The sequence below is a fragment of the Pelodiscus sinensis genome, chromosome 5, assembly GCF_052426305.1.
Source record: "Pelodiscus sinensis isolate ZL-2025 chromosome 5, ASM5242630v1, whole genome shotgun sequence".
Classification (NCBI taxonomy): Eukaryota; Metazoa; Chordata; order Testudines; family Trionychidae; genus Pelodiscus; species Pelodiscus sinensis.
The window spans coordinates 61,957,428-62,101,606 of record NC_143056.1 but is presented as its reverse complement, the minus strand read 5'-3'; the positions used below and the strand labels follow the sequence as shown (position 1 = coordinate 62,101,606).

The 144,179-nt window shown below is 45.6% G+C and overlaps 3 protein-coding genes across 3 annotated transcripts; all 3 read right to left on the bottom strand.

Annotated features, from left to right (window-relative positions):
* Positions 1-54,504: 54,504 nt before the first annotated feature.
* On the bottom strand, positions 54,505-89,426 carry IVD (isovaleryl-CoA dehydrogenase). Its single transcript, XM_075927094.2, has 12 exons — positions 89,248-89,426; positions 85,264-85,353; positions 81,681-81,732; positions 74,650-74,819; positions 71,856-71,949; positions 70,362-70,498; positions 68,760-68,856; positions 64,582-64,675; positions 60,417-60,498; positions 59,442-59,546; positions 58,449-58,521; positions 54,505-58,204 (listed from the first exon to the last, which is right to left on the bottom strand). The coding sequence occupies exons 1-12, from the start codon at positions 89,389-89,391 to the stop codon at positions 58,071-58,073; spliced, it is 1,272 nt and encodes a 423-aa protein (XP_075783209.1). The 5' UTR covers positions 89,392-89,426; the 3' UTR covers positions 54,505-58,070.
* Positions 89,427-90,714: 1,288 nt separating this feature from the next.
* Positions 90,715-97,427, bottom strand: KNSTRN (kinetochore localized astrin (SPAG5) binding protein). The gene is made up of 8 exons (XM_075927095.2): positions 97,139-97,427; positions 95,704-95,836; positions 95,466-95,528; positions 95,019-95,118; positions 92,985-93,099; positions 92,610-92,668; positions 92,409-92,483; positions 90,715-91,112 (listed from the first exon to the last, which is right to left on the bottom strand). Exons 1-8 carry the CDS (start codon positions 97,419-97,421, stop codon positions 90,981-90,983), a joined length of 960 nt encoding a protein of 319 aa, XP_075783210.2. The 5' UTR covers positions 97,422-97,427; the 3' UTR covers positions 90,715-90,980.
* An 11,134-nt stretch (positions 97,428-108,561) lies between these two features.
* DISP2 (dispatched RND transporter family member 2) lies at positions 108,562-134,661 on the bottom strand. The gene is made up of 7 exons (XM_075927092.2): positions 134,055-134,661; positions 130,752-130,781; positions 123,520-123,643; positions 118,994-119,109; positions 118,066-118,184; positions 116,289-116,386; positions 108,562-114,549 (listed from the first exon to the last, which is right to left on the bottom strand). Exons 1-7 carry the CDS (start codon positions 134,519-134,521, stop codon positions 111,136-111,138), a joined length of 4,368 nt encoding a protein of 1,455 aa, XP_075783207.2. The 5' UTR covers positions 134,522-134,661; the 3' UTR covers positions 108,562-111,135.
* Between the last annotated feature and the right edge of the window lie 9,518 nt (positions 134,662-144,179).

Sequence of the window (144,179 nt, the reverse complement as noted above, 5' to 3'; positions counted from 1 at the left end):
TGTTTTTCATGAACGCCTTTTCTGCACTCTCCTATCATTTGTCTCATTTTAACACCTTCCTTGTCTCCAGTTTATTTCAGTTCCATCAGCAAGCGGGAGAGTCTGCAATGCAAATGTAGATCAAAGGGGAGGCATATTTGCAAAACAAAAGGGAGTTGGGGCCATGGAGTGTGTATGTGTGTGTGTGTGGGGGGGGGGTCTTACAGTAAACCTAATGTAAAGCTCCAAAGTCCAGATGCAGGTTTTTCTACTGCATCCCTTTCTCTCGCACACACCTGACATATAAAAACGGTATAAGAGAGGAAGCCACATACGTACTCGGGGGAAAAAAAAGATGCGCTATGCTTTGAGGAGAAGCACAGCCCATCTATGGGTACAGATCTTGCTAGCGATTTTCACAGAACCTATGCTGAAGCTGGGAGAGTTTCCATTGCGGGAAAGGTCGCTCTGCCTACAAACTCTAACCCGAGGCCATACAGTAGCGAGGTGGGGGGGGGGGGGGGAGTTGTTTTCTCTTTGTTTGCCTGTGAGCGATCTCTGATCCCGCGCCTCCTCCAGGAGCATGTCTCTGACTGCACCTCAGCTCAGCACTCTCCTGAGGGGCTCGGGGAGGCGAGCCGGAGCTGCCAGTTCACTAACAAGCCGGAAATTGAGCACGGGAAGCAGCAGGAGGCTCATTAGCCAAAGTGCTCTGCTCCGCCAGTGCATTAGCCACCCAGCGAGAGGGCTGCTGCTCTGGTAGCACCGGTGCCCGGCTCGCACATCTGCTACTGGCTGCGGCGCGGGAGGGCAGCGCTCTGCGCAACTGCCTTCCAGCCCGTCCCGCCACCCCCGGGGCCCGCGCGGCTCCTTCCAGCGGCTCCCCTGAGCCAGACCCCACGGCCCGCTCTGGGCCGGAGCGCCCCCTGTGCGCAGCAACAGCCCCGTGTCCCCGCCGGCTGCTTCGGGCACGTGGCCCGCAGAGGCAGGAGGAGGAGTCCCGGGCCGGCGCTGCGCGCGGCTCAGATCCCTACGCCCCGGGGAGGGGCTCGGGCCGACTGGCTGCGCCGCGCCAGAGCGGGGGAGGGGCGGCGCACAAAGGGGGGCAGGGGGATGGGTGGTGGCGAGCGCGCGGGGTGTAATGTCAGGCCCAGGGAGCCCGCGCAGGCTGGAGGCGCGCAGGGAAGTTTGGGGTTGCATGAGGTGGGAGGGAGTCAGGTTTTAACCCAGCCCGGCCGCGTGGCTGCCTTCTCGGCGAGCGCTGCCCTCCCTTGTTATTGCAGTGACCCAGGTCCTAGGCCCTGGGAACAAATGTGTCATTCCGGAGATTTCGTGGGGGAAGCAAATTCCAGTTCCTGCCCATTCCCCCTAGCACCAGCCCCGGGTCCAGCCCCGCTCCCCCGCCGGGGCATCTCCTCTCTTACCCAGACAGCGGGTGTATGAGCCGGTGCTGCCGGGAGTCAAGATCTTAGCTCGTGCCCTGTGCGCTAGGAACAGCCGGCCGGAGTGCTGGGTGGCAATGCTCCAGCAGCTGCCACACGGCTGTAGTACAGGAGCACTGCTTAAAAGGGGTCTGTCCCTACCGTCCCCTCGCTCAGCAGCCTATGCAGCTTGGAGCAAGTGCAAAAAGCCTTGGGGGGAGGGGGGCATTCACACACCCTCCCAATCCACTTAATTGGCACAACTGTCGGAAGAGGGATAGAGGTAGGGAAACAGTGTGAGACTGGCACTCGGGGCCACCCATATGCAATCAGATTTTTGATGAATAGGGGCATTTGAAAGCAAAGGGTTTCCCCTTTGAGCCTGGCACTCTTCAGCTTAGGACCCAAGAGAGTGCACAATGGTCATGGAAAGAAAATGGAAATAGTTCCTTACTATTGAAGAGCTGATATAGCTGAACATCTTCCTCACCTATTAGTTCCTGCAGGGTGTCCAGTTGTCCAAGAAGAATTTTTTGGTTTTATACACTGAGGTTCTGCTGCAATGGTTTAACATGAAATTCCTGATCAGACCTTGTAATTCCCATTATGTTCTGTGTAGGATCTTCTACTGCCCTCATCTCAGTAGTATCCGAGCACCTTGCCATCAGCCATCTCTCAGACTAACATCTTTCACATGTGGTTTGTTCTGTCTCGTTCTTTTTGCAGGGGGATGAATTGTGCGTAGGGTTTTATTTTTAAGTGTATGTGCTGCTCTGTGTTTGTTAGAGAAGGCAAAGCAATGTGCAGCAGAAAGTGGTGAGGTCTGTGATGATCCTTACTTCCTGTAAGCATCTCTTCCCCAGTCTCAGACTAGCACCTCAGAAAGCTTTGTTACCAATGAAAGTCCCACTGAGCCTGAGAAGCAGGGTTGTTGACCGTGGTTTTTTAATATGTCGGCCCATTAAATACCTTAAGGATTGAGAGCTTGAACTTTACTTGACTTTCTATGGGAAGCCAGTGTAGAGAATGGAGAACAGATTTATTGTGCTCATTGTAGCAGGTATGACTAAGGAGATGCACTACAGCATTTTGTATTAGTTGGAGTTTCCTGAGTACTGAAGAAGTCTATTACATGGCTGTAGTCCAGCTGAGCAGTGATGGAGATGAAGATGTGATTGACTGAGGCCAGGTCATCCTCCACCTTAATGGGGTTGGAGCCTCCTAGCCAAACAGCAATGGGGAAAGTGTGGATACTCACATTAAAAAAAAATACAGTATCAGTGTGCAATCCAGGAGCAATCCTAAACTACAGATGGAATTGACCACTTATAGGATGTACCTTCAACCAATGGAGACTGCACTGTGACTGCAAATTCCTCAAAGCACTTGTCTCTGCTACCAGTATCACCTCAGTTTTGCTTGAGTAGAGCTTCAGACAGTAATTTTTCATCCATGAATTTGTCGTCCAAGCATCTTGGTGGTAATGGTATGGTGGAAACTGGTGAAAGATAAGGTAGAGCTTTCTGTCATCTGCATGTTGCTGCCACATATTCTGAGAGAGAATTGATCTTTGTGAGACTCCACAACTGAGTAGTGGAGGTGCAGTTTCCCATCATTAGATGTGTCCTACCAGGAAGGGCTTGAAACATTTCAGTTCAGTCCCCTTTAAGTCTGTCACCTGTTTCAGGCAGGACATCTGTATCTCATTGTTAACAGCGTCAAATGTTGTAGAGTGGTCAAGGGAAGATGAGACTGGAAGTCTGTCCATCATCCATTGACAGCAGGTTATCTATTTGACTCATGGCCAACATTTTCAAATTTGGGCACCTAGGTCCATATTTAGGCATTTAAATAGAATTGACTTGGTTTTCAGAGATCTAGAGCACTAGTAGCTCCTTTTAACATTTGGAACCTGAGTTTGAAATGCTGACACAGTTTTTACACGTTTACAGATTGGACCTTTAATTGGAATGTGCTCCTGGTTGAAACTGTGTGGCAGTGAAGACTTATAGTGCTTTTTAATTTTTAAAGAACAAAAGGTTAAAAATCTGCCTGCTTTTAGATTATACAGCTTTAAAGAATTAAAATGTAGTGGGTTTGGAACATGTTTGTGTGTATCTGGAAACTGGCAAGGCTTTTAAAACGAACTTTTCCATTATGCTGTTGAGCCTTGTTTGTTTGTTTTTCAAAAGTAACAAGCAAAGTCATTAGTGCTTTAATTGTCCTTGCCCAGTAACTTACAACATTGTAATGTGCTTACGTATAATATCACTATTCTAATGACTTGTAAGGAACAGTCCTACGGTGTTCCTCAGAAAAAGTCTGTACAATGGGATTAAAGTGTCTAGTGCCCTTTTCACTCCATCAGATCAAAATTCACATTTATATATTCATAAATTGCTTAAATTCATGTTTGCCTTTCAGACATCTAAGCACCAGAGGAAACTGCTGTCCCCTGGACAAATAAAAGTTTTATCAATTGTTTTACTGTGCCATTACTTTCCAGTTCCATTAGACTACATGTTTGGAGAAAGACATTTTGCAACAGACATTTTGTAAGCAGATATCAGGAAAATGTCTTTCACATGCCTCTGCCTGTTTTTCACAATTCTGATGTGAAGCAGCTTCTGGATCACTACAGAACTATGACAATACACCTGAAATGTCCTATAGTTAATTCCCACACTGCTTTCCTAGTGCAGCTCCATTAAAATCTATGGCTTTTACAGCTATTCCAAGCCAGGTCCTCTCACACCAAAGAACTTTTGTGATATCAAGTTATGCCAGACTGGGTGATAGGTTTTGTGATTTAGAAAGATGTCCACTGGAACCTAGTCTGAAACCATCAAACTCATTTCACTTGTGTTCTAAAGTAAATTTGAATGTAGGTCTCCAAATCCAAAAGGCTACATTATGTAATTATTACAGTCTTTAATCATTGTATTTTTCTTTCCTTATTTACTAACATGAAATACAGACTCATGCACAGAGCCCTGCAAATCTGTAGCTATCTGTTTTATATCCACAGCTCATTTTTGCAGATATGAATGAGGATGCAGATACAAATTTTGTAACTAGAACCCTGCACATTTTTGTTTATCCTCTTGTGGATGTCAAGGCGAATATTCCATGGCTCATTTTTGTGGACACAGATGCAGATGTGGATACAAATTTTGTACCCGTGCAGGGCTCTACTGATGCAGACATATTGTGTATTATGGATAAGAACGTAAGAACAGCCAAACTGGTCAGACTAAAAGTTCATCTAGCCTAGTAGTTTGTCTTCTAACAGTGGCCAATGCCTGGTGCCCCAGAGAGAATGTACAGAACAGGTGATCATCAAGTGATCCATCGCCTGTCACCCATTCCCAGCTTCTGACAAACAGGCCAGGGACACTCTTCCTGCCCATCCTAGCTAATATCCATTGAAGACCTATCCTCCATGAATTTATCTAGTTCTATTTTTTTTAACCCTGTTACAGTCCTGGCCTTCATAACATCCTCTGGCAAGGAGTTCCACAGATTGACTGTGTGTTGTATGAAGAAATACTTCCTTTTTGTTTGTTTTAAACTTGCTACTTGTTAATTTCATTTGGTGACCGCTAGTTCTTGTATTATCAGAACAAATACATACTTGTTCCTTGTTTACTTTTCCCACACCAGTCATGATTTTATAGACCTCTATCATATCCCTCCTTAGTCATCTCTTTTACAAGCGGAAAAGCCCCAGTCTTATTTTCTGAACTTTTTCCAATGCTAAGATAGTGTTTTTGTTTTTTGAGATGAGGTGACCATATTTGCACATAATATTCAAGATGTGGACATGTTTATGTAGCAATAATGAGATATTCTCTGTCTTATTCTCTATCCCTTTTAAATTATTCCTAATATTCTGTTTGCTTTTTTGACTGTTGCTGCACATTGAGTGGATGTTTTCAGAAAACTATCCACAATGATTCCAAGATCTCTTCTTGAGTAGTAACAGCTACTAATTTATTCCTCATAATTTTATACTTATGGTTGTGATTATGTTTTCCAATATAATTTACTTCACATTTATCAACATTAAAATTCATGTTGCCCAGTCATCTAATTTTGTGAAATCCTTTTGAAACTCTTCACAGTCTGCTTTGGACTTAGCTGTCTTGAGCAGTTTGGTATCATCTGCAAATTTTGCCACCTCACTGTTTACCGCTTTCTCCAGATCATTTATGAATTTGTTCAATGGGATTGGTCCCAGTATGGAACCCTGGGGAACACCCTAGTTACTTCTCTTCATTCTGAAAACTGACCATTTATTCCTACCCCATTTCCCATCTTTTAACCAGTTATCAATCCATGAGAAGAACAGCTTACTTTGCTAAAAAGCCTTTCATGAGGGGCCTTTTCAAAGGCTTCCTGGAAATCTAAGTACAATGTATCCACTGGATCCCTGTTGTCCACATGCATGGTGACTCCCTGACATAATTCTAGTAGATTGGTGAGGCATGATTTTCATTTATAGAAACCATGTTGACTTTTCCCCCAACTAAGTATGTTTATCTGTGTGTCTGACAATTCTATTTTTTAGTATAGTTTCAAGTTCACCAAGTATGAAAGTCAGTCTTACCAGCCTGCAATTGCCAGAATGATGGACAAAAAGTGATGTGAGTTTTGAGTCAGGAGGTCTCAGACTGCTCAGAAGTACAGTGCTAAGAGGCTGAAGAAGATCATATACACAAAAATACAATATACATAATATTACCTATTTAACATCACAAAGGGTGCTGATTACAGACCACATATGAGTATTAGTATGAAGCACATTAAAGAACTGAAGTTTGTATGACTTATGTGTAGAGGATATGAACAATTGGGTTGTGTGTATGCATCTTTGATGGCTATATGCTGAATACCTGTAGGTCAGCAGAATTAAGATAACAATAGGGCAATAAGCTTTGCTTTACTGTGATGTTTGTGAAAATCCTGTTAGCTGCAGAGCTGATGTTAATGCTAAATCCTTGCATTTTGTACAGAAAATGAACCTTTAAGTATCTGACTTAACCCAGCAAATGCCAGGATTGAAACTCCTGTATACCCTGTATACAAGGTCGTGCCTGGGTACTGTGGCTCCACTGCTTGGAGACTCCAGCAGTAGGGCTCCATTAGGCAAGTTGGCACCACACAATGCCAATTGAATTAGCAGGTGCCTCACACCTGAAGGAAGGCAGTGCAAATAGCCAGGGCAACTGGCATGCCCGCAGCGCAAACCAGTGGGTGTCCTAATGGGGAAGGTTGAGGCCTGTCAACATTGACACTGACATGTGTCGTATAATCAGCAACTTATGATGAGAAGCAACTGTTAGGAGGCTGAAAGAGAAAGACAAGGTAAAAAAGGCACGGAAGGGAAAAGAAGAGGCAGCCAAAGAGAGGGAAAGGGAACAGAACATGGGGAAGAAAAGCTGAAAAGAAAGGAAGAGGTAGGAGAGTGAAGGGGACAGAACAGAGGGAAAAGGAATAGAGAGAGAAGGATTCAGAAAAGAAGGGGGAAAATGGGTCAGAACGGGGGAATGTGGTGACAACGAAGAAAGGAAAATGTCATCAGAAAGCCCATAATATTTTGTATATGACAACTATAAACATTCCAGCTGCGTCTAGACTGGCATGATTTTGCGCAAAAGCACTTGCTTTTGCGCAAAAACTTGCCGCCTGTCTACACTGGCCGTGAATATTTGCGCAAGAACACTGACTTTGCAATGTACAAAATCAGTGGTTCTTACGCAAATACTTTGACACTCCAACTCAGGGATAAGCCCTCTTGCGTAAGTATTCTTGTGCAAGAGGCCAGTGTAGACAGCAACGTTAATTTATTCTGCAATAAAGCCTGATGGCTAAAATGGCCATCGGAGCTTTCTTGCGCAAGAGAGTGTCTACACTGGCACGGATGCTTTTGCGCAAAAGCAAATCTTTTGCGCAAAGGCACATGCCAGTCTAGACATTCTCTTGTGCAAATACTTTTAACGGAAAAACTTTTCCGTTAAAAGTATTTGCGCAAAATCATGCCAGTCTAGACGCAGCCTCCATGTTAGACTCTCATGACTTAAAAGACTCATCCTCAATGACCAGAGTTGAATAAGGGGAGTGATAATGGGCTAGATTTCAGTCTTACATCTCCATTTCATTTGATTTTCCCAGTTTAAATAAGACAGTATAGGCTTCAGTATGTGTGCATGAATAATCTGCCTCTGTATTCCACCAGGAATTCAGCTTTCAGTAGGAAAACTTGCCCTTTAGATACCGATGGGAACTTTTTTTCTTTCTACATTACACTTTTGTTAAAACAAAAACCCACAATTTCCTTCAAAGATTGTTTGAAATTTATGTCAGCATCAATATCATTTTTGATCAGTCAACACCCTTGGGAAAAGAAAAAAAAACATTTAATCTTTTCTCTTTTGACACTAATGAAGGTATGTCGACAAGCAGAGCAAATCATTTTGCTTCTGTGAAGTTAGCTCAGTCATTAGATATGGGGGCCTGCCTAGTGCACAAACCTTTGCTTTATGTCATTCCTCAGCTCTCTCTGCTCTCTTCAGATGCCTGGACAGTACCTTGGCAGCCCTGTAAATTATGCCAACAGCTGAATGAACAGCTTCCTGACTTCATTATGATAAAGTTTAACTCTTCAGTTCCGTTTTTCTTTTGTGAATTTGCACTCTGTGTAGTACTTCACACAAAAAATCACTAGGTAACTTGGTAAACAGCCGATGTTGGGAATCAGATTGTTTACTACGCCCTTCTTTTCATCAAAAATGTAAAATCAGAAGTAACCGCAGGTACCATTCAGCTCCTGATTTAAAACCACCTGAGGAACTGTAACAGTAACTGTCATAAGAGGTTCATGAAATCCTATGCTGGGACAGACATGTAAAAAATTTCGAGGAAGATAATGGATTTGTGTCTGCTTCTTTAAATTCTTGGGAAAGTGCAGTGGTTCTCAGGCTGTGATCTGTGGACCACTGGTGGGTCTGCAGGGAGCACCATAGTCACATAGGGTGTGTCTAGACTACAGGGTTTTGGCAACAAAAGTGGACTTTTGTCGACAAAACTATACCTGTATCTACACTACTGCCGAGTTCTGTCGACATAATGTCGACAGAACTCAGCAGTTTTGTTGATGGCGGTAAACCTCATTCTACGAGGAATAACGCCTTTTGTCGACAGAGTTCTGTCAACAGAAGGCGTTATTGCATCTACACTGTCCTTTGCGTCTACACTCTCATGTCGACAAAGGGGCTTGCTTTGTCTACAGAACTGGCTGTAGTCTAGACGCTCTTTATCAACAGAAGCTTTGTCGACAGTATCTGTCGACAAAGCCTCTGTAGACAAAAGCCTGTAGTCTAGACATACCCATAGTGCTAGCTAGTCTCCTTATTTTATTATGATAAATTGGGTTAAAAATGCATTACATTTTCCCAGTAAGCAATCTTGAGAAATACAAGATGGGAGAGGTACTATCTATTATTGAACCAATTTCTATTAGGCTACGTCTACACTGGCATGATTTTGTGCAAATACTCTTTAGCACAAGAGTTTTTGCATTAGAGTGTTTGCGCAAGAGAGTGTCTATATTGGTTTGGGACTCATTGTAAGAATGATGTGCTTTTGCACAAAAGAGCGTCTACATTGGCGGGATGCTTTTGCGCAAAAGCAGAAGCCCGGAACCATTTTGAAGAGGGCAAAAGGGCACCAGCCCTTTCTGGGGGAGGGGGCTGGAGCTCCTTTGAGACACGTGCTTAAAGGGATCTCCCCGGACAGCTGTTTCTCTCCTGCTGCGAGCTTTAGGACCTCTTGCAGGGACTGACAGCCGTAGCAGTTCTATTTGTGGTTGCCCTCTGCCTTATTGGACACCACTGCCTTTTGCCTTTAGTGCCTTTGGCTGATTTTTTTATTTCAGCTCGTTTGTTGTGCCATGGAACCAGGAATGGCTTTGTGCCTGCTCTGGCCCCTTCTGGCCATTTTGGGGTGGCTGCAGCTGCTGCTCCAGGCTGCTTCACTCCTCCTCTAGGACCTCACGGCGCAGGTCGCTCTGGACTCCCTCACCAGGGAGGTCATGGCGTCCCTGTGCCATCCCCACCCCACCATGGAGAGGTCCTTGTGGAGACTGGACACCAGTACCGACTGGTGGGACCGACTAGTCCTGGGGCAATGGGATGACCAGCAATGGCTCTGGAACTTTTGCATGTGAAAGCAGACGTTCCTGGAGCTGTGTGCCTGGCTTGCCCCTGCGCTCCAGAGAAGCACCATCCGGCTGCGGGCACCCATCCCAGTGGACAAGAGGGTCGCCATCACACTCTGGAAGCTGGCCACCCTGGACAGCTACCGATCGGTGGCAAACCAGTTCAGGGTGCACAGATCGACCGTCGGTGCCGTCGTCATGCAGGTAAGTCCCAGGGGGATTGGGGTGGGGAAAGGGTGCTGCACTCTATGCCCAGGGGCAGGCAAGACTTCAGGCTGGGTCGCCCAGGGGTTTGGGCTGTCCATCCCTTGCACAGGCCTGCTGGTGGGGGGGCGAGGGGGCCCTGGTGCACGTGTGTGAGAGGACAGAGGGTATCACAGGGGGGATATCACGGGGGGGACCCCCCCAAGGGAGCACGGCCCTGCCTTATGTGATGTGTTCCCCAATGTTTCTCTGCACCCTTCTGCAGGTTGTCTGTGCCATCAATGACTTCCTGCTCCAGAGAGTCATCCGCCTGCGCGATGTGGAGGCTACGGTGGCCAGCTTTGCTGCCCTGGGGTTCCCCAACTGCGGGGGAGCCCTGGATGCAACCCACATCCCCGTCTGTGACCCAGAGCATCGAGCAGCCCATTTCATAAACAGAAAGGGGTACTTCTCCATTGTACTCCAGGCCTTCGTGGACCACCGTGACCGCTTCCTGGACAGTTATGCGGGCTGGTCTGGCAGGGCACATGACGCCCACATTCTACAAAACTCTGGCCTGTTTGACAGGCTGGAGGTGAGCACTTTCTTCCCCCAGTGGGAATTTACTGTCGGGGATGTACCAATGCCCACGTGTGTTGTGGGGGACGTGGCCTATCCCCTGCTGCCCTGGCTAATGTGGCCCTACCCGGAGCAGATGGACCACAACCGGGCACGGTTCAACAACCACCTCAACCGGGCCTGCAACCAAGTCGAGTGCGCCTTCAGGCAGATGAAAAAGCCCAGTTCCGCTGTATGCTCACCCGTCTGGAGATGGGTGAGCGGAATGTCTCCGAGGTAGTGGCCGTGTGCTGTGTGCTCCACAACCTCGTGGAGCGGAAGGGGGAGGCCTTCCTCCCAGCATGGATGGCAGGCGAGGGCTCCGCACAGCTGCCATCCGCCAGGCGCACCACGATGGGGTGCGCATCCGGGAGGCCCTGACGGAGATGTTCTCCCAGGCCCCATAGTAGAGTCGCCTCTGTCTCCCTTGACATCTCCCTCCCATTCCCAACCCTTCCCTCCTCCCCTCCCCCTACCTCCCAATAAACAACCAACACAGTTTTTTTTGGAATACAACGTTTCAAACTTTATTATATTTATAATGGATGGGGGGGATGTAGGGTGGGAGGGGGGAGGAAGCTCTCAACTGGGAGGGGGAGCTACTGCTGGAAGGGGTGGTTGGGGGGGGGGTGCTGCTGCTGCTGCCACAGGGCTGGAGGGTCCCCCGCTCCTGCTTGGCCCCGCTGCAGGGAACAGAGAAAAGGATGGGTCAGTCAGGTAGCCCAGCCACCATCCCCACACCCCATGTCCTCTGCCCCTGAGGCCAGGTGACACCACGATACTGTGGCTTGGGCCCAATCTCCTCCCCCCCCCAACGTGTTGTATGTTTGCATACAGCACTGCCCCCTGAGAAGGGTGATCTTCCATGTATTGTAACCACTGGTCTGTGTCCTGGCCCCTTGGGGAGTGGGAGGGCGCGGGTGTTGTGTTAACCTGTGGAACTCCCTGCCGGGGGAGGCTGTGAGGCTTTGGGCTAATCAATGGTGTTTGACAAGGAGCAAGATGAATCCCCACACAGTGCCTGTGAGCACATAAGGCAGATGTGGTCTGGGCTCTCAGATCCCTATCTCATGGCTGTTTCCTGGACGGAACCAGGGGTGACGGGAGTGTACCATCCTTGGAGCGAAACTCAGGTGGCTCTAGGGCTTCCCCCCTCCCCCTCCCGCTAGCCCTCACATTCGGTAGCCCAGAGTTGTGTGTGGCTGCAGAGGGGACTTTCCTCGGGGAGCCAGCCAAGGCACCGGGAGCAGACGAGGGACTCAGTGGGGGCCACACTCACAGGGCTGTGATGCTGCGGTTTTCCCAGCAGCAGCTGGCCGTGCCTCACAGTGAGGCATGGAACAGTGTGCCATTCTGTGTGCCGTACCCTTGCGGAGCTGTGGGCTGTGGCCTGAGCCCCTGGGGTCCTGGCTGGTTCCAGCCGGCATCCACCCTTCCGCCCTGGTCCGGACGTGAGTGAGCAGCACGGTCCCAGGCGTGCCCTGGAGCTGCCTGCCGCGGCCACGTGCCACTTGGTCACCAGGATGCACGTGGCTGCACATGCTGAATACTGCTAATGCTACACAGCATGCAGCTCATGCTGCCTATGTGACGCTCCCTCCGCCTCCTGGCTCCCCCACCGCCCTTGTGAGTGCAAAGTGCAACACTCACCACTGGATCCTTCCCCGGCCTTCGAGGATGCACGGGAGATGTCGGGGCTGCTGGAGACGACCTCGAGCTGCAGGGTCACGCTGCTGCCCTGGTCCTCCTCCTCATCTGACCCACTGGCTGGCTCGTCTTCCTCCCCAGCCTCGCTGGGCCTGGTAATGGAGGGACGCCTGCTCGTGTCCATGGGTACAGACGGTCCATGTGGTGCTGCCTGGCCCAGGATGCAGTGGAGCTGCTGGTAGTGGGGGCAGCTGTCGGCTCCTGCCCCCTGGCCCTCACTGACCCAGACATAGGCCAGGCGCAGCTCTTTTACCTTAGCCCGGACCTGCTCGAGGGTCCGGGCAGTATGTCCCTGGTGTGAGCGCGCCTGGGCCATGCGGCGGAAGATATCCGCGTTGCGGCGATGGGTGCCCTGGGTGTCATGCAGGGCCTCCTCTTCCACCCACAGGTCCAGGAGGGCCTCAAGATCCCCTGGGGACCAGGACGGGGCTCTCCGCTTCCTGCCCCTTGGGGCCTCCTGTGCTGGGGGTGCAGGTGGCTGTTCCCCCCCGGAGCGGCCGTCCTGGTGGTCTGGTGGCTGTTGGGGAAGGCAGCAGAGCTGCATGGCAGAGCTCTGGGCAGAGGCGGCAGAAGGGCTTCTGCCTCATGGCCTCTGCAGGCTGCGTCTGCCTTTAAGGGGGCTCGGGTTACCAGGAAGTCCGGGAGCTGCCTGCAGATACGGAGTGTTCAAGCGGCCACTAGGGCTTTTTTCCATTTAGACTGCTTTTGTACAAAATGTCTTGGTTGCCTGTCTACACTGGCCTCTTGTGCAAGAACACTTGTGCAAGAGGGCTTATTCCTGAGCGGGAGTGTCATAGTTCTTGCGCAAGAAGCACTGATTTCTTACATTAGAATGACAGTGTTCTTGTGCAAGAACTCGCAGCCAATATAGACAGGCAGCAAGTTTTTGCTTTGCACAAAATCTTGCCAATGTAGACACAGCCTTAGTGAGAGAGACATGTCATTGTAGAGGTATTGGTATAGGACTATCAATGGAAGAGACCAGGGCAATAACACCTACAAGGACAGGTGATCCAAGAGACATCCCTCTGTTGACTTGTGATTTATACTCTAAAACAGTTTGAGAACTTCTGCTACAGCAAAGCTGTTTCAGGCAAAGGAAGAGCCATAATCCTTCCCAATTAGTATTATTAACATCAGTCTTACAGCATCCATAATGTCTTGACAAACCCATTTCAGGATTCTGAGCCACACTGTTGGAGGACAGGAGTTTGAATGGGGATGCTGCAGAAGATGTATGTCTGGACTCTGGAGTATGATACTTATACCATCCTTTGTGAGAAGTGTCTCCACCAAAAGAGAAATTTCACATGTGGCACAACATGCTGATTTCATCTCAGATATTCCAGAGGACAGGAATCACCTTTCTGACCAATGAACCTGTAGTCTTTAGCTCAATTCATCAGGGGTCTCCCATGCCAATAGCAAAACCTTTTAGAAGGAGAAGGAACAATAAAAGTTGTTCTAAAAGACTGGAAGAGAAGGTGAAACTAAAGGCCCAGCAACCCCTGACTTCAGCAACCCCACCTCCAGCTTCTCCTACTGATGTAGCTACTACCAGTCATGGAGGTAGATTTATTATGTTTGTAGCGCCCCCTCTCCACCTGGTTACCTTCTTTTAAAGCCAATCTCCTTTCAGGTTCGGATGGATAGGTCTGGGTTCTTCTGGATCCCGCCACCCACTCAATTTTATTCTTTCTGATTGATGTACTTGGTGGTGCCTCCACCCCCCTCACTCCTTCCTAGCAGGGTCACCAGGGCAGCTTGGGAGGAAAATTCTAGCCCAGGATAATCCCCACGTATTTGCCAGATAGTTGGAGACTCCCAGAAAATAACACAAACACAATACACTATAACAAACACAATTATATTAAACAGGAGACAATTATAACAGAACAGGGTAAAACACTATTTTTAGGGTCACCGGTGCCCAGCAACTGTGAGGTTAGTGTCCCGTTGGTACGCGTACTTTGTTGGGGCCCTTGATGACTGTTGACCACACAATCCTTCTCTGCAGTGGTTTAGCAGTGGAGCTGACTAGGTCCAGTACAGCCCAAAGGACTCACAAATGGGAGAAGGCAGTAAATCCCTCTACAGTTTAATATGCTGCAGGTAATAAAATCCCCAAACAAATTCCCTGACTTACTAACTAAAAATTGGTGCACTCACACACTCCATGAATGAGCCTCAGGTTGAGAGATGACTCAGTCACTGCAGAGGGGCTGCTCTCTTCTCACAGGGGTCCTCTCCAAGCAGGAACCAGGCTGCTTCGGTCCCAGAATTTCCCCTCACCGCGAAGGGTGCAGGGCTCAAGATGCAGACCATACAACTGCACCAAAATTCAAAACTATAGCCTCCCAGCCCAGCATTCAGACCCACACAGCAGGCAGCAGCCCTGAACTTGCTGCTAGAGCCCAGCTGACCATCCGGGGACTCCTCTTACCCAGGGAGCTGGAGAGCCAACTCAGCCTGGCTGGGGAAGCCTCCCAGCAAACTCCACAACTGGGAATCAACAGTGGAGACATAAACCCAGCTGAGGGATCCTGCCTTCAGGTCCCTAGAGGCTAGTTCTCAGGGGGAACCCTGCATGCAGGCCTGGGGCTTACTAGCTCCCACTCAGCCAGACCTCCCCTTGCCCTGGCTGGCTCCAGACTCCCCTCAACAATGGTCTCTCCTTCCCCCTGGGAGGGGCATCTCACTCCCCCTGGGTTGCCGGGCAAACTCTGGCCCTGGTAGGGAGGGGGAGCCAAGGCAAACTCAGAGTGCCCCTCCCTGAGCTGCCAGCAGACAAGGCCCTGGGAATCCAAGCAATCTCCTTGGGGGCTACATGTTGACAAGGGAACTCTCTCTGGTTGGCATAGGGAGTCTTCATCTAATGTGCTGCAACAGTTCTAGTGTACACAAGCCCCATGAAACCCAGGATGCAGCAGGAAGTAGTGATGCACTTCCTTTTGAACGTATGCAGAACCAGGGCTCCAGGGAAGGGTTAAAGGTTACTGTATTCAGAGAGGGATTGTGTCTTAAAATGAGTGTTTTGGCTCTGGTTCTTTTGCAAAAATAGAGGTGTTAATTGTGTCCTAGATAAATATATTCAGCTAGCCTAAAATACTTCTGCAATTTCAGCTGGATAGTGTTCCTCTTGTCCCACATATGAGCAGAAATTTGTTTAATCTTATCATACAAAGGCAAATTGAGAGCCAATGGCTGGAAGGTGAAGCTAGATAAATGTAGGGTAGAGAAAAGGTACATATTTTCAAGAGTTAGGGCAGGGATAGGCAACTACCAGCCCATGGGCCAGATCTGGTTCTCCAGGGTTAGCCCCTAGTGGGCCAGCACTGCATATTTACCTGCGCCTCTGCAGCTGCAGGTGATTGCAGTTCCTGTTGACCACGGATCACTATTCCTGGCCAATGGGAGCTGTGGTTTCCTTTTATTGGGAATGGCTGACTCTCTGTAGCCAACGGGAGCTGCAATTGCCTGTACCTGCAGGGGCACAGGTAAATATAGCGGCGCTGGCCTGCCAAGGGCTAACCCTTGTAAAACACTGCCATTTTATTGCCCATTCCTAAGTTAGGGTAATTAAGTATTGGAACAATTTACCAAATTATGTGGTGGATTTTTCATTACTTGAAGTTTTTATATCAAGATTGGATGTCTTTCTAAAATATATGCTGTAGTTCAGTGTTTCTCAACCAGTGGTACGAGTACCCTTAGGGGTACTCGAGAGAAGTCTGGGGAGGTACATCAACACAACTGAAATTTGGAGAAAACTGAATTTTTGTTTTAAGTTTTACAGCGCTTTATTATTATTGTACTTTTTACACTCAAAAATTTCATCGCTCGCCTGGCTACAATTAAGTTGTTTAAACAAATGTGTTGCAATGATAGAAAAAATTTGTGTGTGTTTGAAAACTGTAGGTACTGAGGGTACTTATAATTTTTTTAAATAGGGGGTACTTTATATAAAAAAGGTTGAGAAACACTGCTCTTAGATATGCCCAGCTGAAGGGATCTTGAGACAGTGCTCTAGTTCTGTCACAAGTTATGGGCTTGATGCAGGAGTTACATGGTCTGTGTGATACAGGAAGTCAGAGTAAATCATATTGGTCTTTTGGGGCCTTAAAAATCTGTAAATGTATTAATCTTTTGTAAATTTCCATTTGATGTACTAGGTGCTGTAGACCACCTCTGTTCCTCTGAATAGGTGGTTGCATTCTATTGAGGAGTGAAGGGATTGTAGTATGGATATTTTAAAAACAGAAAACTGCATGTAACAAGTCAAGTAAAGGTTGCTGAGTGACAATAATGTACATACCTATTACATCATTGGCAAAACTCAAAAGTCAAGAAATAGTTGAGGAGATTGTAGTGCCCACATAACAAATTATTCTTTTAGAGTATAAAGTAATGCATATTTCATCACAACACAACCACCATTAAGTATTCCTATGGAATCAGAGTTATTTCAAAACTGAATGAGCACAATGGAATTATGGCCTTAAACTCTATGAATTAGTCCTTGCTGTAGGAACTCAGACAGCGTGTGCAGTTATAGCCAGGCTTACAGTGCAGTTACAGAAAAACAAAAGGAAGTTTTTCTTCACTCAGTGTACAGTCAACCTGTAGAACTCCTTGCCAAAGGGTGTGATGAAGACTAGCTTTAACAGGGTTCCAAAAAGAGCTAAATAGATTCATGGAGGTTAGGTCCATCGATGACTATTAGCCAGGATGGGTAGGAATGATGACCCTAGCCTTTGTTTGTCTGGAAATGGATGACAGGAGAGGGATCACGTGATGATTATCTGTTGTGTTCTATCCCTCTGGGGCATCTGTACTAGCCACTGTCGGCAGACAGGGTACTGGGCTAGATGGACCTTTGGTCTGACCCAGTAAGGTTGTTCTTATGGCTTAGATCCCACCCCATGATTGTGCCTGAACTGGAAGAACTATCACTCAGGATGAAAGAATAGTTGAGTTTTTCTGCGCTGGTTCAGCTCTTGACAGCTCTTCTGAGTGCCAGCAAAGTTGCCAATTAGTTCTGAAAGCTATCCTGGTTTTTGTTACTTGTCCAGCAGAAACTAGACTAGAAACCACAGCTTGTGTCACGTGGTCATCATATCGTAGCTTTCTGTCGCTACCAACTTGGAGGGGATTTGAATGGTCAACACAGAGATGAAAGGCTTACTGTTCTATTACAAATCCCTCACCCAGGTGCTGTTCTGTATGTCCTCTAGGAAGTCCTGTCCTCCAGAAGTGGGGTTACCTAATAACAGGAGTTGTACACTTTTGGAAAAGTATTTCTTACATGAATGCAAACATTTATGCACAGATTTTAACCCTGGCCTCACACCATAATCTAAGTATTATTGCTGTTCTTTAGCACAAATTTCTTGACCAGTATGGCTAGGAATTTTTTTCTAAAACAGCACGTTATATCATGTAATAGACTAGTCTCGTAGTTTGGCTAGCTAATACACATCTGTCATGGAAACCATGTTAGAATCTACCAGTTTTAAACTAAGTGGGTTATTAGAACTGTTTGGGCAGAGCCTTCTATCCAAAGCCATTTATTCTACTAGTATTATCCACTATTCCCTTCAGTGTTACCCTGGCTGTTTGAGCTGGGATCTATATAATCCCATATAACCCAGCTTTTCCTTCTGCCAGACCCTGTAGTGAAGTCATAATTCTCATTTTGCAACATCACAGTCAGTTGCTATGGGAATGATTGCAATATAACAGATTCAGCGCATTACAATTCCACTATAAGAGCAGGTAGGGAAAGATGGGGAACATGGGGAAAGAGCTCTTGTTTGAACTCAATGCCCTTTGAAAATTAGCCAGGGAAGTTACAAATCACACAGGCAACATGACTGCATTTATGTTTAATTAGGGTCTATTTCAACCACTGTAGAAATAAACGATGACGCAGTTTGGTCAGACTGACAGGTGAGATTAAACACTCATGCTTTGGAGCTGAATCTCTTACATTATAAACCAACAAATGCTGGCTAGTAATCACAACATTGAAAAAACACAGTTTTTGTTTTCAAATCTCTAATTACACATTATTATTAATGACTGAGTCCAGAGCTCCAGCATCCTAGAAACTAGGGGATTTGATTACAAGCAGAGCAGCTGTCAATCAGCTAAAGGCACCTGCAAAACTGACCAATCACTTGCTCCAGATACTAGCAGTTCTGTTCTGCCAATCCAGATTTTGTAAGCAGAACAACCCTGATCTTTTTGAGTTAGTTTGTGAAAATATTGTTTAAAAGCTTTAAACACTTAAGATATATTTTTGCACATGGGAATTCATCGCTGGTTAATTTTAAACATGCAAATTTATTACGTGGCTAATCCTCACCTGGGAATAATTCCCTATTTAAATTTATGGAAATAAAATTGATGACAATAAGTGACAATGAGAGACTGAGAAAACTGCTATTGCACTATGAAATTCTGAATAAATGTTGAATTATACTGCAGTTTATGTGACTGTGTAGCACAGTAAAAAAGCTCAATCCCAATTTCTCCAAATGTTTTTGTTATTTGTAAATATTTGCAGAATAGTTTAGACAACCAATTTGCAGCCAAAGTGGTGTTTATCAACTGTTCACTTTGAATACACACACTTTTTCATGTGATTGGCCTCTGGGATTACATAATTTTATTTCTGGTTCCTTATTGGAGCAATGAAACTTTTAAAAACAGGAGAATAATGACTGTCAAATAATGTACAGTGTGCTACCAATACAAGTATTCAGACAAATAAGCATTTGTGCTAAACATTTTGAAATGTTCATGAGTCGTAAGCAACGAATAATGCTACCTCATGAATAGCAGCAGAGCAAAGTTGGTTTTTCAGCACACATGAGCACAACTTGATATTTACATGTATATGTGTTTGTGCTGCTGTTTCATTGCAGAGTTTTCATTCGTGTCTCCTTCTCCCCATCTTCTATCTTGTTAGTTGATTTGTTTTTAAAGAAGAAAATTAATGTTCAAGGCCTGGGAAATGAAACAAAACCCTTATAACAGAGCTTTGTGCCATGTGAAAATATCTTTCAATCAAACTGTACAAGATGTCAGTACCTCTGGCTCTCAGAGTACTGGGGAAGAAGATACCTGCAGAGTGGGGACACCCTAGCTTCTGCTCTTGGTGACCAGAACAAGGTTAGGTGTTGAGTCCTCCAAGAATCCAGGGCCCAGTCTTGTTTGGTTATATGAGGACTCTGCCACACATGAGAGTCTGGGAGGCCTCTGGGCAAAGGAAGTGGAAATGAGGACCAGGTAATATAGGAGCCAGGAAAGTTCCTGTCAATGGTGGGAGCATTCCCATGCTTACAAGTGCACAAATAGGGCTTTCCATGGTTTAACCCTGAGGGTTCACATATGTTGGAGCTGACGGTGTAATTCTTAGCTCAGGCAGATATTCACACATTATCTCTGCTCAAGCTAGCATGCTGCCAATAGTAATGTGGCTGCAGAGGCATGGGATGTCGCTTGGGCTAACTGCCAGAGAATATATATCTAGGATCTCACACATGCTTATCCTTGGGCGGGCCTGCCAATGTGGGGGCAAAGGGGGCAACTGTCCTGGGGCCAAGCAATTTTATAGGGCCCTAGTCCCTTTAAATCGCCACCTGAGCGCCACGGGCATACTCCCAGCAGCTCTAAATGCTGGGGGGGGAGGGGAAGGCGGCATGGCACACGCCGGACAGCATAGAGCACTCTGGGTAGTTCCTAGGGCTGGCTGTCCCTGGCTCTGCCCCTTCCTGGAGCTCAGAGCTCCCCCACCCCAGTGTGACTGTCAGCTGCTGCGTACTTGGGCAGCTAGCCCAAACTGCTGCTTGTGCCATGGCAGCAACATTGTGAATTTTAGTGAACTAGCTTGAACAGTGTGTGTGAAAAATTGGAAGGCTTTTTTTCAGGAGGGTAGAGGTGTGTACACAAAGCAAAGCCCCTAATAGCAGGACGTCTGGTCACCATGCATGTACATCTACCTAAGTTAGGAATTGTACTGCCGAGCTTCAGTGCAGACATATGCTCCAGTTTAACGATGAGCAGTGAATGAAAGGGGTAGGGAAGCAAAATATTTTGTCACTTTTTTTTTTTTTTGCTCTTCATTTAAGTTTTGAACCCTTTGAAATTTTTTGACACTAGCAATGCGAAGCTGCCCACTTTCTGTGTGCATAGCATTTTGGATGATTATTTGAGTGCGTACTCTAATCCAGAAGGTGTGTGCTACATGGGGGAAGTTCATATTGCTACGAGACCTTGACTTTTGCATCCCCTGGCTTTTCAGTGTTTACATTCATAACCATAACATTGCATCTGTGCATATTTTTGCCACGTGTTGGTTCTGCTGTCCCTGCCTCATGCCAGCATGAACTGCTATGCCTAGAAGCCATGTGGAACTAATCTTCAAGGCCTCTCTGTGTGGGCTCCTGGCATGTCGCCCCGCCCTTGAACTCTAGAACCATAAAAATCCTGCTGTATTGGGGAAATGCACACACGCAGAAGTGGGTGTTGGTGTAATAAAGACATGACACTCAGCTAAGCAACTGGTCTTTATTCTCTGGCTCTCTGTAAGGTAACACCAGTCAGGATGACAAAAGGTTACTGGCTGGTATTTTCACAGGATGCCTGACTCCCTTCATGTTTTAATAGGATTTAGGGGCCTAAGTCACTTAGGCTCCTTTGGAAATTCTGGTCTATACCCTTTTCACACAGCAGGTGTCAGACCCTGTTGATACCACAATGGCTACTGTTAGAGGAGTGGCAGTGACTAGACCTTACGGAGGATAAAAACACATGCCTTTTCATTGAAGGGGAAGGAATTTAGTCACTGAAATGTTTGAAGCAGCAGAAACCAAAGCAAAGTCTTACTCTCTCAGTCTCATTTGATAAAATCAAAACCTCAGGTTAGTCCCCTCACTTTGAAGCAGGAGCAGGGAGGGACACGGAGAGGAGCCGTAGCTAGAACTTACAACTGATCCGATTGCACTTGTCCAAGCATCCCTCTCCTCTCTCCCTCACCGCATTCAGCTCCTTAAAAACTGCAGTACACTGGACTTCACTAGCACGGGACGTGCTTAGTATGGAAAGTGGTTCTAGTAGATTAAAGAGGAATTTCTAAACTACATATTTTCATTTCAATGCACTATTCATTAGTGTTAAACACATGGAAACTTTGCTTGTAATAGCCACATTCTAAACGTGATTGTTAGTCTAAAGCGAAAGCGAGAGCTGGTGGGTGTTGGAAGGAGCTGCAAGAGCTGAGCTTCACTGTTATTTTAAAAGAAAATAATTATTCACGCATTGTGTCAGGCCTTTTTCCTCCTCAGCTCGGCAAGGACTTTCAAAGTCAGTCATTTACATTTCGCACCACAACAATCCCAGGCTGCAGGAGTCTCACCAGCACATCTAGGCTGGAGTGAGAATGCACAGGACAAGCTGCATATAACTTTCAAGTGCCCTATCAACAGGCAAATTGTAATTAATTAATTAATTAATTACTGGAGTTGGAACTGTACAAAGCACTAATTGAAGACAACCCCTCCCTGAAAAACCTTATTTTCTAGTAGACAAACAGACTATGGGGGGAAGTTGGAAGCCTCAGGATGGGATTGAAGTTTCCATAGCCCATCAGAGTGGTGGCCCGTCTAGTCCAGCATCCTTTCTTCAACAGTGGCCAGTACCAGATGCTTCAAGAAGGAGCAAGAAGCCTTGTAATGGAGAATTTTGGAATAACCTACTCACAAGGGGAAGGTTCTTGAAAACCGCAGGCATTTAGGCACATGTTTGTGCCCTGGAGCAAGAGGGTTTATATCCTGTATAGTGTAATTGTGGTATAGGGAGTGATCAAAACCCAGAGGGCAGGGCCAGAGTACAGCTGCACTCCATCAGGATAGGAGGGGCTGAGTTTGAGACAGAACAGCCCAGACACTGGCCCCCGAATATGCTCCCCGCCCCCATTTCCCAAGACAACAGAAATGTGGGCAGAACTGAGAATTAGGCCAGATGTCTCTGTCTGAACTAGAGATGGGCTGGAACGAAACTCCTCTGAAACTGGGGAAGGTCTGGATTAGAAGTGGAGAGCTCAGACCCATCTCTCAGCTAAACCCTTAGGGCCTGTTAACCAGACAAATTGACCATAACATGAACTCCTGATATGGTCAGTTTGCGAATGGGCTCTGGCTCAGCATACTGGGGAGACATATGGTAAAAGTTTGGTTTCAGACATGCTTGTTATGGGTGGAATACACAGAGAGGAACAAACTACACTTGGGGGAATTGTGCTACAGCCTCTGCTGTAGATTCAATTCCCTCTCCTGCTCTAGAGACAGTTGGGTTTTGGTGGAGGTGGCTGGTGGCCTTGTGTTGCTCCCAACATGTTTGGGACATGCCTGTCCCCCTCGGGTGTGTTCCCACCCCAAGACATCCACACTGTATACACTCCCCTGAGAGATCCGATTGCTCCCTCAGAGAGAGACTCCCCATGCATGCCCCCTTTCTCTGTGAGATGTCTGCTCCTCAGCCAAACAAAAAGTATTGTGACTATCTCAGCAAAATGAATAAGAGCCAAGCATTAATCCCATCTCCTGTGGAGAACTAACACACCTCCACCACTTACTCATTCTGTGGCCTTCAGCAAATACTTAATATGTCTCTGGCTGAGTCTCTACTAGCCTCTTTGCTGAACCAAGTGAAGCTCTGGCAATTGTAAGACCACTAGCATAGACCCTGCCATGGTGTTTTAACCACCACATCAACTCATCCTGCTCAGAGCAGGTCAACCCAATGGTTGGTGGCTACCAGCGCTTTGTCTACAACTAGAGCTGCCACTGGGGGAGGGTGCGGATATTAGCAATGGCAGGACATTTTTCAGAAATAAAAAAGCTATTGTAGACAAAACCCCTGTGTTTCCATTTCCACTTCTTCAGCTGACAAATGTGAATGCCTCACAGAGGTGCTACCAAGCAACAACTAAATGGGTACAACCAGGCAATCATGATGCTCTCTAAAGAACTGACCTAGGAAATGATAATGGACAAAAGCGCCCTATCACCTTTCACAAAACAACCATGCTATAGCTGACCCCTCAGTCTTTGTCCTCAAAAGGAAACTTGTATAATACTTTCAAAAGAGGCGCCTGGGAGCTTACATTCATAACTTTGCTAGACACTACAGAGATACTGGATTTATGGTATATTACAACAATCTATAACCCACTAACAATGACTGCAGAGGTGCTGACATTACTTCACCTTGAATGATCCCTTGAAACATGTGTTAACTACTAATGCTAAACAATCTGTTCCACCTTGTATTTAGCTGTGACACTCTGAGTACCTTTCCTAGACCTGAAGAACATCTGGAAAGCTTGTCTCCTTGCCAACTGAAGTTGGCCCAATAAAAGATATGACCTCACCCACCTTGATCATATCCTGGGACCAACAGGGCTACAACAACAGTGCAGATCACACTGGTGCTGTGACAATTGTTAATAAATGTCTATATTGTGCCATGGAGATTTACTGTGATATGTAAATACCTTCCCATCAAGTGAATCCCTGACACATTTGTTCTTTAGGCAGGCCAGCCTGTGCCTATGCAGGTTTCCCTCCCTGTCACGCTTCAGGGTAGGGTGGCTAATTTTCTCTATAGGTCAAGGGTCTCCAACCTTTTTAATCACCAGATCACTTTTTCAATGTAAGTGCAATGTAAGATTTCTCTCAGACCCAAATACCCTTCCCCTACTTCCTTCCTGTCCTTTTTCTGAAGCCCCGCCCCTGCTCCACCCCTGCTCCGAGGACTCACCCTGCTCACTCCATCCCTCTTCCTCCTCCATCCTCACTCACTTTCACCAGGCTGGGGTAGGGGATTTGGGGTGCAGGCTCTGGTCTTGGTCCAAGGAGTTTGGAGTGTGGGAGGGGCACCAGGTTTAGCCCAGGGTGGGGGATTGGGTGCTAGGAGGGGGTTCAGGGTGCAAGATCTAGGAAGGAGTTTCAAAGGGGCAGTGCTGCCCTATCAACTAATCGAATAGTCGATGCAACAATGCATTGACTATTCGATTAGTGAATTAAACAATACTTAAAATCCTTAGTTTGCACCTGGTAGTCAGTAAGTCCCAAAGGGTATGTCTACACTACCACCCTAGTTCGAACTAGGGTGGTTAATGTAGTCAATCGAAGTTGCAAATGAAGCCCGGGATTTAAATATCCCGGGCTTCATTTGCATCATGCCGGGCGCCGCCATTTTTAAATCCCCGGTAGTTTGGACTCCGTGCCCGCGGATACACGCGGCACAGAGTAAGTAGTTCGAATTAGGCTTTCTAATGTGTTACGAGGTGTAATGGTAGTTCAAATTAGAAAGCCTAATTCGAACTACCTACTCCGTGCCGCGTGTAGCCGCGGGCACGGAGTCCGAACTACCGGAGATTTAAAAATGGCGGCGCCCGGCAAGATGCAAATGAAGCCCAGGATATTTAAATCCCGGGCTTCATTTGCAACTTCGATTGACTACATTAACCACCCTAGTTCGAACTAGGGTGGTAGTGTAGACATACCCAAAGAGCTTTCCTCATGGGCATCGTTTATCAATAAATGCACCCTTTGAAGAGCTTGGCTCTTTTAGTCAGGTTGAGTTCTGCTCAACACTCTTTCCCTGCAGTAATTATCCTCCTCAACTTTAAAACTTGCCACCTGCATGGTGGTTTATAAAATTTTAAAGTTAATGCTCTTACAAACTCAACTGGCACTCCAGCAGATGTTTAAGTGTGTGCTTGGATGAATAAATTATGGGCATCCACAGAAGTTGCTATTGAGGAGGTAGTAGTGGGATGTTTTTGAGAGCAGGTGTAATTGATTTAAATTAGAGTGTCCAGAGCAATCACTTCAGATTATCTTTCGAGATCTGGTCAAAAGTGTGAGCTGCAGCATTAAATGATACTGTGATAATAACAGTAGTAGTGTGAGTGCATATAAACTAGTACTAGAGACTCAGTCTGCAATTCTTCCTACTTTCATGTTAGTGATGGGCTCCCAAACTAAAATCTCAGCCTAGATGCCTGCAATATTTGGTAAGCAACGGATATGGAATTTGTAGCTTCATTTCTATAAGACATACTAAAGCGTCCTTATTTGAGTAGCCCTGAACATTGGATGGAGGGATGAAATCCTGGTTTAAATGTGAATTTTGTTGCTTAGACCTCTGCGCGCTCTTACTTTTTGTTTCGAATCACATTTTTATTGGATTTGTTAATAGCAGAGTGATGCTTATTGGGACATATTAGATCCCATCGGCTTTTAAATGCTAAGCAGGAAAGTATGTGGCTAGAGAGGCTTCCAAGGGAAAAGGAGACTGAAAAATACATACTGCCAGCCTGATTCTGTTTTGACAGTATGTACTACTGAACAGGAATTTGGGAGTATCCTTTTAAATAGTCTGTTAGTCCTCTAGTGGACTCCCCTATCTTTCAGAAGGCAACAGAACCTCGCTATAGCAGCAATGTGGACATGTAACTCTCCTCACATGTTAGATATATTTGGATCCCACTGTGCCCATAAATAGCAGATGGAACTTCTCAGACTGACTGGTTCTATTTCACAGGCACACGCGATAATGCTATTTCTCAAATACCTGTGGAACAACACTGAAGAAGACCTTAAGGTTTTAAAATTTGCTGTGAAGAAATCCACACAAAAAAGAGCATCCCAAAATACAAGAGGAAAAATGGCTTTGACATTAGGAATAAAAAAAAAATCTTATTTAGGAAAGAAATCAAGTTTTGACTGGAGATTGAACAGAACCGTGGAGATGAAGAGGCCAGATGAAAATGGAACAAAGTCTCAAAAGAAGTCGCTGTGAGTATAGCCACCTGTAGATGGAGGACATTGGGAAGCAACTTGTGAAAAGCTGGATTTTCAGAGAGAAAAAGGTTTATGGAAGAATACTGAAGGAAAATGGGAACAAACCGACTAATGCTTGTAATCTAAAGAATACCAGTATTCTGAAAAATGGAGTTGTAGGGGCATTAGATGACAAAGAGTCTGTGACTAGTCGGTTGAACATTACGCCAAGACTAGCATGCTCCCACATATGAAGACAAGGGTAGACCAATTGCAAAACATGCAAATGGAGTATTCAGGAGAAATGCATGCATGGAATCAACTGAGAACCCTGGCTTCAGAGAGATCTCTCTCATACATGAGCTAGTATAGAGATGGGGAACCTATGACCTGCGGGCCACAGCCAGCCCTTGGCTTGACTTGATCCGACATGCAATGAGTGCAGGGACCCCACCCACAGCGGGGCAAGCCAGCACCAGTGCTCCAGCCCCACAGTCAGTCTCCAAGGCTCGGCACCCACCCTCATGCTGGAGCGCAAGCCCTGGCTCCCCAATGTGGAGAGAAGCAGCAGGGAGCTGGCACTAAAGCCTCTGCGTAGCCAGCTCTGCTTGGCAGAGGGAAGGAGGCAGCTCTGTGCACTGCTGTTCCCCCTCCACCTAGCTGGGGCAACTGTGGCATGGGGACGCTCTGTCTCTGTGCTCGACTGCAGGCTCCACATCTATCACGCCTGTTGGCCATTAATCATGACCAAAGGGAGCGGGGTGGTGGTGTTTGCAAGCACAGGATGGACAGAGCCACCTGTGTCCCCTGTTAAATGGGAGCTGCACCTGTTAAAGTGCCTCAATTCCTTGCTCCCTCCTACACCCCCTCCCTCCCAGACCCCACCCTCCTGCCGTCAGCCCATCCTGCACCCTACCTCCCACCTAGATTTGCACCCTCACCCCACTCCTGCCTCTTATCTCCTGCTCTGACTCCACCCTCAGCCTGCTCCTGCACCCCAGCTCCTGCCCAGACTCTGCACACCCCCTCCCCAGCAAACCCTTCCCACACACTGAACCTCTCATTTTGGTTCTATCCTAGAACTTAGGAAGCCTCATAAAATATTAATCCCAGGCCTGCAGAAGAGTTAATTTCATCCTGTGAGGAAGCTCTGAGACTCAGCACCCCACAATGGCTGGAGCACAAGGGAAACCTGGGTGCCTTGAGCTGCATGAGTGAGGTAAGTGTCTCTTTCATTTCTGTTTCTCAGCTGGAGGCCATATCAAGAAAGGTTTTGGGTTTTTTTCCTCCTCACTTGTGTGGCCCTGACGGATTTTTCTGTGCGTCAGTGGCCCCGACCCAAAAAAGGTTTCACATCCCTGAGCTAGAAGATGCAACAGCAAAGCTCAAACAAAGCAAATTCCTTGGACTGGACCTTACCCATGGCCACATGATAAAACAATTTGGGAAGAAGACTAAAGACAAGTTGTTTTGTTGGACATCATAAATGAATCAGGGATTAAATGAAAGGTACCTAATCAGTGGAAGTCAGATGTTATTCTTCCTCTTCTTAAGACTAGTAAGGATCCCTCTTCTCTGGGTAGGTATCAGCCTGTATCTTTAACTAGTCACCTCTCTAAGATAATGGAAAGAATGGCACAATCAAGTTTTTGATAATGGTTTCCAAAAGAAGGGAAGATAGAACCTACCCAGATAGCATCCAAGCCCTTGCATTCAACCATGGACCTACCTGGAGGCCCTTCTGTTTGCCTATTATCAACAGATTCCAACATAAGTCACCACACTCATTAATAGGAGTCTTTTTGGATCTCAGCACACCATTTGATAGAGTATGACTTCTTCAGTTCTTAGTGAAATTCAATAAGATGGGAATGTGTGGCAAAATATATTTCTGGATAGCAGATTTTCTATGATTTGGGAAAATAACAGTAAGACTACATGATACTTTCCTCACTTGAAGACAAGGCTACTCAGGGTTGGAATTCCTAAGGGCTCAACTTTAAATTCTCCTCTTCTTTTTTTTTCTGCTCTACTTCTCTGGGCTGTCCAGTTGCATGAAATTGTCTGTAGACATATATGCAGACATGAAACATGTACTGGAAGATGAACTGAATGGAAATGGTAATTAAATGGGCAAATGAACATAAATCACAGCTAAATCTAGCAAAAGCAAAGTCCACCTAATTTAGACCACAAACCATAAAAGGTCGAACTACCATTTGAAACTGTCACAAGATGGAGTAGGTACTGCCATGGAGAGGAACCCAGTATATGTTGGAGTGATCCTGGACCCAGAACTAAGGTTTAGATCACAAGTCAGAAAGATGGCAGCCAAAGCAAAGAAGAGACAATCTTTACAATATATTGCCTGTACCAGTTGGGGCCCATGTGTTCAGACAATGAAAGCATGCTGCTGGATAGTTTGCCCAATACTTGAATTGACCTCATCTACCTGCCCTGGCTTTTCAATGCTCTATTGTAAGGAAAGTGATGCTCTTTGGATTTCTGACCTTGGATCAAGTCCCTACAAAAGATCTCATATGAATTGCTGAATTCATTCTTGAACTTCAAGGATTGATATACCGTAATTATCATGGGGAAAAGACACCAACCACCACTGTGCCCATGTGGTTCCTTCTTGTGCAAACAGCACGAGACACAAACACCCATTCAACTCCATTAAGCTCCAGTGGAGTTTCTCCTGGTTTACATTCATATAAAAGAGAGCAGGATCTCATGTCAAGAGCCATACATGTTCTTGTGACTCCAGTTGCTGCTTACGGGCCTCAAATAGGAACTAATGCACAGATATAAAGTAGATTCTCCCTTAGCTTGCCAGGCCATACATCTATGAACAAGGAATACAGGCTAGGTCTAGAATGGGGAGCTGTATCCCAGAAAATGATGCCAAAAATCATTCCGAGGTCCTAGTGGCCAAGCGAGTCAACTTGAGCTCCCAGTGCAATGCTGTGGTAATACGAGCTAAAGCGATCCTTGGAGGTATAATCAGGAGAATAGTGAGTAAGAATAGGGGGTGAGTTTACCTCTGTGTATGGCATTAGTGAGACTGATAGTGGAGCACTGCTGGTATCCATGTTTTAAAAATGGGAGAGGATGCAGAAAAAGATACAATTATTTGAGGGCTGGAAAAAATACCTTCTAGTGACAGATTAAGGAGCTCAGCTTGCTTCGATATTCCAAAAAGAGACTGAGATGACTTTATTACAGTACCATTACAGGGAGAAAATATTGGGTACTAAAGTCATAACAAGAACTAATGGCTGGAAGCTGAAAGCAGAGAAACCCAAATTAGAAATAAGACTGAAACTTGTAGCATTGAGGGTGATTAGCCACTGGAACAAACTACCAAGGAAAGTGGAGGACCTCCATTTCTTCATGTTCTCAGAGCAAGACGGGGTGCCTTTCTGGAAGATATGCTTGAGCTAAACACAAGTTATTGGCCTCAGTACATGGCTATTGGATCAAATTTTATGGTCTGCATTTTACTATAGGTCAGCTTAGCTGATCTAGAAAGGAAAGATAGTCCTATGGGTACAGCAGTAGCCGGTGACTTAGGAGCCCCACATTCATGTTTTGCCACTGACTTCCTGTGTGACCTTGGAAAAATTATGCTGCTCCAGAGCCTCAAGATATTTTGGACCCTAATTTCCATTGAAACCAAGGTCTTTGTACCTCCATATTTGGAATTAGGATGCAGCTTCCCCCTCAGTAAAAATGGGATCATTGCCCTTCCCTACCTCCCCGGGTATGGTGAGGATAACTCCATTACTGCTTGTGAGATACTCAGATACCATGGTACTGAGGGCCATACAAGTACGATGGATGATCCCTTCTTGCCATAAAACCTATGAATTTTACAGGTTGTTCTGCTGCTTTTAAATGCAGAAGTCCTGAATGCTATTATTTTCTGAAATGGATTCTTTGGCCATAATGTGTACATAGAAGCTCTGGCAGCATTTTAGACTCTTCTGAAACACAGAGGACACTAAAGGGTCAATAACGGTGATCCCCAATTTGTTGTTCGCTCACTTCCATACCATTCTGCAGTCTGCAATGTCCATAGCAGACTTGCTGTTTATAATTAGTCATGCCAAACTGTCTTCTTCACCAGCTCTTTTCACTGTGATGGCACATTCACTGTAAGCCCCTATTTGCAGCAGCTAAGAACTTAATGAATCAAGAGATGTCTGAGTAGGAGTCCCACAGAAGCAAACGTTAAGATGGAGTCTCACAAGAACTTCAAATCTCTCTCTCCACACACACACACACACACACACACACACACACACACCCTCCCAGATCTAAATCTGTTTTATGGTCCTAGTTGAGAGGCAGCCCAAGATTATTTCTAGTCGTGTGCTGAAGTGTATGTAAGCCATTTCACAGAAGCCCAACCCTGGGCCAGAAGAGAGTAGGTGGTGGCAATCTTTTTGTAAGATCAACTGTTCTCACATTTCCACAACATGGGATGAAATTCCAGATCAGATCAGTAATGACTAACTATTAATGTAATTACCCTGGGACTGAAATTTCTCATTCATGTAACATGAAGGTAGAGATTTTGGATGCAAAGAAAACAGGAAAAGCAGGGCCCAGCCCTTGTGCCTGACTACGCTGTTTGTTCTAAGACACAAGGGGAGAGGGAAAGGAGACACTATGTTCCCCTTGCACTCTCCCAAACCACAGTCTGCCAGGGCCAGTTCATCTGCAGCGTAAGGCAGAGCAGCCTTGTGGCTGCTCTAACTTCATCTGATTGATAATAGTCTCAAAGGGCAGGTTATACCCAGTGACCAAGGGCTGCATTTTATAGTGCAGGAACTCTGCAGAAATTATCCCAAGTTTGTAATTCTGTCGTGCGTGACCATCTTGTGTGTGATGTCACCATAAGCTAAAACACCCACATTAAACACCTAACATTGGTACCTTTTACCAGTAAATAGTATTGAATTGAAAAATCCACTCACTAGCAATTAGGAGACTTCACACATTAGTAATAAATACACATACTGTATCACCATGAAACATAGCAGTTATTATATTCCCTACTGTAAACTAAGAAGCAAGGCACAACCAAAGCACTCGCGTATTTAGCCAAAAAGCCCATTAGCCACTCATGTAAAACACTGTCCAATATTAATATTCTCTGCAAACTCCAAATAAGGGCAAGCCTCACCGGTGCTCATCAGCTTCTATAACCCCAATTCAGCTGGCTGATCAGATCAGGTTGACAGTGGTTTCCCACCAGCCCCATTTAGTCTGAGTGCAACCGCAACCCCAATGGCCCTGACATACATCCTGCTTACTGCGGCCCCCATCGGCCGCAGCCATCAGCATCCCCTCAGCTCAACATTCCCTAGCCACACCAGAGCTTACCAAACAACTTCCCCTCACTCATCACGTCCCGGACTGCCTGGCCACTTGCTGCAGTGCTGCCAACTCAGCACTCTGCTCCCACCTGGGGTTAGGGTTGTTGTTCCCAATCCTGGCCATCTGCTCGCTCCCATTGCCCACCCCACACTCACATGGTGCAGCAGGCCAAATCTGAGTGAAGAGTGATGTGACCTGACACCCAGGCTTGCACTGACATTCAGGTTTGGCCTGAGTGGCAGTTTCTGTCATGACAGAGGGGCAGCTGGGCCAAATAATCTAAGCAGTATTGCAACCCCATGCACCAAGTCACAAAGCTGATCATTCAAATTTGATAAAGACGTCTTTCCCCCATCAAGATGGAGGGCAGCCAGGCCAAATATGAGTGGCATTAATAACCTCATGTGCCAGGGACGTGCTGGAGCACGGCTCAGTCTTGGATTCAAGTGCCACAGCAATGCTCCTGACTGCTCCAGCACCACTACAGCCCTGGTTACACCTGCCAGGAACCTGCAGCAGCTTTCTAATCATGACCTCTCCCACTGGCACACTCCCTGCACCGGAGGCAGCCAGGAGGGATGAGTGCAGCATGGGTTATGTTAACTCTATGCCAGCCAGAGATTCCTTCGTGCCAAGGAGAGTGCCAGCTGTTTAGTTAGGGCAGCTTCACAACCCTTTTATACCATTAGAGCAGTGGCAAGGGGCCTGATTGGAGATGACAGTGATCCTCAGAGTTAAGACTTTCACAGAATCTTTGGGCCTGATTGTGATCTCATTTACTCCAGTATAGACCAGGAAGTATAGAACCCGGGAAAATTACACCAGCAAAAAGATGGCGAAAGTGAGATAGGTATCAGGCCCTGCGCTCTGCCTCCTTGTGTATCACAGGTCTTTTATTAGATGATCATGCAAACTTTGTACTAAAAGTTTGGGTGCTAACGACCTGAGAGAGGCTCTGTCCCTACCCACAGCCTGCTATTGAGATCAGAGTCCCATTTCTTGAAATACATAAAAGCTGAGCACTAAGCATGGACCTCAACCCATTAAATGTATTTTTTCCAGGCACAAAAGAGACTCATTTCCAGAAAGTGCACTTAATAGAAGTTTGCTCCCAGCAGTTCCTCCCACTTCAGTTATGCATATGGTTTATGTTTAGTTGAGAAAACAAACAGATTCCCAGTGTCCTGTTTCTTACCAGGATGTTCACAGCTCATGGCGGTGCTTATCATTGGCATCCATCCCTGCCCAATGTTCAGTTTCCTGACAATGAAAAGCTCAGTAGTAATGATATTCTTTGCTCGTCTCAGGCGCCCGCCATCTGAGGAGTTCAAAACATTTCACAGCTGTTAATGGCTCAGTTCCTGCCTCACTCGTTGGTGTAAATCATGATGTCAGCACGATTATTCCAGTGTTACATCAGGCCCATGAGATTAGAAACTCATGCTAATGGACCTCTGTGAGATGGGCGAGTGTTATTTTCATTTTACATGGAGGAAACTGAGGCACTCAGCAGTCACATAGTGAATCTGATATACAACCAGGAGCAATTGTCCTCACTCTCAGCCTGCTTCTCTGACAATGGATGGGCCAGCGAGGACTTGGCATGAATATAGTTTCTGTATTTCAAAATAGTTGAAACTCTAGTGCTAGCTCTGCTTTCAACATCGCAGCTCAGCACCATCCACTGCCTTTGGATCAATGTCTTCCCTCCAGCTGCATACAGCTTGCTGGGAATAAGGACATTCATACTAGTGAGAACACCTCCTCCAGATCTCTCGCCTCCTGTCTCAGAGGCAACCAGCTCGAATAATACAGAGCACAGAAGAATGATTCATACTGCCCAGAAAAGAACACCCAACATACCACAACAGCCAAAGGGGATGGGCCTATCCCGCATTAAAATATCCATTCAGGCCTCAGAGCCTGGAAAACATTCACCTCCTGTCTGCAAGCACAGCATGTTCATAGAGAGAGAGGGAGGGCTGCACACAGGGAAGGCAGGGAGAACACAACCAGAAGGGAAGGGACAAGGGTACTAGCCGCATCGGGAAAATACTGAGACAAATTCCCCCCTCCCTGAGATAGGGCCTATCGTTAAATCCTTCCCAGCACCAGGTTTAAGCAGTTGATGGGATTTTAGTGTGAAATGCATGTGTGTGTATAGTGCCCAGCTCCGGGGGGGGGGTGTGTCTCAATTCTAAGGCCTCTGGGCGGTACTGCGGTACCAGTAATGAATGTAAGGTGTGTGGCGTGCATGGGGATGAAAGGCGCTCCATTATAATGAAAGCAGCTTTATGGAACGCTGCAGCAAGACTCTGCTGCTGTTCAGTGATGCCTGGTTTCCTGAATTATACTGAATCAGTGTGAAGAAAGATATGCACCTCTATTTGCTGCAGGTTTGCACTTCGCTCCATAGCATGTGGTGCCATTCACTGCTGCTGACAGGGTACTGGGTTACGTGAACTCCAGTCTGGCAATTCCTGGGTGGATGTGAGAAATTCTTACTTTCTCCCACAAACCCTCTGAAAAAACAGTATGAGACAGTTAGGGGTGGGTACGGCAAAAGCAATATTAAGAGAAGCACAAGAAACACTTTCTCATATGTGAGAGGCTGGTGAAGAAGCCAGAGTGGTCTTACTGGGAAGTGGGAGGTGCACCAGGCTGAGGAAAGGTCTTATGGTTCAGCTCTGGTCTATGCTACCGCAGACCATCAATCATCAAACTTCAGCTGCACTAGTCAGCTGCAGTAAATGTACTTTGATCCACCTACCATGGTGTCTTCACTGTGGTGGGTTGATGGCAGATGCTCTCCCATCAACTCCACCTGCACTTCTTGTTTTGATGGATGTGACGGAAGAGTGCTCAGTAGTTGTTTTATCATGTCTATACTGGACACAATAAATCGACCCTGGCTGAATCAATCACTGACCATGGGGCCAGCAGGTAGTGTAGACATGCCCTCATTGTCTCCATTAGGAAATGGGATACACACAGGATGAATAAATAACTTACTCTTGTATAGCACTTTTCTTCAGTAGATATCAGGACTTGGTTCTTCATGCCATCAGTAAATTGCTATTACCACAGGGAAAACAGAAGCACTACAGTCAACAATGTATCAGCACTGTTCCAGGAAGGAGTTTCATTCCCTTCTCAAAGAACTGGTGACTTCAGCTCAGGGGTAGGGTGCACTTGTGGTGTGCAGATGTCTGGCACTGAGTTCCCTGAAAATACCACATGGCTCAGCTGCTACTGGGGATTTCAGGCTACAAAACATTCAGAGATTAATATAAACATGGAGAGAGTAAACAGCCATGGGTGAAGAAGTGAAATCAGCTGAGCCTCTAAGCTGAAGGGGAAGTCAAGGGCAAATAACCTGGTTACATACAAATCTGCTTCTGCTGAAATGCAGGAGGCCAAAGGTCTTTTAAGAAGTCCTCAAAGCATCAAGTTCTCAATGCACCCCAGCCTGCTTTCAGAGGCACTCCTCAGTGCTGGGCATTAGTCCAGCCAACCCAGAAGCCAAGGGCAGAGCTAGACCAAGCTAGCTAGATGCCTGTGCAGCAGTGCTGGGGAAAGAGTATAGATTTTCAGCTTATTAAGCAGCTATGCCCAGGAAAAAGCCAGACACATCCTGCATTACAGTAACTCTTCTGTAGAACTCCAATGGACAGAAGATAGAGGCACTGCTTGAGGCTTATAGTTTTTCTTACACAATTCTTCAGCTTTTCCTTAGTGACATACAAACATTAACTAATTAATCTAGGTAATAGAGAATCTCTTGGCTTGCACTGAAAAAGACAGCAAAAGGCAGAGAGGATTGATGATGACCTGAACGTGGAGTCCTGGCTGCACCTGGCAGAATGTCATTTTCAGACAATGGCCTGAGATGAGCAGGTTTCCATTTGTGTGCTCCTTTTTAATAAATACAGCCATTTCTCTGGCTTAGTGCTCTGGGCTGTGGATACACATAGTTTCTTCTCACAAGTAACTCACTGCCCACCTTACTTGTGGTGGGATCACTTATAGTGCATTCCTTTCCGCTTCTCTGATACCCAGCATGCTGCTCATCTCCAGGGTTTAGTTAGGGAGAATTTCTTATTTCACCCCCAGATATAGTAACTTTTCTTTGTGACTGTTCTGGTTTAAGTGAGCTTGGGAAGAATTCTGATCTCACCGCTCCAATGAACATGACCTTTAAGCTGCACATCAGTGGAACTCATTTGGATGTTCTCTTCAGTAGATGGGGTCTGGGTAGGGAATTTAATTTCTTAAATAATCAAACAAGCATCTGGATTACAGTCCTTTAAAAAAAAACCTTGTGTTGAAACTCAGTGCGATTAGGGTTGGGTTGTCAGTTCCAGGGTGCTCACGACTGATGGCTGGTTTTAATACAGATCTTGTAGTGGGATCATTACATAATGACTACGACAGATCATTAGAGAGCTGGGAGAAAAGATGGAGATTTAGTGGGAAATGCAAAGATTCTGATAAAGAGACTTAGTTTTGTTTTGTAATAACCTGTGAAGACCAGTAGAAATTTTCTGGCTAAAAACTTTCCGATTCATAATAAACTCCCAATAGTTTAATTATTTGTGAGGGCGTTCTTTGGTGAGGCAGAAAATCTGGGGGCTGATGTGGATTCTTCTCAAATAACACTAGCAAGGTATCTTTTCTCTTGCTTGTCCCACAGGCCAGGTGTAGCTGGGAACCAAGGGGGACATGTCGTGGGGGCCATCATGACTTGGTGCTCTTTCAATTCTGTCCTCTTCGTGGGACAATTCTTTGCTTGTGTGTGGTGTCAGCAGAAGTGCCATTTCTTGGAAGTCTGCCTATGTTTGTGCTTTTCTGCTGGGTTTTGGTACCTGTGGTTGGCAGCCAGCATTAGGGAATTGATGGTTTATTTACATCAGGAAAACGCAGAGTTGGGCACCTGACTGTGTCTCTGGCCCACCTCTGATTTATCAGGAGTGCCTTTCAGTCATTATGCTGAAACTTGAAAGTGAGGTATGTAATTATGATTTTTTTATTAGCCATAACTGGCCAGCAGTGCATCAGCCACACAGCACCCACTACGCTCCCTATCCTTGGAAATACTGGCTTCAAAGTAAAATGTGGGGCAATCCTTTTAGGGGCAGCTCTCTTTGGTTGTGCCACCATCCTAGTCAGGCATTGGGAGGGTTTTGCCCTGCACAATTCAAATATAAAATGGGAAGCCTGGGTTGGAACTGGGTCCTAACCCTAACTTCTCCTAAATTCAAGGCTGTTACAGACCTGTGTTCCAGTTCAGGTCCCTATCAGTTATAGAGAAGTGTTAACACTGGTGCTTCAAAGAGTACCATTGCCACTTCTAGTCAGGCTGCTTTTCACCTCTCGTTCCTGCAGCTCTGTGTGGCTAAATGTTTCCCTTCCATGCTCGCTGCTTCTCCTGCTGCTGGTCCCTTCACTGAAAGTCTAATCCTGGGTTTATGACTTCCTAACCCGTTGCCAAGGGAACAGCCATAATGTCACATTCACCAGAATAACCCCACCGCCTGCTCAACAAGCAGAGCCTGGCTGGGAGTGGGTGTGTGCAAACCTACCCTTTTCACCACAGATATCCTTACCTACAAAAAAGGAAGTTCTTTAAAAGAAGGTGAAAGTCAACAGGAAAAAGATGCTTTAAAAAGAACTGGAGCTGAACCAGGGCATTTGGGGAAGGGTCTGAAACTAACTTGTCCAAAGCTCAGGAACGTTCAGACTTCATGTCTTAGTTTGGGCCTCTCTCTAATGCAAAGGTTTTTCAAAAAATGGCAGTTACACTTCAAGAGGTAGAAAGGTCTTTTGGCAGTTTGCCTGCTTGGCTCCTTATTGCTTTCCAACATCAAGCTCCTGGCTTCTAAGGACTCGATTAGCCACCTAAGACAGAAAGAGGGCTGAGTCTGCTTTCAGACCAGCAGGCTTTGCAGAACGACTAGTCTGAGAGCTGAGACGTGCTGCTTCAAACCTCTCACTGTGAATCCTCCATACTTGGGTTGGCCCTTAAGCAATCTCATCTGTGGCTGAGGGGAGATGGAGATAGGGAAAGCACTGGTCCTTCAGTGGTTTGACCATACTGCTCTCTCACACAAGGCCATGCAGAGGCCTCCTCCTGTCTTTGGGTTGGCTAGGTTGCAGATTTTCATTATGTTCAGGCTGCTTGTGTCGACCATTTGCACTTTCCCCCACAGCCTGACTATTCCTTTTCCCCCCTCTGACACTGGTCATCTGCAGGCTATTTGATGAGGGAGAGTGACAACCAAACCAAACTTGTAGTCTCTTTTAATTTCTTATACTGAAACCCAAATGCCTTGGAAAGTGTTTAATAAATACAATGATTATAAATACAGTCCAGCTAGACACAAAGAAGTCTTTGCCACTGAGTGGATGTTATTGTATGCTCCATGTTCCGTCAGTGCATGCACAGAATGGCCTCTGATCTGGGATACTGTTGTCAACTTTAGATAAATACTTTATTATTAGAAGCAGGCCTGAAATCCAAATCCATGTTGATCTCAGAATTTGCTTTGCTCTGTCTAATGCTGCTTCTCAAACCAAACACCCCAATACCCTGATTTTGTGGGGTGCTAGTATTTGGAGTTAGATTTTCATCCACAGGTTTTAAGAGTATTTAGATTGATCCTGTCATTACTTAATGTGAATAAAGCTGCTCCTGTAAACTGATCTGCTCTTTCCCACCCTGTAAACGGATCTCTTTTTCCCCCCTTTTCCTACAGAATGCCAGATTCTGTTATCCATGCTGCAGTGGATCAGTCCCTTACTCTACGAGCAGTCCCAGCAGAGCCTGTGGGTTTGGTCAGATTTCACCTACACCAGTTTAGCCTAGATCTAACCATACTGACTTCAGTGAGAGTCCACCAGCCTCTGGAAGATCAGAATGAGGCTGCCTGGAGCCGCTTGTAGAGCAAGGCACTAGTCAGTGTGAGGAAGGGTAGCAGAATCTGACTTACTCTCTTGAAAATGTCAACAGGAAGTAAAAATAGTGGTTTCTTTCTCTGACCACTGCACAAAAGGGATGGTGAGTCCCACTTAATAAGAAAAAGTTTCTGCATGTTTCCAGAGTTTCTCTGCTGTCACTGCTCAGTGAAGAAACTCTCCAGGGAGGAGATGACAAAAACAGTGAGCAAAATGACCCCAAAGTGCATCATTCTTAAGTAGTAGAGGTTGGTGGATTCGGCCACATACAGTTCTCAACCCTTATTCTCTGGAAGGGAAAGGCATTCACAGGGAGAATACATTTATTTTAAAGGTAGAGGCAGCACAGCCAGCAGTTTCCATCAAAATGGGAGACGCCATTTCTTTGTTGGCACAGGAGTGACCTACACTGGCACAGCTCTGCTTCAGCGAGGAACAGACAGAAGAGCTTGTGGGCAGGATGTTTTCATGAAAGATTAAACAGCAGAGATGGATGGGGCAGTTTGTAGGAGCATTTACAGCAAGACAGAATGATCTAGAAATCTAACCCACTGACACAGGGATGGGATCGCACGGGATCGCACTACATTTTACACCTTGCAAGATGACAAGTCCAAAGAAAGGTGGGGAGTGAGGAGCTGCCTCAAGATCCCTCCAGCTGGACATATCTTAGAGTAGTGTTTCTCAGCCTTTTTTATATAAAGTACCCCCTATTTAAAAAAATTATAAGTATCCCAGTAGCTACAGTTTTCAGACACACAATTTTTTTCCCTACCATTGCAACACATTTGTTTAAACAACTTAATCATAGCCAGGCAGGCGGTGAAATTTTTGGGTGTAAAAAGTACAAAAATAATAAAGCGCTTTAAAATTAAAAACAAAAATTCCTTTTTCTCCAAATTTCAGTTGTGTTAACGTACCTCCCAGACTTCTCGAGTACCCCTAAGGGTACTCGTACCTCTGGTTGAGAAACACTGTCTTAGAGAATTCAGCCCAATAGGCTTTCATTGGCAATACCCTCCAGAGCAGAGCATTGCATTACTTCAGACTCTGACATCAGGCTGCATCCTCTAGAAAACCTGGGCTGAGCTTTAGACCAGGTGGATGCTCATCAGGGCAAAGGCTCAGCAGAATGAACGATAAGACATGGCAGGCAGTGAGTTTCCAGGGGATTGCTGCAGGCCTCAGGCAGTCTTACTACATCCTGTAGACTGCTCCAGGCTAAATAGCCTTAACCACCCAAGAAATGAGCTGCACCGAGTGTCAGGTTTCCACTGGTAATGGGATTTGTAAATAAAGATATGGTGGTATCAGGCCATGGACATTCTGGCCATACCAGGAGGACTAGAGCACTAATTAGTGCTATCTTGGGTTCAAAGTTCATAATCCATGTTTAGCTGGTGGGGGAAACACTCAGAGTCACTCTACTGCACATTCACACTGCACTGCAAACAAAAGACATGGCAGCAATTCTGCTAGAGACAGACTCTTCATGCAGGAGTTTTCCCAGAGACTGTAAGCCCAGAAGGGCCCATTATGACCATCCAATCTGGCCTGCAGTATAATACAGGGCAGAGCGGTCACCCAGAGAAATGGAACCATTTCCCAGTGACAGCCCTCAGCAGCAACCATGTGTGTTTTCAATATGATGGGAGCCATTCCCCTGTAAATGTTCATGAAGCAAAGCGGAAGGGAGCTGGAACTGCGCACGAGGAGACAGCCACAGCACGAGCAGGAAAGTGCATAGGAAATAAACAAGGGCCACTAATGCACCACCAGTTCTACCTCAGGTGACCCTTTGCTATTGCTAAGGCTGCCCAAGGACCAAGACTCAATTGTTGTAACTCTGTGCCCCAGAGAGCAATGCCTGAGGCTGAAACATCAACCAATACTAGTCCGAGCCCCTAGGGATGCCAGGCTGCCCCATGGGAAGGCTCAGCTCAGGTAACACGTGATCAGAAAGGGCCACTTGATTGCAAAGGCTCAGCTGCTGCTGCCGGTCCCTGCCCTTGGGCTGTCCAGCCTGAAGGCACAGCTAACAGGGAGGGGAGTGGCTGGAGACTCCTGTCAGGAGGGGAGGCAGCGATTATTTGTGTCTGTAATCTCTCCCCGTCAGGTAGATTAGTCAGAGCCAAGCGAGGGAGGCGAAGGCCTCACTCTCCCGCTGCTCCTGAAAGGCCTCGTGCGATTCCTGTCGCTTCAGCCCAGCAGGACGCAGGGATTTTGACAGCAGTAAAGTGACTTCCTATGGAGATGGGCTGCTTGCCAGCTGCGCACGCTGCACAGCTCTCCTGCTGGGCTGGAGCCCCAAGCTCACGGCCTGGTGGGGCAGCAAGCCCCGCTCAGCATCTCGCTGCTTCAGTCACCGGCGCTTCGTTCTGGCAAACGCAATGCCAGCAAACGGCTGGGGGAATTGACAGGGTAACGCCACCTCCACAATGACTCATGCAGCTCACTTTGGAGTCCTCTGCCAGCAGCTGCGCCTACTGAGGCTTCAGGGCTGGGTGTGTCATCCTCGCTGCTGGTTTTGCTTTGATGTTGCAGCTCCTTCCCTCTTACTCAGCACAGAGAGCAAAGGCAGCCGCCTTGGAAAGCGAGGGGCCAAGTAAAAGCTGCAATGCTTGTCAGAATGGTTAACCCACACAACACCCTACCACTCACACAGCAGCAGCAGCTAATGGGAATATATTTGGGATCTGCTCACCTGTAGCAAGGATCATTTCCATTCACCTCCTCTCCTGTCTGGTCTGCTCCGCTCCTCCCTGTGGCTGGGGGGGCAACAGGATTTAGAGGTTCAGGACAGGTCTCTAACTTCCTGCTCCTCTTCCTTCTGTGCACCTCTCTGACCAGAGTCTGGTACCAGGAGGCAGGCCAGGGGCCCTTGGCAATTTCCAGAGATGCCTGTTGATAAACTGTCTTCACTACAGCAGCTGGGGTGAGCCCCCATCATGCAGATCTCAGAAGGGAACAACCGTAAGCTGCTGTGCTGGTACTCCTGTCAAGTGCCATTAGAATTCAGAATGGAGGCTGGGAAGAGGTGCAGAATGGGATTCCTTCCCAGCACCCCTCATTGCACTCCCCCTTCTCTTTTCTGGAGGGAGCTTTAGTTTCTAAGCCCCCCCCATGCAGCTGAGGAGAAGCAAGCAAAGGTGGCTCCACAGAATCACTGCAATTCCCTGATCCCTGCAGCTGATGATGGCCACCTGGCATATATTACAGGATGTTCTGACATACCCACTGCTGCCCTCAACCTTTATCCTGTAGGAGGTGAGGAGAGGGTTGGGTGGGGATAACATAGTACTGGCTGCATTTGCGCTACATTAGTCACAGAAATCCACAGCTGTCCCTTTCAGGGCTGTTTTACAACCCATTTGTGGTGTTGCAGCAGTCAAAAGGGTTTACAGAGGAAACCCAGACCTAATCTGGAGGATCTGATTTCTAAGAGAGCCTCAGTCCAGCCTTCTATTTTATAGATGCAGTTTTGCATTAGCAAATAACTCTGCCTTCAATTGGCACCTCATGTAATAAGGAGAGCAAAGTTGTGTCTGAAGACCAGGCCTGAAGGATTTTCCCTAAGCTGTCCATGCTACATACTGGCTATGTTGAGCTTTTCATCTGTCCAACAGGATTCTTACAGAGTAAATTCAGTGCTGGTAAAAGGTAGTGGACTTACATCATGAGAGTCTGAAGTCTCCTGTTTATCTATGGCCCAGGCCTTACAGTATATACATTACAGCAACTTAGAGTCCTTTAGACACCGATAAGGACTCAACTGGAGTATTGTGTCCAGTTCTGGGTGCCACATTTCAGGAAAGATGTGGACAAATTGAAGAGCAATAAAAATGAGTAAAGAGCTAAAAAACATGACCCATGAGCAAGGGTGAAAGCAGTACTTTTGTTGTTGCAGGCTTCTGGCAGGGAGCTGGGAGGGTTGCAATATGACAGTACGTATAAGAAATTTAAGTGTTGGGGGTGGGGGGCCCAGGGTAGGGGGTTGGGATGTGTGTGCTGGGGTGCAGGAGTCAGGGCAGGAGATGTCCATACCTCCTACAGTGCACCCCAGCCAGCCCCTGTAACCTGCTGCTTGCTGTTTAGTGCGGCATGCAGGGCCCCACCAGCACCAGCCTGCAGGCAAGCTCTGGAATCTAGTGAGAGCCCAGCTGGGAGCATGCTGCGCACTGCATCTCCTCCACCCTGCAGTGGCTGGCTCCCGTGCTGGCCGGCTCGTTAGCAGAGCGGCACACCAGGGCGCACTGTCTTACTGTCACCTCTGCCTGTGACAGAAGATTAAAAAAAATGTGTTAGTTTAATCTGGAGGAAACTGAGAGGGGACACAACAGTTTTCACATAAAAGCTTGTTACCAAGAGAAGGGAGAAAAAATATGCTCCATAAACTCTGAGGATAGGGCAAAAGCAATAGGCTTAAATTAGAGCAAGGGAGGTTTAGTTGGACATTAGGAAAATCTTCCTGTCAGGGTGATTAAACCCTGGAATAAACTGCCTAGGAAATTGTGGAATCTCCAGCACTGGAGATTTTTAAGAGCAGGTTAGACAAACACCTGTCAAGGGTGGTCTAGATAATACTTACTCCTGCTATGAGTGTAGGGGACTGGACAAGATGACGCCTCAAGGTCCCTTCCAAATCTATGCTTCTATGACTGCCAAATTTGGCCCACAACATATTATACAAGTACTTCAGCTATGCAAATTAGCAGCCTAGTGCAGGCGTAACAGAGAGGAGTACACAATTCTGTTGGTTCAATTTAATCAAAAGGGTTGTATCATCATTGTGGTGGTTATTAAAGACAGAACTATTACTGACTTGGCCAGCCAGACAGCTGGTGCTAAAAACAACCTCAGCTGGATCTGCCTGAGCCACGTCAGCAGATCAGGTTTGTCAGCTCTGAGCAACAGGCAAGGGTGGAATGGAGTTTATTTTATCTGGGTGTCAGTTTGACTCATGGGGGATTTGGTCTTATTTCCACAGATTTTGTGCATGAGAAAAAGGTTCCAAATTAGAAGCTGGCATCTTCTGTTTGCCCACTCTCATTGGCTGCCTGAACACCCATATTGTAGGTAGGGTTTTATAACATGCTCATCTCTGTAGTAAGTGAACAGTGAGGGATCTCCAAAAGAGGCATTAGAATTAAAAAGGGTCAGTGAAAGGCAATAAAAGTGATTAGGGACATGGAACAGCTTCCATGCTAGGAGCAGAGCTGTCCTGTCAATGGGATGGTTTGGGACAAACATCCCAGGCCCTGTGAGGCCTAAGGGATTAGCAGGGGGCCTGGCATAGGCAGCGGGGGTTGCTAGTGGGGAGAAGTGGAGCAACTCAGCCCCAGCCCTCTCCACTCTCCTTGCTCCCAGCCACATTGCTTGGGGTTGGGGAGGAGAGTTAGGGAAAAGGTTGGGACTGCTCCTGCACTCACCAGCATGGCAACAAGGAGTGGAGCAGCTGAGAGCTGACAGAGAGAGCTGGGTCTGGGTCACTCTACTTCTCACCACCAACGGTGAGTTCAGGGGCAGGCCCAGCTCCTGCTGCCCACTCCCCCCGCTATTCTCCATGCCATGTCACTTGGGGGAAGGGTCTAAGAAGAAGGGGTGGAGTGGGGGTGGGGTCTCAGGCAGAGGGGAGGGGTGGCTCCTGCCCTGCACTCCCCTAGGGACAGCCTTGACTAGGAGACATTAAAAAGGCAAAGGTTCAGCTCAGAAAAGTGACAGCTTAAGAGAGGATATGATAAATCCAAAACCATGAATGATGTGGAGAAAGTGGATAGGGAAGAGTTATCTACCTCTTCACATAATACAAGAACCAGAGGAGGCACCTAAAATTAGCAGGCAGCAAGTTTAAAAGGAGAAGGAAGTACTTCTTCACACGGACACAGTTAACCTGTGAAACTCACTGCCAGGGGATGCTGTGAAGGCCAAAAACATAAGTGGGATCAAAACAGAATTAGAAAAGTTAATGGAGGACAGGCCGACCAATGGCTATTAGCCAAGCTGGTCAGGGATGCAACCTAATGCTCTGAGTGTCTCAAGCTCCAAGTGCTAGAAGCTGGGTCTGGATGATAGGAGAATGACCACTCTAAATTCCCTCTGAAGAATCTGGCACCGGCCACTTCTGGAAGCCAGGATATTGGGCTAGATGGACCATTGGTCTGACCCAGTACAGTCATTTTTAGGTTCTATTTGTCCATAAACAATGCACAACAAGTTAATTGGCACAACTGGCTGCCCAAACATCCAAACTGTAGTAGTGTTTTACAGTACACTCATTTCTGTAGTGACTCAGCAGTCTCAGAAGTCTCAATCCACACCCGGAAGAACCAGTCCTAGGAGTGAGAGAGAGATTACATTTCCAAGGCTCAGTCAGGAAAAAGTGCCTGCCAATAAGAGCAGCGAGCCTGATAGTGCCTGGAACAACATGCCAACTGGGTAAAAGAAACCTAGCCTTAGCACTGGAATGAGGGTCATTTCCCACAGCAGTGACTTGTCATCACCACTGAACAGACCACATTGAAATCTGGCGAAAAGCTTTTTCTTACCAAACACTTGAGCCATCCACTAACCTAATTCCTTCGGCTCCTCTGAAGGGCAGTGTGGTGCAGTGACCCTAACCTCACACACATCCGCAAAAGGAAATGCTTCTAGTTGCCACCCGCAACAAACAGCCCTGATCAGAGGGGCAAGTCAGTAAAGCAAGAAAGAATTCTGCTAAGTTCCACTCCGACGGTTCCAGTACCCTCCATTGGAATCATCCTAAGGGATTTGTTCTGAGAAAGGGCCATTGCTGAACAAATACCAGGGAGTTTGAGTCAAATAGACAAGGCTCTGTGTGAGAACATGAAGGCCTAGGTGACTTGTGATAGTACCATGCTCCTCTGCTCTCCCTCTTAGTGCAGATGAGATGCCTGCCGTGGCCTTTGGTAAGTGCACTGATTAGAGGCGCCTTTTTTTTCCCCCATTCTGGCTGACAACTGGGCCTCAGCATCAGCTGCTTATGGCTCAGCATCAGCCTTTTCAGCAAACAGCAGGTGCAAGTGGCGAGACCCTGGCACTGCTACAGTAATCCCTGTTCTCCCTTTCACCCCCTACAATATTGTCCGTTCTGCTCAAGAATGTTTTTGTCTCCCCTTCACAGTTGCGAATTCTTTTATATTGAAAAGAAATCGCCTTCTAATCTTTCTGCCCAGCAATTCCTCGGGAAGAGCAGGCCCTGTCATTGTAACCAGGCCACGGGAGCACTGTCGGCACAGCTGTGCCAAGCACGGTCTGTCTCCTGAGCCAGGGATAGGCGCTGCTGCGTGCATGTCAGCTGCCACATTGTTCAACTGGTTTCCCTGGATTACGAGGCTTCACATAATAGAGAGAAGCAGCGTGAAAGTTTTGCCTTAAATGTAGGCTGCTCCTCTCTTTCCCTGCACCCGATGTTACTCTAGGGGCAGCTAGCTTGAGCATGCAGCTGGATGGCGTTTGCAAAACAGCTGCAGCGGTTTTTGGCGGCTCGCCTTCCCACTCAATATGTAGGCTGCATGATAGGCAAGAAGTTTAAAAATAAGCAACAGCTTTCTGCTGAGTTACCAATGTTTCACGCCATACCGGAGCCTTCTATCAGCGCCACTTAAATGGAAGCTAAAGCCAAAAGTCCAGACCACCAGAAACAGGCTGGATACAGAAAGCAAGGGCCCAAGTCTATAAACAGTACTGGACACATTACTTGCTATTGTGTGATAATCTCACCGAGCATGTTGGAGCTGTTCATGCAAATCTGTGCTCTGCGTGGTATTGAGGACAGGATCAAGGCCTAAACGAGACTCTTTCCCCCAGAGTTCCCACTATCCTGTGAAAACTAGCATCGATCATCCTTTCATTTTGTATCACGTTACATTTGAATTATGCAGTGAAATACCTTATCCACTACCACAAGCCCCTCCCTCCCCTTAATTTGCAGCTCAGCCTAGAAACCACATCCCTCACCACACACAGCTTACCCCACACAAGCCAACTGGAAGCATAGAATCATAGGGCTGGTAGAGACCTCAGGAGGTCACCGAGTCCAGCCCTTTGCCCAAAGCAGGACACCAACACTAACTAAACCATCCCAGCCAGGGCTTTGTCAAGCCGGAACTTAAAAACCTCTAGAGACGGGGATTCCACCACCTCCCTAGGTAACCCATCCCAGTGCTTCACCACCCTCCTAGTCAAATATATCAGAGGGGTAGCCGTGTTAGTCTGAATCTGCAAGAACAACAATAAGTCCTGCAAGAACAACAATAAGAACAACACCTTATAGACTAACAGATTTATTGGAGCATAAGCTTTCGTGGGCAAAGACCCACTTCGTCATGCATCTGACAAAGTGGGTCTTTGCCCACAAAAGCTTATGCTCCAATAAATCTGTTAGTCTATAAAGTGCCACAGGATTTCTCATTGTTCTAGTGAAATAGTTTTTCCTAATATCCAACCTAGACTTCCCCCACTGTAACTTGAGCCCATTGCTCCTTGTTCTGCCATCCCTCACTACTGAGAACAGTTTCTCTTCCTTTCTCTTTTGAAGTTGAAAGCAACTATCAAATCCTCCCTTCTCTTCTGCAGACTAAATAGCCCAAATCCTTCAGCCGCTCCTCGTAGGTCATGTGCTCCAGCCCCCTAATCATTTTGATTGCCCCCCACTGGACCCTCTCCAATGCGTCCACATCCTTTCTATAGTGGGGGGCCCAGAGCTGGATGCAATACTCCAGACGTGGTCTCACCAGAGCCGAATAAAGGGGAATAATCACTTCTATAGCTCTGCAGTCCTCCGTCCCTGGGGAGCATGCAGCAGGGATCTTTGGGAGTCCCGGCACTGCTGGTGGAGGATTAAAAAGGGGGTTGCAGCCAGAGAACTCTTAACCATGAGCAGGGGCAAGGCTTGCAAAAACTCTGTAGATCAAGAGTATCACAGGGCAGGCGGTGCACCAGTGAGGGCTCTCCAAAGGTGCATAGGAGAGGAAACAGCCTGCATGTCTGCCCAGACTCCACGGTGACAGAGCACCTAGAGTGCACCTTCAGGATCGCTTCTCCTGCCTGCCTTAGGAGCTCAGTGTGGAAACGGTGCCTGAACTGCTTTGTTCCCTCCAGCAGGACTCTGCAAAGCAAGCACCTGTGCCAAAAAGCCTCCCCTGCAACTGCCTATATTGTCTGTGGCCTCCTGGGCTGTTAGTAGGTCCAGTCTTCACCAACTATCCTGGTTGCCCATTTACAGAATGCAAAAAGGGTCAATATGGCAGTTTTGCAAAGGGGAGAATTATGCAAGCATCTCTGTGGCCAAACAATGCCATAGTGACTGACCTCATGAAGGACCCATTTACAATCGGATAGATAGATGTATGGTTCAAGTTACAAACTGAATTAGCTTTGCTGTCATCTCCTGCCTGTGTGGTTCGCGCAGTGGTTGCAAGCCCAGCTCCTGCCATGGACTGTGTGGTACTACAACACTTTGTTCAATGCACTCCCTGAATAGCCAGGCGGTAGCAGTTGGCAGGGATAGGACTCACACCTGCTGTGGAACTGACCTTACGGGCAGGAGCAGCTGCTCTGGCTTGCCCTGAGCCCAAGAGGGTCTGGTTATTTTCCCACCTAACATTTGTAGTTGAGTCCCATCTGGTTTGGTTTGGGTTGGAAGGCTCTATCTAGTGTGATCATGTCAATACAAATGGGACCAGTTCTTCCTATAGCCCCAAACCAGACCATAGCTGATGCACAGTTTGTAAATGCATGTCTGTAAAGCACAGAAACAATAAATATGGAGAGCTGGAAAGGACCTCAACAAGTCATCTAGTCCAGCCTCTCAGCAGAGGCACAACCAAATATATCAAGACCATCTATAACAGGTGTTTGTCTAACCTGTTCTTAAATACCTCCAATGATGGTAATTCCACAACCTTCCTTGAAAGGCTGTTACAGAGCTTAAATATTAGACAATTTTCCTTACTATCTAATGTAAGTCTAGCTTGCTGCTGATTAAGTCCATTTCTTCTTGTCTTACTTTTGACAGACATGCAAAACAATGGCATAGCCCTCTTTACTGTGTCATTCCCCATCCCTCCCCGTCTTCTTTTCTCAAGACTGATCATTTGCAGATTCTTAACTTTTCCTCATAGGTCAGATTTTCCAAATTTCTCACCATTTTTTTTGCTCTCCCTTGGGCTTTCTACAATGTCTGTATGTTTCTTAAAGTGTGGCTCCGAAAATTGGACACAGTACTCCAGCTGAGGCTTTACCAGTGTTGAGGACAGCAAGACATCTACCTCCTGTGTCTGATATACAACACTCTTGTAAACACCCCCTCAGAATGACAGTAAGTCTTTTTCATAACTGCATCATATTTTGGCTCCTATTCATTTATAATCCACTCTAACAACCATATCCTATTCTGAAGTAGTATTGCCTCGCAGCCGCTGCCCATTAGTTCCCACTTCATAGTTGTGCATTTGATTTTTTCCTTCCCAAAAATAGTACTTTACTGAATTTCATCTTGTTTATTTCAGACCAATTTTCCAATTTGGCAAAGCCCTTTTGAATTCTAACCTGTCCTCCAAAATGCTCCCCCTTTAGTGTCATCAGCAAATTTTATAAACATATTCTCAATTTGAAGTCATTCATGAAAATAATGAATAGTACCAGAGCATGGTACTGACATTTGTAGGTTCCTACTATATATGCCCGCTGTTTGACAGTGAGCCATTGACATTTACTCTTTCAGTATGTTCCCTCAACCAGCTATGGATCCAACCTTACAGTAATTTTATCTAGATCACATTCCTCTAGGCTACGTCTAGACAGCAGGGTGATTTTGGGATACCAGAAGTATCCCAAAATAGCAATTCCACATCTTTAAACATGCTCATTATTTCAAAATACATTTTGAAATAGCGGGCGCGCTATTCTGGCATACCTGTAACCCTTGTTCCACGAGGGTGAGGGGGCATTTCGGAATAGCACTTTATTTCAAAATTCCCTCAAAATAAGCTATGCAATTTGCGCAAAGGGTGCTGTGTAAATGCATTCCTAATGTGCTTATAAGAATGTCATGTGTCAAGTTCATTGCTTCCCCACATCCAGTAGGCCAGTAGCCCTATCAAAGAAGGAGAACAGGTGGTATGGCATGCTTTGTTCTTGACAAATCCATGCTGGCTATTCCTTATAATCCTATTATCATCTAGGTCCTTACAGACTGATTACTAAATAAATTGTTCCATTTAGTCTGACTGATCTAAGAGGCTACGTCTACACTGAGGCAGTTTTTCGGAAGAGGAAATGCAAATAAAATGCTCATTTGCATATCTCGCGCTCTCATTTGCATATTCTCTTCCGATCCTTTTTGCTGAAGAGATTTTTGCAAGAAAAAGCCCCGTGTAGACAAGGCCATTTGTCGGAAAAACCTTGTTTTGTGCAAGATCCCTTATTCTTCACAAAAAAAGAGGTTTACGGGATCTTGCGCAAAACGGGGTTTTTCTGACAAATGGCCCTGTCTATACAGAGCTTTTTATCGCAGAATCTCTTCCGCAAAAAGCACTGGAAGAGAATACGGAAATGAGAGTGCAAGATTTGCAGATGAGAACTTCATCTGCATTTCTTCTTCTGAAAAACTGCCGCAGAGTAGACATAGCCTAATTTTTGGAATACTTTATAGTTCCCTTTTTAAAGAGAAGTACTATGTTTGTCCTTCTCCACTCCTCTGGTCCCTCACTTCTTCAGGAGTTCTTAGAGGTAAGTATGAATGGGTCTGAGATTAAGGAACTAACTGAACCAAATACCCTAAGAATGGCAACTCATGGAAGGGACAGAAAGGGGAGTACAAGTGGGGGGGGGGCACACGACATCCCCACATGACTCCTTCCTGCCTGTAGCTTGGGACACCCCCCCCCCCTCCGCCCCCCACACGCTTTCCTCATCTCACATTACTGGGAGGAGGGGCTGGAGCTCTGTCCTCCCAGACACCCCCATACAATCAGCTCCTCCCACACAGCTGCCCTGTTCATGCCCTTCCATGCAGCTTCATCTCCTGTCTGGGGTCTGTTCAGCCCAGCTGGAGGAGCAGGACAGCCGTGTTGGAGAGTGGGTGTGCACTCTGGGGAGCAGCAGCCTCATCTTCTGCTCCTTTCACCACCATAGTTTCCTGCTGTATGTGTGCCCCAGACATCTTTGGGGGGGGGGGGGGGGGAGAAGAGAGACATGTGACCCTTCTTATTTCTCCCAGGTGTCATCTTGGAGCTAAATAGCCTTTAATCTGTTTTTTTCCCCATTTTTTACCCCTTTTTATTAATATTGTGTTAAGCAACTGGCTACCTTAAACTTTTTTGTGAAGACTGTAGCAAAATAGGCATTAAACAGTTCAGGCTTCTTGTTATCATCTGTTATTAGCTCTTTCCTGTATAAAACATCTTCGTGTTGCTTTTTATTTCCTTGCTGAGTGTAACTCTTTCTGTGCTTTAGCCTTTTTAATTTTGTCCCTACATGCTTGTGTAATTATTTTATATTCATCCTTAGCAAATCAGTCCATGTTTCCAATTTGAAATATTCCCTTTTGAGTTCCAGGTAATTAAAGAGCTCCTGATGGAGCCATACTGCCCTTTTATTAGTTTATCTTTCACATCAGGATAGGTTGCTATTGGGCCCAGGGTCACTCCTAGGTGGGTGCAGGATCTGGAGCAACCCGCTCCTGTGCCCCAGATGCAGGGCAACCCCCCAACCCTTTCCCCATGCCCTACCCCAGCTCCACCCCCTTGCTCAATGCCCCTACCTCCAAGTAAAATGAGCCAGGGTTACTGGGGACGAGGGAGGGTGGCTGCCCCTGCACTCACTGAGACAGAAGGAGCCAAGCAACCTGGCATCCTGCTCCACTTAGCATCGTCTGCGCCTCCTAGCCCACTCCACTTCACCGTGGTGACAAGCGGCAAAGCACCCTGGGGCCAAGGTGCCCTGCTTTCTGGCGCTGCAGCGAAGCAGAGCTCAGTGGAATGGGAGATGACAGGGCAGAGCAGGCTACTGCATCACTGGCTTTTGCCACTGCGGTGAGTGGGGGGAAGGCAACCCCTGCTGCTGCCCCCCCTTGTGCTTGGTCCCCCAAAATTCCTGGGCCACATCTATAGGACCGTAGAGACAGCTACCACCTGGTTCCCCAAAGCATAGGGCCTGGGGTGACTGTATAATGGAGAGGAAAGCTCTATGTAAGCAACCTTCAGCTCTCCTGAATTCCCCTTTCCCTTGGAATTTCTTCCCTTGGGACTTTACCTCTACCTCTTTTCTGAGTTTGTTAAAAGCTATTTTTTGCAGTCAATTGTCCTTATGCTGCTGCTCTCACTACTTTCCCTTAGAATCATACAATTTATTCTTTCAGGACCATTTTAACCCAAATTATTTTCTATTTTCACATTCACTACCAATTCCTGACTCTTTTACCCTAGAACCAATGGGCTGTAGTCACTGCAATCTGCTCCTGGGTCATACTTGGAAGTACAGTATCACTAGTGCCAATGTGGAATAGCACCACAGAGTGGTAGTTACAGGGATGAATAAGCCTCAAGACCCTTCCATAATGTCTTAGATACAGGCTCTCAGCAGGCAACACCCATGCCTGTTGGCAGGTGAATGTGTTCACCCCCCTCTAAAAGGATGGTATTGGAGGAGGATCCCATGTTTCCTCTTGGATGTGATGATCCAAAGTTTCTTAGTCTTAAAGCACAGACAGATCTTCTTTGCCAGTGACTGGTGGCTGCTCCTCACCTCCTGTTGCCAGTAAGCACATAGTAGTTCTTGACCTGAATGGAAAAGGGACCTGAGTGGGGAATGAAGCACTGTCTACTGCTTGATGGGGCAGGAGCCATCTCTTCCCTGCAGAATGGCTGTGCTCAATTGATCTGTAGTGTACTCGCATCCCTTAATGCGAGCTTTATCCCACAGCAGAGAGCTAAACCAAACATCACATTACACCCCCCTCCCCTCCCACACACATGCTGTTTCCTAAAAGAGAGTGATTGGTTTTGTTTAAAGTCAGCTTTGTCTGAGGAACATGAGAGGAGTAGAGGTCCTATTAAACTCTCCATCCATGAGAAGTGGCAGGAGGCAGGTTATCATTCTGTCAGAACCACTCACATCTTCACTTTTTCTCTCCCCCACTCACTTAAGGCTTATTCTTTCTCACCCTTCTACCTTCCCATCTGTGGCAGGATCTCCTGGGCACCAGGGTGGCCTAGTGGTTAAGACCGAGTTAGGTGGTGGTCCAGGATGTAAGCCCCTGTTGGCTGAGGTCTGGACCTAAGGGTTTGGCCTCTTATCACAGTCTGGTTCTTCAGTTTGGGGCATGGCCCCCAGAGTCCAATTTCTCCCTCCTCATCAAGGGCTCCTTCTGGTTCTTTCCCCATTGCACAGGGGAAGGGGTTGGAGGCTTACGTGCTCCTGTGGCTGACCCAGTAGCCGGTTCCGGCTCAGGTCCTGAGGACAGCAGAACCATCTTCTGTCTCTTCGTAGCCAGCCCCTGATTAGATTCCTCTCTTATTCTCCCTCCAGGTCTGACATCGGCTGCAGGTAAAAACCGAGTGGGGCTAGCTGGGCAAAAAGGCCTTGTTTAGCTCCTGCAGTGCCAGGCCCTCCTCTCATTTCCTCCAACAAGGTGTTCTGCATCAAATATGTCTCTGCATGTTCTCTTCTGTAGCACCACCTTCTAGCCACAGTTAATTAAACCGTGCACCGACACAGCTATTAACATAGCCAGCTTCTGGTCTAGAGGGAAAGTCCCAGTGGAGAGGAAGGGCTCTTAAAACAAAGGAGGATCAATCAGGGATAGAGAGAACAAGTTGCCTCCTACCGACAAGTGTTTATCACAATCCCGTTCTGACATTTAACAGCTGTAACTGCAACAGGCTGTGGGGCTTCAGTGTGGCTGGCAGGCAGATAGGAGTGCAGTACACTGGACTGGCTGCATGTCCAACATTTCAACATTCTGGTCCCTATTTTAAAACGCTAAGTGGGTTATAGCATTGGGTTGTGTCAAAGATGATCTCTCACTATATGATGAACTACAATCACAGCATTTGATTGAAACACTGAAGTTAGTACATCCTAGGTTCAAATTCGTCAAGAGTGGAGGTAGTGCAGTTTCAGCACAGAGCCCTCAGCTGCAAAATTCACCACTACCAGAAATTAATCTGAGCCAAGCCTTGCTACCTTTACAACCTGATGTCAGGACTCTTCTTTCATTGTTTTTACCTCAGGGACAAGGCTGCTGAACAGTCATTATCACACACTCAGATTATGTCTAGAGTATGGAGTTTTCCAGGGTACAAAACTCCTCCGCCTCTAGGGAATGCATCTACAAAAAATGTTGGAAGAGCAGACACACTTTTTCAGAAGCCCTGTCTTCCTCATGCCACAAGGAAGAAGGGCTCTTCTGAAAGAGGTTTTTCTGAAATTTGTTCCAGTGTGCAATTTGAGTACTTTCTTCCGATAAATAGCAGCAGCATAGACATAAATAAGGCACCTGCTTTGCATTCCCCACAAGCAAGTAGCTTCAGTGAGAGGAGAGGGATGAGAGCTTGGCTTCTCTTCCTTGAAGAAATCGCTATACTTCTAAATGTGTGAAACCATACCCAGGTATTACAGGCATGCTTGCCTCAGGCAGACAGGCACTAATAACCACTGAAGTGTCTTGAAAACCATCTAGATTGCAGGTGCTGTTTCACTGTTGTCTCATCAATTCTTAATCCTTATTGCAGATCTACTTTTTCCTGACAGGATATTTCACTAATCCAGCTCCGGGATCAAGGGAACATCCCTTACTGGAGTAGAATGATTTCTATTACAAATTAAATGCAACAGATACCAGAAACAACATATGCTGGGGCACAGTGCCCTTCTACAATTTCTATTAGCTGTGCTCTCTGGAGGAGGCCAGAAGCTTCCGCACCTGCCACATCTACCACAAGCTTTTTAAAAAAACAATTAGAGGAAAAAGTGGTTAGTGGAGAAGAGGAGGGAGGGGAATAAAAGGCAACATCCGCTCCCAGACACACAAGCTCGAATCACACAGGATGTGCACATTGGGAGGAGTCCAGTTTTCTATTTAGGTTGTAAGTTAAGAACCAAACAAAGTCTATACCTGCCCCCTGCTGGGCAAAATCCAAGCAGCTGAACTGGCATGTGTGTGGAGAGTAGATATCTTTATTGGCATTGTACAGGTTAAAAAAATCCAAAACCCTAATCATAGACCCATCACCACTTAGCCAGGAGATCCCCTGTCATTCACCACTGTGAGAATTGCTCAGTATGGGGAAAGAGCTCTTTGACCGATGCTTTTCGCAAGACAGATCACTCAGTATTCACCAGTGATGTATGGAAGTGTATGGAATTTGATTAACATAACCCTAAGATTTATGGATCTCTCCTCCCACCCTATCTAATGGTGCATTAGACACCAATTCATTTTGCCTTAACCTTGCGGTGCTGATCAGCCTAGAAAGTGGGATGTTATTTATTATTTGTATTAAAACAGGAAATGGCAGGGTCAGGAGGCAGGTTTAGAAGCCATATACACAGGTTCCATTCTGACTCAGAACATGAATTCTTAATTCTAGTCACTTGCAAGATCTAGAGGTTGTTTTGACATTCATTTCAGCGTGGTTCCTTTGGACTAAGACAGATTACAAAGCTATGATTCGATGCCAATGTGGGGTTTTGATTTTATTTTTAAATGAGTTTTCAAGGAAAACTCAAGGAAATTCATTCCCCTATCAAAAGAACATATCTGTAAAACTGAATTTTCAATTATTTTAAAAGTACCATGCATGCTCTCTGCACCTTCATTGCCACAAGTGATGCTATTGGCTTGCTCTTTGAGGAGGTGCCATTTTACTGATGCACCATAGGACTGGGCTAAGATGTTCAAAGCTGCCTACAGGATTTAGACACCCAATTCTTCACAAACCGCATTGGGAACTGTACATCCAATCTTTTAGGTCAGTGGTTCTCAACTCACTTCAGTCCATGGAACACTAGGCCAAACAACAAATTTTTGTGGACCACCACCTTTTTGAGACATGATAAAAAAGAGCAGACATTTTGGTTTGAAATTTGTTATTTACTAACAGATTTTTGGATTCTCTTCTCATGGACAAGCTTTTAAGTGTTTGGAGTGGTACTTGATAATGCACAACAAATATCGCTTTCCACTGCAAGCCGATTCGTCTGTTTGACTTAACGTGCAACAAACACGAAAATCCAGTCTCACACATATAAGTTGATGCAAATGGCAAAAAATCTGACTGCGTGTGCTGACAGAGTTGGGTAACTCCCGGTCACGCTGGCCCAAAATTTCTCTATGGTAGACTACTGGTACACATCTTGAGCTGCAAAAATCATTTTTCAGATCCAAGAATTCCTCCTGCAGGTGACGCTATGGATGACGTGCCGCGTGCTTGTAAACACAGCGTAAAACAGCCTAGTGGCAGCGCCTGCTCACTCTGTGTGACTTTGGACAATGTTCCTGTGGACCACTGAAAAAGGCACCAGGGTGGTCCATGGACCACTAGTTGAGAACCACAGTTTTAGGTAGTGTTGAATAATCCCATCCAAGAGCTTTCTTGAGACAGCAGGTGGCACTGCAGTGAATGCAGTTTGAATGTAGGAGAGAGGATGCCATTCATGATTATTCTGGGATAACATTTAAGTAATACTCTCATCTAAATAAATAAGAACATATTACATTTCTATTCTCAAACTCAGTACATAAAATATACTGGTGTTTCACAATTGCAGCATATTTCACCTGTAACTCCAAAGTTTGCCCTGGATTCCAAGTTACATTCAAGGTGTCAGCCTTGATCAGTAAAGCCCTTTGTGCTTTGAGCCCAAGGTATCTCAGGGTACATCTAGACTACAGAGCTTTTCCAGGATACTGGAGATATCCCGGAAAAGCGCTGCCATGGCCAAGGTACGCATCTGCTTTTCCGAAAAAAATGTCAGAAAAGCAGACACATTTTGTCAGCATTCCATAAACTTTGTTTCACAAGGAAGAATGGATGTTCGAAAAGAGGTTTTTTTCCCCTGACATTTGGCCCCATGTAGACCAGCCAAATGTAGAAAAGCCTCTTTCGGAAGAAGAGCAGAAAAAGATATGCAAATTGCAAACTGCAATTTGCGTATCTTTTTCCGACTTTTCTTTGTAGTGTAGACATAGCCTCAAAGGTCACCTTCCTGTGTGCTTTTCATGAGTAAGGAAGCCCAATTAGGATGACTGAGATAACAGTCCCCTGCATGAGGGTTGGGGTTGACCATTTTAGGGCAGAAGCTGCCTCTCCCCTTGGGTTTAAGAGACCTCCTTTTGTGCATACTGCAAGACCTATATAGCTATCAGTTTTTTCCCCCCGCTGGGGGTCGGGGGAGGAAGAGTAAGGTGAATTTTAGTTTGGTCTGGGCATTTTAATGTCTTTTTATACTGATGGCTTAGATTATTAAATGGATGTTTGAAATACTAATGTGTGTGCTGGCTTAAAGTCATCATATAGACAAAAAGCAAATATATAGAGAAAATAAATAAAATTACAAGCTGTATTTTTTTATCCTACATGAGACTGTCAAGATGGCAGCTGTTTAATTCATTGGTCTATTCAAAAGATTTATTTTTTCCCTCTGTAATTCAATCTTTGAAGTTGTATTACACTGCTGTCTTCCTTATTAAAAACAAACCAAATAAGATTTAAACTTCCCCATATAACATTTCCCTAAACCCCACTTAAAACTGCTCATGTTTTTTCCACTGGGCTTTCTCCTTATGGACAATTACATTTAGGAATCCAAGTGCATACACTCACAAGAGCACCCCTTAAAATATGTCAACCTCCTCTTGCCTGATTCATTGATGGATGCTACAATACATGATTTGACATTTTAAAAGCTTCCAGAATGACGGATAAGGACATCAACAAATGAATCAGACAGCAGGAGGCAGCCAATCAGAAGAGTGAAGACTTCAGATTACATTCACATATCTTGGTAAGCAGCAAGAATAAAAAGGGAAAGGGCAAAGAAAAATACATGACATCTTAATGGGGCTTTAGGCAATTTCTACCCTTCCTCCCCCACAGTACTGCTTCTGTAGCTGCAATCCTGTGATGTTAACAGCAGACAGTATCAACAAAGTCCAGCTGGCATTTGGATTCCCAAAGCTGAAATTGTTATTGGATGGCACCAGAAGGTTAACACACTGGTGAAATTACATCTTCCAGCAGCAGCATGTTAAAAAAGTTACTTGTTCATGGTACTCAATTTTTTTAAAGAGGATAAAATTTCATTCCCACTGTCCATTCTTTCTGGATTGACCCACTGTCCAGTCTCTCTAGATTGATCTATAATGCTCAAGTAACTGATGTCTCCTAATCCTATTCAATAGTTCACTTTGCAAGAAAAATCCTGCTATGACTGTCAGACACCCTTGGCAAAAATTTCACCTGCAACTCCTTAGATTTTAGAAATTGAAATGGCTGCTGAGTATGGTGAAGGAACAGTCAAACTGATCACATGAACATGTTTACTTCTGTTCTCTTGCCCAATTCATTCTGTCAGCAGAGCCCAGTTAAACCTTGCAGCATTTGTTCATCAAATGGATAACAATCAACCAGTGGTGACCCTGATATGAGAAGAGTTGTGCACACCGCCACTATGATCAAAGGCTTCTTGGTGTTGAGAATGTGTCTCGTTGAACCATGGGTGTTAATTAAAAGCAGCATTAAATGCCCGGCCAATGACAAGTCTCCGCACCTCGCTGGTTCCTGCTCCTATCTCATACAGTTTGGCATCACGCAGGAAGCGACCCATAGGATAATCATTGATGTAACCATTTCCACCTACAACCACAAAGGGAAGAGATGAAAACCAAAACAGAACAGGATATGGGGTGAGTGTACAAGCATTCATAAAAAGCTTCCCTGTTGTTCAACAGGGGGTAAATAGTTAAGTCATGCTGCAGAAGACATTTCTTGCCTACTGAATTCAATGACTAGGAGAGGGAAAGCAGAGAGCCTATATTCCTGCATGTTTCAATGCACTAGGGATAACCTTTTCTCATGGTGGAAGAAGCAAAATTCTTACCGAGACACTGAATTCCATCCAGAGCTACTTGTGTAGCGCATTCTGCAGAATACAGAATCACTCCTGCACAATCCTAATGGAGGGACAAGATAATTTACATGTACAACAACAGAATCAGCAAAGATTTCATTTGCACTGGTCAAATCATGCCTACTTCTTACCAAGTTTATATATTTGCTGACAGGCCGAAGCTGGTCCCTTCTCAAGCACATAAGATTTTTCAGGGCTATAACCAGGGAGAGACTAGCAGGACAGGCAACTAAGGCACAAAGCGACAGGAGCAGAAACCCCCTCCCCCCAAAAAAAAACACAGTAGGGGGCAACAGTGACATGTAACTGGTGGCAGCCTGGGGACACAATTTAAGGGGTTGGGGGCCACATGACCACCCCTTAGAGGATTTCAGACTGAGGGGGGCACAAAGGAGCACTCGGGGAGGTGAGCCAGGCAGTTCAATGGGTCTGGCCCCATGCAACAGGGCCAGGGCTCAGGAAGGGAGCATCACTTCCACTCGAAAGACTCATTCCGTTGGTTACCCCAATCTTTCTTTCTCTGTGTGTGTGGGGGGGGGGAGCGGGCGTGTAAACAAAATAATCAGGGAGAAAACATGGGAGCATAGGTGCCACTCCCCCATCACCTCTGATAGGGGGAGCAAATCTACTTGCTCACCCTGGCTGCTAGAAATGCCTAGTTATTGTTTGGCTCCATATCTTAGAGCAAGGGTCCCAGTGGAAAAACAGAACAGTTTGTCTGTGATACAGAGACCCAAGCTTTTCATCAGATCTCACTGTATCAGTTCCATGAGGACCATGGGAAGATACAAAAGAATGCAACAAGGAGAATACACCCTCCTTCCTGAATTTACATCATGCCTGTGGACGATCTTCTGTAACTGATTAATGGACACCTATGATGTAGAATCTCCGTCCTCTCAGGATAACAAGGGTAAAAGATACATGCGGTGGTATAAGCAGCCCATCAGGAACCATGCTCACCTTTGCATTGAAGTGTCCTCGGTCACAAGCTTTTGCCACGTTGTATACATACTGCCGACATGCCATCAGCCGTGTGTACATATCTGCCATTTTGCCCTGCATGAGCTACATACAACAACACAAAACAATAGTCTTAAATGCAACAAAACATTAACAGTTAACATGAAATAAAGGGGAACAAGGAGAAGAGGGCAGAAAAGACCTGGGTGGAAAGCTATGGATGAGACATTGTTTTAGTTGGCTGCTTGATGTTACCTACTGAAGGCCGGACAAACTAGTGAAGCTGGATTCACAAGTCACATGACTGAGCCTGTGTTACTCTTGGATCATATGTTCATATGAGTCAGAACAGAAGAGACCCAGGACTTCAAATTCATGCTCACTCCAATGCCAGCTTTGGTTTACCACGCTGACTAAGCCAGTGCCTTTCACATTCTCAGTAGTAGTGCCACTAAGAACAGGGCTGGATTTCCAATTAGACGTAGTAACGTGTGACTAGGGGCACCATCATCGTATGGAGGCCCTTACCTCTCTAAAGCTGAGTGCAACATAAAGGTGAGCTGTAAGTGGGGAAGGAGCTGAAGATTCAGTGCCTACAGGCCTCTAAGGTGTAAATCGAGCCCTGACTAATAACTGTAACTTCCGAAAAAAATATCACCCTAAGCCCCTTAGCTACAAATGTGCACTGTTCCATCAGCATTAGACTATGGTCTCTAGTTTCTTAAAATAAACCAGAAGACAAAAACTACTTCAGAGTTAAATGTTCTCACCAGACTTTGGATAAATTGCAGGACAATTTTGCATCCTGGCACAGAAGTACATAGCACGATCATCATAATGGGACAACCCCACACTATAATAAAGACAGTCTCAAAAGCCTATTAGGAACACTGAAATAAGAGTACAGGATTGGACCAAAGATGAAAGCAGCTTGTTCTGTAGGTATCAGTCACAGTTCTTTCCCCTCACTCTCACCTGGAAGTGGCCAATTTTCTGCCCAAATGCTTCTCTCATGTGTAAATATGGAAAAGCATGGTCAAGAACAGCCTGCATGATCCTGAGAGGAAACAGACACAGGGGTAAGGGAGTGGAAGCAAACAGAAAAAGGAGTAAAACAGAATAAACAATCATTCAAACTCTGTATCTCTAGTCTAAGGCAGTGTCTAGCATATAATGCAATTATGCAGTCATTAAATTACCCTTCATAAATGTACTGTAGAATTGTACTCCAGAATCTAAGTTTGTTTAAAAAAGCGTCAACCCTTATAGTCATGTAGAAAATCCTCCAAATGTGGAGTGTAATAAATGCAAAAGTGTCTAGCTGAGTCTGCAGATAGCTGAAACAGCAGCTCTGAACTTCCTCATCCATTCCAATGACCCACTGATGCTGAAGACTAATGGGAAAACATTAAATGGCCACATTGTTAATTACTTCACTGTTGCTGATTTGAGCAAAGGTAAGCTACTGCTGCTGATTTGAGCAAAGTTTAATCAGCATCAAAGACGCTGCATGTAGTAGCTCATATTGAAAACATTTGCCGCATATAAGGAGGCCTTAGATGTTTGCAAGGGGATGAAATGAAGCCTTCAACTCCCTCTCCAAGTTTCTAATCACCTCTTATCTTGCCTAAAAGAGAAGCTGCATTTCCCTCCTTTATCCAAAAGCCTCAATTAGCTCTAGGAATGTCAAAAACCTAACCCAACTTCCACTCATTCCTAGGTGCCTGAAGCTCCTCCCCAGATGTTATGGTGCTTCCCTCACCCCAACAACTTCTACACTGCAGGTCTGCATATTCAGTCCAGATGTCTGCAGGTTGGGGCAGCATAAGATACATTGACTTTATCAAAAGTAATAAACCACTCGTGTTATTAGTGCTGCATTGGTGGGATTTAAAAGAGTTGGGCAGAAAGTGACAGTTCAGGGGTACTTGCCATACAAGACAAGGTTAATGTGTTGTAGAGAAAACAAGGGCTTGAATTTAAACAACATTTCACATCTGCATGTGCTGAGCTGTTCCTTGGAAAACAACTCTGATAAGAAAAAAAGGGTGCAAAATATCTGTTAAGGACAAGTCTGGGTTGGTAAGATATGTATTCCACCATCATTCGTGGTATTCAAGACATTGCTGCATTAAGTTTATGGCAGGATAATAAGTATTATATTCTTCTCTTGCTCCTCCCAGAGCCCAGAATCTCCACAAGTGCAATGAGAATTTTAGCTCACAGGTAAAAAGGGGCATTGAGAAGTTAAGCTCCCTTCCCAAGATTACACCCAAGAGAGAAGCAAAGCTAAAATAAAACTCAGCCTTAGGGACTAGACAACACCGCCTGTCAGACATATGCTAGCGCACAGCTTTATCTTGCTTGATGCAACGAGTTGAACTAGCTCCTTCTCTGAGCAGAGTATAAGAAAAGAGTGGTATTGGGTCAAGCCTCCCATCTGAAGAAGTCATTCTTATTGGGGAGTTTTCTCCTACACATCAATGCTGAACTGCCACTAGGAAGCCTGCACAGGAAAACTGGAGACTAGTCCCCACTCACACCATGCCACTTGTTTAGAAATCACCTGGGGGGAAGGGGGGGGGGGAGAGAAATCCATATTCTGGTCCCTTGCACAGAGAGAGGTCTCTACTTAAAATTTGCCTTTCCTAAGATGTGGCTAGTGTCTGATGTCCATGATTATCTCATTTATTATGAGCATATGAGAAAATTGGGAGATTTAAAAAGCAAATATTACTGAGAGAGAATACAGTATGGAAACTGTTAAATTTAGAACATATAGCAGAGAACAGGAGCATGAAGAGAATTCCAAGTTGTCAGAAAGAGGGTTGCTAGAGCTAGTGACACACTTCGCCGGACCCATGACAACTGTGGAGGGGAGGGGCTTGGCTGGGGCAGCTAGCCCTCAGTGCCTCCTGGATCACATTGTACCTCCACCAGCCCTCTGTGCCACCCAAGGCTCTGGCAGAGATTTAAAGAGCTTAGGGTTCCAGCTGCTGTTGCAGCAGTGCCGGCAGTATGCCAGAACCCCAGGCCTTTCAAAAATCACTGAGCTACAGGACAACTACCCCTCATCTGCATTGTCAGCAGCCCTGGAGGCTGCTGTGCAATGAAGTTTGAGAACACCTGAAACTAGAGCAGGGATTGGCAACCCCCAGCATGCGTGCTACAAGCAGCTCATGAGCCCATTTCCTGTGGCATGGAGGGTGGGAGCTCGGTCCTGCCCCAACCCTTCACCCCTGCACAGCTTGGAGCTTGTGCTGTGGCTCCAGCCTCCACCACAACAGCTGCAGATTGGAGCACTAGCTCTGGCTTCCTACTGGAAGGAGGGGGCGGGAGAGGCATGTGTGTATCCCTGGGGCTGCCTCTACCCAGCCAGGAGCTAAGGGGTTAACTGCCCCCCTTACTGGCTACAGGCTTCTTGCTTTGGGAGGGGGCAGGACTGGGCCTACTCAGCTGAGCCAGGGCTGGGTGGCCAGCACAGATGGCATGTCAGGGCCCAAGCTGCTCTATGGGCAATGTGCAGGGTCAGGGAGCCCCTTCTCCAGTATCCCTCTGGGTCTGGCTGGGCTGGAACCAGCCCTGGGTAGTCCTGAACTCTGCCTGCCCCAGCCCCAGAGCCGCAGCCTGTGGGCAAAGGGCTGATCTGGGCAGGAAAGAAACACTGCCCCCCCCCCAACCTCTCCTCACCCCAGGACTGCTGCTCTGACTGAACACGCTGGGGGCACAGGGATGTGGAGGCAGGATGGGAGGGAGCACAGGGGTTGCACTGAGGGATATGGGGCGATGCAGGGGATCTGGCTGGGAGAGGGAAGCGAGGCTAGAGCAGAAGGAAGATGTGAGGGGGATACAATTTTACTTTGCAGAAGCTGCACTTTCCTTTACTCCGCACTTCTTTGCTTCCCTCCCCAACTAGCTATTTGGCTGCATTCTCACCCTCACCTTTTGTGCAATACTCCCCCAACCTCTTACCACCCAAACTAATTGTAGTATCAACACCCCCACCATCTCCTGCCATCAAACTCCCTTTCAGACCCTGCCCTCCCACCCCATCCTGCACCCATATCCCACTCCCTGGCAACCCTGTCCTGCACATTGAACCCTTCATTTTTGCTCATATCCCAGAGCCTAAGGGAATCCACAATTAACTAACTGTGGAACCCAAGGAAAGTAAATCTGACCTATGGAAGCCCTGAACCTCAGTCCTCCCTGTCATATCCCCTCACCATGTAGGGGCTAAAGTGACAGAAGAGTGAAGTGTCTCAGTTGGGGGCCACATCACTGAGGGTTGGGTTGGTTTTTTTTGTTTTTTTTTTTTAGGAGTCTTTTTGCTTCTCACTTGTGTGGTCTCCAACTGATTTTTCTGTGGGTCAGTGACCCTCCAACCTAAAAAAGGGTTCCCTACCCCTGCCATAAAGAAAGAAAACATTAAACCTTGTGTGTTGGACATAGTATTTTACTTTATTTAAAATGAAGTTTGATAAACTGACATGAGAAAGTTAAAACATTTAATCTGTTTAATAATTTAAATTAAACCATTCTCCCCAGCTGTAGAACTAGCAAAATGGCGTGGGCATAATTATGTAATTAACAGTGAGTGTCCATTAGCAACTCAGTTTGCAGAAAGGTTTGCATCGACCCAAGTGGTCTACAGGGCGTGCGGTGGAGAGCGCCCCTTCCCGCCTCCCAGGACAGCAGCATGGTCCAGGGCAGGAGAGTTAAATCTTGGCACACCATTTCAGAAAGGTTGCTGACCCCTGAACTAGAGGATTCAAGAGGTCCTTTACAATCTTAGCTAGGATTATTCTATAGTTCTGTGCATCTCATTCATTAATTGAGCAGCATAAACAAGCCCAGAACTGAGTAAGAGGAGGAACTCCACCAGGATATCTTTCTAAATAAAGGTTATCTTTGAGCCCACTAGATGGAGACAAAGATTCAAGATAAGGCATCAATATGGAACCAAAGGATGGAATGAACAAGAAGCAACTACTCCTTTCTCTCAGGCAGAAGCACCTATCTTGTAAGGGGGACTTAGGTTGTGATGCTGTAAAGAAATTGGGACCCATGGTTAAATCAGATGAAAGGATGGATATAAATGGAAGAGATGTGACTAGTAGAAAGTTAAAAGACCATTTACCCCAGTGGTCCACCAGACAGCACGAGTCTCTCCAGATCCAAGCCACTCATCAGAACGTAGATACCTTTACTCAGCTGCCCCAAGACGTTCTCAGCTGCAATCATCAATGAAAAGTTACTTACTTGTAAGTAGAGCTCTCAGAAGGCAAGTTGTTGTCTATGGCTCTATATTTTATGGAGAGAGGAGTCAAACCTCTAGCAGTATTCTCCTTTTGCCTTGGGGAACAACCATTAAGGCAACGTATACTGCCTGCCCCCACAACAGTTTTTTTCTTTCCAACCAAAGCTATAAAACACAGTAGAGTGATCTAAGGTGCCTTTACAGCCAGCATTACTCTGTTCTCTCTCTTCTAAAAACGGGATTCACATGGACAATTACAATAATTTCAACAATGGAGTAGTATGTCTACACAGCAATAAAAAAAATCCACGCGTCTCAGAGCCCTGGTCTCATGACCTGGGCTTATGGGGTGGGAGCTGCTGGGCTAGCAATACTGACATACATGTTCAGGCTCAGCCTGGAACCTAGGTTTCAAGACTCTCCCACCTCACCAGTGAGGCTTGGCAGCTTTACCTTCTAGAAGAACTGAAGTGCCAGGTCTTCACTGTGTTTTTACCTCAGGCCAGCTCATGTGCATTAGTTACTCTGAAGGAAAGCACACCCCTTATTATTAATGAAGACAAGGCCTTAGTTGCTAGTTCAAATCTAGCTGAAGTCAATAGTGACTGAAAGGTGTTACTGGCCAATGACTATTACATAACCTTTGCTAAAGCCATGTGATTCCTGCTGTCTGATACCCTTTGTGATATGGTTCTTGTATCTCTAACACAGAGACCAAGAATTAAATGTATAGAGAGCCAGAACTCTCCTCTTACCATGCAGGTCAGGATTAAGTTCTACTGGCAAGAGGATGTTGAAAAATGTGCACTGCCATTACCAACGTGCTCTGTGCAGGACCATCAATCCATTAATTTGCACAAGTATTGCACATTGATTTTTTTCACAAAGTTAGTGTTAGCTCTATGAAGAGGAAACAGCTGACCCACTAGAAACAATGTTAATGAAAAAAATATTACAACTTCTATATGTTTACTTAGGAGAATGAGAACATGTAACAAAGCCTGTTAATGAAGACAAAGAAGCAGGAAAAGAAAGATTAATCCCTTGATACTGTACTGTGATAAGTTCTTCCACTCTTAATGTCTTTAAAACCAGGTCTGGTAAGATGGAAGGAGATTGTCCACTAATGCTGCTGTAGTTCAAAATAAGTAAGTGCTAACTGCTCCTCAGGCTTGAATCCCATAAGAATATAACTGTGTAAAATTCAAGCTGTGAGCCAGACTTGAATGGAATTTTTGGACATAGACTGGGATCACCTGAAGCGAAGACTCTGGGCTCTCAGCTGGTCTCAGAGCTCCTGCCAGAGCCTGAGTCAAATGACACAGGTCAACAGTGTGTTTTTAACTGCCAGGTAGACATACCCCACACAACTTCTGTTCATTGTGGATAGGAACTGAAGGCCTGCTAGCTCTCTAAAGCTCAACCAGGAATTGTGCTGATAGGCTCTACGGAGAAGTGCAACTAATCCTTCTCCACCAGGTCAGTTGTCATGACATGGGACTTTGAGAACAAGCTGAAAAAAAATGCAGGAGAAAGGAAAAATACAAACATCTTAAACATCTGGTCAAAGGAGAAATATCCTCATCAGTCACAGGAAGCTAACATGACAAAACTGCTCACAAATAAAGGAGTGTCATAGCTAAAGGAGAGACTGAACAGACACAAATGCCTCCTTTGCAAATGAAGAAAAGGAACAGATGATTATGCAACAAGTTGAAATATATACGCATTCAGTGCAAAAGGGGTGCAGAGCTAATGGCTGAGTCTCAGGACAAAAACCTGAAAGTGCTGTGAATGGCTTCTCATCTCATACCACTTGTTCCAAGAATGTGGATCCACAGAAGGCATTTACTATGACACAAAAACCCACAAAATCCATTCTGTGAAGCACTGCTGACAGTGAAATCATGTACTTTAGAGTGGATGGAATTGTTGTGCGAGAGTAGGGGGTGGCCAATCCGCAGCTCAAGCCACACGCAGCTCTTTGCTTAAAGAAATGGGACTCTTGCTAGTTCTGAGCCGTGTGCCTGTACTGCTCATGGCCAGCCGCTCTGTGCGTGCACCCCAGCACCTGGAGGGAGAAGCATGTGGCAGCAGCAGCCGCTCTGGGATCCAGGCATTGGTTAGAGCGGGGGGGCTGGGACTGCCTGGCTCTGTGGGAGGGCACTGGGTTAGAGCAGGGGGCTGAAGCACCTTAAATTCAAAATTATTCATGGATGCAGAATAAGGCAACCAACATAGATGTCATTTAAATTTCAGGGCAAAAAAAGAATCAGCGTATACCTGGTTTACACTGTGTTTCTTTAAAGAAAATTCAGAGGCTATTGTTTGCTAGGCTGAAGCAATTATTCTGAGATACAAGTCTCTCCCTTATTCTTTTTGAACCTCTCATATTTGTAGTCTGGGATAGAACTATAAAAAAAAGCCAGAGTCTTCATGAGTAAACCATACCTAAAATCAACAAGCTGGAGTGAAACAGGCACTTCAAATTGTACTATTTATTTCTCAGTTCAGTTTAATTTAAAAAACACCCCACACTCACAGGACATAATAGGGCAGTAGTGTTAAATTTAAAATACATGGTAGGGATGCTTTTTTTAAGTGAGAGAATATTACTGTATTTTTAAAGGTTTGGTTTCTTTTAATTTGATGTCTGTTCCTTATCAAGTTCTCTGAAGATTTATGGACTGGCCGTGAATTTTTTAAGTGACTAGAGACTTTTTTTTTTTAAATTGATTTGTCTGAAATGTCCTGTTATGTTATTTTTATCACTACATTTTGCGTACGCTATCTAGCAATCTATAGATATATACAAATAAATACATAATATGTGGCTCTTTGTACTCTATCCACAGCTATTCTGGCATTGTCTCTAACTGGGTGGCCACCCCTGTGCTAGAGGACCCCTTGATCTATATGGATTTGTCTACACAGGCATAAAACAACTCACAGTTGACCCAGATCAGCTAACTTGGGTTCAGGCTCACAGGCTGAAAAACTGCAGTTTTGACATTTGGGTTGAAGCTGGAGCCTGAGCTCCAGGATCCTGCAAAGCTGGAGGGGCTGAGAGACTGGACCAGAGCTTGGGCCCAAACATTTACACAGCAATTTTCGGCCCTTCAGCCCAAAGCCTGCGTCAGCTGACCAGGGCCAGCCATAGCCAAGCTACAGGGCTTTTAGCCTCATGCAGACGTACGCTAAGAAAAAGATGTTCTGATGACATATGGGAAGGTACTAAATTGGCTCAGTCTCCAAGACTAGAGATCAGGAGCAGAAACAGTGGTATACATGCAAAGAGTGTACAGTTTCTGCACTATCCTGATCTGCTTCAGTGAGTGATCAAAAAACGAATCCTGCTGCCATAAGAACATTGTTCTGTATGAATCAGAGAGCACACATGAAATGTTTTGGAAGACAGAGTCTAGGTTCATTAGCCTTTCTGACCCCAGATTGTGGATCTGGTAAAGTTAGAAATGGTGGCAATTTAGGCTCTGAATCAGCCCCTGAAACTCTTCTGAAGTGATACCAAACCTTGCCTTCACAAATGAGATTTTAGGAATCAAGAAAATGATGATCTCCATGTACTGTACACCTATTTTTATTTCCTTCCATGAAAAGAGTGGACACAGGAAATGAACCAAAGAAAGCATGTTGGCCAATGGCCACAACCTTTCACCGGGAGTTATGGAGAAGAGGAACTCAGTGACTCAGTTGAGTTGCTCTAAAACCCCATTCCCACTATCCAAACAGGAGGCTCGAAGAGAAACAGTGCAATCAGCAGTTTCTTCTCAAGCTTCATCCAAGTTTCATAAAAGCTAATGGTTAAATGTCATGTCCTGTGCAGCTCAACCCAGAGGGTGGAACAGAAGTGACCTATTACTTCATGCACAAGATAGTAATCTCTTCTAGACTCCATATCTCATCTGCAAGATAGTCACTGAGGAGAGAAGCGTCTGGAAAAACTTCTCAGAATCTGAATGCACACATAAGTGACGTTTCTGTCTACATGAGTGAGGAATACAGTAAGGGGCTCTGCTCAGATCTCATAAGTTACTCACCAGGAATCTTACAATCCTCAAAGATCAATTCACAGGTGTTGGACCCCCTCATTCCCAGCTTATCAAGCTTCTGAGCAGTGCTGAAGCCAGGCATATCCTGCAAAATCAAAAAGACAATCAGGTTACAAGCTTCTCTTCTGGAAACTGAAACAGACCATGACAAAGACATTAAAGAAAAGCTTCCCCAACCTAACAAGCAAGCAGGAGGAGTTGCAACAAATGAAGTGTGCTGGTGTACCTCCAGTCTCAAATTTCTGCTGTTGAAACAAATATAAGTATGAGCATTAGTGTGGGGGAACAAATGCGCATCAGCAACCCAACACACAAACCTTCAGGTGGAATTTGTTTTCCAAAGCACATTAATTTTGAATGAATACCAATTAGATTAATCAGAACACAGGACCAGATTTAAATCAATACATGCAAAGATAGCTACATGTGTCCCGTGATTTTGTGGTTTCAGCCACTAACACCAGAAAGTCCATCAAGATTGAATGATCTGAACCATTCTTGTCAAATTATCATTATTAGTCCAGATAGGCAGGAAGCTATGCTAAAGTAGGGCTGTGTCTACATTAGCAAGATTTTGCACAAAAGCGATGGCTTTTGTGCAAAATCTTGCCACCTGTATACCCTGGCCGTGAGTACTCACGCAAGAACACTGACGTTCTAATGTAGGAAATCGGTGCTTCTTGCGCAAATACTCTGATGCTCCCACTCACGGATAAGCCCTCTTGCGCAACTATTCTTGCGCAAGAGGCCAGTGTAGACAGGCAACGTTAATTTCTTGCGCAAGAAAGCCTGATGGCTAAAATGGCCATCGGAGCTTTCTTGCGCAAGAGAGCGTATACACTGGCACAGATGCTTTTGAGCAAAAGCACATCTCTTGAGCAAAGGCACATGCCAGTGTAGATGCTCTCTTGCGCAAATACTTTAACACAAACTTTTGCGTTAAAAGTATTTGCGCAAAATCATGCCAGTGTAGACATAGCTTAGGTGTCTTGTTATTTTTTCCATAGTGCAATAGGTTTACATGGCACTCTACAGTCAAATTAAAAAGAGAGACGGGCTCCTAACTCCAAGTGGCTCACAAACTAGCAGCATGGTTCTGCTCTGGCTAAAGTCAATGGTACGGTATTGGGCGTTTTGGACCAAGATTTGTAATGCATGACAGAGCATGGGGAGCACAGACATTACAGCAGATCACAAGATATGCTTTATACATGTTTTGTAGGTTCCTGGGTTCTGAAGGCAGGAGCTGCAGTGGGCAGGGTAGCGTTAATAATGGTGATATACTGAAAAATTTGAGGGAAGAAAAACAGGCATGAAGGTAGCAGTGCAGGTCAGCAGAGAAGACTAGTGGAAGTGAGGCAGCACAGTACATAGGTTTCGGGAGGGCATTCGACTCTCTGTCCATATAGAGGAGTGGGGTAACACATTACTTCTGTTAATATATCACAATGCTCCTCTGAGCAAGCTGCTGCTAATTATCAAGATAGAAGTACTTGGCCTTCTAAAGTAGTGAATTTGGGGGAAAAGCGTGTAGCCTCAAAATAGGATAAACAAGACAGGGTAATTTACTTCTAGTGACTAAAAACTTACCTTCTCCACAATGAACGCTGTTATACCCCGGGAGGCTGGGACTGCACTGAGATCTGTTTTAGCATAAACTATTAGAACATCAGCATCTGGCCCATTAGTGATCCAAAATTTGTTCCCATTCAAAACAAAATAATCTCCTAGAAACAGAAGAGGCGGACTCTGTTAGTTCACAACAGACCCAACAAGGGATTCAGAAACAATACCTCTCTTCTGCCTCATGACCCAATAAACTGCAAGCTGGTCGCTACACAACAGCGGAGTTGAGCAGAGCGCACACTCATGTAGAGAGCTCTGAAGAGCGACTGAACACTCCTTATAAGCCCTCTTGTCTCTGGGCAGATTAGAGCGTCAGGTGACGCACTTTTCCTGCTTTTTTGCCTTTTCCCACCCTTTCCAGGCAGGGGATGGTGACAGGGAGGCTAGCCACAATCTTTAAAGGGAAAAACAAAAATGGTGGACATAAAGGCTATGTCTAAACTACACCCCTCTGTTGGCAGAGGGAGTCAAATGAAGCACTTAGAAAGAGCAAATGGAGCGGAGATTTAAATAGCCCATGCTTCATTTGCATAAATCGTGTCATGGCACTGTTTCGAACAAGCACCATTTCGAAACTGAAACTGCAGTTTACACTTTGAAATGAGTACAGAATCTTTCGAAAAATTGTCAAATAAAACAAACAAAAAAACAAAAACAAAAAACCAAAAAATACCCCACACATCTAAACTGCAGTTTCAGTTTCGAAATGGCACTTGTTTGAAACAGCGCCATGACGTGATATATGCAAATGAAGCACAGGATATTTAAATCCCCACTTCATTTGCGCTTTTGAAGTGCTTCATTTACATCCCTCTGCCAACAGAAGAGTGTAGTCTAGACACACGCAAAAACTGGTGCCTCTCCCCCAACACCAGGCTTCCTAAAGTCCTCTCAGAAGCCCACAAAGTAGCCCTGAGTAAACTACTTCCCTAGATGCTGGATATTTGTTTCCAGAAATTCTGAGGTCCAAAGGTTAAGATGAATAAGTCAGTGTAGAACCTACCACAGGGCACTTGATTGATAAGGCTTTTATACAGTTCTCACACAAGCTATCCTTCCCACCATAAAGAACTCTGTGAAGCAACAGACTAGAGATGCTTCAGGTATGCCAATGCAATGGTTCATCTCTTAGCCCTCCACAGATCTGAGTGCAGTCCAATATTCCATATTTACATTTTCTAGGTCTGAAATCAGTCAGTCCCTTCCATCCTCATCAATAATGTGCTTGGCCTATTCCCCTCTACAACTTTTCTGTAATATCCTTGAGTGAACCTTGTGATTGCCCTCAAAGACATGGCAAAATCAGCCATTTGGAAACCCAGCCTGCCGTGCTCTGGATTTAACACAGTTAAATGTTCTGAGAAGGTTAAAGCTAGATTTCAAAGGAGAAATACTGAGGGTGGCCAGGAGAAGAAGTACACAGGCAATTTTTTCCAGTTGGCACGAGACGCATTTTACCTTTTCTATCTGCCTTCAGCCTCATGGAAACAACGTCAGAACCAGCATTGGGTTCACTCATTGCTAGGGCTCCAATGTGCTCCCCATTGATTAGCTGGAAAAAATTGAAGAAGAAATGTTTTTGCTGCATTCTTTGAGGAGTGCGGAGGAGGGGAGGGGGGCAAGGTCTACTGAAATTCAAAGTTCACTGTGGTCCATATAAGCTACAAGTAGGAAACTTTGTCCCTGGAAGAATTCTAAGCAGCTTATTTGTGCTGCTGAGGCACAGAATTAGAACCGAACCAGAGCAGGACTATACAGATGAGTAAATGCACATGTCAGTTACTGTTTTAAAAGCAGAGTTTAGTCCATCCATCTCCAAGAAGGGGCCAACAGAACCACGCTGACAGCCATATGTCTTTCAAACTCCATGTTCCCCAATTGCTTTTTAATATGGTTGATTGGCATATGCCAAAGTCGGCTCAGCTTGTTTAAAACTAGAATTGTAGAACACGAAAAAGCCAATGAGGAGGAGAAAGATTACAGCACGTTCAGCACTAGACTAATGGCATGATTCCCCACACACTTATGAGGGAAGGCAGATGTACACCTTCCTCCTGTGTCCTCTAATGCCATGTTTGCCACCTGCTGCTGTGTCTCTCCTGTCCATGTTCTCGGGTCCTTTTCTCCTTACGTAAGAGCATATATAAAAACATAAGAACAGCCATGCTAGGTCAGACCAAAGGTCCATCTAGCCCAGTATCCTGTCTTCAAACAGTGGCCAATGCCAGATGGCCTAGAGGGAGTGAACAGAACAGATAATCATCACATGAGCCCTCTCCTGTCATCCATTGCCAACCTCTGACAAACAAGAGACTAGGGACACATTCCAAACCAGCCTGGCTAATAGCCATTGATGAACCTAATCTCCATGAATTTATCTAGTTCTTTTTTGAACCCAGTTAAAGTCCTGGTCTTCTCAATATCCTCTGGAAAGGAATTCCATAGGCTGACTGTGAAAAGAAAAACTTCGTTTGGTTTGTTTTAAACCTGCTACCTATTAATTTCATTTGGTGACCCCTAGTTCTTATGTTATGGGAACAAGTAAATAACTTTTCCTTACTCACTTTTCCCACAAGTCATGATTTTATAGACCTCTTTCATATCCCCCTTTAGTCTCCTCTTTTCTAAGATGAAGTCACAATCTTTTTAATCTCTCTTCATCTGGGACCCGTTCCAAACCTCTAGTCATTTTTGTTGCCCTTTTCTGAACCTTTTCCAATGCCAATACATTTTTTTTTTTTTTTAAGAGGAGGCAACCACATCTATACGCAGTATTCAAGATGTGGGCGTACTATGATTTTATATAGAGGCAATAAGATATTCTCAGTCTTATTCTCTATCCATTTTTTAAATGATTCCTAACATTGTTTGCTTTTTTGACTGCCACTGCATGGATGTTTTCAGAGAACTATCCACAAGGACTCCAAGATCAATCTCTTGAGTAGTTATAGTTAAATTAGTCCCTATCATATTGTGACACACACACACACACACGGACTCCAAGATCAATCTCTTGAGTAGTTAGAGTTAAATTAGTCCCTATCATATTGTGACACACCCACACCCACACACCCACACACACACACACACACACACACACACACAGTAAAACTCCGATGGTCTGGCACCATCAGGAACCTGGAAGTGCTCCAGGCAACCGGCCCATTGGAGCTGCTCTGCCCCCAGCTTCCCCAATTCAGCCGCTGCTAAAACTGACCAGCAGCTGTCTCCAGGAAGCCCAGGGCAGAGTAGCTCTGCCTCGGGCTTCCTGGAGTCAGCCACTGATCAGTATCAGCAACGGCTGACTTGGGGACACCTGCGGCAGAGCAGCTAGGGTGCTGCCGCGTTGGTCCCCACAGTGCCGAGGAGCGGCGCTGCGGGACCAACCCAGCAGCATCCCAGCTGCTCTGCCCCAGGCATCCCCAAGAGCAGCTGGGGTACTATCGGGTTGGTCTCACAGTGCCAAGGGTCGGCGCTACCGGACCAACCCGGTAGCACTCCAGCTGCTCTGCTGCAGGCGTCCCCGATTCAGCCGCTGCTGAAACTGAGCAGCAGCGGCTGAATCAGGGACACATGGGGCAGAGCCGGACTATCGGAAGGAGGGGCTATGAGGGGTCTGGGGTGGGGTGGATGCCACCCCAGACCCCTCATAGCCCCCCCCCTTCCGACAGTACAGCATATCTGATAATCCGGCACCCCCTGGGTCCTAAAGGTGCCGGATTATCAGAAGTTTAGTGTGTGCGTGCGTGCGTGCATGTGTATATATATAGTTGGAATTTCATTTTAACCTTAAAACTTTTCTCTTATTACAGGATCAGATCCTGTGCCCACTAGCTTCCTTATTTGTTTAATATATATATATGGCATTCCTGCAGCAGGAGCAGTTTGTGGCAGCAGTTTCTGTCCTGGTTGCAAGACTGAAATGGACATAAAAAGTCAATCTTCACCGTGCACCATTGCTAGGAGTCCCCAAGCCTTTTAAATTAAATATGAGAAGGGATATGGATACTGAACCAAACTTCCACTGGGAAGAGATACTAATTCTAGAACTTCTATACTGTCCCATTCAATGCATGCAGCTGTTAGCCACACAAGGAAAGGTGAATTGCTAGAGATCAGTTCAGCCATGGGATATCTGTAGAACTCTATAGCTACTTTCAAGGTTGTAAAACATGTAGGGTTATACTATAACTAGCTCTATAACACCACACCAGATATTCTCTCAGGTCTCCTGACTCCACCAACTACATACCTTGGGTAGGTATTTTTCTCTCTGTGCTTCATTGCCATTCCGCACTAACTGGTTAATACAAAGGTTTGAGTGGGCACCATAACTGAGTCCAACAGCTGCTGAAACGCGAGAGATTTCCTCCATCACTAACACATGGTCCAGATACCCCATTCCAGATCCACCATATTTCACTAGCAGAAGAAAAAAAAATTATTATCAGCTTAAATGAATAAGCCCGTGGTAAATAAAACTTACACAATCTCCTTGAAAACTGAGCCCCAATGCTGGATTCAAACTTCAATGGATGTCTCAAACGTACATTTCAGCTTTTGCTTTGAGCTGGTTATTTCTGGGTTCCCAGTTCTTCCTGAATCCTAATTCTATCTTAAAGGCACAGTACTTTATTCAGAACAATTATTAATATTTGGTGCATATAAAGCATAATTACCACACATACATATGAATAAAAACAACATCGAGGCATCAGACAGCTGCACAATGCTGCATCTCTCATACTAACTATAACCCAAAAAACAGTATTAATTTAATAAGTGAGTACACCTGTAGCACTTCAGAGACTAACAAAATATATATGTGTATCATGAGCTTTTGTGGATAAAACCCACTTCATCAGATGAGCTCATCTGATGAAGTACATTTTAGCCATGAAAGCTCATGACACTATATTTTTCTGTTAGCCTCTAAGGTGCCACAGAACTACTCGTTTTTAAAGTTAGACTAACACGGTTACCCTTCTGAGACATTAATTTAATATCACAAAAATTGAACAGATAAAAACAAAAGGTACAGAAAAAGGAGAAAAGACTTTTCAGAATAGAATTGATGCATGATGGAGAATCAGAGGAAAAAGGAACAAAAAAGTTGATCGACTTATATCAGGAGTGGCAAGAGAGAAGACTTTCATATATGGCCAACTGGAGAAGCAGAATGACACTGAAGACACAGTAGAATAGGTGAGAGAATAGTAGAATGAAGAGATACAAAGGCTATGTCCAGACTGCAAGCCTCTTTTGAAAAAGCCTCTTTTGAAAAAGAGCATCTAGATTGCATTACGTGGATCAAAAAAAAAAAAAAAAAAAAATCTTTCAACAAAAAAAAGCAGCCAGAACTGCTTCTGGCAGGGCATGGGGGTAGCCTTTACTTCCCGGTGTGGCTGCATGCCCTTTGCAGAGACGCATGCTTAAAGGGATCCCCCTGGACAGCCGTTGCTCTGCTCCTGTGCTTGCTCTGGTTACCCTGCTTTCTTGGACACCACAGCAGTTTCTTTTCTGGGTTTTTTTTTTTTCTGCTTTTCACTGTGGCTACGTCTACATTGGCCCCTTTTCCGGAAGGGGCATGCTAATTTTTCAGATCGTAATAGGGAAATCCGCGGGGGATTTAAATATCCCCCGCGGCATTTAAATAAAAATGTCCGCCGCTCTTTTCCGGCTTTTAGAAAAGCCGGAAAAGAGCATCTACACTGGCCCCGATCCGGCCCGATCCTCCGGAAAAAAGCCCTTTTCCGGAGGATCTCATTCCTACTTCAAAGTAAGAGATCCTCCGGAAAAGGGCTTTTTTCCGGAGGATCGGGCCGGATCGGGGCCAGTGTAGACGCTCTTTTCCGGCTTTTCTAAAAGCCGGAAAAAAGCGGCGGACATTTTTATTTAAATGCCGCGGGGGATATTTAAATCCCCCGCAGATTTCCCTATTACGATCTGAAAAATTAGCATGCCCCTTCTGGAAAAGGGGCCAATGTAGACGTAGCCCTGTGTTTTTGGCCATGGAACCTGAGCTGCCCCTGGGCAGGCGATGGCCCCTTGCTGCCATACTGCAGCTTCTGCTGCATCTTCATGACACTGTCATGAATCTCCTGCCTCACGTGGACCCAGACCAGATCTTCAAGACCTTTGTCCAGGATGCAGGAGCTCTGTCTTTGCCCCCAAACTTTTTTGGGGGACAAGCGAATTTAGAGGCATGAGACGAGTTCAGACTGGTGGGACTAGCTCGTCATGGACCTCGGACGACAACCATTGGCTCCGCAACTTCTGGATGCGGAAGGCCACATTCCTGGAGCTGTGTGCCTAGCTCACCCCTGCTCTGGAATACCAGGACACCCACCCGCAGCCTGCCATCCCCCTGCAGAAGCAGGTCACAATTGCCCTTTGGAAGCTGGTCACCCCCAACAGCTACCACTCCATGGGACACTAGTTTGGCGTGGGGAGGTCTATCCGTTGGGGCCATTTTGATGGAGGTAAGTCACTTTTGGGGGACAGGCCCGGATGAGTGCGGGGGCTGAGAAAGGGGGACTGCCAGGCAAGGGCAAGAGGGAGTGGGGGAGGGAGTGGCACTTGGAGGCAGCTCCTTGGCCAACCCTGCGCTGATGTGGGGTAGGAGGGCGTCCTGACAAGCGGGGGGGGGGGGTGGATGGAGGAGGGGCGGGGGGAAGGGAAGAAGAGAGTTCTCCTCCCAAGCTCTGAGGTAACCTGTCTAACTCCCTGGTTTCTGTCTATTTATTTGTCTCTTGCTGCAGGTGGTGAGGGCCATCAATGTGGAGCTGCTGAAGAAGCTTGTCTGTCTCAGGGACCTGGACAACATCCTTGCCGGCTTTGCCGCCCTTGGCTTCCCGAACTGCGGAGGAGCCTTCGATGGGACACACAGCCCAATCCGTGCACCACCCCATCGAGCAGCCCAATTTATAAACAGGAGGGGCTACTATTCCATGGTGCTGCAGGCCCTGGTCGACCACTGGGGACATTTTATGGACATGTGTCAGGTGGGCACATGATGCCCGCATATTTTGCAACTCCTACCTGTACCGCAGATTGCAGGCAGGAACATTTTTTCCCCAGTGGCACCTCACGCTCGGGGAACGTGCAGATGCCGATGCGGCCTACCCCCTGATGCCATGGCTCATGAAGCCCTACACTGGCCACCTGGATGCGAGCAAGGAGCTTTTCAACACGCATCTTGGCCAGGCTTGCATTCAGGTGGAATGCTCCTTCAGCCATCCGAAAGGGAGGTTCCATTGCCTCCTCACATGCCTGGAGATGGGTGAACGCCACATCCTGGAGGTGGTGGCCACACAGTGCACCCTCCATAACCTAGTAGAGAGGAACGGGGAGGCCTTCCTGCCGGGGTGGGGGACAGGTACTGATGGCAAGGAGAGGCCATTTGAGCAGCCCCGGAAGGCTGCCATCCGCCAGGCTCACCAGTCTGCTGTCCAAATCCGAGAGGCCCTGAGGGAGAGATTCTCAGAAGCAGCCCCCTGACTCTCCCCAAGGCTTCCCCCATGGGGGGGTTTGGCCTGGCCCACCCCTACCTTTCCCTCCACAACCCTCACTCTCTTCCCATAGAGAATACAGACACACCCAGTTTTCTGTCTAAAAAAACCAATGTGTGTTTACTAACACTAGCAGTCCAGAAAATGTGCTGTGTATAAACCACCTTTCTCTTGTTACTGTTCAACTGTTTATAAACAAAGTAAATCTGTCACTCAAAAATAAAGATTTTGTTACATAACTGAAATGTCCTTTAACTGGGGTGGTAAGGGACTAAACCTTGAGGGGGCTCAAGTAGGCCGCTGCTTCCCTGATCGCAATGTCCTGCCACCTTCCTGCGTCCTGGCACCACCACAGCCTTGGGCTCGGGTGGACCGAGAGCCAGTCCTGGCCTGAGCGGGGGGGGGGGGGGGGGGGCAGCTGTTGGGCCGGTGAACAGGAGGGGCTGGGGAGGAAGGGGGGCTAGAGGGAGGAAAAAGGGGGTTGGGGGGGAGAAGGGGCTTGGCATGCAGGAAGAGTGGTGCCCATGACAGGGGCAGGCAAGGCTAGGACTTCCCACATAGTGGCACAGATGGAAGTGCACTGCTGGACCAGCTCATCCAGCAGCCTGTTTCACCACTCAGCCTCTGCCCTCTCCTGCGGGGCCACTACATGCTCCTTCAGCAGGTCTGCATAGACATGCCAGTGCCTGCGGATGCCATAGGTACGGGATGGTGGTGGGGCGGGTGTGGTGCTCCCCTCTTGGGTAGAGGGTCTGGCTGTGGAGGAAAACAGGAAGAGACAATCAATGTCTGTGTGTACCCCCGCTGTCCCCAGGGGCATGGCATCGCTGTCAGGGGCTCTCCTTTGGACAGGAGACTCAGGGGTGTTACACGTGACACTGCGTGAGAGTTGGGCAGCAGCCTGACAGAATCACAGGGGGCCCCCCAGGGGCAATGGGACTAGATGGCTCCCCACACTGCCAACCCGCCTGTGTGTAGTGACCCCTCAAAGCACTCACCTGATGATCCCTACTCGATGTCCACAGATGCCTGTGAGGCCTCTGAGGTCTGGAGGACCCAGCTCCTGGGAGAGGGTCCCTGCTGCTGCCTCTTCTTCCCCCTCCTTCAGGTGCAGCTCTCCCACCTCTCCTGCCTAGTAGTCCTGTCTCAGGGGCTGGTCCACGATGTGGTGGGGTGACCCGAACTACACCACATGGAGCAGATCCTGAGCAGTAGAGAAGCCCAGACTCCACTGCAACTCCTGGTAGTAAGGGCAGCTCTGGTCTCAGCATATCCCTGCCGCAGCTCTTTCACCTGAGCCCTCACTTGGTCCATGGTGCGGAAGTGATGCCCTTTCTTGCTCAGTCCCTGGGCCATGCGCCAATATATGCCCACATTCCTGCAGCGTAACTGCAGGTCTTCTTCCTGGGACCAGGGCTCCAGGAGGTTTTTAATTTCTGGCCCTGACCAGGCTGGTCCCGTCTTTTGGTGCCCCTGGGTGGGTTCTCCTCACTGTCCCGAGAACAGCCAGTGGGGCCTTGAGGCTGGGACATGGCTAGCACGGCTGGCTCGGGTGCTCTGGCTGGCTTCCTGACAGCAATGCCTGTCTGGGTACCTGTGCCTTTAAGAGGCTGCGGACAGGAACGATAGAGGTGCTCAGCATGTAAAAGATGGACTGTCCACCAGGGCTTCTTCAGGGAGGCCTGAAAGAACAGGCTCCCCGCACCCACACCCACCTTTTTCAACAAATCTGTGGAAAAGGTGTTCTTCCTCATGAAATGAGATTAACTGCTGTTGGACAGAACGCGGCAGCAGTCTAGATGCAAGTACAGTTTTTCCGAAAAAAGGCCACTTTTTTCGAAAAAACCCTGTAGTCTAGACACACCCAAAGTGGGTAAAATCTACTGGGGCAAATTCCATGGATGGTTTTCAAAACAGCAGCAGCTTTCAATGGGATCCTGAAATGAATGTGAAGCTAGTGGAATTGCTTACCGATGAGGGGTGATATGGTCAAGCTTTTTAGAAGGATAGAGAAAAAATAGTTAAATAAAAATATTTTTAATCAACAAATGGTAACTGAAGGGGTGGCTAAATATACAGAGATTGTCTTGCTGAAGTGGTAGAAGAGTAAAGCTAGAGAGAAACAAAGAGAAGACAGGAAAAAAAAAGAGCAAAGAATGACAAATATATTTTATTTGATGAAGTGAGTTTTACCTATGAAAGCCCATGATTCTATATATTTTTGTTCGTCTTCAAGTTGTTATAAAACTATTCATTGTTTTTGAGGAACATACACACACACACACACACACACACACACACACACACACACACACACAGTAATAGAGGTCTTGGTATGCAGACAGAGTGATTATATAGGTAGCAACAGAACTACAACAGTAGGGTGCCTGAGATACCTGGAGGGAATCCAGGAGGTGTGAATGGTCAACACTGATTTTGTCCTATGGAAGCAGCCGCCACAAGAAAAGAGAAGCCGTGCACCATGCTGAGCACAGTGAATGAAAAAGAGAGTGAGCACATAGCTTCCGATTCCAAGAGCACAAGTACACGCTCATTTTGGTGGCAGCTGAGCAACATGTGCTTTGGATTCTCATGTCAAAATCACATATTCCCACAGGATTTCATTATCTATGGTATACTCCCAAAGTTTGGGCCCTTCACAAAATAAATTTATAGGCAAGGCCCAATCTCCCAGAAAACTTCCACTGGGATCCCACCAAAAAAATCACAGGGCATTAAATAAGACAAAAGGGAGTATGTGAAAATAAAACAAAGGAACAGTCAGAAATTGGGAAGAGCAATGGAAGTGAAAGCAAGAAGAAACTACAGCAGAGAGACTCACTCAAGCAAACACAGCTCAGACAACTGAAATAAATGCAGGTGCTTTTTATTTAAATGTGTAGCTATACTAACCTGCGCACTTATTTGGAAACATACAAAATTATTAAGGAAAACAGACTGCTTGGCACATGCCAAGTTAGCCATTTTCATTCACTAAGGGCTTACCTTCATGACAAAATGTTACCTTTCACTGATCAGTGTCAAAAACATTATTCCACTCTGAAAACAACATGTATTTAAATGCTGCATCGCTGAGATAATGTCTATACAGAACTGTATTTGGAGGTGTGACTGCAGCATGCATGGAAGCATCACTCGAGTACATACCCAGAGTCTTAGCCAGGGTTTTCTAGCCTATGCTGCTGCAGCTTCACTATTGTTATTTGAGTTATCTGAGCTAGCTTTGATCTAGCTAAGTCTACACATGTTGCAGTCACCCGATTGCAATGCAGACATAGGAGCACAATGCTGAACAACTTGTCCTGGTTTACAAAATGCTAAGTGGTAGTGTCCGAACAACGTCCTTAAAACTGTAAAAGCCATTTTGAGGTTCTCTGGTAACGTAAAAAGGGATAGAGATATTCTTCAAAGTTTCAGCAAAAAGAGGCACCTTGAGAAGTTTCAGCACAAACATGATTTCCTTGCATCTCTTCAAAAGAGAGGTTTAAAATCACACTGAAACAGGAGTTTTGGGTGAAAGTGGCCTCTCTTCCCTGATGTTGCAGGAAACATCTTGATCCCACCACAAAAGATCTGTATAGCAAACTCTATCCCAAAATGAAGAGCCAGTCTGCTTAGAGATGCGCCAAGATGGTGAGGTATGAATGAATGTGGACTAGCTTATTAAGGGCTGAAACGGATGGGCATAAGTGACGAGTATTTCATGGAGGGAATAATTCATTAAGGGTAAGAGAGATGAGAACAGACTCACCTGGAGCTGTGATTCCCAGAACTCCCAGTTCCCCAAGCCTCTTCCAGAACTCCTATGAACACAAAAAGGCAATTAATTTAGCCTTTCCCCTTCGTGAAGCAAGAGCAAAGCTCCTTCCAACAGTTCCCATGAGCGTATTGAGATTTCCTGCATAAAGACCTTGAAGATTAGCTCTGGCCAGTGCATAATATTACACATACAAGTATAGTCCCATCCACTTAAGCAAAACTAATCAAACAAACAAATAAAACACACACATAAACACACTTAAATAAGTGCAGGATCACAGCCTATGGCTTATTCATTTCCCAGTTTAAATCCAATTTTGACAAAAACTCAACCTGCACTTCCTCAAAACTTCTTTTCTGCCTAGCTTTTCAAATGTCACCTCTTGCCTTAGATCAGTGACCTCCAACCTTTTTAACCACAAGATCACTTTTTCAATTTAAGTGGAATGTAAGATCTACCTGAAGCCCAAATACCCTTGCCCCACTTCCTTCCCATCCCTTCCTTGAGGCCCCACCCTTGCTCCACCCCTTCTCCCAGGTCTCACTCCATCTCCCTTCCTCCCCCAACCTCACTCATGATACGGCTAGAATACATAGTTTTTCAAGGATATCCTGGAAGAACTGTTCCACATCCAGGGAACATGTTTGCTCTTCTGCTTTTTTGCAGAAGAACAAACGTGCTCTTTTGGAAGCTCCTGTATTCCTTGTTCCACGAGGAATAAAGGGGGATTCTGAAAGAGGGTTTTTTCCAATATTTAGCCTAGTCTAGATGGGCCAAATATTGGAAAAGCCTCTTTCGACAAACGAATAAAAAGCAATGCAAAATGTGGGGTGCATTTTGCGTAGCTTTTTAAAAAAAAAAACATACCTAGTGTAGTATAGCTGTACCCTCACTTTCACCAGGCTACGGTAGGGGTTGGGGTGCAGGCTCTGGTCTTGGGCCAAAGAGTTCAGAGTGTGGGAGAGGTTCGGGGCTTAGACCAGGATGGAGGATTGGGTTCAAGGTGGGGTTTCAGCGTGCAAACTCTGGGAAGGAGTTTGGGTTCAGGGGGACTCATGTCTGGGGCAGGAGGTTGGGTACAGGAAGAGGTTCAGGGCTGGGACAGGGGTTCAGGAAGCAGGCTCTGGCTGGGCACCATTTAACTGAGACAGCTTCCAGGTGGGGGAGTAGTGGGGTTAAGGCAGGCTTACTCCTGCCCTGGCCCTGCACCACTCTTGAAAGCAGCTGGCATGTACAGCAATGGCTCCATGGCACCATGTGCTGCCCCTCATCTACAGGCACTGAGCCCACAGCTTCTATTGGCCACAGTTCCCCATTACTGATCAATGGGACTGCAGGAGCGGTGTCTGCAAGCAGGGACAGCATGTGGATTGTGGAGATCCCCTGCTCTGCCTCTCTCAGGGGCTGCAGGAACACATCAACCATGTCCAGGACCAGCAATTACCACAGGGATAACTACTCCAGGCATTGCAGGTTAGGCATTTTAGAACTCACTACTCAATTAAATTTAAGCATAAGAAATGAAAGTTATGAAATGCGCAGACCAGTCAAAACCCAAAAATACTACTTTTACTGCTTGCAAAGTGTGATAATTTCTCACGTGTTAAGTCAGGAGATGAGTGAAGGACAATGTGTGTTTGTGAGAATGACAGTCACACACATAGTGTGTGAGAGTGACAGATTTGCATTGCTAATCTCCCTCCATCCCCTTCTCTCTGTGTGGAGATAGAGTACAGAAATGGGGGGGGGGGAGGGAGACCCTGACATCAGCACCTCCCCTCTTCTCCCTCCCACACCCTGCACAGGAAGCAGGAAGCTCCCAGGGGGGCAGCTCCAAAGCAGAGGGCAGGAGCAGCATGACATTGGGTGGAAGGGCAACTGAAGTGCCAGCGCTTGACAGCTTCCTGGCCAAACCAGTCAGGATCACCTGTCAGAGGCTCCAAGATCTTCTGGTAGATCCCCATCTACTGGTTGGTGACCACTGCCATAGAGGATTTCCTATCACATCCCCCTTTTATGTGAAAAAAAAATGTCAGGCTTATTGGCCAGAGCATTTTTTGGATACCAGATATTGAAAAACTCTGCAACTCTCATTTTTGAGATGTTGCCATTTTTTGGAAGTTGAATCCCCCCCAAAATGGCTTGCACTAGACACTGTAGATCACAAAAGCCCTGGATGACATCCGAGGCCCTGGACTATATTTATATAAACTATAGGCAAAGTGTTGGAGTTCATTATGAAAATGTAAACAGGGATCTGTGAGGTCTGAGCAGATAACACAACTTCACAACCTTCCTAAGACTTGCGTAGCTTATAATCTACAGTTATGTGAAAATTTCATAAATCAAAAAGCTCTTGGTATGTGAAGTTTCATACTGGAAGTGAAACAGCTGTTTGTATAGCATCTGTACAGAATATTGTATACAGGCAGTCCCCGGGTTACATACAAGATAGGGACTGTAGGTTTGTTCTTAAGTTGAATTTGTATGTAAGTCGGAACTGGTACATACTGTACCCCAGGTGTCCCCGATTCAGCCGCTGCTGAAACTGACCAGTGGCTGACTACAGGAAGCCCAAGGCAGAGCTGCTTTGCCCCGGGCTTCCTGGAATCAGCCGCTGATCAGTTTCAGCAGCAGCTGACTTGGGGACACCTGGGGTAGAGCAGCTGGGGTGCTGCCAGGTTGGTCCCCGCAGCGCCGAGGTGCGGCGCTGCAGGGACCAACCCGGCAGCACCCCAGCTGCTCTGTCCCAGGCGTCCAGATTCAGCCGCTGTTAAAACTGACCAGCAGCGGCTGAATCAGACACGCCTGGGGCAGAGCAGCTGGAGTGCTGCTGGGTTGGTCTGGTAGCGCCGACCCTTGGCGCGGTGGGACCAATCCGGCAGCACCCCAGCTGCTCTTGGGGACCAGCAGCGAGAAACTGCAGAAACTGACCAGCAGCGAGAAAAGCCTGGTCTGCTGGGGGGGGGGGGGGGGGGCGCGCACTAGCTGCCCCCCCCCCCCCCAGCAGACCAGGCTTTTCTCGCTGCGGAGGACAGGGGCGGCGGGAATGCGGCGCATCTCGGCGGCCCCGGCGCCCGCGTCCTCCACGGCGAGAAAAGCCCCGTTCGTAAGTAAGGATCTGATGTAAGTCAGATCCACGTAACCCGGGGACTGCCTGTACAACAAAAATTTCCACAGAGAACTCTTTAGTGTCAGAGAGCCTGCAAAGAGTTCCATGCCTCTTATAGCCAGGAGAATGCATAGCTCCAAAGCCATGAGACAACAACTAGCCAAGAAAGTCACAAAAGACGGAGTATCTGAGAAGCAGCAAGCAAGCGGCTTTATTACTGGGCTCTCTACCCATTTTAAACCTAACCAGAGGCCATTTATCTCCCAGCCTTACTTGAGCTTAATAACTTTTCGTGCCCTGTATATTTCTTACTGTAACGCTTTCTTTAGGGCTTTGAGAATGGAAAAAATTAATATAGTCTTATGTCATGTAATACAGTTTCTCTTCCAGACACAGCACATAGCAGAGCAGAGAGGGGACTCAATTGCCACTTCATTCCCAGATTACACAGCAACAACTTACCTGCATGCCCTTGAATTCATTCGCCTGATCTATTTCTTGTGCCTTTGAAGCCAAGTGTTCCTGACAGAACTTGACCATGGTCTGTCTGAGCTGTAAACGAGGTAAAGAGTGAGCAAAACACACACACACACACACTATATATATATATATATATATATATATATATAAAAATAAATAAATAAATAAATAAATAAAATCATAGCAGAGAAGATAATGAACAATATACTGTTAAGTCTCCAACATTCCCTTCACAGGATACTTCCTAACAGTCTCCCTCCCTCAGCACAAAGAACAAGGGCATATCTAGACTACATCCCTCTTTCAAAAGAGGGATATAAATTAGATAGAAATTGCAAATGAAGCCGGGAGTTAAATTTCCCACGCTTCATTTGCATAATGGCAGCTGCGCGTTCTTCCAAGAAAGGGTTTTTCTAAAGTAAAACCACCATCTAGACAGGGTTATTTCAGGAACAAAACAAAACAAAACACACCTTTTTCAAAAGATCCTGTACTCCTCAGGACAACATCCTTAAAACTATAAAAGCCATAGGAGTACAGGATCTTTCAAAAAGGGATTCGCCTCCCCCCCCCGAAAGAACCCCATCTGGACAATGGTTTTACTTTCCAAAAGCTTTTTCAAAAGAATTCACAGCTGCCATTATGCAAATGAAGTGTGGGAAATTTAAATCCCAGCTTCATTTTCAATTTCAATCGGTCTAATTTACATCCCTCTTTCGAAAGAGGGATGTAGTCTAGACGTGTCCGAAGAGAGCAGAGTGAAATCAATCAGCTCTGATTTTCAGGTACAGGCAGTCCCCGGGTTACGTACAAGATACGGACTGTAGGTTTGTTCTTAAGTTGAATCTGTATGTAAGTCAGAACTGGCGTCCAGATTCAGCCGCTGCTGAAACTGACCGCCAGTTCTGACTTACATACAGAATCAACTGAAGAACCCCAAGCGTCCCCAAGTCAGCTGCTGCTGAAACTTCCTGTAGTCAGCGCTGGTCAGTTTCAGCAGCAGCTGACTTGGGGACGCCTGGGGCAGAGCAGCTGGGGTGCTGCCGGGTTGGTCCAGTAGCTCCCAGAGCGGCGCTGCGGGACCAACCGGCAGCGCCCCAGCTGCTCTGCTACAGGCGTCTGGAGAAAAGCCTAGTCTGCTGGGGGGGGGGGGGGGGCGTACTAGCTGCGCCCCCCCCCCACCCCAGCAGACCAGGAAGACATGGGCGGCGGACTGAGACGCACCGCGGTCCCGCCGCCTGGGTCCTCCGCGGTTTTGCTCCCAGTCTCCCTGGTCTGCTGGAGACCAGCAGACCAGGGAGACGGGGAGCAAAGCCTCTGAGGTCGCCAGCAGCGGGACAGCCGCGGGGCGTCTGGGCTGTCCCACTGCCGGCTTCCCCCGAGGCTTTGCAAAGCCGCCAGGGGGCTTGGGCAGCGAGGCAGCCCAGGAGCCCCTGGGCTGCTCCGCTGCCGGCTTCCCCGAGGCTTTGCAAAGCCGCGGGGGGGGGGGCTTGGGCAGCGAGGCAGCCCAGGAGTGCCTGGGCTGCCTCGCTGCCAGAGCCCCTCCGTGGCTTTGCTCCGCGTCTTCCTGGTCTGCAGACCAGGGAGACGCGGAGAAAGCCCCGGAGTACACGGGCGGCAGGACCGCGAGGTCCCGCAGTCCGTGTCCTCCGGGGCGAGCCCCGTTCGTAACTGCGGATCCGACATAAGTCGGATCCGCGTAAGTCGGGGACTGCCTGTAATACTGGTTGGACCTCCCAAATCTGGGACTCTCTGTACTGGACCTCAGATATTTCTGGACCAGAGTGTCCTGACTTGGAGCTCCAGTGGCAAAAGGGCTGGTGGCTTCGAGCCCAGTGGGACTGCAGCAGCTCTGGTAGCGAGGCCAAGGCAGTACAGGCTGCAGCAACACAGCAAGGGAAGAAGGGGGAGCAGCTGGGGACAGTAGCAGGCAGGGGACATAGGCTGGCAGGCCAGTAGCAAAGGACCTCCCCAGTCCAGCAAATTCCCTTGTTCAGGATTGATCAGTTCACCAGGGAGCTACACCAAAAAGGTCTAACCTGTAGGAGTACTGAAAGAGAACCAAGGCTGTGATCTTTTAGACTTTTAAGGGAAGATAACTATAGGGGCTGAATATGTATCATTAGCCTGCAGATGAGAGTCTTATATTAAAAGTGTCCTCATTTTCATATCTGGGAATTCTCTCAAATTTTCCTGTGCAGAATAAATTTTGTTATGTGCACCAAGGCACATTCAGATGTGCACTACCAGTAGAAACACATGCTACTGGCTGTGGGCACTCTGCTAATAAGTTGGACAGCATTTGAATCTCTCCTGGGTGGCAACCCAAATGCCCAACTTACAGGGAACACTGTGTGGAAGGGTTTGTAGCTAGACCAGTGGTTCCCAAACTTTTTGGCATCATGCCCCCTTTTTGATTTGAGAAACCAAAATCGCAGGAAAACTCGGGGTGGGATTGACAGGGGTGTGTGGGGCTGGGTCACCCAGTGCCCCTCCCTAGAATTTCTTCACGCCTCCCTTCATGGCCCCGATGGGAACCCATGAGCTAGACTATTTCCAACACACCAGTTTCTTCCCTACCAAGAAAGTTTGATACCTGAGAGCAAAGACTAAACGACTCCGCCTGGTCGGCACTATTTTCCAATAGATTCATTTTTATAATGAACAGAAATGTACAATAAGCATGCATATAAACCAGATATTTATATTCTTATAAAGCCAGTCCTGAAACCAAGAGTGCGTCACAACTTTTATACTCACAACACTGCAGTGAAGTAGGGAAGTATTATACCTCCCATTCTTCACAGATGGGAACCGAAGCACAGAGAAGATAGGAGACTTATCCAGGGCTACATGGGAAGTTTGTAGCAACACAGCAAAGAATTGAATCTAGGTTGCCCAAACTCTTGGCCCAGGGGATGGGGGTGGACTGGAACACTAGCATTGGTTCCCCAGTGCTAGGGAGGAGCCCTGAGCCTCAGGGGCCAGATCCAGGCTAGGGATGTAAAATATCGGTTAACTAAATAGTCGATTAACCTAATGAATTCTTATCGGGTAGTTGACTATTCTATAGTCCCCGGGCAGCCCCTGTCCGGGGGGAAGTGCCTGAGCTCCAGGACCTGGCATGAGCTGGAACTGAGCCTGGATGCCTGCCCACCTGGTTCCTAATACACTTTAAATGCAAAGCCGCAGGGGGGAGGAGGGGAGGTCCAGGACCCAGTGCAAGCCAGGACTGAGCTGGGCTGCTGGCCAGACGGCTTTAAAAAAGTACTGGCAAAGGGGGAGCAGGGAAAATATATGTAGTCTATAGCATTAACCTAGAAGATTTGGCATATTGGTTAACTGGCTACACTATTACATCCCTAATCCAGGCAAGACTTCGGTTGACTCAGGTTGACAACAGTAAACTAAACTGTTGAGGGAATTAGACTAATAATGACTTGTGAGCAGTAGTGACTTTGGGACAGATAGAAACTGGCAACAGTAACAACTTTCATTAGTCACCCCTTGTTTTGTAATTTAGTTCTATGAGTTTGGGGGGGGGGGGAGAAGAGGAGGAACACACACATAACTGAGCCCAACCACCAAAGTGCAAGGTCTGAGCTTCCTTCCCAACGTCAAGGCCCGGCACCAGTAGTTTAGTTCAGTTTCCAGGAGCCCACGACCAAAGTAACGCGGTTTCCTGGTGGAAGGAGCTTTACTGCTCGCCAGAGCTCTCCCCACTAGCTCTCCCCCCGCCAGGGCACCTGTGGCCTCTGAGCAGCGTCTGGGCACGCGGGGGAGCTCAACCTCCTGTACCGGAGCTCTGAGGCTGGCGGGCCTCGGCGCGCCGCTCTGCAGATCGGGACACAAGCTGCGCGGGGCGTAGCTGCAAAACAGCAGCCCGGCCAGGGCGCTGCGGAGGCGGGCACAGCGGGGCTACACCGCCGGCCGCGCCAAAACCTCTCGGGGACGGCGCCGCTGTACCTGGCGCTGCTCCTCGCTCAGCCCATTGACCGTGTCATCCACCGCGACCCCAGCGCAGCCCCGGCGCAGCAGCCCGAGCAGGAGGTGGCGCCGGGCTCTGCCCGCTCCCGCCCCGGCCGCCGCTTTGCCCAGCGCCGCCGCCATTTCTCTCGGCCTAAGCTAGGTCCGCCCCCGCCCCGCCGCGCCCCCACCCATCGGCCAATCAGCCGGCAAGACCCCGCCAGCTGGAGTGGGGGGAAGGTCACGTGCCCGCGCCGCCCAGCACAAAGCGCAGCCAGCGGAAGGGCGGGCAGTGCTCAGCCAGACACTGACCCGCTTTAAACAGCGAAGCGCCGAGCGTGGCCACGGCACAGTGCTGCCTGGCAGAGAGCTCGTGTGAACTACTAAACCGGGACGTAGGTCACAGCGTGGGCAGCCCCTTCACAGCGTGTAACTTGCTGTGCTCAGAGGGTGTTTTTCTACATCCCCTGCGACATAGTAACAGGCCAGTAACTTGCTGATGTTGACAAGTTCTCAAACTTCCTGCAGCTGTTTGTGTGCAAGCTGCTGCTGGCAGCTGCCAGGTCACTATTCAAAAGGGAACCAGTGAAGGCCTAATGTCCCTGTCAGCTGCCAGGCTAAGTGGCCACACAGCTGACTAATTAGCACTCCCCAGCCCCAAACTAGCCTGCCCAACAACCAGCTGAGTCACAGGACTCCAGCCTGGACCCAGCCACAGGCAGTCTGGTCCTTATCTAGCCTCATACCTGTACCCCATTCATCCCCACCAATCTTGCCCCAGATCCCATCCAGTCTTGGGCTCAGAAACCCCCTGAGTATTCCCACACACCTAAGTGCTGCTGCAAGGAGAAAAAGAGCTGGGCACTGTAGGGAGTCCACAATTTGCTCTAAAGCATTTTCCTTTACCCCAATCCAGCCCCACAGCCTGTATCCTCAGCTGGAGCCTTTACAAGCCAGCACCCCAACCTTCTGTTCCAGCCCTGAGTTTTTCATCTCTGGTGCTACCCCAGAGCCTTTGTACCCCAACTCTGTTCCACCCTTAAGTGCCTCAGTCACAGCCCCACTATGGAGCCTCCCCTAGTCTTGCACCTCGTAGGCCTGCGCCTCCTCCCATTCTATGAACCCCTGACCCCACATTATATTTTTATGTGCAGTAATGTGAAAGCGATACATCACACCTCACCATATTAGTGCAGTATAAAATTCATTCTGCTCAGGGGTGTGAAAAATGAGAGGGAACACTGGTGAGGGCTAGAATTGAGCTAGAAGGGCAAGGACTGCAGCTTGAGAAAAACGATAAGTGGTGGATTAAGTGGAATTTAAGTTAACAGTAATAAGTTTACTAAAAATATGAAATTACAATTGAGTAACATTAAAACAAACCCAAACAAGAGCGCTACCCCCAATGGAGACAAGTCTATTTTAAAGTATGTCTTAGCAATATAGATAAATTCACAAGACCTGAAAGATTTTTAAAAGATTACATTTACAAAAGAGTAAAAAACAGTTAGTTATGCCATGAAGGGGAATACAGGGGAATACAGTGGAATAACTTTAAAACCTCTATTAGGTTTATCAGTTTGGTTAAAAAGGGACTTTGGTGTACTGTGACCTAACAGTAATAATAATATTATTTAATTCCTTTTTTACAGTAAACAATGGTTCTGGACCAGTTACATGTGCAATGAGATGTTGATAAGGGCACAAACATGACAAGGATTAGTCCTTACTCTTCACGTATCTAAGAGGAGCTCCACCTGACCAGCAGTGGCAGCAAACTCCTTCAGTTCTCTCTGAAAGAATGGCTGCTTCTCCAGGAAACTGTTTCGGTCATTCTCTGCCTGTTTCCACATAGCTGTTGCTGTCTATATTGAAAGAAACAATTAGTGCCATTGTTTTCAAACTTCTCATGACAGAATTGAAGAAAACTGTTGTTGCTTGCAGCCCAACAATTTGACTCGAGTATGGGCTTTGGGGAGGGGCTGAGGATGAGCGCTTGGTGGTAGCAGGGGCTTACCTTGAGCTGATCCCAGTCAGCAATGCAGCAGGGATGGGAAAGCAGGCTGCCTGCCTCTCTTGGCACTGCATACCACACTTCTCAGAAGCAGCCAGAAGAAGGTTCCCAGTCAATAGGAGTGCAGACCTAGTGCTTGGGGCATGGAGCCTTGTGTGTTCTCCTTCCCCACTTAGGAGCCGGGCCTGCTATCAGCTGCTTCTAGTGCTCAGTGCAATCTGAGGTGCCAAGACAGGCACATACCCTGCCTTAGCATCCCCACTGGTCACCTGATCCCCCTATAGCAACGAGACCCAGTGGACTGTAAGGCACAACCCAGTACTGGGTTGCAACCCATAGTTTGCTGGCATAGTATAGGTTTTCACCCTGAAGAGCTACTTGTGCAGCAGTGATATAGGGGTTGCTGAAATTTGCCTAGGATGCTACCTGTCAGCTATATGAGCATTATTGTAACATCTGAGCATCTTATAATCTAATTTATTCTCAATACCCCCATGAGAAAGGCAAGTGCTTTTCTCCTTACTACATAGATTGGAAAGTGAGGTACAGACCAGATGTCATATCCAACAACTGTGATACAGAAGACAGTTGGACCCAAGTCTGTGTTCCAGGCTAGTTCTCCAATTACTAAGCCATTCTTCCTCTCATGAAGTCTAAATAATCATCTGTTGTTAATAGGGCCATGAGATCTTTAGCGACACTAAGTGCCAAGAACTTTTCAGCAGACACATAGATTTGCATTTCCAGAACACTGCTGCCCCCTCCATTCTGGGGCATGGGTTCATCACTATGTACAGAATCATTAGCTTCCCAATGCACTCTTCATTTTCTCCTGGAGGCCTTTCATTTGAGTTCTGCACTACACTTAATCCTGATTATCTTTGATTATACTGGATCTTCCAAGTTTAGTTGGCGATTAATTTCAGTGACATGACAGATTTTAGCTGTAATCCCTTCCCATCTCTTTGGAAACTTAATACCACCCAGAATCCTTACTACATGAATATTTACATCTGAAGACAGGAGGCAGAATAAAAAGCCTGCTAGAGTACATTAGTCTGTGTGAAGAGAACTGAGGACAAAAATAACTCCAGCTAACTCTGGGTATTCAATTGCTTGTTTGGGATGAAGCAAGGGATAGTCTTACCTGAAGCTCTTCCTTCTGTTTTGCAGCCATTTCGCTGAATAGTCTTAGTTCTTCTTTAAGCTTCTCTGTCAGCAACTGAAGAAAAGCCCAAAGCAACTAGTTTATCCAGGTTCTGCACCACACCGCAATTGCCTTCATCATAAATTCAAACTTCTAGAAACAAAGTCTGTTTAACCCCATTCCCCTCTGACAAGTTCTCACCGTTGTTTGCTTCTGACTCTCCTTCATGTGTTCTTCCTCCAAGATTTCATTACCTGTAACTAGTTTATAAAATATTTCCATAAGCGTCTTTATTTTTCATTACTGTTAGGCCTCACCTTCACCTGCACCAAATCAAGTATGCTAGGAAGCTCCAAATCTGGCTCTTCTGCAGTAAGCAGAGATCCAGATGGAACAACTTCTCTTTCAGCCCAGAATAATTAGTGCTATGCTAGTATCTCTGCTACAATGAAGTCAAGAACAACCATCACATTCACATGAGTTCCATGGTTACCACAAAGTCACACCTTAAGAATGAGGGTACCAATCAGCATGAGTGAAAGGCTTATACTTAGGACTGAAATAGTTAGCCCTTACCTGGATCAATATTTCTGCTTTCTAAAATCATCATGTAGTTGTTTTGAAATTTCTTTAGCTTTTGAACTTCTTCTTCCAGAACTTCATTCTTTTTTCTCAAGTCTTTTATAGTGCCCTATCATTAGGACACAAGTTAAAAATTAATAGAACCCCTAAAAAGATTCTTCCTACTCCTTCCCCTTCTTCCCAATTAGCACCCATACCTGCTCACAATGCACTGGAGGTAAGTTTATAGATGCTGATTTAATCCACTTTTTAATGTGGACAGATTTGGAGCTGCCTGTAATAAAAATTACTACTATCCCTTGACTCAGTTACTGTATACATACGTTGTGTTAGTTCCTAATTATGCTACTGAAATGCATGTCAAGGTTGGGAGGTGAAGAAAGGCCTCCCTCTTGGCAGGGGCAGCACATGGGGGGAGGACAAAAGGATTCACATGCCCTAAATCCCATGGGCAGAGGGGGCTGGCCAGCTACTGGGGGAACAAGTGACGGGGGGAAGCCTGGCACCCGCAGCAGGAGTCAGCACTGCTCTCCCTCCTGCAGTGAGAAGCGGAGTGATGTGGCCGAGAGAAGTAGACTAAACTGTGGCTGTGTTGCTTGGCTTGCCCCGCTGCAGCTGGTGAGTGCAGGGAAGGACATCCCCCCAATGCTGAAACTACCACCCCGGATCACCTCAGTTGTGTGTAACCATGACAGTTAACCGATGAGCCCAGGCTCATCAGTTAATCGTGCAGATGTTCACATCCTTAAGGTATACTGTCATGTTTTACAGCAAAGGATTCCTAGTATAGACACAGCTTATATCAGTAAAACCAAACTTTTGCTATTATAGCTTACTCAAGAACCGGCCTCTGTCCCCCAGAAAAATAAGTTATACCAGTAAAAGCCCACTTTTGCCAATACAACTGCATCTACACTAGAGATTTTTGCTTGCATAGCTCTTCAGAACATTGACTGACATAGCTTTGATGACCAACTTGGATGACCAACTTGTAGTCAAGGAAGTCAGAATGGTAAGGGGCAGGACAAGAGGAAGAGACTGAAGCAGAAACTGCGGAGCACAGACAACGGATTGCTCCCAAGTAGATTAGGGAGCTTAGGGCAAGATGGTCTACTTAAAAACAAAAAAAGTCTGTCAACCTAAATGTTTAACAATCAAAATGTATTAACATGTTTTATTTCTGGGGGAATTATGCACTAAAGACATTAAATTGCATTTATCTGGCTAATTGTATAGTTGATACAAATTGTGTAGTTGATACAAATTGCCAGCCCAGATGTTTCGGCGGGCGCCATGGTGCCCACGGGCACCGCATTGGGGACCGCTGGCCTAGTGGATCAGCACAGTCTACTGACCACTGTTACTGAACTTTGTTTAACAATAAACCTGGCCAGGCACCTTCGCTTTGTCATCTTTAGGGGCTGTCTTAAAGACTGCTTTGTTAACTAAATGTGCAAATCTACATTGCATACATCTCTGAGTACACATACAAGCAGCCTTCTGGTTCTCATAATTGATAGAGCCAGAGACCTGTCAGGAACTCATTGGGAGGACCCCGCCCGACTACCACCACCCATCACATCGGGGCTTTAGAGCCAGCTCCCCACTGCTTCCTCCCAGTAGTGGGAACTGGAACTCATGCTCCAGACATGCAGTGGGCGTCAAGGCTCAAACTCACTGCGGGGCTAAAGTGCCAGCTCACCTCGCTGCATGGGGAGAGCTACAGGCCAGTTCAAGGCAAGTCAGGGGTGCCAGATTCCCCATCCCTGACCTAAAAGCTAGGAAGACCAAGAGGGGAAGAGGGATGCAGCTAGCCCTGGATCTTGACAAACTCATTATCTTCTCTTCCACCTATCATACCTTAAAGCTGTGACTGAAGCCCGCTAGTAATAAGTTAATTAGGAGTGTATGGGAACAAAACAGATCTGATTTGGACTTCATGTGCTACAGCACTATTCCCCACACTGCTCATTAAAAGATTACCTGGTGTTACTTTTAACAAGATGATCAGTTAAGAACTGCTTTTACCTGTGCGCCTGACAGCTTTGACTGCAGTTGCTGTTTGGCTATTTCCAATGACTGGTTTTTCTTCTTTAGCTCAGTCTCCAATCTGTACCGGCTCACTGGTCTGTAGACACACGTACATCACTGAGGATTTATTAAATACTAGTTTATGGCTAGTATTTATATAAGGATATGATTAAAACATGAAAAGGAAGGTGTGTGTTAGGTTTTTTTCCCCCTGAAAGAATGTCCACGTCTGCCCTGTTCAGCCAGGAAGTGTCAGATAACATTCAGTGCACCTCTTGAAAGATGGAGTGTGCATTGAACTGTGTTTTCGGCTCCACATATTCAAAGTTTACCATTGGCCATCAGCACATGAACAAGATCATGCTGTAAATTATCATGCAAGGATGAGGCACACCAGAACAGTTAACAGTAATATTGGAGAGAGGTTTTTTGGTACCAGCTTACCCTCGTGTAACCGTTGCTGTCTTTTTAGAAAGGAGCTCTGCTTTCTTGGTAGATCTACAGAGACTGAAACCACAGAAAGAATCATTATTGTCAATTATGTAGCATTTTGCCAAACCAACCATCAACTTAACAAAAGTCTGATTTTCTATGCATATTTTTGCTATGACTAGGTTTTTAGTAATCTAAAAATGTCTGAAAGATGCACTAAAGTTTGTCTGTGCATGTAGCTTCCAGTTACCTTTGGTTTTTAGCTTTGAATACACCATCTTCTGGAACATTTGAGCTAAAAGTGAAATTGGGATCTTTGCTGAATTCTGGCTCTACTGTTTTGTTGATATGTTGTTTCTTTGATGGAAATAAAGTCTGTGCGTCTGCAAAAAGATGAACCACCACAGAGCAATGTGAGGAATTAACAAGAGCAAGCAGTTCTCCAGCTTGTGCATGAAAAAAAAAAAATCTTGAACTTAGGCAGAATTAGGGACATGAACATGTACCCATATACACCATTAACCAATGAGGCTGGGCTCATTAGTTAACCATCACAGTTACGTGCAGTCCCCCCCTCCCCCCCCATCAGAGGCAGCTTCATTGGAGGGGGAGAAAGAGAGGGAGGAAAAGGAAATAGGAGGGATTCCCTGCAAGCACCAGCTACCACCTCCCCCTTCCTGGCATGTAAATGTGTAACTGCTCAGTAGTTACACATTTACAAAAACAAACACATTTTATCATCTGTAGGTAGAATCACTTGCACATTAACATTTCCTTCTAACAAGATGCGAATAGCAATAACAAAAAAGCATCCTAACCCCTCCCCCCCATTCCTATAATCTCCAAAGGGGATACAGGCTCACGTTGAATATTTTATGATCTTTAACTTTTGGAGGGGCTATGGTAAACAATTTCAGAATGTAGTTCACCATTCCAGCACGGAGTGGGAGGGCTTCATTTCACAGACTATCATTTCAACATCAGGCAGGTACAGGAACACTGCTTTGATAGCCAATGCGGCGCCATATTGAGCAAAGAACAGAACGATTTAAAACTTTTAGGCTGTCTCTAGACTGGTCAGTTTTTCCCAGAAAATCAGCCGCTTTGCCGGAAAAACTTGCCAGCTGTCTACACTGGCCGCTTGAATTTCCACAAAAGCACTGACTTCCTACTGTAAGAAATCAGTGCTTCTTGCGGAAATACTATGCTGTTCCCGTTCAGGCACAAGTCCCTGTTGCGCAAAGCTTTTGCGCAAAAGGGCCAGTGTAGACAGCTCAGATTTGTTTTCCACAAAAAAGCCCCGATCGCAAAAATGGTGATCTGGGCTTTTTTGTGGAAAAGCATCCGTGCTAATCTAGACGCTCTGTTCCAAAAATGCTTTTAACGGAAAACTTTTCCGTTAAAAGCATTTCCAGAAAATCATGCCAGTCTAGACGCAGCCTTAGAGTAGGAGAAACATCTCGTGTGATTAAATCACATCCAGAGTGGGCCCATTCACCCTAAGAACGGGAAGGGCCGTATTCCCGCCTGCCGCTCACTCAGCACTAGAGACACTGACTGTCTGGCGCACACCTGCTCCCTGCCTAGGCTCTGAAACCAACAGCGGCTCGGGGGACTCTGGCACTGGGACCACAAGCTGAACCCCCCCCCCCCCCCGACAACGCGCTCGGGCGGGCGCCGCGGACCTGTGGGGAGGCGGTGGGAGGGCGCGGGGCGCTGGCGGGAGCCATAGACCGGGATCCTGGAAGTCTCGCGCTCCATGGCCCCATCTATCGGCACGAGACACCGCGAGGGGTTGCCCGGCCAGCCCGGGGCTCTGCGCAGAGCCGAGCAACAGACACGGCTCCGTTCCCGCGGCCGTTTGAAATGGGGACGGCTACGGAAGGAGGACTGGGCAAAGAAGCGCGCAGGCGCAAAGCCGGCTGGCGGCACCTTCCTAGTGCGCAGGTCCGGCCCAATGCTGCACATGCGTGGTGGGGAAAGTGAAGCCCCCACGGCTTCACTCCCTGCCCTGAGCCGCGAGGGGCAAATGGGAGGGGAGTCGCCGGGGAGCGCACGTGACACCTCAGGGAGTCTCCCTTGGGCGGTGAGAAGGGGCGGGCAACATCCTGCCTCCAGGGGTCTGCGTGACGCTGCGTGGCTTTGAGGTGAGGGAGGCGGAATCCTCTCTAGGCGGTGGCTACCAGCTAGCCAATGGCGCGGCAGAGCAGCCACCCCTCAGCCAATGGCGTAGCAAGGCAGCCACCCCTCAGCCAATGGCGTAGCAAGGCAGCCACCCCAGTCCTGCCTAGCCCTGCTGCGGGACCGCTCGGGCGTGTAGGCGCCGTCTGCCTGTTCCACCTACGCGTGAGACAGCGCGAGTAGTGGAGTCCTCGCGCTTAAGCCCAGTGGCAGAGCCCGGCATAGGCAGACCTAGCAACTGTTCAGTGCCGGGCTTAGTCTAGGCCCCTCGATTTTGAGGTGGGGGAAAGTTTGCAGTTAGTCGCTTGTAGGGGAAGAGGGGAAATATTCCTGGACGTGCTGGCTCCCAATGAGGAAACCGGTAGCACCTGTTCAGTAGCTAGCACAGGCCCAATATGCAGGAATTGCGAGGTGTGTGTGTGCACGTGCACTTTTTTTTTTTGGTAAATGTGAACTGCAAGGGTGCGAACACTCCTCCCCCTCCCCCACCGTGGTCCCTCCAGTAAGCGTGCTCTGGAGAGGAGACTAAGCGGGGAGGGTTATGATAGGTATATATAATAACGGCTACGTCTAGACTGGCATGATTTTCAGCAAATGCTTTTAACGGAAATGTTTTCCGTTAAAAGCATTTGCAGAAAACGTCTAGATTGGCACGGACGCTTTACTGCAAAAGCACTTTTTGCGGAAAAGTGTCCGTGCCAATCTAGACACACTTTTGCACAAAAAAGCCCCGATCGCCATTTTCACGATGGGCTTTTTTTGCGCAAAACTAATCTGAGCTGTCTACACTGGCCCCTTTGCACAAAAGCTTTGCGCAAAAGGACTTTTGCCCCAACGGGAGCAGCATATTATTTCCGCAAGAAGCACTGATTTCAGACAGTAGGAAGTCAGTGTTCTTGAGGAAATTCAAGCGGCCAGTGTAGACAGCTGGCTGGAAAAACTTGCCAGTCTAGACACAGCCAACAAGTACGGAGGAAGTGAGTAAGGAAAAGTTAATATACTTTTTCCCCACACCATAAGAACTAGAGGTCACCAAATGAAGTCAACAGGTGGCAGGTTTAAAACAAATGAAAAGAAAAAATGTAAAAAACAACAAATAGTCTAGTAGCACCTTAAAGATTCTGCGGATGTCCAGTCACCTGAAGAAGTGGGTTGTATCCACAAAAGCTCATGATACCATCTACATATTTTGTTAGTTTTTAAGGTGCTACTAGACTATTCGTTTTTAAAGTTTTTCTAGTACAGACTAACTCGGCTACTCCTCTGAAGCAAATGAGAGGAAGTTTTTCTTCATGTAGTACACTGTCAACCTGTGGAACTCCTTGCCAGAGGATGTGAAGATCAGGACTTTAACAGCGTTCAAAAATGAACTATATAAATTCATGGAGGTTAGGGCCATCAATACTTATTAGCCAGGATGGATAGGAATAGTATTCCTGAGTCTCTGTCAGAAAGCTGAGATGAGATATTGCTACTCTGTAAATAAGCTACAGAGGGAAATACCAGGGAGGGTGAAGAGCTATGTATGCTAAAGAATAAAGTGTGCACAAGACCAAATAGATATAAACTGGATATGAACAAATTTTGGCTGGAAATTAGAAAGTTTCTCACCATTAAAGGGGTGAGATTCATGCAATAAGAGTTGTGAGGATAAAGAATTTAATTTCAAGGAAATGGACAAATTTCTGAGTGCAGTTATATGAGTGGATTGCTTGTGATGGTAGCAAGCAAGGCTTACCAGTTCTGAGTCTCACTTTGTTTATGTCCTAGCTCTCTAAATGCTCATGCTTCTGGTTTTCAGATAGCTACTTGCAGGGATCTGGAAGGGAATATTCTAAGCAGTGGTGTTTTTGTTTTAAAAATCTTCATCCAAGCATCAGGAATAGCCATGGCTGGAAATGGGATATTGGATAGGAGGACCAGGACTAGATTCCTTGCTCACATGCCCATCACATGTTAGTCAAGGTGAAATTTTCCCCCATCCGATTGGCAGTAACTTTAGAGGCCTTCCTTTGCAGTGAGTGGGGTGCAGGTCACTCACTGGGCTTATCTGGGTATATCTCATAATTTCCCTGCCATTATGAGGGTCTCAGGCACTACTGGTACTCCTCAGTCTCTTCTGTTATTTGCCTGTGCCACATAATAGTTTAGCCTCCTGTAATCTTAGTGTTTTCGTCTAACTTTGGCTTTAGGTTTACGGTGATGGTGTTCTGTGATATACAGGTTTGTTGAGATTAGTGGTTTTAAAACATATTTGATCAAGCCCCCCCCCTTTTGTGTCTGTAGTCATTTATGCCCCTCATATACTGCCACCCAGCAAGACATGCAAGCAAACTATTGGCCTCTGCCTTGTTTTTAGGGTCCCATTTGACATTCTGGTAGGCTTCTCCACATCAGTCTTGATTAATTCCATGAACAATTAGTTCCAAAGCTGTAATAATAAACAGGTGTGCTTCATAGAAGTGTTGATACACAATATGTCTTTTTACTGACCTTGTCCTGAACAGGTCAATTTATGCCTTCTGACCCTATGTCTCTGATAACTCTTTGCTGATGATGGACAAAAGCAGACCTTCATACTTTGGACTTTTCAGGAAAAATAGGCAGCAAGACAGCTTGTCCATAGTGTTTCGTACAGCTGGCAAACCACAGGAATGAATAATTACAAGGCTGAAACAATGTGAACTGCAATGTACATATACTGCTTTGTGATAGTTCTCTTATGCTGCGCTGTACTCCAACATTATCCCTTGACATGTTTACTGCACCATCATAGCCTTGTCCTTATTTTCAATACATCCAGTCCTAGTTCGTTTAGAGTTTTGATAATACTATTACCAATATATTCACCAAATTATTTCCAAATGCAAAAAGGCCACGAAGTCTTCTTGAATATTCTTATTTTTGTCTTCAAAACGAACGCACAATGCCAGCTCTTCTTTGTTATGACTGAAGAAAGATGCAACCTTTATCTCTTCAGGTAGTTTTTGGCAAATAATATCATGATCAATTAAGTCTATTAGTTCTTTCTGAATTCTTGGTGATGTATACGGTAATTGGCATTGTGGTTATTCAGACCAATGCTGAATATATGATCATGCAGAATAGGGTCGTGTCTGGCTACCATTTGCAGTGCTGCTATGAAGTTGCCACAATTGCCTGCTACATCTGCATCTGAAGTTTCTGAACATTTTAAAGTCTATTCATCTTCATGATCTCCATGTAATACTATACAGGGTGTCCCCGCTATATATCCAAGATATCATTAAAAAAAAGTGGACGTATCGTGAAAGGACGTAAAATGGGGAGTTTTTTTTCCTGTGGCTGACTTCCGTTTGCGTGAATTGGTCTCTTTTTTTCACACGATGTAAGAGTGGGGAATGGGAGGACTTAAAATGGAACAATTCCCACAAGCATCAACAACACTAGTGTGGAACCAATGTATACTGGGGTGACTTATAGTGGGAATGCCCTGTACATTTCTGTGGGAATGCCACAGAAAAGGATGGCTTCAGACACAGACTTGTTAATGTGTCTGTTTCAAATTATGTTTTATATGATCGTAACGGTTATGGATGCTTTTTACTGGCTTCATAATAGACTGTTTTAGGTATACCAGCAATCATAGAATCATTATGGTATTTTGTTTGCTGATGATCTTTAGCCTCCTCATCAATTTTGTGCCATTTGATAATGGGAGTGTTGACAAATTGCCCACATTTACTTCTTTTATCTTCTGGAACCGTAGCTGCACAATAAAAACAAAAAGCAGCATCTAATGAGGTACTATATATTATCCACTTGTAGTCATGCAGATACCAGTACTTGAACTTGCGATTACATGTATGCAGAAACCTGGAAGGAAAAATGTAGTCCCTTGGCAGAATGTAGTGTTCAGTAAACAGGTGGTACTTTTGAGTAGGGAAGAATGAATTAACAACTTGGATTATCTCTTACATCATTGTGGCATTCAAAATAGTACCAGTACCATCCATGGAAAGACTATCTGCTTCTGTATTCATCACTCTTTACATCTCTAGTAAATGACTTTCTTCTTCTGCAGGACAATCATTGACTTCAAATCCTGATTCTACATGCTCTGATTGCTGATAGACTATAGCTGGTTCTTGATTTTCATCTGTATTCCTATCTGTCTGAACAACAACCTTCCTAGCCTTTACAAAAGCATTTATCTTTATGCAAGACTTGACTGCAGCTTTTTGTTTTCTTTCCTGCTGCTCTTTTCTCTTCATACCACATTTAAATCTGTTTTGAATAAAAACCAGCACAACGGGAATATACGGGACCAATTTTTAGAAAGGGCTTTTATTTTTAAATAATTTTCATTTACATTTAAAATGGTCCCTTATTTTCCACATATTCTAGTTGTGCCTAAAAACCCATTTCAAAAATACATACTAATTTAAACTAGAATAATATTAATACAAGGAATCAACCCAGTTTCAGTGAAATTTCCTTATACGGCCATTAAAAAGACATACTGTCAGTAATGGAAAGCTAACGCATAAGTTTCATCAGTTTGTCTACTGTTGCTTTATACTGGCATCCTAACTGGTAGCCATCTTTGCAATGAAAGAGCAACAGTCTGCTACCACGCAGCGCTAATCCCCCAACACCTGTGGGATGCGCAGTAGGGCCCAGTTATAGTCTAATTATATCCTATATCTGGGGTGCCCAAGACATCGATCGTGGTCGACCAGTCACTTGCAAGTGGTCAACTGGTGGATCACAAAGCAGAGGGGGGCTGGGGTAGAATAATCTCATCTGCCTTGGCAATGGCTTCAGTGGCCCAGCCTGAGCCATAGGAGGGGCTGGTGGTTGCCCTGCTCCTGTCACAGCAGCCCATCCTTGCCCCCAACCTTAGTTCGGGGAGGGGAGAAATCAGCCCCAGCTTTCCCCCAGGTGGCTGTAGCATGGAAGAAGGAGGCTCGGGCAGAGCCCCACTCCTGCCTTCCCCTAGCCAGCCCTGCCCCAGCCTTCCCCAGTTCAGCTGGAATTAGCCCCAGTTCACTGCCCTACCCCTACCCTCTGCCTTCTACCTGCTTCCTTTGCCTCATCCACACATAGCGAGGAGACAGTCTCCGTATCGTGCCACTCACCTAGGGGCACTGTCAAGTGACTGGACCCTTCCTCGCTGGCCGGTATAGGGGAGTGGCTGATATCTGACTCCCCCCTCATGGTTACTTGGGGGACCATAGAGGCTGCGTTTGCATCCTTTGCACCCCCCTTGCAAATGGACCTGTTGGGCTTTCTATTTCACAGGAAAACGAGCGTTTTGAAAATTGTTTTCATCCCAGACCAAAAGGAAACCCACTACTTTTGCAATTTCCTTCACAATGGATATTCCAAAAATCTTTTATTTTTAAAACATTGCAAATGTCAGCTGTAATTTTTCAGTTGTATATTATTTAATACTATTTGGACATGAATTCATGATGTGTTGAGGTGTGCATAGTAACAGTAGTTCATAACTTGAATGTCAGCCTTCCTTACAATACAAGCAGGACCTGAAGAAGATCTCTGGGCTTGTCTACATTGGCAAATGCGAGTTTTTGTGACAAAACTCGGAGAGCATTCACAGTGCAGTGCGATAAACCCTTCTTTACCAATAAGCATTCACCCTATATGTGTGACAATGATTGAAAAGGATCAATAAAAACAAAACTGATGAAGTGGTCAGTGAGTTTATTTTGTGTGACACAACCCATACCAATGTTTCTGGCCCCCGTGGAAGCATGTAACATCCCTTGGTTTTATGGGAATGCCTTGTTCAGGATGAGTAGCAGGGTGAGGCAGGAAAATAACCCCAAAACACATAAATGTCAGCTCCCCTCATTGTCAAATTACTCAGAGCCTCCCTGATGTTGATGGCCACCCTATGAGCTCCTCTGATAGCCCAAATGTCTGGCTGTTCAAATTATGTGCCTAGGCACTGTTCCTCAGTCTTCCACTCACAGGCAAACACTTCACCCTTATTCTTACACAAATTATGTAAACAACAGCATGTGGCCACCACCATGGGAATATGATCCTCCATAGGGTCCAGCCTGCCATAGAAACACCTCCACCTCCTTTCTCCCAAAAGCACATTCAACAACCATGCTGCATTGGCTTAGCCTGTTGTTACACCATGCATTACTGCTGTCCAGATGTCCCGTTTAAGGCTTTATTAGCCAGGGCTGTAAGGTGTAAGCTGGAACACCAAGGATCACTATGGGCATTTTCACATCCCCCACTGTAATTTTGTGATCAAGAACAAAAGTCCCTGGCTGCAGCTTTCTATACGGGCTACTGTTCCTGAAGATGTGTTCATCATGCACCTTTCCAGTCCACCCTGCATTTATGTCTGTGAAGGACTATTGAGAAGTTCCTCTTCCAATTGATATACTCTATGGTAAGGTGGGTGGCACTATAATGGGAATATGTGTGCCATTGATAACACCACCAGGCTGTGTCTACACTGGCATGAATTTCCGGAAATGCTGAAAACGGAATACTATTCTGTTTTCAGTTTTTCCGGAAAAGGAGCGTCTACATTGGCAGGCTGCTTTTCCGGAAAAGCCCTTTTTCCGGAAAAGCGTCTGTGGCCAATGTAGACGTGCTTTTCTGGAAAAGAGCCCCTACTTCAAAGTAGGAATAAGAGATCCTCTGGAATAGGGCTTTATTCCAGAGGATCGGGCCAGTCTAGACACTTTTTTCCGGCTTTTTCCGGCTTTTTCCCAAGCCGGAAAAAAGCAGCGGACATCTTTATTTAAATCCCGCGGGGGATATTTAAATCCCCCGCGGATTTCCCTATTCTGAAGTTGAAAATTAGCATGCCCCTTTCGGAAAAGGGGCCAGTGTAGACGTAGCCAGCCAGTTTGGTTAGCCCATTTCTGCAAAGCCAGACACTACATAATCCACGTTTCCCAGAGTCACAGTCCTACACAGCTTGCATAAATGGTGCCTGAACGGTCGACTATCCTACTCCACACTGGTTTGCAATTGAACATTAGCAATTGGGAGTTGCCAGCTTCCACAAAGCAATTGCAACACACTTCTCTATTAAGAGAGCAGCTCTCATTTGGGTGTCCTTGTGCCACAGTTCAGGGGCCAGCACAGAATCCAGCTCCTGGAAGTTTGCTTTATGGATCCCTAAAGTACTATAGCCACTGCTCTTCATTCCACACCTGCATGACAGTGTGATGGTTTCCTTAGCCTAAAAGTGACATGCTACTGTGCACCGCTGTTCTGTGATGACTAAACGCAATGACAAGCTGCTGTTGTTCGTGTCACTCAAACTGTCGTCTGTATCCAAATCTTCCTCTGACACTAAGTTCAAAAGTAGCTCTGCTGCAGTATGTGATGTCTAAATCACATTGAACACCGCATAGGACAGCAGTCTGGAACCTATGATTTCTCACAGCAGATGGATTGCACAGCAAGGGCTGTCAGTTTCAAATGGTGTGAAGTAAGCCAGAAGCTCCAGGAAGGCTGTGAAGCAAAGAGGTGGCTGATGGGATGTTTTTCACATTCCCAAAATGTCTTGTACTCCATTGTACATTCCTAGAGTGCCTAGCATCTGAAGGTGATGCCAGGCACTGTGAGATGCCTATGCACATTACTTTGCTCTTTCTATTGATGGGGGAGCTAGCAATGTGGCCATAATATGTTGACAGCGGGTGGCAATGTAAACATGATTTGGCAACTTCCATTTTGGTGACTTTTGAATGTTGACATTACTTCCATTGCCAAAACTTTCCAGTGTAAACATAGCCTCTGAATATCTCAGAAGCTTTCACCACAGAAGTTGGTCCAATAATACACTGATGCTCATCCAAGGATATCTGTACCTTTGGGGCTATGTGGAGACCCTGAGAGGTCAATGACCTAGCCCCCAGTCAAGCTCATGGTCCTCTGCCTTCTGCCCCCCTTTCTACCTCCCATTCTCCACAGGAGATCAAAGCACCTCCCCCCATAGCTCCTGACCACAGCACTGGATGGCGGAAGGGGGCGGGTCACGCCCCAAGCCACTGTGCACTGCAGTTTCAGTGTCCACAGCCCTTAGGCAGTGTGGCCACAGAGCCTCCAGCTCTGGTACTGCAGGCTGCTGGGCAGAGTGCCACTCCATCACCTGCCCTAGAGCTCTAGGTGGTCCCCAAACCCAATGGCTGAACAGCGAGACAGTGTGGTCACTGCGCCCCAAGCTCCAGAGGACCCCACTACTGGTGGTTGGGCAGCCAGCCCTGAAGCACTAGGCTGGCAGCATGGTCCAGCATCAGTCACCAGACAGCCAGGAGGCCCTGTGGAGAGGCACACTGACCTGGGGGCAAGGTCATGGTAGGCTGTTTGAAGAGGCACAGCCTCCCCCTTTCTATGATACCCACTGCCCACGGCAGAGGTCTGCCAGGGGACACATTAATTCATCTAGATATTTACTTAATTTTACAACAGGCTAATTAAAATTACTAACAAAGTTAGTACAAAGTAAAATTTCATACAATGAGTTGTTTATACTGCTCTATATATGGGTAGTGAGTGAACACACTCTTTCAGGAAGCTAGCTCCTGGCCCCCCTTCCTTTTTCTGAGACCCCATTTATTCTGTCTCCCTGCAGCCCAGAGCGCACACACCCTGTGGCCGACAGCCTTCTCTTGTGCTCCAAACCCTGGAACACCAAAGGGCAACCCCCCAACCCCGGCCACTGGGCAGGTGGCACAGCTGGAATGGCCTAGCACTGGGTAGGTGGACAGCACAGCTAGAGCATCACCATCCCTGGGGCACTAGCTGGGTAGAGTAGTCCCAGTGCTGGGTAGACAGGCAGCACAGTGCAGCCCCAACCCTGGGATCTTGTGTGCACCTGCTGGCCCCAGCCTTTCTGACCACAAAGGGAACAGCAAGTGGGAGGGGGCCTGAGGGCAGTGCCATAACAGGTTGTTGGAGAGGGCACAGTCTTCCCCTGCCTATATGCTACCCACTGCTTCTGGCTCCGTAGACACTGAAATATAAATTCAATATTTATATTCAAATTGATTCTATAATCATATGGTAAATTTGAAAAAGTAGCAATATTTCAATAATAGTGTTCTCTGACATTTGTCTTTTTGTGTCTGATTTTGTAAGCAAGTAGTTCTTAAGTGAGGTGAATCCGGGTATACACAAGACAACTCAGGTACAATAGGTTGAGAACCACTTCAATAAAAGATACTATTTTGCCTGCCTTATTACTCCAACCCAGGGTGGGCAATAATTTTAGTGTGGGGGGAGGGGCACTCCAAGATTTTGGTAAGTGGTCAAGGGCTGCACTTTTCTATCAAAGGGGTGCAGTGTCTGGGACTGAGATTGGGTGCAGAAAGGAGCTTGGGGTAGAAGACTGAGGGTACAGGAAAGAGTGTGGGATCTGAGGAAGTTTGGATGAAAGAGGGGATTGTGACCAGGGGCAGGGATTGGGATGCAGGGTCCAAAAGGGGTAGGGGAGGGAGTTGGGGCATGGGAGGGGGTGGGATGCTAGAGGTAGGCTCTGGCCAGGAGGTGCTTACCTAAGCAGATCCTGACCAGAAATATTCTCAGGCAGGCTTCCCTGTGGGCCAGCGGCCCCAGACCACTCCATGTGGCTCTGCACTGCTCATGCACCTAGAAATATAGCTCAGCTCCTACTGGCTGGAAACTGGCCAATGGGAGCTGAGAAATTGAGCTGTACTACCCCCCCACTCCCTGACAATATTTCTCAGCTCTCATTGGCTGGTCTCTGGCCAAGAGGACCTGAGGGTATGTCTACACTGCAGAGTTTTTTCGGAAAAACATCAGTTTTTCTGAAAAAAACACTACAATCATACCTTTTTCACAAAAAGTCAAAAGAATGCAGGGTTTTTTCTGACAATGGTAAATCTCTTTCTACAAGGAAGAAGCCTTTTTCTGAAAGAGCTCTTTTGCAAAAAGGTGTGTGTGGACGGGGACGAGGGTTTTCTTTTGAAAGAAGAGGCCTCCAGGAAATAACACAGGTGCCCTGGTGCCCACTCCGTCCATAGTAATCACAACTGAAATGCAAGATAGCGTCCAATGAATGTGGATGCTGTCTTTCGAAAAAGCAGATCGCTGTTTCGATGCGCTTTTTCTGTATGGACACTCTCTTTCGGAAGAAGTTTTTCTGGAAGATCTCTTCCAGAAAAGCTTCTTCCAAAAGAAGCCTGCAGTCTAGACATAGCCTGAGAGATCTTGCTGGGGCAAGGGTAGTGCATGAAACCTCCCTCCATCCTCGCAGTGCAGAGAGCCACAGGGAGCAGTCAGCCATTTTGAGTGTTGTTTCTCTATGCTGTAGAGGTAGGCTGTGGACTGGATCAAAAGGCCTGATAGGCTGGATTCAGCCCGTGGACCATATCTTGCCTGCCCCTACTCTAACACAAGCAGCAAATACTTTGATCATCCCTAAACAGCTGCCCTTAATGATTTCAGACATAAGAGGACATTTCAACTATTGAATTATGCATGTCACTGGTAGTGCATAATATGCACTACTATAAATATGCTACATGCACTAATATATTGTGCACTACTACTACTACTGACATGTCAGGAAACAACAAAAATAATGCACAAAGAAAATACAATACAATTTTAAACAAAATCTAGAAATTTTTGCAAAATGATTTTTTTTCCATTTTGAAAATTTGTGTGTAAAATTTCATCAAAATTGATACAATTTTGAAGGAAAAGAAGCTTTGTCAAAACAGCTTTTCCCAGCAAAACACTTTTGATAAAAATACTTCTGATCAGCTTTAGGCACAGGGCACTGATGTGGGAAAAAGTCCCTTCAAAGGTACCAGTGTTGAAAATGTTTATTATATGTGACAACAATAACCATCTTTTTTAACTATTTATTTTTAAATTATTTTAACAGATACAGTGATATTCACACTCCCCAAATAGTGAAAAATAAAGGTACACTACTCACAGATATGAATATATAGGCATGAACATGACCAATTAAGGCTGAAGCACATATTGTGGACTTTAGTACTTATAAAATCCCAAGTAATAAGGTTTGTAATGGAAACTCAACACATCCAAAATTGCATTGTGGCTGCTGATTGCCCCTAAAAAGTGTCACAGACAGACATATAACTGTATTTTGGAAAACCCCCTACTTAAAAAAGAGAACTTGATCAGATTTTTCTGACACACCTCTCCCTATCACTTTCTTTCTTTTTAATAAGTAAGCCAAATCTTTTTTTCCCCAAATATCCTTTAGCTTATTGGCCTTCAAAGAGACTACAAACTCTTTGGAACTCAAAGCTTTGCTTCATTTCTTGAAAGAGGATAACTAGATAGTCTTACTTTTTATTTTTCTAAATACATAATATAAAGCATTCCCATACATCTAAATATTTATCTTGTTTTTGTCTTCCTTCTTGTACCCATATCTGATAGATAAACTTTTCTGATCAAGGATATCTCATACTCTGACATACCATTAGAATGACTGCCATTTTTAAAGTATGTAAGTCTTTGAAGAATCAGTGCCTGTGATAGAACACAGATATACTGATTCCCCCTCTGCCCTCCCGCCCCCACTGAGCCAAGACTAGCCTTGCTGCTACTAGTTTCATCAGGCTATTGTTACAATTATAAGAGTTATCTCTTACAGGAAGATATAATAGAACTGTTGCTAAGTTAATTGAAATATTACATTTAGTTATTAACTATTATTTATTTGTTTGTTTGTCTATTTATTTATTTATTTCCACAGGACTCATAATTTTTGCAGATACAGACTAACACAGCTACCCCGTGAGACTTTATTTCTCTGTAATTTTGCACTAATAGATACTGCTAAAGGATGTTTTTGCACAATCAGCTCTTCCCTTAGGCCCTAATTATGCAAGGTGATCTGTGCAGGTGTAAATCCTCTCACTTAGATCAGTTTGCAGAACTAGGACCACAGTTTTATATTTCAATCAGATGATTCTACTTTCCCATCCTCCTCTCCCCTGCCACTTGCCTCATTTGCACAGTGATATGGGCAAAAAAAAGATATTTGTAAAATCTGTCATTGACTTCCTTGAGGACTTGTATTATATTTGCTAACATCATTTTCATGTGGGCAAAAAATCATTGCAAACAATATGAGGTCCCCATTTACAGAATAATGAAGACACTATGTATTCTCAAGTCACTTTTTGTATTTATTACTGTAGCACTGAACTGCAAGTTCTAGGTGCTAAAGGGACTGATCTTCACTACCTATAGGGGATCTAGACAAACATAAGAAAATCAAGTTGGAAAACTGAATGCTATTATATACAAACCAGAAGGTCCAGTGTTCCAGTTTGAATTTCTTGCTTTTTAAAAATTTCTTAGCTCTTGCTAACTTGCATCAGCCAAGCTTGATGAGTTTCCCAGATACCTAATGGGAATTAATTGATAGCTACAGTATATATGTTAATTGATGTAAGCTGGGAGGTACAAATTTCCTCTTGCTGATTTCATAGGAAAGCACATTAGCCACATATAACATAAAGAAAACAAACTACAATATTCTTAGCAAAGGCACAATGTATCACAGTGTTCAGGAAAGTTTTTCATAAATATTTATTTTTATGGTGACTTTTAGAGAGAAAGCTTTTTCTTATTGTGACAGACAAAGACAAAGGTTTTTTATGGTAAAGAGAAAAGTAAAATTCAAGATTAAGCAGACATGCCAACTTTTAAAATATTTTTACATTTTTGCCTGGGAAACTAGCTTTGAACGTGAAACACAAGCTGCCCAAGTTATAGAGGACAAGGAGATGTCTTTCTGTCAAGGAAAATCCCACGCTAAAACAGTATCAGAAGGAGTTCCCTCCAGTAAAACCAGTTGAAATCCTGATCTGAAAGATATTTGAGACTGGACTTTATAGTCTTCTCATTGAAGAGAAACAGACCACATCAGTTGAAAAACAGATTTAAACAAATATCTGAATACAGTTTCTTTAGGGAAATTTGTAAAACTGGACTGCTAATAAAAACAGAGATCTACTTCAACGGGAAAGCATTCTTTTTCAACAGTTCTCTCTCCAGCCATTAGCTAAATACAGGAAAGCATTCTTTTTCAACAGTTCTCTCTCCAGCCATTAGCTAAATACCAGTGATTAACAATTTTATATATATTTTATACATGGGATTTATGTCTTTAAATATCTAGAGAGCGTCACCTCTTTAGTCATTATTCCCTTCTTTCTTGTACTCAGCAGGAAAACAAAACCTAATCACTGTACACGCAGTCAGACAGTACAACTGTGAATATGGCACAGGCTGCTGGAAAGAAAAGATTTTTAATGCATTAAAAATTGTCTCTAATCTTCATCTTTTTTAGTATTAGATTTGCTGACTCTCTGAAAATGTGGACATTTCTGCAGCTGAAATATCCGTAGGTCAAAGAAGGAAAGAAGGAAAATAATTATATTTACAGTGCAAATAGGAAACTGTTTTATTTTGTAATTGAGTTTTGCTTTCTTAGGAAATTTCAGCTGCTATAACCAGAATTTTGTGCACTGGATCGTTTGATCCAAACATCAGGCATGTCTGGTTGACTGTTTGGTAGAACAACTGGTTCTTCACTCCCTAATCCCAGTCGGTTTTTCCAAGAAGAGCTGTTTTGCTGTGATGCTGGTGGAGATATGTCAAAAACAGTCTCTCTCAGGTCCAGCCTCAGGGTATCTCTCTTCCCGTTCAGGTGACCTCTCTCTGCTGCACAGCTGGAATTTGACACATCTAGGACATTTGGACAAGAACTAGCTGACTCAGCAAATTTTATGGTCTGCTCAAAATCACTGACAGATGTCTCATTGGAGACATCGAGCACATTAAAAGAACTGCTATGTGAACAAAGGCCTCTGTGAAATTTGTAAATTTCAGCTTCAGGGCGATTACTGTTTTCTGAGGTATAATCTGAGTGTTGTTGAACAGTATCTCTAGAACACTGAGATTTATTTAACTGTCCTTCATCTGAATTCAGATAGTCCAGCATGTATCCATCCCAGGCTTTTGGACCATATTTTTGACATCTACAATCCCTGCAGAGTCTTTCTCTATGAATTTCTGCTTCTGCTCCTGAGATGCCATGTTTGTAAGGAGAAGATGTTTGCAAGGCGGGACACTGACAAAGATCTACGTGGTGGCCCAATAGAGTCTCCTGCAGATTCTGCCTGTCTGTTTCAAGAGAAGAATGGATTCCTATTCTGGGACACGTGCTATCTTGGAGCTGTATGTCTTCAGACAAGACAGAAGGACGATTAGACAATTTGCTTGTGGAAGTGCTGTTGTCAAAACTGTCACTAAGTTTTCTGGCCAAGGGCTGGAGCTCATACTGTTCATTTGCAGTGTTAGACTCCTGCACCTTCCGTAATCTGGTCTGCTTCTCTCCTCCCCCACAAGTAAAACTTCCATTCGGCCTGGAGTCATCAGAGTAGTCCTTCAAGGCATAAGTGCAAGGCCAAAGGATCTGACCACAGTTCTTCTCTGGGCCAAAGAAACAGCATAGAGACTGAAAAAAGAAGCTGGCAAATCCACAGCTGATACACTTGATCATCATTATGAAGATCCCCAGCTTCCGGTATGCCAGAACTGTGGCAGGCAGCATGATGACACCCGCAGAAAACAAAGCAGATGCCACCATAGCAGTGGCACAGCTCATCTGCTTCAGAGAGAAGGCCACTCGGCTCAGGCGATCAGAATGTGGGCACAAGTGGTAGGAAATACAGTAGTTCACGGTAAAATCAGTGGAGAGGCCCACGGCTGCTGAAATGAAGAGAGACTCCACTGCATTGAGCTGCCATTCCAATAGGACCAAAAGTCCGACAGTTACCAGGACAGTGCCTGTGATAGCTGTGACAGAGAACACGCTGAGAAGGACATTCCAGGTGGTGAGCAGCAGCACTACAAAAGAGATGGTTATAGATAGCCCTATGACCACCATTGTCTCTGTGCTAAGACTATGCTGGAGATTATATAGTTCTAGTTTACTGGTGTACCATCCATTCTGAAGCCCAATAGGGGCAGTCTTCATTTCCTCTGTTATCCAGTGGCCAATTTTATTGTAGAATTGTTTGGCTTTGCTGTAGTTGAAGCTGTAATGGTAAATAGTTTGAAACTGTAGTACCAAGGCAACTAGGTTTCCTTCCCCATCAAATCTAAGACCCAAGTCATAGGTTTCAGCCCCATCTCTGCCTTGTTCTGTGATCATCATTTTGATGCAGTGCAGGAAGACTTCACTTCCATATGGAAAGGGGAAGTGATTACAGCAGAGGTTGAAGCTGTGATCTTGCTGGGAGCACTGGCGACTGTCCATCCATGTGTGAAACTCCTCCATGAAACAAACTGTAGATTTCTGCTCCAGATCAGAATAGTAGAAAGTTTGATTCTTCACTTTCTGGCAGAATGCCAAGAGCCAGTTTTGAGCATCAGGACTTTGAATTGTAAATGTGGTGTCTTTCACCAGTGTCCCATTGCTTTTAGGGTTGAAATGATCCCCATTGTCCACAGGCAGTATGCCCCAAACTAAAGTGATGGGCATGCGTTGTCCTTCTCCATGCTCCAGTCTCTCAAACATGAACTGGTGACAATATTCTGCATCATATCTCTCAAAGGGATGGCTTAATCTAAACATCTGGACAGATGGCATCTCTAAATTGGGAAGTTTTAGTTTAGGATTAAAACAGGAAATGTAGGCACCCCCTATTGCCAAGGCTGCAAACCAGCAGATCCAAATGTACCGGAACTTTATGACACCACATGGAAGAAGCTTCTCAAATAATAGCTTGGAGGTTTCACACAAGGTATTCTGGAGACCCCTGAGCACACGATGGAGAGAGAAAATAATTCTTTTATGCCCACTATAGTTCCAGTGGTCTTCAGGTTTATAAATGCAGTTTGTTGCAATGTAGCGTTCATATAACACAACAGAGGATGGAAGCCAAGTCACCATGAATACTAAATTCACCAATACACAGGTGCCCATATAGATGGCAAAGCAGCAGATGGCAATAATATTGCTCATGTAGCTGGCATAGAAAGCAGCACCTGTTGTAAAGGAAGATGCCAGCATGAGATACCCAAAGTGATGCATAGTTTGGCTCATCCACTGTAGGAGGCCTGCAGAAGGATTCTGGCTCTTGCTGAGGCTCCAGAGATCAAAAAACACAAAAGTGTGGTTGGCGCAAATGCTACTGAGAATGACAACAGCTGTTAGGTTTACAAAAGGGAAGTAGGTGAATCTGAAGGCCACCTTATACAAGAAGAAGGATATCATCAAAGAACTGACAACAGTTATAAGGACCATAAAAGTAATAAAGATTGAACGTAAATAAAGAATCATACTTAGAAAAATAGCTAATATTGCCAGGACTGGATACATGGTATCCAGTAAAAGATAGTGCTGGAATAGCTTCTGTTTAAGACCTAGGTCCATTCCAGTGATTGTGGTGTAATTATCAAACAGGTCCCACGACTCAAGGTTGTCCAGGTAGATTTTCATCATAGATTCTCCTTTCTTTGTGGGCAAAAACAGAAGGCTGTATTTTAGTGATGGCACTTGATATTCCATTGTCTGAAGACTGAGAAAGTCTCTGTCAACCAAGAAGTGAAGAAGCTGGTAAATACCATTGAACCGGGTACATTTTTCTGGTACTTTGGCACACTGAGAGTGTTTCTCTCTTCCAATCCTGGAACCTATGCAAGAAGGAATAAGGATGCCTTTGTGGTAGTCTGGTGCACAGGAACGGAGGAGTGCCAAAGTGTGGGAGACATCTGCTTGAGTAATCTCCAGACAAGATGACTTGTTGTGAAGGACAGCAATATAGTTACCTAGAGACCAGCTTGGGCAACAGTCATTGCCTTCAGTACGTTGACAGAGATTCCCAAAATGAACATGTGAGCGGATCTGAAAAACAGCCAAGAGGAGAACATCAGATTAGACTCTCGCTATAAAATGTTTTACACCACTGCCTTTAAACATCAGAGTGTTTAATTTCTCACAGGAATTATCCTGTCCTCCCCATGTTTATAAACCCTGGCTCCTCAACTTTCTGTTGACAAAATACAATACACTGTAACCATTGCAACAAGATGTTTGGGCAGCACTTTCTCCAAATGAAAGTAAATAAGTAGCCTCAGTTATGTATTTCTTGCACTGATTTAGGAATTGGGACCCTTCTTCAATCCACTGTCCTACTACTACTTGTGACAGCAGCTTTCCTCATTTTATATTTAGTCCCCTCTGGATTAGGACCACTATGATGATAATTTTTACACCCTTTACTCCTTTTCTCTTAAGTGCTTTTTTTCTGCACCTCAGTGACATTCCGTGAAAGACAAAAGCAGGAAGTATGGTGCTACAGATTCTCTTCCACCATGATCTATTCAAGCCTTAACACTGTTTCCCTATTAATTGCATAGGGCAGATACTAGTCTCTCCCTCCTTGGGAGCTCTTTTGCCTGGCACTTTCACAGAGAATATATTCAAACATCTTTTTCTTTGGAAAGGTTTCTTAGCCCCTTCAAATTTAACACTTCAGGCACACTGTCTGTTGGTATTTCTTATCACTGATAAACTAGCCCTAATTGAAACTCCTGTCTCCCACTCACTGTCCAGTACCCTGCTATGTCTTTCTATTACTGTAGAATAAGAACCCTCCCCCTCCCCTCCCCTCAGCAGCATTTGCACTTCTCCGCAAGCCAAGTTCTGTGTGGGGCCTTGGAGTTTTCTCCTCTCCCTGTTCTCACCAAGGAAGCCGGTGCTAGTGTGTTAATCTTTCGCGGGGGAAGGGGAGGATTCCAGGCTGGAACTCCAGGCATGTGGCAGCTCCAGCATGCCTGGCCTAAGCAGTCAGAGGTGGCTGTTCCCTGCTGGGATCTGGAACATCAGCCCCCAGCACCACAAGGAGTTGCTGCTTCCACCCCTGCCACCTGTTGGCTTAGCCCTGGCCCTCCTCTGGTGGCTGGAGGGAGGCCGAGAGACTGGGGGGGCTGGTCAGGTCTGGTTGTGGCTGGAGGGGAGGGAATGGGAGGCCCAAGAGATCAGGAGAGAGCTGGGGGGCGCTGGGGAGGAGGCCAGGGCTGGCTGTGATGGGGGAGGGGAATGGGGGGAATAAGAGGCCAGGGAGTGGGGGGGTGGGGCTGGGGAGAGAGATGGGGAGCCAAGGGCCCAGGGCTGCAGCTGGGTGTGTGTGTGAAAGACCGGGGTTGTCGTGGGAGGGAGGGCGTCTTGCTTACTCCCAAAGACAGAGGGTTGGCGAGTGGGGTTGATCTCATCTGATCTTTCTGTTTATATGGCCCTTCTCACTGCAGTGTGTGGGGTGTTAGACTCAGTATATGGTAATTACATTACATCTCCCAATATTCTATATAGTTTCTGTTTGATATGCTATCACCAGTTTCTTGCCTAAGCTTTGTGTGTGTACTATAAAATAGCTATCGCTCTTCACCTACCACTAAAATGCAACTGCCTCTGGGCTAAAGTAATTCTTTTGTTTATAAGCCTGTAAAATCTTCTGGCATTCTCCAAGATGAAAAATACTCTATCTTTTATATGATTTTTTTCTTGCTAGCTTTTAGTCAATGATTAAACCAGTACATTGAAATGAGACTGCATGTGTGTATATTCCCCATGGCATTACTAACCTTGTCCTGTTCAATTTGACACATGGACTGAATGGCTTGCAAGTTCCACAAGCTCCCAGCAGTTGTGGACATAAACACCAGCTGAGAATAACTCTTTCCTAAAACCCAGAAATATCATTAGGTAACTGAAGTTAGGTAACTTTTTAAAATAGTTACAATGTTCTTAAAAAATAGTGCTGTATGTAACTCCTACTGAGAATCAGTTGAAATGGAACAACATAGTTTATGGATCTTGATGAATGACAGGGCAATAAAATGTGCAAATTGCCTCATGTGACCTCTGCTCCACCACACTTTCCATCTATGTCAGGATCAGGAAAGAAGGGACATGCGACTCTATCACTATAATTTTCACTTGTGAATTTAATTTCTTTACAGTGAAACAAGGATACGTCTACACTGCACGCCAATTTTGAAATAAGCTATTCCGGAATAGTTATTCCAAAATAGCACATCTACACTGCAAGGAGACCTCACAATTAGTCTGAGGAAGGCTTCCCTAATGTAGACATGCTGTCTTGAATTAGAGCCTCAGGAGGCACTGGGGAGGAATAACGTAGAATGGTCCTGGTGAGGGGTAATTTCGAAATAGCAGCAGTAGAGCATCTACACATGCCTTATTTCGAAATAGCTATTTTGGAATAGGTGTTATTCCTCATAGAATGAAGTGTACATGTTTTGGAATAAGCTGTCCATTATTTAGTAATTATTTCAAAATAATGGAATGGCTATGTAGATGCTTGCATTGTTATACTGAAATAATGCTAGTTATCTCGAAATAACGGTGCAGTGTAGAAGTATCCCTATTGTGGATTTGATTCAGGCCAGCTGCTACTTCCTGACAAAAATCTGTACAGGGGATTGGGGTAAGGAGGATGGAAGATTGAGGCCCTGAGAATTCCATTGTATTCCATTGGCTGAACCACTTACTTAAGTAGATGATTTAAAGCAAGCAATTGAGAATTTGAAAATCTAAATGCTATTCCCAGAACTCTACTCACCTATGTTATTTCTGGCAAATCACTTAATCTCTCTGTGTTCAGTTTCCCCATCTGTACACTGGAATACTTAATTGACTCAGATCTGATTTTTTGTTCAAAAAAAGTTCAAAATAAAAACCAACACTTTTCATTTCATTTGATTTTTTTTGTTTTTCAATTTCTGCTGAAAAACATTTGAAACAAAAATTTAAAACCAAAATTAAATTTTTCTTTTGCATATTTGGTGTAGTCCCCCCTTTTCTTCATTGCTTTCCTCCATTTATTTAATAAAAAAAGGTAGTGCATAGAGGGGAGTGGAAGTGAGAAAACCCCCACTTGCTCTTATTATTTACTTTTGCCTATTGGAAAAGTGTGAAAAATATTTAATTGAGGCAAAGTGTTATTTTCATTCTTTTACTTTTTGCACACTGTTCCAATTGGGAAAGAAGAAGGAGAGAAGAGTGTGAAACCCAGAGATAAAATGGGTACTTTCCTGTCATTTCAACATTTTCAAAGAATTTTAGGAAGATTTTTTTTTAATTTTGAAATTTCAGTTAGCTCTGCTCACAGATAAATGGGAAGGCTTAATGAATTAATGTTTGCAAGTGCTGCAAGATCACTACATGAATACATTAGATAGCACAGAATTGTATCATGACTGACTGCTTTATCGGGCATTTTTTGAACACTTCTACATGTCCTGGATATCATATCTCTTTCTGCTCTTGCAAAGTTTCCCACCATCCCCTCTTTCTTGGTAGTTACAGTTTGAAGGTCTATATTAAGACTTCAGTCACCTGGCGGGCCACAAAAGAAACTGTCCTTTCCATAGTCTTGTTCCACCATTCGCCGTGTTCTTGTTCCTTGTTCACTACGGATAAATCTCTGCCTTCTGTTAATACCGATGTCACCATAGCTATCAAGAGATCAAAATTATCCTTGTATGGAACAGCAGGATTCAACATTTTCTTACAAATCCTATGGTTGATTAGTCAAGGGTTGTCATGTCATGCAAATGTGCGTTGATGAGACAGAATGCAACTGAAGTGGTCACTGGCCTAAAAAGAGGTCATGGTTTGAATCAGGAGTTAGATATTAGATTGTTGTACAGGTTTGACTGCAGCAATTTGCAATCATGAGTGAAGTTAGATCTCACATCACTCCTGTTAGGACTCATTCAATTATCTCTGCAGCTGCTTAAAGCTGTGGGTAACATTTTCATAAGTGTCTTAGTGACTTAAGTGACTTCATAGCAATGAAAGACTCATTGCATTGCCATGGTGGCCCAGGTCATCTGATTCAGGCTCATAGGCTGTGGGGCTATACAACTGTAGTGTAGACATTCAGGCTTGGGTTGGAGCTCAGGCTTTGAGACCCTGCAAGAGGAGAGGCTCCCAGAATCCAGACTCCAATCTCAGCACAAATGTCTATGATGCAATTTTTAGACCCACAGTTCAAGCACTACAAAGTAGACATATCCTTAGGATCTTAATTCCTATTTTGAAAAGTGATTTTAAGAATCCAAGTCTCATTGATAGCCAATGGATTTAGGCTCCTAAATAAATACTTCACTTTTGAAAAAGGGATTTAGTCTTGGGATGTTTGAAAATGTTTGTAAATGATTTTATAGCTCATCTGTAACCAGATTAAGTTGTCACATCAACAGTAAAGCAGTCTCATCATGGCATTGCAAGCACTGGAACCCAAAGAACTAAATCCATATACCTGTTCTTTTCAGTGTAGGGAGAAAGCGATAGGGTCTTCTTATAGCCTGTATGGGTTTGTACATTCTTCCAGACAATGAGTTTTCTGCCAATATCAGTATCTCGAGGCTCAAATCCCTATAGTCAAGCAAAAGGGTTTTATTAATTTGTCAGACTTGGGCTTTCATTTAGCTTGACCTTTCTTAACCCACCTCCTCCATGCCTGTCAGATGCAGAATGTTTCTGTGATTAGTAAAATCTAATCACATCTTTTGAGGCAAACACAAGTTGAATTTATTGTAGAAAGGGGGGCATAGTCCATATGCAAAGCTACAGAAATATTATTTATCCTTTCCTTTTGGGTCAGCCATGAGATACCTACAGTTCATCCTGAACAGGCCACGCAGGATTTTTCTCTTCCTTTCTAGGTAAGGGACATCAACAAAAATTTATAGTTGCAAAAGTAGGATTTATTTTCTTCCCTTTCTACACAATCTATAGTCCATATTGAAACCTTGACCAGAATGATTTTCTTCTCTCTCTCTCTCTCTCTCTCTCCTGGAAAGTTATCCCTTTTCTCATCCTAGAGCCTGTCTGATTCAGATGCTATTTTCCATGGTTTTAAAGGATTTTTTTAAGGTAGAAGGGATACGAATGAGGGTATGTCTACACTACAGCGCTAATTCAAACTAACTTAATTCGAATTAGTTAATTCGAACTAAGCTAATTCGAACTAGTGCATCTAGACCTAAAAACTAGTTCGAATTAGCATTTTGCTAATTCGAACTAGCATGTCCACATTGAGTGGACCCTGAACCGAGGTTAAGGCTGGCCGGAAGCAGTGCCGGCAGGGCATCAGATGAGGACTTAGAGCGTGGAGCTGCTGCCTCAGGCTAGCCGAGGGCTGTGCTTAAAGGGACCCAACCCTCATCCCGGACAGACAGTTCTCAGGGTTCCCGGCTTGCAAAGCAGTCCTAGCTTGGAGTGCCCTCAGTGCCCACACTCGGCACATCACAGCACTTGGCCATCAGCCCGGCTGCACTTGCCGCAGGCTGCCATCCGGGGGGTCAATCGGGGGGCTGCAGGAGAGTTTCCACCCCGAGGAGCCCGCAGAGCCACCTCAGTCCTCCTTATCAGGGGCTCGTACCCCATTTCTCCCTCACATCCTTCCACTTACCCATCCCTAGCCCCCCTTCCTGATGTACAAAATAAAGGACACATGTGGTCAAAAATAGAAACTCTCTTTATTGAACGAAACTGGGGGAGACTGGGTAAAGGAGGTGGGAGAGGGGAGGAGAGAAGGTGGGAGAGGGGAGGGCAACTAAAATGATCAGGGGTTTGGAACAGGTCCCATATGAAGAGAGGCTAAAGAGACTGGGACTTTTCAGCTTACAAAAGAGGAGACTGAGGGGGGATATGATAGAGGTCTGTAAAAGCATGAGTGGTGTGGAGAGGGTGCATACAGAAAAGTTCTTCATTAGTTCCCATAATAGAAGGACTAGAGGACACCAGATGAAATGAATGGGTAGCAGGCTTCAAACTAATAACAGAAAGTTCTTCTTCACAAAGCAAACAGTCAACCTGTGGAACTCCTTGCTGCAGGAGGCTGTGAAGGCTAGAACTAGAACAGAGTTTAAAGAGAAGTGAGATCAATTCATGGAGGTTGGATCCATGGAGTGGTATTAGCTGGGGGTAGAAATGGTGTCCCTGGCCTCTGTTTGTGGAAGGCTGTAGATGGATGGCACGAGACAAATGGCTTGGTCATTGTCTTCGGTCCATCCCCTCCAGGGTACCTGGTGTTGGCCGCTGTCGGCAGACAGGCTACTGGGCTAGATGGACCTTTGGTCTGACCCAGTATGGCCATTGTAAGCTCAGGGCTCAGGGTTGGGGGTCTCAGTGGACCCCCTTGATTTTCATGCAAACCTGCTCCTGGGTGGCCAGGCTGGCAGCTATCCTGCCCTAGACGGCCACTTTCCTGTGCCTAGTGCGGAGGTCGTGGATGAGGTCCACGATCTCCGCACTAGACCAGGTGGGAGCCCGCCTCTTGCGGCCCCGGGCAGGCTCCTGGGAGCCGCCATCCTGGTCCCGGGAAGAGGCGGAGGGCTGGGTAGCAGCGGGTGGCTTCTCATGCCGTGCCAGGTGCAGGGTCTGCTGGCTGGGTGCTGGTAGGCTTGCACCTGGCACGGGCACCGTAGCCACTCCGTGCCCCTTTAAGGGCTCCGGGGCCGGGAGGGGGGCAGAAGAGTTTCCTTGATGGTGCCCAGAGTGGCCACCAGGGAAAGCTGGGGAAGGCTAGCCTCCCACTAGTTCGAATTAAGTGGCTACACAGCCCTTAATTCGAACTACTTATTTCGAACTAGGCATTAGTCCTCGTAGAATGAGGTTTACCTAGTTCGAATTAAGCGCTCCGCTAGTTCGAATTAAGTTCAAACTAGTGGTTTGTATGTGTAGCACCTATCAAAGTTAATTTGAACTAATGTCTGTTAGTTTGAATTAACTTTGTAGTATAGACATATCCTGAGAGAGGAGAGATATTTGTAGAAATACATACAAATATTTGCAAGGGTAAACATCCAGAAAGGAGAGGCACTATTTAGGAGATACTAAAGAGGTACATATGTTGGAAATGAGGAAAGGAACATTAAGACTGAATAACAAAATGAATGTTTTAATGAACAGTGAAATAGTCTCTGAAGTAATGGAAGTATGTGAGGCCAGAGCAGAAGTGAATTCATGATCAGTAAAGTAGTCTCCTCATGGCAACACAAGCACTGAAACCCAAAGAATTAAATCCATATACCCATTCTTTTTAGTGTGGGGGAGAAAGTGATAGGGTCTTCCCATCCCATCCTAACTGTATCCTCTCTATCTTAAAAAAAAAAGCAAAGATGCCTTTACTGAATGAGAGGGAGGAGCTAGTTTACCTCACAGGTTTCTTTTCCTCTGGTGGCAGATACTATAAACTGCTGAGCATTCAGAAGGAGTGTGAGACTGATTGATAACAACTTTAATGTCCACATAAAACAAGGAATGGTCCTGCAGCACCTAAGCATATATCTACAATGCACGCTAATTTCAAAATAAGCTATTCCAGAATAGTTATTCCAAAATAGTTTATTTCAAAATAGCACATCTACACGGCAGGGAAGCCTCACAATTAGTCCGAGGCAGGCTTCCCTAATATAGATGTGCTATCTTGATTTAGAGCCCCAGGAGGCACTGGGGAGGAATAACGTAGAATGGTCCTGGTGAGGGGCTATTTTGAAACAGCAGCAGTGGAGCATCTACACATGCCTTATTTCGAAATAGCTATTTCGGAATAGGCATTATAGGTTTAAAGATTTCAGAATAAGCCATTTGTTATTTCAAAATTATTTTGAAATAACGGAATGGCTGTGTAGATACTCGCATTGTTATTTCAAAATAATGCTAGAAATAATGGTGCAGTGTAGATGCACCCTTAGTGTACGTCTGCACTTGCTCCCTAGTTCGAACTAGGGCTGCAAATGTAGGCGACTGAAATTGCTAATGTGGAGGCAGGGAAAAGGGAATAAGGGAATTTGTGTGCAGCCATCTTGGTCTTTTTAGCAAGCGAGCGAGAGTCAGGCTAAGTTTGTGGCCTGACAACGCGAGAGCTGTAATAAGACGCTGCCTTCGCCTCTTGCCTCCATATGGAGATAAGGATAAAATGCTGACTCTGGCAGGGACCTTGAGATAAGGAGCATCTGAGTGGAACTAAAATAACTGTTAGCCATTGGTGTTTATAATGAGAAGGAGACTAATTGTTTAATGTTATTATATCTAATGGACAATATATAAACTGCTTCATAATTGTTTGTATTCAACGATCTGCTTAGCAGCAGCTTCTTCCCTTGCAATATTGCTCAAATAAACTGTCTCTGACTACTTGTTGCTCACAAACGCAGAGTGAAGGCTTGTTTTCTTCCACACTAATGAAGTGGGGATTTAAATATCCCACGCTTCATTAGCATGATCTTGCCGGCGTGTTACTTCGCTCAACAGCTGTTTTGAAAGTGAAAGTGTGCGCCAGGACACGTTTGGTCGAACCAAAGCCCTTGGATCATGCTAATGAAGCATGGGATATTTAAATCCCTTCTTCATTAGCAATTTCGGTCACCTACATTTGCATCCCTAGTTCGAACTAGGGAGCAAGTGGAGACGTACCCTTAGAGACTAACACAAAATGTAGATAGTATCAAGGGGTCCAAAGGTACAAAGAAACATCCCTTTCTCCATTCATCTTAAGAAGTGAGTTGTACCCATGGAAGCCCATGATACTATCTACATTTTTTGTTAGTGCTGCAGGATCATTTGTTGTTTTTTAAGTTATCGACTAACACAATTACCCCTCTGAGACTTTTAATGTCCTCATGTATTTAAAGGCCTTCCCTTTTTTCCACTCATTTCCAAAGGAGTAGAGAATGTGGAAGTTTTATACTGTAGGAAGAAAACATAACTGATTGTTCCACAGCTTTTCCTTATATTCCTATGTGACATGCCTGCCCGAAATCATCTGCAGGGACTTACCATCAAGGGTTCTGAAAAATCTGGTAGATTTCCAACCAGCAGGCCAGCTAAAGTACAAACGAGAACTGTCACCGAACAGAGCACAAGGACAGCAACGGGCCACTCAGCAATGACTTGAGAATAGCTGGAATTAAGAGAAAACAAAGCTGCTGTTAACCTTATTTTTAACATTAATATGAAACATGCTGTGTTACCAGTACAATGTTAGAAAAAGCATATTTAATGCAATCAGGGCTTTGGGTATTTCTTTGTTGAAAAGCTCAGGGGTTCTACTAAACACATTCTGCCTGCAGTTGGATGGAGCATGCAGTTCTCATTAACTTGGGTAATTACACTTCCCTGCCTTTTCAATTGGAAACAATAAAAACCAGGCACTTGCATCCCTGGGCAAAATGTGTCTTTAAATATTTAACTGCAAAAATCCGCTTGGGAAGGTTAGTTTTTTCCCCTAATTCTTTTGTTCTCCTCTTCCCCCATTGCACAATCGAAACTATCTACAGCCAGACAGTCTAGTGTGTAACTGACAAGGAGCAGCATGAAGTGTGTGATCTCAACAGAATACACAATAGATAATAGCATCTCAATCTGCTGCCACAAGATATTACTGAGGCTAAGAACTTACTAGAATTCAAAAGAAAACTATAAATGTATGGGGATAAAAAGAACATCCGGAGGTAAATTATGGGATATAAATCCTCATGCTTCAAAACATACAACAAGCTCTCAGGCCAGGTCTAAAAGAGAAACTTTTGTGGGTACAGTAATACCAGTTAAGGGTGGGATTTTTTAAAAACATTTCTATACTGGCAAAAGCCCTAGCATAGATGCAGTTATACTGGCATAAACTGACAGAACTGGTATAAATTATGCCAGCAAAGCAGCCTTTTGCCGGTATAAACAATGTCTACATAGGACAGTTGCCTCGGGGCCCTGTGATTCAAAAAGGTTCTGGGCTCCTGGCCGCCACTGCTACCACAGGAAAGGCAGCAGCTGGAGCCGTGGGGCCTTTAAATCGCTGCTGGAGTGCCGTACTGCATGCTCCGGGTGGCTCTGAGAGCTAGTGGAACACACTCCAGGAAGCATGGAGGACTGGCTCCCCCCACTCTCACCCCCCATCTGGGAGCATGGAGCTGTGCCCCCCCAACCTTGCCCAGGGGTCCAGCAAGTCTGTTGGCCCTAATGTTTCTAATGTAGACCTCACCTAATTGCTGGGGGTTTTGTGTACCTTTCTCAGAAGCACTTTGCACTGGCTACAGTTTGAGACAGGACAGTGGACCATAAGAGCTGTTGATCTGATGTGGTATGTCATATTTCTGCCTCTCTACGGTTTAAGGACTATCTGTTAGCAAACAGTTTCTGGTGTATTTTAGATGTATGTATGAATTTACTGTTTACAGGCCTCAGGCATACAGGAGTTCTGCCTCTGCATTTCAGTCCTGATCTGTAATATACGACCTAGCCCAGTCCTATGCTTCTCTTGAGCCAGCTGAGCCCTGCCGCGGCAACGTGAGCTCACTCCGCACTCTGCGCGCACCGATCCCCATCCTGCACATGGAATCGGTCATAAAGCCGCCCACCTACGCTGCTTGCTCAGTGGCCGCAGCTCCACTGGGTCGTGGCGTCAGCTGGGAGGCGGGGGAGTGGGCAGCAGCTGGGACTGGTGGAGGGATGTGTGGCAGGGCTGGGGGTGGAGCCAGAGGGCAGCATGCGAGGGCATGCAAGGTCGGAGGGGAGGGGCCGGAAGGAATGATGCCCAGCGGGAAGGATAAAAGGGTGAGCATCTGGAGCGAGGGGGGAGGCATGGGATGGCGGCGAAGTCAAGCCAGGGCCCCCCCGAGGTGAAGGAGACACCAGGTGAGGAGTTTCCTGTACTTGAGGGGGGGTAGAAAGTAGCCCAGGGCAGGGCACTGGAATCAAAAGCCCAAGGACTGGTGCATTGTAGCCAGAGCCCCACAAGTGGGTATTGGTCCTTAGGGCCCTGGGCTGGGACCCATGAGAAGGGGCGGGCCCGGATCCCCCACCCTCCCTCGTGAGCAGTCCACGCAAGGGGGAGATACCTCTACTTGCCAAACTGGATTGGCCCCAAGGGCCCCTAACTCTTCAGACAAAGATTGGAGACTTGGAGTATAGGTGGAACGGAGCACAGGAGAGGGGGTAGGACTAGCGGAGCAAGGGGTTACGAGGGGGAAGCCCCTTACAGCCAGACTGTTAATTGTGTCAAATAATGTTGCTTTTTCACTTGTGACTGAGTCTGGAATAGAACTTATGACCTGATTTTTAAACATTTAGACAGTTATTAAGCTTGAATGCCCCAAAATCAGGAATTTGTGAATGCAAATGGTCACTTGTACATTAAATTACCTGGAAAAACTTAAAAAAACCAACAAATAGTCTAGTAGCACTTTAAAGACTAACAAAACATGTAGACGGTATCATGAGCTTTCATGGGCACGAAAGCTCATGATACCATCTACATGTTTTGTTAGTCTTTAAAGTGTTACTAGACTATTTGTTGTTTTCTTAGTTTTCCCTGTTACAGACTAACACAACTACCCCTCTGAAGCTATTAAATTACCTATTTATGTGTGAGCCTGTGGTAATTTGATGCATAACTTTTTAAAAATCAGGTCCCTCAACCTCCAGAGGTAAATGATCCACTCGGGAATCTAACTGATATACACAGTAAACCACAAACTGACATCACTAAGAGGCTGAAAAATACCTGTTAAAAATGGTTTGTATCTTGCTGATGTTAGTTTAAAGGAATGTTGTTGATGAGCATTATGCCTCAAAATTACATTTTTAATGGACTGTTGTGAAAGGAATTACAGAAATGTTTTCATTTTTTTAATTTATGCATTTCTATAATACCATTTTTAAGAAATATTACATTTCACTGCAGTGCTGGAAATCCAAATGCAACAGCCTTGTTCTTGCAGTCAGAAAGGGTCCCTCCTGCACTATTTTCATTCTTTAAGCTAAGTTTCCCCAAGCATGATATTTAGAAGAATAACAAAAGGTAAAAAAATACTATAAATTAGCTATACTTTAAATTATGTGTTAGATAATTAAATGATTCATTCTAAAAATTAAGTATTCCTTAAATTAAATATTTTGCTATGGTTATACAAAAAGGATTTTTAAAAATAACTATGAGTATTATTTTGACAGTGTTACTTTAAGTATTCTCATTTCTTTGGCTTTAAATATGAGAAACATAGGGCAGGAGATAAGGTGACCAAGTAATTATTTTATTTATCATTTCTCATATAACATTTCTTCTGTAAGTTTGTCTGAACTGTCCAAATCTCTTTTCCATCATACATGATTCCATGTTGCTGCAGCATAGAGTTGCATTTTATAGTTCCTGACCTCTTTTAAACATTTTAGTTATTTAAATTTAATTGCAGAGTTTCTGGTGCATTAACACATGAAGAACTAGGAAGCACCACATGCACCTTGATAAACACATCTGCATCACAAGATGCTATAGGGAAATGCAGAGGTCTCAGACTATTACTGCTGTTACCCTCACAGGGAGCAATCTTATGTCGGAAAATCTTCCAGTTTGCTTTAATTCTGAAATGCAGGACCCAGAAGAATCTACTGAAGTAATTTCATAATGATAGCTGTATTGTGCTTTTCATCCATGGATCTCAAAGTATTTCGTGAAGATAGGTAAACGTTATCCCTATTTTCCAAATAAGGAAACTGAGGCACAAAGCGGTATAGACAGAGGTTGACAACCACTGGGGGCCCCCAGGCAAAGTGTGGGGGGGGAGGGTTGGCTCCCAGGAAGGAGCAGGGCCTTGGGTGGAAGGGGCGGGCCGAGGACAGTAAGCTCTTAGCATTGCCCAGACTTTGGTGTGCCACCCAGCCCTCAGAGCCATGCGGAGTGGCACTCTGACTACAATTCAAAGGGGGCCAGGAGCTCCAGAGCCCTGGGGCAACTGCCCTCTTTGCCCTGCTCTGTCAGCAGGCCTGGGTGTAGTGACCTGGGTAAGGTGGCATGGAAAGTCAGTTTCCTGACTCCCGTTTGAGTGGGAGTCCTCTAGGCAGAGGCGTAGCGAAGGGGGAACGGGGGAGCGGGGGGGGGGGCAATTGCCATGCTAGGGGGCGCCAGATTGGTGTGGGACTGACAGCGCGCATGCTGCTCTTGCAAGCTGCCTGCGAAGTGCTGCTGCGGCTGGCTCTCTCCAAAGTGCAAACCAAAGCAGCCAGCTGGGTGGGAGGAGCAGTGCTCTGAAGAAAGGTATGTTCCTCAGTGCTAGGCTGAGGGAGTGGGAAAAATTTGATTGAGGGAGTGCTCCCTCCGGCACTGGGGGTGCCTTGCTCTGGGGGGAGGTGGGAATGCATGCGGGGGGTGGCTTTGGGGCAGGGTTGAGGTGAGTGTATTGGGACAGGGAGCACTGTGGGGGGGCTGGCTCAGGGGAAAGGGGTGAGTGCCTTTGGGATTGGGAGTACTGGGGGGACTGTCTCTGGGGCAGGGATGGTTGTGTTGTACTTAAAAGTACTGCATGGGATCTTTTTTGGGGAAAAGGTAAAATGCCACATTTATTGGTAATATACATATAGCAGTCAATATTTATATGCATATAATCAGGGCTCGACAAATAATGCAGTCTACTCGCCCGTGGTGAGTAGATTGCAACCCGGAAGAGCCAGGTTCGGGCGATCTGCACATGCGTAGCTGGCGAGCGGGGCTCGCTGCAGTTCGGTGAGCCCTGCATATAAACACACACACACACACACACACACACACACACACACACACACACACACACACACACACACACACACACACACACACACACACACACACACACACACACACACACACACACACACACACACACACACCTTGTTTTTACCAATAGCCAAATAGGTGTTCCACCTAATTGCTGGCCAGATTAGTTAGGTGGGGGAGGATTGGAGCCAGATCAATTCTCCCATGTTGACTGCAAGATACCTTAGGGCTGTGTCTACATTGGCACCCTTTTCCAGAAAAGGGATGCTAATGAAACCAGTCGGAATTGCAAATGCCGCGGGGGATTTAAATATCTCCCGCAGCATTTGCATGAACATGGCTGCTGCTTTTTTCCGGCTCGGGGCTTTGCCGGAGAAAAGCGCCAGTCTAGACGGGATCTTGCGGAAAATAAAGCCTTTTCCGGAAGATCCCTTATTCCTGATTTTAAGAGGAATAAGGGATCTTGCGGAAAAGGCTTTATTTTCCGAAAGATCCCTTCTAGACTGGCGCTTTTCTCCGGCAAAGCCCCGAGCCGGAAAAAAACGGCAGCCATGTTCATGCAAATGCCACGGGGGATATTTAAGTCCCCCGCGGCATTTGCAATTCCGACTGGTCTCATTAGCATCCCTTTTCCGGAAAAGGGTGCCAATGTAGACACAGCCTAGCTGTATAGTGTCTTCCTTCTCATGCAGAGAGTCATCATATGCATATGCAGTTATTCATCTATGGCACCTTCTTCTGGGTGTTTTTTTAAATGCACCCCCATTCACCTTCAAAGAGGGACTTTCTAAAAGCAAGAACTTTCTGCTTACTCCCAAGGCATCCATAAGTCTAGCCTTCTTTCAATGAACCCACTTCACAGGTCCCATTGTTCTTATTGTTCTTGAATCTGGCTTCCACCTTTCTCCAGCCATTGCAAGAGATGCTTTTCTTTCATGCCTTATCCATTCACACCTCATTCATTCAACAGGATAATCAGTTTAGCAAAGAGGGAAGGGGGGCTAAAAAGTCTACAAGGGTATGTCTACACTACCCTCCTAGTTCGAACTAGGAGGGTAATGTAGGCATACCGCACTTGCAAATGAAGCCCGGGATTTGAATTTCCCAGGCTTCATTTGCATAAGCGGGGAGCCGCCATTTTTAAAACCCCACTGGTTCGAACCCCGTGCAGTGCGGCTACACGGGGCTCAAACTAGGTAGTTCGAACTAGGATTCCTATTCCAAACTACCGGTACACCTCGTGGAAGTTCGGAATAGGAATCCTAGTTCAAACTACCTAGTTCGAGCCCTGTGTAGCCGCGCTGCACGGGGTTCGAACCAGCGGGGTTTTAAAAATGGCGGCTCCCCACTTATGCAAATGAAGCCCGGGAAATTCAAATCCCGGGCTTCATTTGCAAGTGCGGTATGCCTACATTACCCCGCTAGTTCGAACTAGCGGGGTAGTGTAGACATACCCCAAGATACAAGGTATCTGTGTATAAAAAGGCTTAATACAAAGTTTCTATGTTCTGTAAAAGTATACAAAGTTTCTATAAAAAGACTTAATACAACAAACTAAATACTTATTGCAAAACTAAAAGGACTTGATACAAAGTTAAAATAAAAAAAATGAGAAAATGATTAATACAGAGATTAATGAGATTTACCTATAGTTGCATTGGTATGGAGGGGGCTGAGGTGCCTGATCTGGGGAAGGTGTGTTGTATTGGAATGGGGGGTACCTGTCTCTGGGCAGGGGTGAGTGTATTGGGGTTACTTATTTTTTTAAATAAAAGATACTTTATAACAAAAGGAAAAACTTAAAAAACAATAATCTGGTAGCACTTTAAAGACTAACAAATGTAGATCATGCATATCAGTTCACTGTAGCTAAGGCAAGAAAAATTAAACTTACTTAACAAAAGTTTTTAAATGTAATGTCTTGTTGCTTCTGGTGTTGAATGCGTATATGACTTTTCAGTCCAACGTTTCATCCAGCTTACTCCAGACATCAAGATAGTTCTGCTCTGATCTACGAACTGATCTTCTAATTGATCTAAGGATCTGTGGCTATTAGTAGAGTTTGTGATTTTTTTTCTTATGTTCTTATTTTTTGCTGACTTAGAAATAATAACAGATCCACAGTAACAAATGATTGGGGAGGCGCAAATTTGGCCCTGGGCGCAAAACATCCTCGCTATGCCTCTGCCTCTAGGCTTGGCTTAGACCAATCACAAAAAACAAATAAAGCTATTGGCTGGGCCAGAGAAGACGCACACTCTGGGGAAAGATAATGAAGCTCTTCATGAGTGCAGGTTAAATTTATAACAGAAACAGATTTTTTTCAGACAGATGGGAAGCTCTTAATGAGGAGTTCTGCTCTTGCCTCTCAAGCTGTGCCTGTCTGGGATGTCACCAGGAATAATACACTGTGTTTCCTAATAGCAGGGTAGGAGAGCAATGATAATAGGGTAGCAGGACAGGAAGCATTTGATATTAAACATACCTTTTTGGCATCCTGAAAGCTTTGTCATGTCTGCAGACAGAAAGAGATTCGTTGGTTTATTATTTTAACATGAAGCAGCATGCAGTCCTGTTAATGAGCAAATTAACTCTTTCAGGAAATGTAAAACAAGAAAGCTGTACAGAACAGTTCCAGCTGATGAAAGCTGGCACTGCTTTAGGTCTGAGGCAGGCAGTCTAGTGCAGTGGTCTCCAACCTTTTATGCCCAAGATCACTTTTTAAATTTAAGGGCAACCAGGATCTACTCTGTCCCTTCTCTGACACACCATTGTATTATGGTGATGGTGACAGCTTTTCTAACTGCCAGCACTTCAAACTCTGCAAGGGCTTTTCAAAACCAGCTGCCTCTGTAGTTTAAATCACCAAGTATAAAGAATGTAGCTGATAATTTTGTTGCAGGTGTATGAGCTAAAATAGTAGCCTAGTCTCTCTGATAGCTGTGAGGCTCTACAGTGCAAACAGAGGAAAACATAGACTTTATTTTTATGTTACTAGATATAGCTCAAGAAAATAAAGGGCTAGAATGTGCCTAACCCCATACCAGAGTGCAGGGATAGATTCAGCATTATCTAATCTACCTCTCTTAGGGTCTTCTAAGGTGCCTGTCACCATATTAAAGGGCTTGAGAACTTTAGTATGATAATTGGTCCTAAAAATCCATGTGAAGCAGAGAGTGGCAGCACTGGGTGCAGAGTATTGGAGGATGTATACTGCACCCTGTTAAGCGATGTAGCACTCCTCTGTCTACTCTCACAGCACTTCCAGGGCACGTCTAGACTACCCTTGGCTTCCGAAAGAAGATATGCAAATTTGCGCCAAAAAATGAGGTTTACAGGGTTCTTTCAAAAAAGGAGGGGTTGCATGAAAAACCCCATCTAGACTGCTTTTTTTTAAAGAAAAAAACTCTTCTGAAAAAGGGATCAGAAGAAGATACGCAAATTTGCACCAAATTTGTATAACTTCTTTCAGAAGCTGATGTGGCTGAAGTGGCTTATCTTAATTCGACTTTAGCCCTGCTGTCTAGACGTGCCCCCAGAGACATGCTTGTCTCAGGAACAACGCCATTGGCAGCTAGTGTTAGCGTGTGGCTTTTTCTCAGCCTCCACTTACACAACCCAGGCAGAAGCTTTCAGTCCTAGTTTAGTTCTTACTCAGAGGGCACATCTACACAGCAGGGCTAAAGTCGAATTAAGATAAGCCACTTCAGCCACATCAATTGCATAGCTGAAGTTCAAATAGCTTAATTTGGCTTTTGGTGCTGTCTACACAGCAGGAAGTCAAAGGAAGAACATTCTTCCTTCAACTTCCCTTACTCCTTGTAAAATGAGGGTTACCGGAGTTGGAGTAAGAAGTCCTCCATCTCAATGTTATTTCAAAATAATGGCTCGCTGTGTATATGTTTTTACAATGGTTTTTGTGACTATATCCATACCTCAAGAGAGCCTGTAACCTGCTGTGTCCTGGCACCCCTGTTCTAAGGGAATATTCCTTCTACCAGAAAGGAAACCCTGGCAGCTGTTTGGATTTTCTAACACTGATAGCTGCACAGGATGAAATGCACTGAAATACTTAAGAACCAAAGAGTGTTGGGGTGCTTCTTAAGATATACCAGAAGAAAATATGGAAACTGTAAAATATGAGCTTGATTAGATTAAATGTCTTGATCTCAGTTTGAGGAATGCTGGCTTTATGTAATGACTAATGAGTCTTATTAGAATCAAAGGGTATGGCTACACTACCACCCTAGTTCGAACTAGGGTGGTAATGTAGGCAACTGGAGTTGCAAATGAAGCCCGGGATTTGAATTTCCCGGGCTTCATTTGCATAAAGCCGGGCGCTGCCATTTTTAAATGTCCGCTAGTGCGGACTCCATGCCACACGGCTACACGCAGCACGGACTAGGTAGTTCGGACGAGGAGTAATGGTAGTTCGGACTAGGAAGCTTAGTCCGAACTACCTAGTCCGTGCCGCGTGTAGCCGTGTGGCATGGAGTCCGCACTAGCGGACATTTAAAAATGGCAGCGCCCGGCTTTATGCAAATGAAGCCCGGGAAATTCAAATCCTGGGCTTCATTTGCAACTCTGGTTGCCTACATTACCACCCTAGTTTGAACTAGGGTGGTAGTGTAGACATACCCAAAGTATGTGGTGAATCTGGGTGGGGCAGGGGCTAGGAACTGCTTGTATGTCCTATGCAAGGGCCACAGACAGTAGCACTACTCACTCCATGTGCTGTGGGGATGCTTACTGCCCCAAAGCAGAAGAGGAGCTGGTAGAGCCCTGGTTCCCATCTCCAGCTGCATCACCTCTCTGATACAACAGTTTCCCTTCCCAGCACACCACAAAACTCTAAGAAAGATTGAGAGAAGAGCTGTGCAAATAATAGGTAGCTTGTTTTACTGGCAAGCTTGAAAAACTGGGAAACCAATTGTTTCAGATCAACATGAAAGTGTTTTGAAATTTTTAGCAAATTGAAAGTAAGAAAAACATTGGTTTGGGTTTAACTGCATTTTTCATTTGACCTGAAAGGAAATGTTTGGTTAGATTTCAATCAATTTTTAACAGTTTTAATTCTGTGAAAATAAAATTAAAGAAAATTTCAAAATGAAAAGTCAGCTTGTAAAAAAATTGCAATGCTTTATTTAGAAAATGTCAAACAAAACATTTTTGATTTTTCAGAATTGTTAGGGTTTTTCCCTTCAATTGAAACAATTCAATTAAATTGATATCAGTTTGTGAAATATTTTGATGTCACCGAATTTGCTTTTTTCAACAAAAAGTTTTAGGAGAAAATGTTGTCCAGCTGTAATTGTGAATAACTCTGGGTATGTTTAGACTACATGGCTCTGTCGACGGAGTCATGTAGATGAGTTTACTAGACATAGGAAAATGAAGCGGCGATTCAAATAATCACTGCTACATTTACATCAAAATGGCCCCCACGCTGTGCCGATCAGCTGTTTGGTGGCACAGCACGGTAGTCTGGACACGCTGCGGTCAACAAGGGAAGCCCTTGTTGACCGCTCTGTTATGCCTCGTGAAATGAGGTTTACTGGAGCGGTCGACAAAGGCTTCCCTTGTTGACCGTGGCATGTCCAGACTACCGTGCTGTGCCGCCAAACAGCTGATCAGCACAGCACGGTGGCCATTTTGATGTAGATGAAGTGGCGATTATTTAAATCGCCGCTTCATTTTCCTATGTCTAGTAAACTAATCTACGTGGCTCTGTCGACGGAGCCATGTAGTCTAGACACACCCTCAGTGATGTACATAGACTTTGGCTTACCTGACCGTTACAATGTGGTGCTGCACTGGTCGTGACTGCTGCTTGTCATGTGTCCACTGTTTCCATTGACTTTCAGAGGTTTCGTGATGGGTAGCTGGTAAAGAATCCACACTAGAATGGTGGGAGCACAAAGTGGCCCTCTCTCCATGCCCTGGAAGTGGAGGCAAGGCGTAGCTGTCTCTGGACTCTTGCTGGTTGCAATGGTAATATAGGTCATGTTGATTTGAGTCCTGGGAGCTGGATGGCACCTGACCATTGGAGTGAACAGAGATTGGTCCAAGCATGTGGCTGGAAGAAGGCAGATGACCTCTCACCATGCTGGGAGATGCAGGGATAGGGCACCGATGGACTGGGCAGACTCTTTCCCAGGCAGTTCCACCATGGCTTGGTTCAGTCTTCCTGATCTCTGGCACATTAAGACAGGTTTGGCAAGGTTCAGGGTTAACTTTCCCTCTGTGAGAAAACATGGAACAATTTTATCATGTGCTATCGTGGTGGAAAGGCCCTGCATGGGATCACAACTCCCAGTCTAATGATTTTGAGAGATTAATAGATTTTCAAGTCAGAGGGGACCATTTGAGGTCAAATCCCACATAACATAGTTCCAGGGCCGTCCTTATGATTCCTGGTGCCCTACGCAGCCCAATCATCTGCACCCTTTCTGTTTCATGGGGGGGGGGGGGGCTGCACTTAGAGCTGTGAAGACATGGAGGCAGGAGCTGTGAGGGCAGGAGTAGGGCAGGGAGGCTGTCAGGGGAGCAAGTGGGAAGTGCCAGGTGGGGAGTGGTGCAAACTCTGAGCTGGAGGCAGAGAAGGGAGCAGCCACACAGCTGGCTGGAGATAGGCATCAGTTCCCCCTACTGGCCTAAGAGGAAAAAGCCAGGAAGTGGCAGCTGGGTGGATCTAGAGGGACCAGGGGATGAGGCTGGCTACGAAGCTGGCACTGCCCCACCTTGCTGTCCCATTCCAGCAATGGCCCTAGACATACACAGCATGCAGCTGCCTAGATCACCACTCAGTTTTGGGCACCAGTGGTGCCCTACGCTGCTGTATATGCTGCATATGCCTATGGACAGCCCTGCATAGCCAAAGAACTGCACCCAGCAAGTGCTGTATCAAGTCCATCTTTTGTGGTTAAGCTAATGACTCTAAATTTTTTTAAAGAAAGACATCTGAGCTGGATTCAGGTGAAAGCCCCTGATGCCTGGGAGTGGCACATGGCGTGAAAACAAGTAAGGGCCCCCAAGCCCCTCATGCCCAGCCCCTGTACCCCCAGTCTCCTCACACACACCCTCCCCCGCTGAGACCCCACACCCCCAGCCTGCTCCTGCACCCTCCCCTGCTCCTTACCCCTTTCCCCAACCAGACACCTACCCCCAGCCTGCTTCTGCCACCTCCCCACTGGCTAGACACCCTGCCTCTAGCCTGCTCCTGCACCCTTCCCCCGGTAAGACACCTCTCTTCAGCCTGCTCCTGCACCCTCCCCCTTACCATACTCCCAGCCCACTCCTGTACTCTCCCTTGATTCTGCCCTCCCCCTGGCTAGACATCCTACCCTCCATCTATTCCTGTACCCTAGTTCCCATCCAAACCTTGCCCCCTCACTCCCTCCTGTACCCCACCTTCTGCCCAGATTTTGAACTCCTATCCCTCTCACTGGCAGCCCTGTCCTGCACACTGAACCCCTCATTTCTGGCCCCACCCGTAGCCTAGGAGGGTCCACAAAATCCACTTACCCTGGAAGTATTAATCTGACCTGAGGCTTTGAACCTCAGTCCTCCCAGTCCCCCCACCATGAGGTTGGAGTACCAGGGAAGTGAGGTTTCAGTCGGGGACCACATCAATGAAGGTTGGGGGTTTTGGAGGGTGGTTTTTTTTGTTTTGTTTCTCACTTGTGTGATCCCCAACGGATTTTTCTGTGGGTCAGTGGCCCTCAACCCTAGAAAGGTTCCCCACCTGTGCCATAAATAAAGAAAATGTTGAAACCTTTGTGTTGGATATAATATTTTACTTTATTTAAAATGAAGCCAGGCCAACAAGGCCCCAGTCAGGGCCCAGTCTCCATCTGGCTGCATCATCCTATCCCTGGCCCTGATCCTAGGACAGGCCCAGCGGTCTGGCCTCCATCTGGCCGCAGGATGGGCTGGCGGTGGCCCTCCTCCTGCTGCAGCATGGTTAATAGGGGAGGCCACAATCCAGCTGCAGCAATCTTGGCCCAGCTCCTTATCCAGTCACTGTTGCCTGGGTGCAGCAGCCCAGCCCCAGCCATGTAAAGTAATCTGGCTTCAGGGCCCCCTCACATACTCTGTTTCCCACCCCCAGCACTAGGGATGTTAAATATCAGTTAATTGAATAGTCGAGTAACCTCATGAATTCTTATCGGTTACTCAACTATTTTATAGACTCCAGGGGAGGGGCCAGCAGCCAGTGCGCTGTGGTCCCACTCCCAAGGAGCTTCCTGTCATTCTGCGCTGCTGCCTCTATAACAGAGGCAGCAGCATGGGGTGCCAGGCAGGAGCTGGTTTATGAGGGGAGCCGTTTAAAAAACAGTTCCCCTTGCCGACCAGCTGCCTGTCGCAGAGGCAGCATTGCAAGGTGGCAGCAGCCCCTGTCCAGGGATGGGGCTGAGCTCCTAGTCCCAGCACGAGCTGGAACTGAGCCAGATTTGCCTGCCCATCTGATTCCTAATACACTTTAAGTGCAGAGCTGCAGCGGAGGTAGGTCCTGGACCCAGCGCGAGCCAGGACTGAGCTGCCTGCTGGCTAGCCTGCTAAAAAACTTACTGGCTGGGGGGAGGAGAATGCATGTAGTCTATACTATAGTATTAACTTATAAGCTTTTGCTTATCAGTTAATCGTCTACACTGTTACATCCCTACCCTGCACCCTGCCTCCTGCACCTCCCACACACCCCAACCCTCTGCCCTGAGCTCCTCATTCACACCAACCCTGACTCCTGCACCCTACATCCACAAATTGTTCCCCTAGCAGCAGCAGAAGTTCTATCAAATAAAGTCTGTGAGTACATTTCATTTATGATATTATTAATCATTATGTCAATTATCAATAATGTTAAGTTGTATATTTTCAGTCATGCAAATGGGCATTCTTATACTGGCTCTTGTTGACCACTTGTTCTGAATTTTTATGTAATTTGGCTCTTTGGTTTGAAAAGGTTTGAATATTAGACCCCTGGGCTAATATTTGGAATAGCACCTGCAGTTTGGCAGCAAACCACGGATCAGAAATTAAAGGGTATTCCTGGCATTCAGTGTTACTTGGATAATATACGTATTATGGGAGCCAGTGATGAAGAGCACCTTGAAGACCTTTAGGAGGCACTTGTGAAACTGTCTGGGCTTAGAGCAAATAAGGAAAAGGTGAATTTTCAAAGACTCAGTTAGGTACTATAGTCATATCATTGACAAAGATGGATTTCATAAATGACAAGAGATCGCTGAAGCTATCCCTAAAGCATCCCAACCACAAAAAGTATCACAATTACTTTCTTTTCGTGGAAAGGTCAGTTATTGCTTAACACAGCAACAATGTTACATCTCACAAATTAACTGTTTCACAATGGACAGAAATGGCATTTGTCTGTACAGTGCCTCCAAAGCCCTGAAAAGCTCCTTACACTCTATAATGGATCTTTGCTTCTTTTTTCATACTCAAAGGCCCATTGCTTTTGTTTCTAGATCTATATTACCTCAGCAGAATGCAACTCAAGAGAGAAGCTCTGAAGTTAGTCTGGGGGAAAAGTTTCATCAGTATCACTATTGGCAACAATGTACTCTAGTTATGGATAATCAACTTCTAGTCTCAATTTTTAACCCAAAGAGTATTACTAATGGCTGCTGCAGCACAATTACATAGGTGGGGTATGTTCTTTGGCATTCACTGTTATGGTATTGAGTTCAAAAGTATCAACAAATGTGCAAATTTGTTTATCAGGCATAAGCAGACTGTTGTAAAGTTCAGGTCACATTTACTCCAGAAATTAAAGGATTGGCCATTTGAGAATTGTAAAAACAAAAGTCCTTGTCCAGAATTGTGTGGTGTCTAGGGAAATGATTTACAAGTAGAGGAAATGGCAAAACAATATCCATTTTCTTTAGAAAACACAACACATGCCTAAACATATTCCTTTGCATACTTGAGAGTGGCCAAACTTGGGATGCATTATGCTAGCCCATTTATGGGACATTTTTTGATTGCAGTAAGTAACCTCTCTGAATGGCCTGAAGTATGCTATATGAATTCAACTAAATCACTGCAGATGTTAGAAGGGTTAAAACACTTGTTTCCAAGGTCAGAAGTTCCTAAAGAGTGACACACTCTTTCAGCGTTCAGTGACACAAGAACTCAATTCACATCTGAAGAGTTCTAGCTGTTTGCCTGAAAACATATCAAATATGTCATATCAGCTACTTACCATTCTGCCACAAATGGATGAGTGGGAAGACTTATCCAGACATTTATGCAAGTGATTTGTACTATGGGTCTAGATAAAGGCAGCTTACAACACAAGAGTATGAATTTTCTATTGGACTACAGGAATGCAAAACATGCCACCACAAATTGGATGTTTGTGGAATGTATTTTAAGATCTTGCCTGGACTTATTGAACCCTTGCTAAAGTAATGCCTGTAGCAGTCAACAAGATTGTCCCTAACATAGTGATGGGCAGCTGAAGTGCATGCAGATGAATGAGAGTATATAATCCTGTGGGACAGAAAACATGAAAAATGCTTACTTAATCTTTACTTCTGTCTTCTTATTATATAGCGGTCTTGTCTGAAACACACTAAGGGTGCATCTACACTACAGAGGAAAATAGAAGTTATTGCTGTAAATTGTCCAGGGTTCGAAGTAGCAGTCTAGTTAAGACAGTTAATTTGAAGTGAGGGGCACTCCGGTTGATGCAGGTAATCCTACTCTCACAAGTCAAAGGAAGAGTGTTCTTCTTTCCACTTCCTTCAGTGTAGACAGTGCCAAAAGCCAAATTAAGCTACTTCAACTTCTGTTACACAATTAATGTAGCCGAATTGTGTATCTTAAATTGACTTTGACATGTACCGTTCCAGTATACCCCAGTGACTTTTTCCTACTCTAGGGCTGCGTCTACACTAGCATGATTTTGCGCAAATACTTTTAACTGAAAAGTTTTTCCATTAAAACTATTTGCGCAAGAGAGCGTCTATACTGATGTGCCTTTGCGCAAAAGATTTCTGTGCCTTTGCACAGTTCTCCAGCAGAGTTCCCACCAGTGCTGAGTAACAACGATCTTCCGCGTCTTACACAAGACATTCCTGTTAATACACCACAGAATAATTGTAACGTTTTTCACCACTGCATCACATTGGTATCTCCTATTCAGTTTGTGATCCACTATTACCCTGAGATCCTTTTCTACCATACTATTGCCTAGCCAGTTACTCCCCACTTTACATTTGATTTGTAATTCCTAAGAGCAGTACTTTGCACTCATCCTAAACAATTTTATCTTATTGATTTCATAGCAAATATCATATTTTTCCAGGCCACTTTGAATTCTAATCCTGTCCTACAAAGAATTTGGAATTCCTCTGAACTTGGTGTCATGCACACATTTTATAAGTGTACTCTCCACTCCATTATGCAGGTCATTAATGAAAATATTAAATAGTACTAGACTCAGGACAGACCTTCGTAGGACTCTGCTGACATCTCCTTTAACTTACAGTGAACAATTAATAAATATTCTCTGAGGAGGTCTTTCAACTAGTTGAAATTATAGTTATTTCATCCAGATTTCTTTTCTCAGTTTATGAGAACATCATGTGGACTGTCAAAAACCCTACTAAAATCAACACACAGCATGTCTACTGCTTCTCCTCATCCACCCGTTCAGTAATCCTGTCAGAGAAGGTAATTAGGTTGGTTTGGTATGATTTGCTCTTGATAAATCAATGTTGACTATTTCTTATCCTCTAGCTGCTTTTAAAGTACTTGTTTAATAATTTGTTCCAGCATCCTTCTGGGTATTGAATAGTCTTTAATTCTCTAGGATCCTCTCTGTTCCCCTTTTTAAAGACAGATACTATGTTTTAGGGATGTAAAAATGTACACATATGTACACAGTTACATGCAGCTCCTCCCGCTGCTGCCTTTTATACAGAGACAGCAGTGTGGAGGGAAGGCAAGCAGGGGCCAGTATGTGCAGGAAGCCAGCTTTTAAGCCATCTCCCTGTGCATACCAGCTCCTGCAGAGCCGCTACCTCCTCCTCTGTGCTGATGCCTCTATATCAGACAGGGCAGACCTCTATATCGGGGGGAGTGGCAGGTGGCTCTGGGAGCACCAGCTCCTACTTGTTCCTTCTCCTCTCCCCCATGCTGCTGCCTGAGATATCTAAATAAATGCACTTTAACATCCCTACTATGTTTGCCCTTCAATCTGTAGAGTCTCACTTGTCCTCCACAAACACTCAAAGATAACTACTTAAATACAGCTAACTTTGTCAAAATTGTCTTTAACTTTTTTTCCCCTATTATGGCTTATGTTTCTTTCCCCTTGTTAATATTGTGTTAAGCATCTCGTCACAATGAACTTTTTTAGTGAAGACAGAAACAAAATATGCATTACCTACCTCAGCCTTCTTGATGTCATCTATAATTAGCTCTTACTCGCAACTAAATAGTGGGCCTCCACTTTCCTTTATCTTTCTGCTGCTCCTAATGTATCTATAGAACCTCTCTTTATTGCCTATTATGTCTCACAAAGTAACTCGTTTTGTGCCTTAACTTTTCTGATTTTGTCCCTACATGCTTGTATTGTTCTTTTGTATTCATCCTTAACAATTTGTCCATGTGGCCATACTTTGTATGATTCACTTTTGAGTTTTAGGTAATTAAAAAGCTACTAATGGAGCTATAATTCCTTTGGATTAATCTTCCTAGCTTTCCTTCACATTGTGTCATTGTGTCATTTTGTTTATAAAAATTTTCTCTTTTAGAAACAGCCAGCTCTCCTGAACTCCTTTTCCCCTTAGACTTTCTTCCAATGGGACTATAGTTACTTATTGTCTGAGCTTGTCAGACTTTGCTTTGTTGCAGTTCATTGCCCTTATTCTGTTGCTCTCACTTCTTCCTTTACATGCAACCATGAAATCTGTCATTTCATGATCACTGTCAGCTGCCTTCTACCTTAAGATTTGCAACCACTTCCTCACTGATATCCAGAATCAGGTATAAAATGGCTGCCTCCACCTTCTGAAACAAGAAGTTGTCCCCAACACATTTTGGTGATCTCACTTCTATGAGATATTTGGATTTTTCAAAATATTATACATCCATCTAAAATACAATTTTTCTTTTTTTAAACAGCTGGTGTTAGTGCACCAGGACCAGAAACTGTCCATTGGCTTTTCGTATCTAGAGTGGCTGAACATCTACTTTGCCGTGTCTGTCTTTATTACTGGAGGAGAAAAAAATTCTCATGCACAACCCTGTGAATCCAACTGGGGAGATGGGGGAAACATACGCAGTGAAGCAAAAATGACAGAGCATAGAAATAGACAGATAATCATTTATTCAGTTGCATCCAATTGTTGCTTAAATACATGAATATTCTTGACTCAAACACTTCTGATCTCCCTGTTCACCATCCTGCCTGAAAAATAATGTCACTTTAAATTCTCCCTCCATATGTTCCTTCCCAGCTGATATGTTTGACTTTGACCTGACCAAGAACTTCATAGTTTATAATAACTTGAGCTAATTTAAATCTTTCCCTTAAGTCACCTGTTAATCATGGCTCATGACTAAATAACTGCAGTTCTGTCAATCATATATCATATACAGTATAAGCACCTAATTTTCATTCACCATCTTAACTGCTCTATGCTGTATCCTTTCCAACTTAATTACAGTGTCAGCTTGGTTATCCAAAAGTTTTAAGGAAAACCTGAAGCTTTTGGATAATAGTGGGTTTGGTAATCACCAGTATAGGCTTTGAAGTCTGCAGAGTCTACAATCCCAATTAGCTGTGGATCTGGAAGCCTTACTGTTTTATGTACTGCAGTCCTTGCCAGAGACATAGACAGGCTCATGTTTGTCTGCCTCTACCAGGCTATAACACTATTATTTTGCTGCATTGACAGAACCCTCTAATCATATTAAAGAAAAGAGGATGAAGGAGTTTGTGGTGTTTGTTTATTGGGGGGGAGGACTGGCTAGATTGGTGCATTTATGAATCATCTGCACACATGCTTTAATGATACTGGATAAGAAGCTAATGACACTGAAAGAAGACCATCTTCTGGAAGATCATTTCCAATTAGGGTGATGACATATATTCAACAGTTTGGGGACTGTGGGCAGGAATGTTCTCTCACACATAGAAAGGTAGCAGCCTACAGTGGTGACCTCATAGCCTCGTTTTGTCAAACCTAGCTGGATGTAACCCAGTGACAAAGAGAGGAGAGGGAGGCAGAGAGAAAGGACCAGATTGAAATTAACTGGTCTGGTTCTCCACCACTGCTGGTTGTGTTCCTTATCATGTTTGCCTCCCTCAGAAGCTGGCTCAGAGCTCCAGGGCTGGCAGCTAGGATTGCTAGGTTACAGTCGGAATGCCTGGTCGAAAAGGGACTCAGGTGGCTCCGCTCAGCACTGCTGATCAGACTGCCAAAAGTCTGATTGGAGGCACAGCAGGGCTAAACTAGGCTCCCTGCCTGCCCTGGCTCTGCACAGCTCCAGAAGTGGTGACATGTTCCTGCGGTCCCTAGGCGCATAGGCAGCCAGGCAGCTCTGCAGGTTGTCCCACCTGCAGGCACTACTCCCACAGCTCTTATTGGCCAGGAAGCATCTAGGGGCCACAGAGACATGCAGCAGCTTCTAGGAGCTACCTGGGAACAGCACTGCATGTAGCCTACACCGCTCGCCACCTTCTGCACCCCAACCCTCTGCCCCAGATCTTATCCCCTCCTGGACTCTGAACCCCTTGGGCCCAGCCTGGAGCCTCCTCCTGGACTCCATACCTCTCTTTCCTGAACCCAGTCCAGAGCCCACACTCCCAGTCAGAGCCCTTATCTGCTGCTGCACCCAACCTCCTGCCTCAGCCTGGTGAGTATAAGCTAGTGAGGGAGGATGGGGGACAGCAAGTGATGGAAGGAGGGGGGATGAGGTAAAGGAGGCAGAACCTCAGAGAATGGGTGGGGAAGGGGTGTGGCCTTGGCAAGAATTTCCGTGGTTGACAATCAGAAAGTTGGCAACTCTGCTGGCAGCTCAGACCTCCAGGTCCCACCCACTATCCATGGTGGCTCAGAGCTGCAAAAGCCCCTTCCACCCATGGCAGCTCAAAGCTCTAGGACCCCCACTGGGGCTGACGCAGAAAATGTCATGGAGGTCTCTGGAAGTAATGTAATCCATGACCTCCATGACATTATCTGACCCTTACTTATGCACAACTGCTGGTTTGGATTAAATTACCATCCTCTGGGAAGCAGTAGCCTTATGAAAATTTGGTCTCCACTGGAGGTTTCCTCTTTCACTAAGATGTTTAGACAATTTAAAATCAAATTTATGAAACTGCACTTTGTTATTTTGCTCTCCTGAGAAGATGTCACAGCACAGACAAAATTTTGCACCACCTGAGGCATCAGCACAGCAAAAGAACAAAGCTGTATCTTTCTCTTCCCATGAGAAAATGCGCAGGAAATCTTAAACAATGAATGACTCCTAACAAGATTCCTTTTTGCTACATTACTACATCTTGGAAGGTAAAGCAATAAGGATGCAGAGCAAGCAGAAGGTGTGGCTTATGCAAGGAGGTAGGACCAAAGATCCATGAGACATAGTTTTAGCAGAGGGTCAAGCCCACACATGTTAGCCCATATGCATCCAGAGTCTGGATCTGTGCCATGCTATCAAATTCCAAGACTGGCTGTATATTTGGATCAGGTGCTTCATGGCCTTGACTGGCCCCCAGCCTCTCTCACACACACAGGCCTGGTCTACTGTAGGACCTTAGTCCAAAATTAGCCCCCCAAAGTTGATTATCTAAGCCAGGGGTAGGGAACCTAAAGCTTGCATAGATCTGGCCCCTGAGGCTCAAGGTTTCCCCTGGCATTGGGGAGCCCACGCTGGT

What these genes read in the sequence shown, in the direction of transcription:
- KNSTRN (XM_075927095.2), bottom strand. Translation starts at nt 97,421, where the DNA reads ATGTGCAGCATTGGGCCGGACCTGCGCACTAGGAAGGTGCCGCCAGCC. An exon ending in TTCAAAGCTAAAAACCAAAG is followed by an intron (nt 95,529 to 95,703) that starts GTAACTGGAAGC and finishes CTGTGGTTTCAG; the next exon opens with TCTCTGTAGATCTACCAAGA. An exon ending in AGAGTCAGAAGCAAACAACG is followed by an intron (nt 92,484 to 92,609) that starts GTGAGAACTTGT and finishes GCTTTTCTTCAG; the next exon opens with TTGCTGACAGAGAAGCTTAA.
- IVD (XM_075927094.2), bottom strand. Translation starts at nt 89,391, where the DNA reads ATGGCGGCGGCGCTGGGCAAAGCGGCGGCCGGGGCGGGAGCGGGCAGA. An exon ending in GCTGAAGGCAGATAGAAAAG is followed by an intron (nt 70,499 to 71,855) that starts GTAAAATGCGTC and finishes TTCTGTTTCTAG; the next exon opens with GAGATTATTTTGTTTTGAAT. An exon ending in TGAGGATTGTAAGATTCCTG is followed by an intron (nt 64,676 to 68,759) that starts GTGAGTAACTTA and finishes TGATGATTGCAG; the next exon opens with CTGAGAACGTCTTGGGGCAG.
- DISP2 (XM_075927092.2), bottom strand. Translation starts at nt 134,521, where the DNA reads ATGTTTTCTCACAGAGGGAAAGTTAACCCTGAACCTTGCCAAACCTGT. An exon ending in CACCACATTGTAACGGTCAG is followed by an intron (nt 130,782 to 134,054) that starts GTAAGCCAAAGT and finishes TTCTGTCTGCAG; the next exon opens with ACATGACAAAGCTTTCAGGA. An exon ending in GCTTTCAGGATGCCAAAAAG is followed by an intron (nt 123,644 to 130,751) that starts GTATGTTTAATA and finishes TCTTAATTCCAG; the next exon opens with CTATTCTCAAGTCATTGCTG.